This window comes from Xyrauchen texanus, chromosome 14 (assembly GCF_025860055.1).
Source record: "Xyrauchen texanus isolate HMW12.3.18 chromosome 14, RBS_HiC_50CHRs, whole genome shotgun sequence".
Lineage (NCBI taxonomy): Eukaryota > Metazoa > Chordata > Actinopteri > Cypriniformes > Catostomidae > Xyrauchen > Xyrauchen texanus.
This window is the reverse complement of record NC_068289.1, coordinates 8,193,517-8,337,695: the sequence shown is the minus strand read 5'-3', so window position 1 is coordinate 8,337,695 and position 144,179 is coordinate 8,193,517. Positions and strand designations below refer to the sequence as shown.

The following is a 144,179-nucleotide window of genomic DNA, read 5'->3' as shown; positions in this document are numbered from 1 at the left end:
ATGCATTCACATGCTCTTCAAAACACATTACAAAAAGAATGCTTGCTCATCCTTAACAAAATATAAATATAAATAATATTTATATATATATTTATACCACGGGTCTGTTGAATGCTTGATTCTGATTGGTTCACAGACATTCTAAGTAAACACACAGCTATAAATTATTTCCAGGTCTTGATCGATTATGGTTCCATATCACTTCGCTAAATTATTTCAGTTATTCCAAAGAGCCCTACAAGCTACCAACACAAAATAACAATATAAACAATGTCATTGGTTCAAGTAAATCGGATAAGAACATCAAACAATGTCTAAAAAATCCAACATTTATTTCAATTTTGTTTAAAAACAGCCCTCGCGACCCTCGTCTCCCCCGCACTTATACCCACACAAACACGCACGACGCACACACAGAAAGACTCGATTATTCGCAACCGAAAAATAGAGCCACACCCCGGTGTCTTGATCAATGCAACAATTTCCATTTTCCAAAATAACTTTTAATGTTTCGCGCACACACACACACACACACACACACACACAGAGACAGAAAGAGAGAGAGAGAGAAAGAGAGAAGCAGTGCAAGCCTCCGTTGCTGGTTCTAACATGACGTTTTCGAATTAGCAACGAAGACTTGAGCTGTATTAAAGACAATACAACAGGTTCTATATTATCTGTGGGAAAAACACCCGAGGACACACATTATACCCGTAATGGACACACTTGAGGCCAAAACATACTTGTGAGAGAAAAACAGTCATCGTGTCAGTGCACTCCTGCATCTCAGTAGGGATCAATAAAGTTGTTAAGGTTTATAACAGGAATATACCGATTTTGAAGCGATGTTGCTTCTGACGAGAGCTGTAACAAAAAAGGTAATCCCAGAAGTAATCTCGCTCATTTTCGGAGTTTCTCGCTTTCGATCCGTCAAATACGAACTCTCACACACATGCACAAATGCACTAACTTGTTCCTCCTGTAAGTCCTCGAGTAAAGCAGCGCAAACATCCGTTGCTAGTTCTAACATGACGTTTTTGAATTAGCAACGAAGGCGCCGACTGTATAATAGCAAGATGCTGAATATGTGGCAGAATAAAGTATTTCCACTCACAAGAGTGTTTTAGCAACAATAAAAAAACATTTTTAAGCTAAAACACTGAATTATGTTTTAAGGTGTGGTAACCATGGTATAAGCGGAATAATTGACTCCGGCCCATTGAATTGTTTAAAATGAATGCACACCCCAGGTGGTAATGCACCTGGGGTGTGCATTATGTTTAAACAATTCAACGGTCCATCCTCAATTATTCCTCACATAAATATGTATATATATATATATATATATATATATATATATATATATATATATATATATATATAAATTGAAAACAGGTAAATCATTTTCAGCTGCAGAGCATTCCAACATGGTATTCCATTCCATAGCTTTTTACCCTGGAGGAAATAATGGAGACAGCTAGCAAAGTTTAAGTTGCAAAGGAACAGCGTCTTGTGCTTAAGAATGAACATCACAAGTTCCTCCATTGTACCAACTAAACACTGAACAGTACTTTCAGAAACTCCAGATGCATGCATCTAAATGATGATAAAGCATATCTAGTAGCTGCCTATTTTCAACAGTAGCCCGAAAGGAGAATCCTCACTTCGCAGTGTCAAAAACAAGAACAATGTCACAACTGCCCAAACTGACAACAGTACCTGAGGCTGCAGTCTCCTTGCACTCTAAATGTTCCTTGAGTCTGTAATATGTACTATATAAAACACAGATAACCAACAAGGTTTTCCACTTTTCAAACGCAACGAATGCCCTGACACCAAAACATGAAGAAACTTCAGATGCTGAAATATACCTTAGTTTTATGAATTCTCACTCTGGGTGCCTTGACCCTTGGATTATCCTTGGATGTGCCCACTTCAATTCCATACACTCTTATTTGGATGAAAGTGTAAAAGTTGCACAAGGCCTCATCGTAAAGAATTGGCCAAAACAAGGGCGTAGGTTTGATTTTGACATTGGTGGGGATGGATGTAAAAGCAGTCAGCAGTCCCCCCAAAAAAGATTTTTGCATTTATGATAGACTTTTAACTGCAATTTCATGTTATCTAAAGCCTTTATTTATAGATACAGTTGCCAACACACTCATAAAGGGAGTTTTTATGTTCCTGAGACAATAAATACACAGTTTTGATTATGTAAACAAACATCATTACAATTTAGCTTTCTGTACTTCAAATGGTAAATGGTCTGCACATATATAGCGCTTTTTTCTAACCTCAGAGGTTACCAAAGCACTTTACACTGTGTCCCAATCACCCATTCACACACACACTCATACACCAATGGCGGCAGAGCTGCCATGCAAGGCGCTAGCCTACCATTGGGAGCAACTTGGGGTTCAGTGTCTTGCCCAAGGACACTTCGGCATGTGGAGTCATGTGGGCTGGGATTTGAACCACCAACCCTGTGATTAGCAGCCGACCTGCTCTACCACCTGATCCACAGCCACCCCTAATGATAGAATATCTAAACAAGCATACATTCATAACTGAAAAAACTTTATTCAGGGATTGACATTTAGGTTTTTAGTCTATATTGACTGCAAGAATATATTAATTCTGTAATGTTATAAATTAAAGGTAACTAATGACAACACAGAGGCAGATTAACAGAGACTTATCCTTAACTTAACTCTGTCCAAAGTGCAATAATCAACATCTCTCATACATCAGCATCAGAGTACATAAACATAATGTATGAAGAGCACTTATAGGCATAACATGGTATTGTAGTCCATGTAACAAATAACCAAGTTCCGTAATCACAGAACGCAATAAATTCTTTACTCAAATTTGTCAGCTAAATGTAACCTTGAAGGACACATTTTAAGTATTCCTACCTATTGAAACCAGTGATCAGTTGATTTGTTCACATCAATTGTGTCCCGGTGGACATGGCACACAGCAATATCATTCAGTCTCACTCGTTCCATTGTTGTAAATAACTACATTTACTCTTATAATCATGTTGTTACAAGCCTAGGTGTAACGTTTGGGAGGAAGTCACAAGAGATGGATCTAGATGCAGCTAAAGTTTAATAGAAAATAAAGCAAAGTACAAAAACATGGTAAACACTGGAGCAAGGCAGAACTAGGAACTAGGAACTAAAACAAACGCTACATCCACAATGGGAACCGATACGTGAATAGGAGAAAACACAACTCACAAAGTCTGGGTAGAAATCAGGGCATTATATACACAGGGGTAAATGAGGAAATTAAACACTGGTGAAAACAATAAGGAACAGCTGGCAGTGGGAAGGGCAGGGAATTATGGGAAGTGTAGTCCGGGGAAACAGATGACAGGCAAAACACAAGGCAAAACAACGGTAAATCATGACACTAGGCCTCACCTGTGACCCTGCCTGTCCACCTGCCTCTCTTCCTGCTCTGAGCTACTACATGGCAGGACTGCTTCTGTCACCTGACCTGACAAAATAACACATTGATGCGTGCCATATGAAAAGTGAGGAAAACATTTATGGCTTAGTTAAGTATTATTATTATTATTATTAGCTTTATTGTTGACTCTACACATTCTGAGAAAATATTTTAAGTGACTTACACTTTGAATTTCTGTAAAGTAGCTCCTAATGTCCACCTTTCTTTTTTTGGCTGCCATCCTGAATCAGCATATCACCAAATTAGCTTAATTGCTACACACACACACACACACACACACACACACACACACACACACACACACACACACACACACACACACACACACTCATCCTGTGATTGAAAAAATGCACTGTCCCTGAATCAATATGAGAAGCGATTTGTCCTGTATTTTCGTGCATAGAAATGTAAGCGCAGTGTAGATATAGCGGGAAGACTAGCAGCTCATCGCACCATTAGCTGAGTAATTCCCAGCCAATCACATGTAAGCCGCTGCTTTATAAGTCTACTCACCATGTATCACATTGCTGTTTCAGTGTGCTAACACGGCAACCTCCACCACCCCACCACCACCAGTTGAGTCCCGTCCTGCTCGGGGGTAGGCTCCTCGCCCCTGCCTCCTATCTCCGGCAGGATATGACAGAGGTTCCGAGGACAACACCTTCGGACTACCAGATGGGGCCTACGCCAAAGAGAGACATTACTTTTCTCTTTTATATTCATCAAATAAATGTCATCTTAAATCACACTCAATTCTGCAAGTCTTCCTGATAGAACTGTTGGTATAAGGATGGTGTGTTCCTCACTTACCGGTAGCCTGCATGATGCACATCTAGTTGATGAAGCTTTGGCGCTTCGAACAACCAGATGTAGCTACAGCCTCTCACATGTTAGCAAGAAATGACAAGGCCAATTCTATTAGATGTGGGTTAGGGAGGCAGGACTCATAGTAAAGAACATGTTCTGTTAACCGTTTGTGTACCACAAATTCTGATGCTGCCTTTCTGGGTCTGGATGCTCTTGTAAAAGAGATTCTTAATCTCAATGAGAGTTTTCCTGATTAAATTAAATAAATAAACACCACAAGACACTGATAGACAAAAGTGGTTATTTATTTAATATATTCAATTATTGCTAGGGACAATTCAGTAGTTGCTGGATATTGGTAGGGACATGTCCCAAGCGTCCCTACTAAATTCTATGCCCTTGGGTCATGAATCAACAGCTGTCTGTGCCATGCAGGGGATGGCTTTCTGGTCCAGGATGATGTAAAACTTCTGGATACTAATCTTTTCCCCAACACAAAGAAGGAAGGGCTGTGTTAATCCAAATCGGTCAAGAAACATCGCAATGCTTGTTCCCACCTAAGAGTGTAAGACAGGAGAAATTAGTAACAACTTTGTGTTAACTATAAACCAACAGACAGATATGAAAATTTCTAATTCACAAATCCAGCTGCAAGAGGGGCATATATATATATATATATATATATATATATATACACACATCTGAATAAAGGCAGCTCTCTGTTTCTCTCTTGAAATGGCCCATCCTGTGACACACCAAAGTGATAATTGAATCTAACCAAGACTACCTTAAAGAGATAGGTCATCAAAAAATGAAAATTCTCTCATCAATTACTCACCCTTATGCCATCCCAGGTGTGTATGACTTTTTCTCAGCAGAAAATATTTGAAGAAAAATATCTCAGTAGGTCCTTAAAATGCAAGTGGAGAGTGATAAGACCTTTAACGCTCCAAAAATCACAGACAGTCAGCATAAGCATCATCCATGCGACTCCAGTGGTTAAATTAATGTTTTCTAAAGCAAGACCATTACTTTTGGTGTGAAAAAATTACATTATTTATGAACGTTTTACTATAAATCGTTCGCTTCCGGTCAGCAGCAGTATGCACATTTATGTGACAAATGGGCAGAGTCCACGTGGTCTCTCGTGTGATGTATAAGGATGGCCATTGATACAGATGTAATCTCATGTTTTTTACACACACACACACACACACACACACACACACACACACACACACACACACACACACACACACATGTTGTGTTTCCATGTTTTATGGGGACTTTCCATAGACATAATGGTTTTTATACTGTACAAACTTTATATTCTATCCCCTAAACCTAACCTTACCCCTAAACCTAACCCTCACAGAAAACTTTCTGCATTTTTACATTTTCAAAAAACATAATTTAGTATGATTTATAAGCTGTTTTCCTCATGGGGACTGACAAAATGTCCCCACAAGGTCAACAATTTCGGGTTTTACTATCCTTATGGGGACATTTGGTCCCCACAAAGTGATAAATACACGCTCACACACACACACACACACACACCATTTTGCGTAAGAACGGATACAAATACAAATATAAACCAAAACGAATGAAATTTCTGGACAGTGTTCCTCCTACTGTGTACAGTACTGCTCTTCTGGGTGTATCACCTGTGCATCAGTTCTTGCATGAACATACAACGCGATTATGTCAAACTCGCATATTGCTGCTGACCAGAAGCGTGCTTTATAGTTAAAAATTACTTGGATAATGATTGTGAGAAACAGTTCAAAATGTAAGTCCTTTTTTTACTCTAAATCTCTACTTTGACTTTTACATCTGAAAGTCACATGGTGCCTGTTTAGTTTCATATTAAAATCTGAAAGTGAAGTTAAAGTAGAGATTTAGAGTACAAAACGGACTTAAATATTGTACTGTTTCTCACCCACACCTATTATATTGCTTCTCAAAATACAAATTTAAACACTGGAGGCATATGGATTACTTTTATGAAGAGCTGCAACAACTAATCGATAAATTAGCGATAATGGAAATCATCAACAACTCATTTCATTATCAAATCAGCTCCTCTAGCAATGACACTTAACAGCCCGGTGAAAAATGTGTTGCATGAGAAAAAGAACAGAGACAAGTTGAAGCTGAAAAAACAAGACACAAGTTGTCCAGCACAAGAAAGCACTTAATAAACACCTCTAAAAAGATCATACCAAGCAGACAGTTTAATGTGGAGTGGTTACCACTTCAGGTGCATTGACAGAGTGCTTGTGATGTTTAATGCACTTGAGAATTGTTTCTCGCCGAGGCATAACTTACATTTTACTGCTATTTCCTATGTTTTATAATGTATACTGTTTTATAATGTATACATGACATGAATTCAAAATCTGGCGCGTTTTACCACGTCTTTCGAAAAACTGCTTGTTTTCACCACAAGCGAGTATCTAGTTAAACTTCACAGAGCAAGTGAGCACACGCATCTGCATCAGTCAAAGTGATCGCAATGGAGAAAGGGAGCGCAATCATTTTGATTAAACTTGTGCAACATCATAAAACGATTTCAGTTTAAATGTAATCAATCGTGCAGCTTTCACAGATGTTACACTGATGTCTCGGAGGTCCAGTTGTGTCAGTTATTAAAGTGTTTCAGATGATTTCTCCTCATCCTTTCAGCTCATGTAATACAGTGAACACCAGGATGAGTCTTTTCAGAGTAAATCTGAATAGCATTTACAGATGATTTTACTATAATAAACTGTATAAATTGCTGAATATAATGTGTAATAATGCTAAGGGTCCTGATATTTGGTAGTCTTGACAATGCCAAATATAATAATTTCACCAGTAAATTTATACCATGGCAAACATTATTTTCCTGGACAAGCATACTGTAAAGGTTGGAAGGGAAGGACACTCCACTCAGGTAAGGCTTTTTACTGAACACACTGCAGTGCTCACAGCATCACAATAATATCTCAGAATAGCAACTCTTCAGCTTCACAATAACAACTCTACAGTTTCACAATAGCGACTCTACAGCTTCGCAATCACATCTGTTCAGGACCCAGACTCTCTCTGCCTTCTGCTGGTGGTGTGGGTGGTTTTATCCGCTCTCCCCGTGCTCACTGGAATTAGAGACAGGTGTTAGTCATAATTTAGCTCAGGTGTAAGTGCCCTTACCGCTTTCTCTCTCTCCGGACGGGCACTTGACCACACCCCGCTGCCACACATACACATACACTGGTGGTCAAAAGTTTGGAATAATGTACAGATTTTGCTCTTAAGGAAAGAAATTGGTACTTTTATCCACCAAAGTGGCATTCAACTGGTCAAAACAAGCCAAAACATTTATTATGTGAAAAATTACTATTAAAATAAAATACAATAAAAAATTATTATTATATTAATTCAGAACTTCTTAAACTTCTTCAAAGAGTTCTCATCAACAAATCCTCCAAATGCAGCAATGAAAGCTTTGCAGATCCTTGACATTCTGGCTGTCAGTTTGCCCAGATACTCAGGTTACATTTCACCCCACTCTTCCTGTAGCACTTGCCATAGATGTGTCTGGCTTGTTGGGCACTTCTCACCTACTCAATGATCCCATAAAAGCTCAATGGGGTTAAGATCCATAACAATCTTTTCTGATGATCTGTTGTCCAACGTCTGTGTTTTGTTGCCCACTCTAATCTTTTCTTTTTGTTTTTCTGTTTCAAAAGTGCCTTTGGTAACTATTTATTTTGATGGTCCCAAGTAGATATTTAATTGACTATAAGTAACTACTAACTGACTATAAGTGACTTATCAACTGGCTTGTTATAGCTATTAAACAGTGTTTCAACAAATATTCAGCAGACTTTCAGTAGCCTGTATATATATATATATATATCTTTTTAATGACCTGTTAATAAACTGATGTACTCAACAATAATGTAAGTAGGTCATTAATAGAGAAAACGATAATAATAATAATAATTATTAGTAGTATTTCTATTCAGGTGTCACCATTGCCCACTGCTGGGCTGATTTTTTTTGTCCATCCCTGATGAATCATTTTATGCTTTAATGAACAGTAATATTGGTTAAGTTCAACATGTAATGAAAAGAACTGTGTTGCATAATTCTTGAAAGTAATAATGATTAAAAATGTAAACTTAACTTTTCATGTGTCACGTTCCTGTGTTGTCTGCCCCGTGTTTTCTGTTTCACATGTCACTTATCACGTTCCATGTCACGAATTCCTTGTTGTTTGCCCCATGTTTCACTATCTGTGTATAAAATTACATTTCCCATGGTTCCCGGCCCTCATCACCACTGCCACAGCGTTATTGTCCGCACCTGAATGTTGTTTGTTATCTTCCTGTGTCGCTGTATTTAACCCAGTTTGTTTCTCCATTCCCCTGTCGGTCTTTAATGTATGTGGACGCCTGTTATCCGTGCTCTCCGTCTTTGTTTATCCCCTGGTTAACCCGTTGTATGCCTTCCGTGTTTTGTTCCGTCTTTGTTTATCCCCTGGTTAACCCTTTGTATGCCTTCCGTGTTTTGTTTTACTTTTTCCCATCGTGGATGTTTCCTTTGTTCGTGTTTTTTTCGTGTTGCCCTCTTATTTAATAAAGTTCCGCTGCAGTTAGATCCTCGTCTCTTGTCTGCCTTCACCTACAATCCTGACATCATGATTCAGGCTTTGTTCAAAGTTTTGAGTATAGAATTATAAATTTAGTAGGCTACTGTAAATTGAACCAAATCTTTATGCCCTTTATCATTTCTGTTTTTTATAAAATCATATTTGAATAAAATACAAATAAAATACAAACGTTTTTATCCAATAAATCGATTAATCAAAGAAAAAATGGATGATTAATCGATTATCAATATAATCATTAGTTGTAGCCCTACTTTTATGTTTCCTTTATGAGATTTTTGGAGCTATAAAGGTCTGATCACATTCACTTGCATTGTATGGACCTACAGAGCTGAAATATTCTTCTAAAAAGATTTGTATTCTACTGACGAAAGAAAGTCTACATCTAGGGGTGAGTACATTTTCATTTTTGGGTGAACTATAACTTTCTGTACTCCGATTCACCTTTTCTCACAAGTATGTCTAGACTAGACTAAGTGTTTGTGGGCAAAACTTTTAAAACTTTAGCTAGGCTAAAATAAGGTTAGAAGATTTCTAGGATCTCATTATGAGGACTCTCCACAGACATAATAATTTTTAGACTGTACAAACTAAAGATTCTATTCCCTAACACTACCCCTATACCTAACCCTCACAAAAAAATGTTCTGAATTTTTACATTTCAAATAAAACATCGATTGGTATGTTTTTTTTTAAGTAATTTAAATAATGGGGAACCTAGAAATGTCCTCAGAAACCACATTTATAGCATAATACCCTTGTAATTACCAGTTTGCAACCTATAAAAAAGTTCCTCGTAAACCACTTAAACCTGCACATGCACACATGCACGCAAACACGCACAGACACACACACACACACACACACACTTAACATAATCAGATTCCTGCTAGAGCAAACAAGAGGTCATCCACATGTGCACCATGGCATAGGATTTTGCAGTCAGCAATTATCCGAAGCATGTCGAATGTTGGGCATTTTTGAAATGAACTTTCCTGAGAACCAAAGAGTATTGTGAAGTCTCGGTCCATCTTTTACACACAGCAATCATGTAAATTGCAGTTCCACTTATAAGAACATCAAGGTTATCGCAACATTTCTCGCCATGTCTGGTGTATCCAAGAATCGGGGAAGGTGATCCAGGATAAGTGAAGACTTGTCTGGATCATGTATCATATTCTGTCTGTTATTGAACATTGCCTTCATTCTCTCCTTAACAATTGGTTGATCCATTGAATGCTTCATAACGGATATAGCTTCTCTGCCTTTGTCACTGACAGCTGCTCAGCTGTTGAGATGTCTCATGCAAATGTCTTAGGGCCATCTTGGTTAACCGACTTTGACGTCCTCTTCATGTTATTACCTGAGTTGCATAAACTGTTTACTATCTTTAGGCAAGGTAATGCTGGCAAGAGTGGATCATTGTAAAGTTCCTGTCAAACAAAAAATGTAAGTTGTCTCATTATTATGCAGACCAAATAATTGTAGCATACTGCGTTAAAAAAGTGACCATGTACAGTGCGCCAATTTACTTAAAACTCACATCATCAGTTGGTGATCACTAATCCTTCAAATTGCTGAAAATAATTACAATTCCAAAATCACTGGTTATGCATATATTGGTTCCGAACAGAAAGACAAATACCGAAGATTAGTGATGTCCAGTTTGTGAACGAATCATTCTTATGAACCGGTTCCTTTTAGTGAATGAGTTGAACTAGCTCACCAAATCGGACTGAATCATTTGAAAGAGTTTGCACCTCGAGTCAACACTTATCCACAAGTTACTCTATATTAACGTGTCTCTCGGATGTGCCTGACACTCTGAATCGAAATGAGCCGATAACCGGTAGTAATATGATCCTAGAACTGGTGATATCAGAATCAGCTTTATTGCCAAGTATGCTTACACATACAAAGTTCCTGTCAAACAAAAAATGTAAGTTGTCTCAATATTATGCAGACCAAATAATTGTAGCATACTGCATTAAAAAAGTCACCATGTACAGTGTGCCAATTTACTTAAAACTCACATCACCAGTTGGTGATCACTAATCCTTCAAATTGCTATATCAACAAATCGATATAGCAACATTTTCAGTTAGAAACGTGAATCTGTTAAAACATTTTTTTTATTTAATATTTTGCAGAGTTCAGGAACATACATCTAAAAGTGCACTTACAGTATTGATATTTCTGGATGAAAGTGGCAGAGCATGTGTGTGCATTTCATGCACACAAATACAGCACACACGAGAGAGAGAGAAAGTACTTTGAAAGTGTGCGCGCTGCTACTCTCAGTGAGAATAATCACACATAAGGACATATATGCATGAAAAATGTTGTGCAGTATCAAATCAGAATCAGAATCAGAATTGACTTTATTACCAAGTAGTGGAGTGGTGGTGGTGTAGTGGGCTAAAGCATATAACTGTTAATCAGAAGGTTGCTGGTTCGATCCCCACAGCCACAACCATTGTGTCCTTGAGTAAGGCACTTAACTCGAGGTTGCTTCAGGGGGATTGCCCCTGTAATACATGCGACTGTTTTGGATAAAAGCGTCTGCCAAATGCATAAATGTAAATGTAAGTAAGTTTTCACATACAAGGAATTTGCCTTGGTGTTTGATGCATACAACAACAATAAACAATAACATAGTAAGATAAATAATAAACTATATTTAAGATACAATATATAGAGAAAAAGTAAATTGACTGGTTTTAATAAAGGAGCTGTACATTTGTTGAAAATATGTTCAGTTGTGCAGGGATGGGCAAAATATGTGCAGAATATGATCCATAGAATGTGCAAATGTTCACTGTTCACAGTTGTTCACAGTTCACAGAAAAGTCCACAGTTTGAGTATAATAAAAAGTGCAATAGACCAGATAAATATTCTTTACATTGATGCAAGACAGATGTGGAAACTATGTTAATGAATGTGTAGTGTCTATGGAAGTGGGATAAGAGACAGTGTTAGGGTGGTCCTTGGCCTTGTTGGCCAGCTGCAGACGGGAAGAAACTGGTCCCGTGGCATGAGGTTTTGGTCCTGATGGACTGTAGCCTCCTACCAGAGGGGAGTGTCTCAAAGAGATTGTGTCCTGGGTGGGAGGGGCCGGCCACAATCTTTTCTGCCAGCCACTCAGGCCTGGAGGCATACAGATCCTGGAGAGATGGCAGATTGCAGCCAATCACCTTCTCAGAAGAACGAATAACACGCTGCAGTCTGCTTTTGTCCTTGGCAGTTGCAGCAGCATACCAGATGGTGATGGAGGAGATCAGGATGGACTCAATGATGGAGGTGTAGAAGTACACATCATTGTCTTCGGCAGGTTGAACTTGTTCAGCTGCTGCAGGAAGTACATCCTCTGCTGTGCTTTTTAAATTAGAGAGCTGATGTTCAGCTCCTACTTGAGGTCCTGGGAGATGATGGTTCCCAGGAAGCGGAAAGACTCCACAGTGTCAACTGGAAAGTCACACAGGATGATGGGGGTGGGTGGGCATGGGTTTTTCCTGAAATCTATGACCATCTCCACTGTCTTCACAGCATTGAGCTCTAAGTTGTTCTGACTGCACCAAGTCACCAGATGATCAATCGCCCACCTGTAGGCGGACTCATCCCTCCAGAGATGAGCCCAATGAGTGTGGTGCCATCCGCAAGCTTCAGGAGCTTGACAAAATGGTGACTGGAGGTGCAGCTGTTAGTGTACAGGGAAAAAGTAGAGGGGAAAGGACACTTGAGGGGAACAGTGCTGATGGTCTGGGAGACAGAGACATGTTTTCCTAGCCACACGTGCTGCCTCCTATCAGTCAGGAAATCTGTGATCCTCCTACATGTGGAGTCAGGCACACTCAGCTGGGAGAGCTTGTCCCGCAGCAGAGCCAGGATGATGGTGTAGAAGGTAGAGCTAAAATCCACAAAAAAAATTCCTGAGGAATCCAGGTGCTGGAGGATGAAGTGAAGGGCCATGTTAACTGCATCATCTACTGACCTGTTAGCTCTGTAGGTGAACTGCAGGGGGTCCAGTAGAAGGTCAGTGATGGCTTTGAGGTGGGACAGCACAAGGCGCTCAAATTACTTCATTACAACAGAGATCAGGGCGACAGGTCTGAAGTCATTAAGCCCTGTGGTCCTTGTTTATTTTAGGGATGGGGATGATGGTGGAGGTCTTGAAGCAGGCTTGCACATGGCATGCCTCCAGTGAGGTGTTAAATATGTCTGTGAACACTGGAGACAGCTGATCAGCACAGTGCTCCAAGGTGGATGGAGAGACAGAGTCTGGCCCGGTTGCTTTGCTGGGGTTATATCTCTTGAATAGTCTGTTTATGTTTCTCTCCATGATGAAGAGAGCCATCATTGTGGTGGGGGAGGAGGGGGCCTCTGAGGTGCTGTGGAGAGGATCAGGCACCTGCTGTGTTGTGGGAGGTGGAGCAGGACTGGAGCTGGGTGTGCTGGAGCTGATCGATGGTGTCACAGGGATGGATGGAATGGTGTCAGGAATGTCCCATTGTCTTTTAGTAAAACGACAGTAAAAAGACAGTAAAACTCATTCAGGCTGTTGGCCAGTCACAAGTCGTGAATGGAGGGGGGGCATTAGGCTTGCAGTTTGTGATCTGTCTGAGCCCTTTATGGACAGAAGTAGAGTTGTTGTCTGAGAACTGTTGTTGTAGTTTCTCAGAGTACAGCTGTTTGGTATCTCTCTCTGCCTTAATAAACCTGTACTTTGTTTCTGTTCCTATGCCTATATGCTTCTTTCTCTAACCATAGCTGTTTGAGTTTGGTTGTGAACCAGGGTTCCCTGTCTGTTACTCACTCGACGTTGTGATGACATAGTTACAGTAGGGGTTTGATCTTGAGAGCCCCAATCATCTTTGCTTAAAATAGAAAAGGCCAATGAGAATTGATGAGTGGAATTTGCATGCCACTCTCCTCCCAGAACAAACAGGTATAAAATGAGATGCGTCACTCATTACGATTTTTTTCTTTGGAGCCGAATGCATGCTTGTGTTGGTCTTCTTTTCACTATGCTGCTGGATTTTATGGAGTAAATTAGCAGTCACCCTTGCATGGTCGAGTGTTGTGCTTCCCCTGGGTGCTTTGGTAGCCGAGTCTGCAGGCTACCTGCACCCCGTCTGTGTATTATCTAGTATTTTAGTTTCCTTTTCCCATCGTGGACCTTTTATTTGCTACAGTGTTTTATGTCCTTTTCTTTTGCATTCATAACAGAACGAACGACCAACAATGGATCCAGCGGTTCAACGAGCAAATTTCCAACTACTCTGCTTGAAGCAATAGGACCAATCGGTGGAAGACCACATTCATGACTTCCTCGAGCTGGCGAACGTCTCAGACTTCCCGGACTCAGCTCTGGTGGTCTTCTTCAGGGGAAATTTGAACGCTTCGCTGAAGGAGCAGTTGCCACTGGCGACACGCGGCTGGACTCTCCGCGACTTCCTGGAGGCGACTTTGCTGGTCTGTGGCTCGCCGTTCACCGTGGGCGTCGCTGAGGAAGACCCTACCTCTCCTCCCACGGTGGTGACTCTCCAGTCGTCCATGGCGCTTCCTGTCGCACCAGCTCCACCAGTCAGGGAGCTCACCCCCACGCCTGTTGTTGTCCTTGACACAGCACGGTCAACTTCGTCCACCCGGAGGAGGAAGAGAAGACAGGCTTCCGCCTCCAAGCCCATGCCTGCCCCGGTCTGCGTGCCAGTGCCCACGCCTGCCCCGGTCTGCGAGCCAGTGCCCACGCCTGCCCCGGCCAGCGAGCCAGAGTCCACGCCAGCCACGGTCAGTGAGCCTGAAGCCCCAGACGTCAGTGAGCCAGTGCCAGAAGCCTCATACGTCAGTAAGCCAGTGCCAGAAGCTTCAAACGTCAGTGAGCCAGCGCCTGTAGCCTCGACCGTCCCTGAGCCAGCGCCTGTAGCCACGATCGTCCCTGAGCCAGTGGCCATGACCCTCCAAGAGCCAGCGCCAGTGGCCATGACCGTCCAAGAGCCAGTTTCCCTTGAGCCTTCCAAGGCTCCACCTCTCGTGCCTCCCGAGTCTTCCAGGGCTCCGCCCCTCAAGTCTCTCGAGTCTTCCAGGGCTCCTCCTCCCGAGCCTTCCAGGGCTCCGCCTCTCAAGTCTCTCGAGCCTTCCATGGCTCAGCCTCTCAAGTCTCTTGAGCCACCCAGGGCTCTGCCTCTCAAGCCTCTCGAGCCACCCAGGGCTCCGCCTCTCGAGCCACTCAGGGCTCCGCCTCTCAAGCCTCCTATGGCTCCACCCCCCGAGCTTCCTACGGCTCTGCCCCCGAGCCTCCTACGGCTCCACCTCCGGAGTCTCTTAGGACATCACCTCCCGAGCCTCCAGAGCCTTCCGAGCCTCCTATGGCTTCGCCTCCCGAGTCTCTTAGGGCATCGCCTCCCGAGCCTCCTACGGCTCCGCCTCCCTCTGCTCAACCTCCTGAGCCTCCCGAGCCTTCCTCGGCTCCGCCTCTGGAGCCTTCGGAGCCCCCCTCAGCTCCATCTCCGAGGCCTCCCTCAGCTCCGCCCTCTTAGCCTCCCTCGGCTCTTCCTACAGAACCTTCTATGGTTCCGCCAACCACGACTCCGCCTCCGAAGACTCCCCCGACACCGCCTTCAGAGCCTTCTTCGCCCTCGCCTCCTTCAGCTCCGCCTCCTGAACTTCCCTTGGCTCCACCTCCAGAGCCTCCTTCAGTCCCACCTCCTGAGCCTCCCTCAGCTCCTCCTCCAGCGGTTCCCTCTGCTCCGCCTTCTGAGCCTTTCACGCCAATGCCTCCCTCGGATCCGCCTCCAGCGCCTCCCTTGGCTCCGCCTCCAGCGGCACCCTCAGCTCCACCTTCTGAGCCTTCTGCGCCATCGCCTCCATCGGCTCCGCCTCCCTACGGCCACGCCTCTGAAGTCCTCCTTGGCTCCGCCCACCACGGTTCCGCCTCCTGACCCACCCAAGGGTCTCCTGCGGCCCTACCTGCGCCTCCCTCGGCGCCGCCGCCCAAGTCTTCGACTGCTCCACCTCTGAAGTTTTCCTTGGCTCCGACTCACGCGGCTCCGCCAGCTTCCCCGGGCCACCCAAACCTGTCCCCATTTTGTGGCCGCCTCCCAGACCACCTGAACCTGTCCCTGCCTGGTCGATACCTCCCTGGCCTCCTAAACCTGTCCCTACCCAGTGGACACCCCCCAGGCCACCTGACCCGGTCCCCGTCTCATATCCCTATGGACTGTCTGTCAGCCCCCTCGGCCTCCCTGGTCTGCCTGTCCGTCCCTTGTGCCTCCGTGGTCTTCCTGATTGCCCCTTGTGCCTCCTTGGTCTGTCTCTGTGTCCCTTGTGCCTCTCTGGTCTGTCTCTGTGTCCCTTGTGTCCCCTTTGGTTTGTCTGTTCTCCCCCTCTTCTAGCCCCTCTCTCCTTGACCATTTGTTTGTTTTTTGCCTTTCTTTTGTTTGCTAGGACCGTCTGGAATCCGGTCCTTTTAAGGGGGGCTAATGTTACGATCCCTTGTTGTCTGTCCCGTGTTTTCCATTTCACTTATCACGTTCCATGTCACGATCCCTTGTTGTCTGTCCCGTGTTTTCTGTTTCACTCATCACCGCCGTCTCTGTGTTATTGTCTGCACCTGTTTGTTATTTTGTTAGCTGGGGAACAGTCATGGGGCTGAGAGCAGGGGTACCGTGTTCAGGAAGACGGGACTGTTGAGATCTGCACTTGCAGGAGGGCCATGGCATGCAGGGCGGAAGCGGTGCATCCAGCAGCACTGTAGGCCTTCGCGGTCAGCGAGGATGTTGTCTTACATGGCCGGGAGGGGAGTACAGGGTGGCACCGCCAGGTGGTAGGGTTTCCGGGGCATAGGTGGAGCGCAACTGCCCTATCCACCTGGGGAATCGCCGTGTATCCATGGTGCGCTCCGCCGTCGAGGATGGCGAGAGCAGATGAGCAAGTGACGGTGTGACGAGTGGAGAGGGGTGCTCTCCACAATGATGTCAGTTCATCATGCACTTCTGGGAAAAACGGGATCGTGGGGGGGGCAAGGCTGTGAGCGGCGCCCGGACCCCGGGAACCAGTCGTCCAGCCGTGATGGCTGTGGGGAGGATGGAGGGTTCCAATCCAAGCCCGCGCTAGCGGCGGCCCGGGAAAGCATGTCGCTCATCTGCGCGTCGGCCTCAGCCTGGGCGTGCAGGCCCGAAAGCGGCAGCCCAGGGAGTCCTCCACGTCAAATACCGTGCTCTCCGATGCAGCGGCAAGCTCATCCACTTCGGGCTCGAGAGGATAGGCAGACTGGCTGTGAGGCGAGCCGCTGTTACCTCGAGCACGGACGGGAGTCAACGAGCGTGCTGGGGGGCGGGTGGTCCGAGGGGGCGTACCCGGCGGAGCTGCACCCGCTGCCATTCCCAAATCGCCTCCATCGCCAACCGCATCGTGCTCAATCCCGTAGGAAGAAGGAGCAATGCGGGGAGCGGCTGGAGTGGCTTGCTCTCTGTTGAAAGCAAGCCGCGACTGCAACGTTTTCATGGTCATGTTCTCGCAGTGAGAACATGAACCATCCACAAACGCAGCCTCGGTGTGATCGCTGCCCAAACACACGAGACAACCCCTGTGGCCATCTGAAGCGGAGAGCACTGTAACAACACAGGGGCAGAAAGGCAACTTGAGAAAGACGCGTCCTGAAAAGGACATTCAACGGCGCTGTGTTTTGCTCTTTTAGAGGAAATTACTCTTTTAATAAAATCACTCTTTTTGAAGAAACTTTTTCTGAGTTTGTCTGCGAAGCACCCAGGGGCAAGAATGCACAGCCGTGCACGAAGAAGAAAGACGCTGTTTTGCGCCGTCAGATCCAACAGCATGCAGAGCGTCAGAGGAATAGCAGGAACTGGTGTGTAACTCGCAGCAAACTGCATACACGACCATCGGCTCTGAATAAATTTTCTGAATGAACTCCCGTATTTGCCCCGCTTAAATACCCGTATGTCCGGGGGCGGGATATGCAAATACCGTCTGCCAACTTCTCATTGGCCTGTTTTCATAGAACAGAGGCATATATCGGCACTCAAGAGAGACCCCTAGTGTCGCTTCTCCGACACAACGTCGAGAGATCGACAGAAGGGGAACTTAAAGGACTACTTGTAGACAACTGATTGTAATGTTTTGCCAGTCCTCAAAATAAGCTCAAACTCCACTCTTCACCATAAAGGTAAGCCCTAAAACTCCAACATAACAGAAACTTTTCTAAATCTCAACATAACAAAATATTAAACACTAACACTATCCTGAATATTAATTTTGTACAAAAACACATTACATAGGACTTAATTTGAGCATTTACTCTCCCTATTAATTCTCATGCAAAGCATGCTGGTGCCTAGAAATATCCTGTGTGTTGTATTACAGAAGCAACACAACTCTGTCTAATGTACCCAACTGAAGATAGCTCTTTAGATGCAACAACTAACTTTTCCAATTTTTCTCAACACAATAATTTCACTTTTAATGTACATACATGCATCATTTAGTTTCAGCTTAATTTATATTATTTGGGACAACAGCATCTACATTTCATTTTGAGTGCATCAGATGCATTTCTTTTTTTGTAACTCTGTTCCTTAGGGTTTCACCAATGCTGTAGCAGAGCTTCCATACTTCAATATTAATGCAATCAGAGTTTTTCACTGGCTGCCATGAGCCATTATGTCAGGCTTGCATGACACCATTAGGATGACACCATGACAGATATGTTCAAATAAACTTGAATACAGCAGACTGTAACATGAGTTAACCAAATTTCAAATGTCCCCTTGTGCTACAAATTAACAACTTAATTAATTTGGGAGCAGGCTATGGTTCAGAACGCCACAGCCTGATGTCCATATGGCACACCAAGCAGAAAGCTTCTGTCCTTATCTGCTGCACAGTATAAAATGGATTCTGCACTCCAAATGTCCTAATGTTTTCAATTCTTCTAGACAATGATTGGACAATTCAGTTTGACTAACACCTTGGTGAAAAGTGTCTAGAAGGTTTATTTTGTTGCTCTTATACTGAGATCTTTACCTCGGCACCCCAGGAGACTCTCTGCAAATATGTCTGAGATTAAACAGGGCAGAAGCTTTCAGCTGGTCAGAATGTCTGACATGGTCTGTTTTCCTGTCAGCTGGGTGAAGTTTGATTAGTTTTCCCTGTGCAACGGATGGCTCATTGCTCCATATGTACTCTTGAGCTCTGAGCTTTAAATTTGTCAGAGCCGTGTGGTTGTTGCCAAAAGTTCCCTTATTTAACAAAGCTCTCTGCGTGTTACCCTTTTTGATTCACTTCTCACCCTTGCCAATATGAACTACTGTAGCGAAACAACAGCCATAGCTGCTGTTCAATTCGGAGGTAGAAAATACTCCACGGTTTTACAGATTTAGGTCCTCCTTTAGTGTATATACTTAGACCTTAGCATAGTTGCATACACTCTACATAAACTCTGCACACTGCATGCTGTAAATATGATCAAAATAAAGGCTTATTACAATGTTAATCAAATAATAAATAGTTTAATACAATGAATGGTTTAAAAACATTAATACATTATTTAATACAATAACTTAAAAATCTGGTTCTCCTAACAACATAAATTCAGTCGAAAGTTTTCTGTCATGCTGACAAAGGGTTTAATAATAACTCTCAGGAGGAGATGATAGTGAAACTGTTATTCCCAGGCTCACAATTTGTTGAACTGCTATGCTAACGCATTAGAGAAATGAAAGTTTCTGTATGCATCACTACATGTTATAGAAGAATAATAGTGTTTTGTAATTTCCTGGTTTATGAAATGTCTTGCATGTTTGGTGGGAGGCAGAACTGAGGAGATAACACAGGTAGCAATCAGTCAAAGCTAATTTAGTGTTTGTGCAATTGTTCCGATCTGAATGTCATTATTATAAGAACAAAGCCTGTCCTTTCCAGCAACTTCACTTTATCATCAGACCGTGAAACTGTGCTGTAGTTACAAGATTTGTCAGCATAACATGAGTCTTTGTTAGGGAATAACTGTGAAAAATTACTTTTGGATTGTGACTGACTCTATGTATAGTTAGACACTTCCTACTTTACAAGATACAGTCATCGTACGTCTGCTGATTGCAGAATATATTAACATTGTTTTTCATGAAGTATTGAACCACCCACGCATAAATTATTTCTAAAACCTTTACTGGTTGTGCATTCACTCAAAAAACTGAAACGTGGCTGTTGTTTGATAAAAAGATATCAAGTATTTTGAGACAGTTAAAACAAATTAATTTATGAGATGAATTAACAAGAATTAAAATAACTTAATTGAGGTGTGTTGAAACAATGAAAACGTTATTTTTCAGTCAATCACGTCTTTTGCGCATGCTCTGATGGACTCCCTTTCCAATTTGCACCTAAGACAGCAACAGAGCACGTGGAATACTCTGGAATTGGTAAGTAAAAAATATTTTACCATCCTTGTCTTTTTAGTGCCTATAAAGTGTAAGTCTTGTTAAAACCATTACAGATCAACTTTAATCAGTTATTTTATATGTGAAATTTAAAATTTGACATTTAATATTAGCCTTTTTGAAGTAGTCACATGGTCAGCAGCAAATCTGGGTAGAGGAATTTAATGGAGAAAAATGTGACCACTAGACCAATAATTTGGGTCTAGTGGACTTTGTAAGGGTTATTTTGGGATTGATTGTTTTCAGCAGGTCATTATTGCCATTGAACATTTAACAAAACTGATGGTGGGTTTGTATCTGGCAGGTTTAATGCTGCCTTCAGGTGCTATCTGAATTATCGTAAATAGGAGTTTCCCCGCAAGGAAGTTGCACGTGAATGACCCCTCAAGTCATAATTACGACTGGGAAACTCTGAGATAATTTTGATAGCCGAGTTTTCAAGATGGGAAGAGTTCTAAACTTTTAACAATGTGGAGGAGACTACAGTTTCTGCAGTGAATGACAGGTTTTGTTAATTTTTCTAAATACAGCTAATTGTTAGTGCTTGCCGTTTTGGTCAAACTAATTTATGTAGATCAGCAACCATTCTATGCATGTTGTACATTTTTACACTGTGTAAATAGCTTGTATTTTTCTAAAATTCCAATGTCGTCAGCAAGCTAACAGAGTGATATGTATTATGGTGTCAACATAAAAGTTCCTCAAGAAATATGTATGCATGAATCTGGTGTTTCCCATTCTTTCCGACAACAAAGCACGTTAACACGACATACTCCTAATTACCACTTCAGAAGTCGACTATTAAAAACAGTACTCCAACATCGCAAATTAATTTTCATTTGCGCATTTCCCTTTCGTCAGCAGCCCTGAATTACACTATTTTCACTCTCACATCTTTCACTAAATCTCGCAGTTACAATTTAGTAGGGATGGGCGGATCAATACTTAAGTATCGATACTTCCGATACTGATGTGGTATCAAGAATATTGCTACTCACATAAAAATATAATGTAATATATTAATATAATAAAGTTTTTTAACCAGTGATCTTATTTAAATTTTTACGAAGGTTTTAAAGAAAGAAACTGAAAAACTGAGATACCCTTTTAAACTTTGATTTAATCTTGTGGATGTTCCATGATTGGTTCACAGCTCATACTGAATGTAAAAGGCCAGTTTATGTAAAGTGACTCGTTCTGATTTTTAAAACAGCTGTTAAATAAAAAGCTGAAAGGGAAAAATAGAGAATATTATTTTTTTTTTTTAAGAAACAGAAAAAGAAAGATATTGAAGGACAAGATGCATTGTGATGTTTTATAATCGAATTGTTACCCTTTGAATTGTAATTTTATCAAATTGTGAGGCCAGTGAAGATTCACACCTCTATAGGATTTATTATTTATGTATTAATGTATATATACATTAATACATAAATAATAAATGCCTCCTATCTCCGGCAGGTTCTGAGTACAACTACTTCGGACCGCCAGACGGGGCCTATGCCAAAGAGAGATACCTTAAGTGTTCATGCTAAAATGCTAATTTGGTTCTAGAAAATCACTCGCCATTATATCAAACACAGTTGAAAGCTATTTGGTTTGTTAAATGAAGCTTAACATTGTCATTGTGGGTTTTTTGTTTTTTGAGTTGCCACAGTATGTAATAGACTGGCATGTCTGGCAGGTCAAAATTAGGTCAAAAATGGCAAAAAAGAAACAGCTTTCTCAAGAAACTCATCAGTCAATCATTGTTTTGAGGATTGAAGGCTCCACAAGGCTTGAAATTACCACAAAAACTGAAGATTTCATACAAAGTGTATAATACAGTCTTCAAAGACAAAGGACAACTGGCTCTAACAAGGACAGAAAGAGATGTGGAAGGCCAGATGTACAACTAAACAAGTTGATAAGTACATCAGAGTCTCTAGTTTGAGAAATAGACGCCTCACGTGTCCTCAGCTGACAGCTTCATTGAATTCTACAAACTAAACACAAGTTTCATGAACAACAGTAAAAAGAAGACTCAGGGGTGCAGGCCTTATGGGAAGAATTGCATTTACATTAACATTTACATTTATGCATTTGGCAGATGCTTTTATCCAAAGCGATTTACAGTGAACATGTTACAGGGAAAATCCCCCCGGAGCAACCCGGAGTTAAGTGCCTTGCTCAAGGACACAATGGTGGCCGTGGGGATCAAAGAAATTGCAAAGAAAAAGCCACTTTTTAAACAGAAAAACAAAAAGAAAAGGTTAGAGTTGGCAAAGAAACACAGACATTGAACAACAGATCATTATGTTATGGATCTTAACCCCATTGAGCTTTTGTGGGATCAGCTAGACTGTAAGGTTCGTGAGAAGTGCCCAACTAGACAGCCACTTCTATGGTAAGTGCTACAGGAAGTGTGGTGTGAAATGTCACCAGAGTTTCTGGACAATCTGACAGCTGGAATGCCAAGGACCTGCAAAGCTATCATTGCTGCACGTGGAGGATTTTTTGATGAGAACTCTTTGAAAATGTTGTTTAAATTGTATTAGGAATTTGTTACATTAATAATGTCCTGACTATACATTGGAATCAGTTGAATGTCACTTTAGTGAATAAAAGTACCAATTTCTTTCCATAAGAGCAAAATATGTACATTATGACAGCCAGTGTATATTTTTTTAGTTTGCCATATGTAATTTGGGAGGCAAAGTATTGCCTTAAAATATGTTAATGAAAGAAAAGTTGGTTTGAATTAAATTCAATTGTTCAGTTAACTCAAAAGCAATAATTTTATGCTTTATCTCACTGAGCAGTTAAAATTTGTTGGATCAACTAGAATAAATAGCTTTCAGTAAAAATTTACAAATACATTTATTCTCATTGGATATCAAGATGACATTTCCTGTTGATCTATTATACCAGATTCATTTCAGACAAATAGTTTTTTGAGTGTTGTCTTCAGCTGCAGAAGTTGGTGGGCAGCTCATTATATTGACAGAAAGACAGATGAAAGCAGTTCCCAATCTGCCTTATCTGCATGTCCTTAACTGTATAGAGTTGTATAATGCATTACTACTGATAGAACCAGCAAAGTGGAGGTTTTCACTTCTCACAGCCTATTTCCTGTGTCCTACTCAAATTTCACAGCATGCATGACAGCTGTCAGATCAAACTATAGTAGTTCGAAAGACATCTTTTTCCCTCTATTTCTTATTGTTGTGGTTATAGGTCAATGATTGTTCTCTTCACAGAAAAGAGTGTTACTGCAAGGTAAACTGGTTCTTGCAATGTTTTTTCCATTTGTTTATGGCTAATGGTCTCCTTGTGGTTGCAGTTACCGGCTGGTTAGGGGGAAGAGATGTTTCTTTATTGGAAATGCATTTGATATTTAATTTTGGTGCACCCATGCGATATGGTCTACACCACTCTCATTACAAACCTAATGATTTAGTGGTTAATACATGCATATAGATAAATAATGAATGATGATTTGTTTCAACAATATGTAGGCCATATCAAACTAATTTGTCTTTTGCAAATTATTTGAAAAGTTTTCATTTTTCTTTATTACAGGTATTCGCAGGTATTGCTGAATGTATACAAAGCTCAATTAAATGCTTTCCATTTGCCTTTTGATTTTAATCAATAATCAATTCTATATAGCAGGTCTGCTCTTGGTGTATTGTGTAAAATTTTGATCCAGTAGCCTGTGAACTCTTGCTCTATTGCTTTTCTCTCTCTGCTTTTCCTAAGAACACAGAAAAAAATCAGATTGTTTAGGATCAATTTCTTTTTAAATGACATTTATACTTTCTCGGCATGCAAACTGAAACCCTATTGTAATTGTTACGATTAAAATTTTTATTATAAAATTATATAATATTATTATTCCGCCATAAAACTGATCGGGCAGAGCAAACCGTAAGGCCTGGAGACTTGAAAATCACTACACAGAAACATGGACTCAGCCAAATCGGTCAATAGGGGGCACTAAATCGATCAAAAACATGAAACTGCTCGTAACTCCTAGAACGTTTGTCATAGACTCAAGTGATTTATACAATTGGAATCCTTGGCTCAAACAAAACATATATCTCCTATAAAAATGTTCCACCATCTTGGATTTTTCATAAAACCTGCTCTTGCGAACTAGTCCTAGGTTTTTCGTCTGATCGGTACCAAACCAGTGCCAAATGATTCTATGGATTCTCAATATCAAACGTTATCAAAAAAAATTTGAACTTTAGACTAGAGCTAGCTACCGTATGTAACATCAGAAGTAGGAGTGGCCAATTTTACGTAAATGGCTATAACTCTTGAAGGATATCTTCACCAAACTTGGCATGCTTATTTAAGAGGTCGCCTAGAATAGTTGTCGCTGTTTTACCACATGGTGACGCTATAATACCCCAAAAACTTGAAATTGTCTGTAACTATGAAACCGTTAATACTATTGACTTCAAAATTTACATACATTGTCTTTGTCTCAGCTGCCATCAATGTGTATATGGACATTCACATATGTTGAAAAACATATCAGCCAATCAAATTTCAGCAGGTTAACTACACAAGGTTAACAATGACAGATCGGAACAAAACTTGGTGGACCTAGTTGACTCTTGGTCTGAGAGGGTAGTGCAAAATTTTTAAAAAGTCGGTCACTAGGTGGTGCTATCACGGTTTTTGCCATTTTAAGGAGAAATTGAGCACCTATTAGCTTCCAGTAGCTGGTAAACTAAATAAAGTGAAGCTTTCAAGTAGAGTATAGAGTTAACATAACAAAACATACCATCCTCCATGGTGGCTGCGTTCAGGGCACTCTCCCTCCCATTGCTCGCCGGTTTATATAGCGTCCTTTTGGTCAAACCACTTCCAATTTTCCTTGATGGTTCTGAAGTCACTTCTAAGCTTTTGTAACTTTTCCCTACACTGTTGGTAGGTCCAGTTAGCCATGTGTGGCCAACAGATGAGACACTTCCTGTGAGACTTTTTAGTTTTGCTTTGTTTCTTTCTTCACTAATGAGTGGACAGTCTGCACCTCGTTTATTGACCACGGTGTGTTTTTTTTGCACACAGCCATTTCTTTTTTCACAATTTGTAAGGCGCGTGAACAAATGATACTGTTATTGATGTTGCTAACTTTAAAACTTGCAGGTTGATGTCCCGTGTCGGAAATCCAGTGATGCTGGTAGTGACGATTCTCCCTGACCAATCAGTGATCTGCAGGATTTTGACGTCACATTTAGTATCAGCTCGGCTCGCTTGGAACCTCGACCGAGGTGGTACTAAAAACGTATCAGGTACCAGGTACTATCCACAGTGGAAAACCTCAAAAACGTGAGCAGAGTCGAGTTGAGCTGAGTTGTACTGTGCAGTGAAAAAGCCCCTTATGTGTGTCTGTTTGTAGGCAAGTTCACTGTAGTTTAATTCGCTTCTTATTCAAATTCTGGTTAAATGCAACTCCAGTGCCATTCTAAATGCATATTATAAGTGATCCGAACTACTGAGCATCTACATCTGAGATGTTATTCGTGAGTAGCGCTCAAATATTGCGCACTGCGTGAAGGCTAAAAATAGCCACGAGTGTGTTTAAACAGAGCAGCGCCATTCACTGAAGCGCTGGAGCTGTGCGTGCATTTTATATATTTACTAATAAAACCCAGCCTTTTTTGATTTTCAGAGTTATCACACGTCTTCAAGTGGCTTTAAATAAAATCCACGAGTCATATGAACTACTTTAATTGTGTTTTTATGTTTTTTTTTTAATTTTTTGTGCTTGACAGTAACAAACATGTCTAACACACACTATCGGATTTGGATCGGGCTCGTCAGACCGATAACCGATCCGTCTAAAAGCTTCAGTATCAGAGCCGATACCGATCCAGGTATCCGATAGGTGCATCCCTAATATAGAGCAACCTAGCAACCAGCCCTATTGACTTCTATTAAAAATGGCTGAGAGTGATATATTGGATCAGAATGTCTGTCACGAACCCCGCTCCCTCGCTTCGCCCCCTTGAGCTCGTACGCTCTTTTTCCTCCCTCGGGCTTCCACGCCCGTTTTGCTCGTTCGAGCTTGCACGCTCGTTTTTGCTCCTACGAGCTCACATGCTCGTAGACTATCTCCCCCCTCGGGCACACATGCACTCCGCGAGCGTACTCGCTCGCTTCCCGCTCTCATCCAGAACATTATGACCACCTGCATTCGTCCCAATCACCACGTCATTGTTTACACCTGCACTCGCGTCATCTGCACTCCTGTTCATTGTTTACACCTGCACTCGTCACTATATATTCCACACGCATTCGTTTCTCCAGTGTTGGTTATTGTATTTAGTTTCCCGTGTCTTTGCCCCCCGCTAGTCTCGTCTAGTTTTGACCCCCCTGTGATTCGTTACCCCTTAGCTTGCCAGCCTCTCTTGTTCCCCTAGCTCCCCTGTTTAGTCCTTCCCGCTAATCTGATTCTGATTACCCCGGCTTTGACCCTACGCTTACCTCGACCATTCTCCCTCTGGATTTTCCCCACTGTACCTTCATCTGCTCTTTAAAAATAAAAGCAGTTTTGATTTACATTGTGACTGTCTCGTCTTGTGTGTGTGTGTGAGCAGGTTACAATGTCCAAGAGATATAAAAGTTGGCTTGTTTTACTTGGGTGAGAAATCAGACTTCAGGTATCATCATTGAAACTACTTAGCCACACCCTAGCAACCATTTAGGGCAACATAGCAAACAAACTCAATTGACTTCCATTCAAAATGCTTAGATGGGAATTTCAGGATCAGAATTTCATAGACACATCTGGTTTCATTCACTGGACTCAGGATATCAAGGAGCCTTTTGAGTATCACCTTGGTAACTGCCAAGCAACCAGACTGGGTTACCCTAGCAACCAAGTAATAAATCACATATATCTGTACCAGAATATCATAGACACTTCCAGTTTCTTTCATTTGTCTCAGGGTAGCAAGGAGCCTTTTGAGTATCACCTTGGTAGCTGCTTAGCAACCAGATGCTGTTACCCTAGCAACCAAGTATCAAATCACATATCTCTGCACCAGAACATCGTAGACACTTCTAGTTTCTTTCATTTGACTCAGGGTAGCAAGGAAAATTTGGTGTATCACCTAGAAACTGCTTAGCAACCAGATGGGGTTACCCTAGCAACCATGTAACAAATCACATATATCTGTACCAGAATATCATAGACACTTCCAGTTTCTTTCATTTCACTCAGGATAGCAAGTAGCCTTTTGAGTTTTACTTTCGTAACTGCCTAGCAACCACATGGGGTTACCCTAGCAACCATGTAACAAATCCCATTCCTCTGCACCAGAACATCATAGACACTTCCGGTTTCTTTCATTTGACTCAGGGTAGCAAGGGGCCTTTTGAGTATCACCTTGTTAACTGCCTAAAATGTTTACACTATTCTAATTTTCTAAAAAAGGAAAATTTTCTAACTCCTCCTTGGCCGTATATCTGATTCTCACAAAAATAGATGCGTGTCTACTATGATCTCTTCTGACAAAAAGTTATCAAAGGAATTTTGATTCGTCGAAGCGTTGCGAAGATATAAGTCAATTAATTGGTCAGGTGTCGTCCATTTTGTACATATTGACCAATATCTACGAAGCCATAAAGCCATATGTTACAAAACTTGAGACACATCTACAACAGCACATTTTGAGTCTACATGCAACATCGCCAAACAAAAAAAATGCTCATAAATCTGCAACTGTATTATCAATGAAGTTGAAAATTGGTATGCTTCCTGTAGGGTCCAAATGCCCAAATATTCTACAATATGACTCAGAAAAATGAAAAAAACATGTCCGCCAACAGCCAATCAAATTTCAGCAAAATGGATGTATAAATCTGGAGCTTTGTGGCTTTATAACGGTTAAAAGTAAATATTCAGCAACTTACAAAGGGCTTGAACCCTGACAATTGCTGCTTGCAGCTAAATGCATTATTATTATTATTGTTATTATTATAATTTTTAATGAACAATGTGAAATTTGTTAGTGCAATCTGTTCATGTTAGTCTTGCACAACTAGCATTGTCTTTTTGGGTCAAAGCGCAAAACTTGTGTAAAATAGTTGTGATATGTATATCAGTATAAGTCAATGCAAAGTGATAAATAATGATAGTGTTTAGGTTTTGTAGAAGTTTCATCCAATAATTATTCTAATGAAAATCGGTTAAGCAGTGTAATGTTGCTGTGGTTAGAATGTATTAAAACCCTATTCAATTGTTTACTTAAATGAAAAAACATTGTATACTTTTAAGACTCGCCAAACCTTCTATTTTAACTTCCTTTGGTGGGGGTTTAGACCTTAATATACAATAAATTGCACCCTGGACTTGCCCCTGTATGAAAGTGTTTTCAAGAGGAGGTTCAAACACTCAAAAAACAAATAGCAGCATTTGTTCTCCCATTTGAAATCAGCCCCTGATGGTTCATTTTAATTGGCAGTTGGTTGCAGTGCTTTCCAAGATATCTTGCTTCCACTCCACTTAATTATGCTGCAGTTTCAAACATGCCAAGACATCTTCCTGAAGTTTTCATTAATATAGTGCACGTATGGCATATTTCATATTTTTTATTTTTTTTGCGCAAACTAATCAGTTACAATGTCTCTTACCATATTGCAGGACACATTTGTACACACTTCTACATGCGTGCACCCACTCGTCTTGCCCCTTACATCTGCCTCTCCTACTGTATGCAATTCAGAATTGATTCAGAAACTGCGTTGCTTAGTTACGAGGCATTATTGCTCTTCTAAACTTGGGGGGTGGGAGAGGAACTCTCTCTCTGTCTCTTTCTCTCTGGCTTGTTTCATGCTACCACATGCTCTATAGAATCTTGTAGTGCTTTTTTCTTGCTATTTTTATTTATCTTCATCTTACTCCTCTGTTTAGTGCTGCAGTAATTGTAGCCCTTAAATAGACAAGCAGCACATCTACAGAACTCTGACAGGATTCCCAGTACTCAACCAATGCTCTGTTTTGGAGCTTGTTTTCCAGTCTTCATTAAAATAAAATTAGTTAGAAATTGCTGTTTGATCTCTCTTCAGTTGGCATTTATAATGTAATTTTCTTTAAAAAGGATTCATGAATCTTCAATTCTATCATATCTGCATGTAAATTTAGGTTCTAACAATAGCTTTACATTTGCGCATTAGTAGATGTCCCATGCTTGTAAATTGCAGCACTGGAGATTTCTGATTTCCACGTATCTGTGTTGTAGAACACATTAATCTTTTTATAGCTGCTATCACACAGATTAACCTAATAAAATATGGATGAGAGTGGATGTAACACATACTGAAGCATCTCTCAGAGCATCTCAGTCCTCCTTTACCTGCTCCTATCTGCTGCCTCAGCTCCTTATTGAGAAAGAACGCGTTCACGAGAGAGAGAGAGAGAGAGAGAGAGAGAGAGAGAGAGAGAGAGAGAGAGAGAGTAATGAGGGAGAGAGAGGGGGTGTGTGAAAGGAAAATGATGCTGAATCCTGGTTGGCTGGGGAGCAGAGGCTGACTCAGTGGATCAGGATGAACAGCATGTGACAGATGCAATTCTCATCCCAGTCCTCGCTATCAGACCAGGGGCTTGTTTGCCATTGGCCCCATTCATTGGACCGGTAACGCACGGCATGCTATAACACCATGCTTCCCTTCGCCAGACCTAGCGGAGCTCTCTCACTAGCGCATATCACTTGCAAACTGAGCAGGAGACTCTGCCCAGACACACTTCATCTCAGCACAGAGAGCTGAGACTCAGAGAGAGGAAACAACAAGCAAGCAGCTCTATCTTACCATCCGTTGCTCTTGCACAGAAGAGGAGAGATTGGGATAACGCATTGCTGGAGGCTACTAGAAGAAACAAAGCCACGTGAGATAGAGCCCCAAATTGACTGTAACAGACTGGGAAAAATTATACTCACCAGTATATGAGGATCCAAGAGGATGAGGTAACATGCTTGCTCTATTCCTGACTAACGGAAAGTGAGTCTTTCTTCTGAGACTGAGACATAAGCAAAGTAAGCAAACAAAAGAAAAGGCTTGTTGGGTGGACTTGTTTAGCTCTCTGTTGGACTCCGTGCATGGAAGCTTGGAAGTTTCGGGTCCCCCATGGCGTGTTACTACATTGTCATCAGCTCCACTCACCTCAGCAATGGACACTTTAGAAACATCAAGGGAGTTTTCCGAGGCCCCCTCTGCAAAAATGGCAACAAAAACTTGGTAAATATCTCCCTTTTGAATGTGTATTTCGTAATGTGCTTTGGAATGTTTGAAATGTTTCCATCCGTGTTTTGAAGCCTGTAATCTTACAGCAAAAGGCCTTTGGAAACTTTTTAGTACTATGATAACACTACATTCGTACACATATCGCATGTTACTACAATTCATAATATAGTAAACAATCTGTAGTTATAAGACAATTATAACATAAGTAATTACGCATTAGTTAAATTATTATTAAGACTCAATACATGTGTAATTACAAGGAAAATATGGAAATTAGGAAAACCAATGTTAAATTCGACCAGGGACTTCTAATCCCTGGTCAGTATTGTGACCTGAAAAAGTATGTTGCAAAGGGTGAAATAAATTAATGTGTGCTTCCTGTATATTAGAAGAGTTGCAGATGGAGAAAGTAAATGTGAGTCCAACCAGTGCCCATAACTAAATTCCAAACAGATGGATAGGGATAAAATTAATCTGTACACACAATCAAGACCTGGGATTTAGTCTGACTGCCCTAAAATAATCCTCATGTTTCTGCAATCACAAAACTGCATCTATTTCCACACAAACTCTCCTACAAACCCACTTTATCTAGGGCACCACAAAAGGAACTTTTAAAACAAAATCAGGATTAGTAAAGTATATATTTTGAAGAATTTTGTAATTTTTTTTATTTTGTTGGCAAGTTAAGCACAATTATATATACAAAGTAGTATGATGAATGATGCAGCCGTACAGAGTCATATAATTTAAGCGCTTATTTGATGAAAGGAAGCATCTTTCAAAGCTTTTAAATGTAGAAGGGAAATTTCATACTCTCTTTCACTGCCCGCCCTATCAAGCCTGCTCTTGTCATCTTTGTCAGTTGGGGAAACAGAGCTTTCTTGACAGCAGCCTCCTCTAAAAAGAATAAAAAATGATTGGAGATGAAATATTGAAGCTCTTGGCTTGGGATCAAGCGCCAATGCTGCTCATCTGCCTCCCGCCTCCAGCTGAAAGGCTAATGCTGAGGGAACGTTTGGGTGACATAACTGTGAATGCAGCAACAGATTGTTTCTCGAGCATAGAAGAAAAGTAGAATGAGTTTTTCGGTGCACGTCATCTGCTCAATCGCAACGCAGTTATCAGATTCGGCACATCTCCCACTCCATCACTAAGAGAACCTTATGTCATTGATTGTAGAATTAAGGAGGAGCACCGTGTGCATGCGTGCTTCACGGCCACCACTCTGTAACACAGTAAGTTTCACTCATTACTCTCTCTGCTGCATAGAGCAGCTGTAAATTATACACTCATGCACACAAAAGCATGTACACTGAGTTGTATGGGAATTAAATGCTGGGTTAGAAAGCTGTGCTTATCCCAGTGCTGGTGCGGTGCCATCTGGCTTGCTCTCCTGGTGCAGTGATATTTTAGTCCAGAAGAAAAGCTTTGTGCTGTAGAACATTTGTTCAGCGAGGCTCAGACGGAGAGAAAAGGAGAGGAGAGACGCTTGTATAATAGTGGGCTAATAACGGTACAACTTGAGAGTGTGAGTGCTCCCATATAGACACTCTCATGCAACAGTACTTTTACTCTGTGAAATAGAGAGCCACTCAGTGAAATACATCCTGTAATTAGAGATACTTGCTCTCGTTATCTCTCAGATAACTCCACGCATCAGAGGGTTGGTTTAAAGAGTTCACCTGTTGATGATGTTGGGAGAGAGTGAGGAAAAAAAAAATTGAAAAAGACATGACAATTTGAGGGTAAAGGTGATCTTTGTTGACCCATGATAAAGTCTTTACCAATGTTCTACTTTAACCCATTGTTTAACTGTTAGGGAAATTAACAATGTCAAGGGAAACCACTGCATGGCGTTTAAAAGTCTGAATCCACTTTGAAAATATTGTTTTAAATTAAATCCTAGAAATATAAATAAATAAACAGTTTTAAGATTTTGCAACAAAATGTTATGACATTAAACGATGGAGAAGTTGTGGGGCACTATTCAAATTGACATTGACCATGTTAAGTCCTTTTGTATAAAAAGTCTGATTTTATGGCTACCTTTAAAGCACACAGTATGCGTTTTGGAACATTCTCATATTCTGCTGGAATAACATGGATCATCAGGTTTTGCAAAATCTGCAAAATTTGCAAAAGTCTATGCCAGCTCGAGTGCATGTGTTCATTAAAGCAAAAAGGGGGGTATAGCAAATGTGCATACCTTTTAAAATTCATGTTAATTTTTCAATACCACTTTTCACTCAAATTGTTATGCTGATAATCTAATTTGTATAATAACACAGTGTATTAAATTAGATTAGACAAAGAAGGTTTGACTGGACACTATTTTATCTTTTAGATTAAGGCTAATGAATGATGAGTAAGTTGAAACAGATGCGTGTATGAAACAGAGCGTGTTCAAAACTATTTAAAAGTAAACACTGTGTGAATTATATATATATATATATATATATATATATATATATATATATATATATATATATATATATATATATATATATATATATATATACACACTCACCTAAAGGATTATTAGGAACACCTGTTCAATTTCTCATTAATGCAATTATCTAATCAACCAATCACATGGCAGTTGCTTCAATGCATTTATGGGTGTGGTCCTGGTCAAGACAATTCCTGAACTCCAAACTGAATGTCAGAATGGGAAAGAAAGGTGATTTAAGCAATTTTGAGTGTGGCATGGTTGTTGTTGCCAAACGGGCCGGTCTGAGTATTTCACAATCTGCTCAGTTACTGGGATTTTCATGCACAACCATTTCTAGGGTTTACAAAGAATGGTGTGAAAAGGGAAAAACATCCAGTATGCGGCAGTCCTGTGGGCGAAAATGATGCTAGAGGTCAGAGGAGAATGGGCCGACTGATTCAAGCTGATAGAAGAGCAACTTTGCCTGAAATAACCACTCGTTACAACCGAGGTATGCAGCAAAGCATTTGTGAAGCCACAACATGCACAACCTTGAGGCGGATGGGCTACAACAGCAGAAGACCCCACCGGGTACCACTCATCTCCACTACAAATAGGAAAAAGAGGCTACAATTTGCAAGAGCTCACCAAAATTGGACAGTTGAAGACTGGAAAAAGGTTGCCTGGTCTGATGAGTCTCGATTTCTGTTGAGACATTCAGATGGTAGAGTCAGAATTTGGCGTAAACAGAATGAGAACATGGATCCATCATGCCTTGTTACCACTGTGCAGGCAGGTGGTGGTGTAATGGTGTGGGGGATGTTTTCTTGGCACACTTTAGGCCCCTTAGTGCCAATTGGGCATCGTTTAAATGCCACGGCCTACCTGAGCATTGTTTCTGACCATGTCCATCCCTTTATGGCCACCATGTACCCATCCTCTGATGGCTACTTCCAGCAGGATAATGCACCATGTCACAAAGCTCGAATCATTTCAAATTGGTTTCTTGAACATGACAATGAGTTCACTGTACTAAAATGGCCCCCACAGTCACCAGATCTCAACCCAATAGAGCATCTTTGGGATGTGGTGGAACGGGAGCTTTGTGCCCTGGATGTGCATCCCACAAATCTCCATCAACTGCAAGATGCTATCCTATCAATATGGGCCAACATTTCTAAAGAATGCTTTCAGCACCTTGTTGAATTAATGCCACGTAGAATTAAGGCAGTTCTGAAGGAGAAAGGGGGTCAAACACAGTATTGGTATGGTGTTCCTAATAATCCTTTAGGTGAGTGTATATATATATATATATATATAATTACAATTTATATCAAACTTAAAAAAGTATATTTTTTAAAATATAATTTGTAGTTTTGATGATACGTTTTTGATGACACTGTTCGCCTTACGACAAATAAACAGAAATTTGATTTTCACTCATATGTTGCCTCATACTGTCATTATTACTATCAGTCTTGTTTATTGTTTTGTTCATGTGAGATGAGGCTTTAAAAAATTCTGTCCTACTGTACTAAATGTAATGAATACCTGCTTGGAACTGAGCCATGTCAGGGGACTCAAGTTATAAAGTCAGACACTGAGTGAGCACCAGTGCCTGTGTGGAATTTTCCCCCTTGCATTAGCCTCCATGAATATGCATATCAACAGGGTTATTTCAATGCTTGTATCGATTTCCCCACAGTTGTTGCTAAGTCAGCCTATCTCCCCACTGAGCTGTGATGTGAGCATCCATTTCTACTCAGTGATGCCACTTTCAGATGCAATTGTGCTCTGTGAAAGGTTCTTTCACTAAATATATATGGCCTCATTGCCTCTATTGGCAGATGCATGGCCAGGGCTGTAGCTAGGGAATTCTGGGCCCCCTGAAAAATATTGATCTGTGCTCCCACCAACCATATCCACTACCTCATGAATAGATGATAATGATATATATATATATATATATATATATATATATATATATATATATATATATATACTGATTCAAATAATGCAGATATTTTTTTGATAATAACAGAAATATAAAAAGAAATCTTTTGTGAACAGTGAAAATTGCTCTAAAAAGCTAAAAAAACAAAACAAACAGGCATTCTTATAACATTAACATCTGGCCTCTTTTTGCACAAGAGCTTGAAAATGACATACCAAAGTAAAACTCTTCCAGTTCTTGAACACAAGAAGGTTTACAAACACAATTGTGGGTAAAATGTATCATTTTAGTATAAAAAAAATGTGTTATTCAAATATTTTTAACAGTGACCGCAAATATTATTTATGAAATGCTTTTTTATTTTTAAATATACAATACTATCAAAAACATATCTGATACAAAGCCACATGTCTGATGAAGGTCTGACACAATTTTGAAGTCAATATGACCAAAAATCTTTCTTCCATAATAATATAGGTAAGTGTACTTCCAAAAAGGCCACTTGGAGCCGTGCCAATAGACCACTAGTAGTAACTACGTAAACCAAATGTTGAAAGTGGTTCAAAATACACAATTTGTTTATATTTCAATGTAAAAAATACCCCACAAATCAAAATATTCATGAATATATATTTTTGTTTTATTATTTGGGAATATACTATAATGCATTCCATATATACAGTATTCATGCATTTTATAAAAAAAATGTGAAAAGAAGTGAAATCTTGCAATGGAAATAAACTTTTACTTTCAATAAAGATGCTTCTGTTAATTTTTTCCCTATACAAATGTAAATTGACTTTTTTCAGAGCTTTTGCTCTGCCGTTCAGCCAGGGCCTTTAGCCACTGCCTCAAGCCGGGGAGCCTCACTCTCCCCGACTTCGATCACAGTCAGCGAAGCCTGGAGCACACCTTCTCGCAATGCATATTGAACAAAAAGCAGTGGAAAAAAATTACATTTAAAACAAAAAATGCCCCTGGATGAGCAGTTGAACAGGAGGTTTGAGTGAAAAAATGCTGGAGGTGCGGTTCCTCCAGGCCCTTGGTCATGGTGACTGAAGCTGAGGAGGGTGGCGCCTTTCAGCTTGAGGCAGAGTCTAAAGGCCCTGGGTGAACAGTAAAGACACATCAGTGAAAAAATGACTAAATCAGTTCATTGGGAGCACATGTGCTCCTGGATCTAACTCAAGGTGAGCTAAGCCGGGGAGGGTGGCTCATATCGCCTTGAATGACACGTCCAAGTCCCCTGGGTGTGCAGTTGAACAAATGGTTTGAGTGAAAAAATGCAGTCGGGAAAATGTGTTCTTAATACCCTCAGTGATGGAGACTGAAGCCACGGAGGGTGGATCAGATTGCGGGTCCAAATGCCAAGTTCTTCATGTTCAACGGTAACACGCTATAACTGCACACCGTGCGTAAAAGCGCAAACACAAACAAACACAGTCCTCGGTTTTACACTCTGATCCTTCGAATGCCATCAGGGATATATACAACCCTTATATCATTGTTTTCGTCTTTTATTGGCTACATGAGACATCAGTCAAAAATGATCTAGCTTTTCATTGGTCGGTTTTATCCAGAGACAAACATGGATTACGTAAATCTTTACATCACTCGTGTCGACTATCCTGTTTGGCTATTTTGAGTGACTACCCAATCACAATTGCACAGAAAATTTGAGGGAGGGCTCATTTTGTTCATAAAACCCTCACAAATATCATGTTTGGGTGTTTTGCAACTGAAAAAATATACCGTGTGCAAGATTTTGCAGAGAATGGACATGAATGATAACATGTTGAATATGTAAACCATGAACAAAGACAGATTGATCAATATTTCTTCATATTTGTACATTTTTGGACTAAAATCTTTAATGGAGTTTATTTATTGGACTCTTGCAATGAAAAGCATACCGAAGTTTGGAGGATTGTGCTCATCGTTGTTTGGATGGAAGACAATAAAGGTCAGAACTTCCGGTATCATTTGTCGTATTTTGATTTTCGCTCTTGACACGTTTAATAAAAATTTTTTGTTGTAACTTTGTGATTGTCAAAATCACTTCAAAATATAAAATCTTCAGACCAAGATCTTTCAATTGATATATTGGATGTCAATACTAGTTTACAATTTCACAGTTTAAACATGCATTAAACATAAATTAAATGTATTAAATGTACATTTTTGAACCACCCATCGTTAAGAGGTTAACAAATACCTTTATTATCAAATTGCTAGACAAAATGTTTAACATTCCCAAATTTGTCTACAAGCATGGAATAATAAAAGCTTTTCAATGCAATATGAGTGCCATGGTTATTTAGCTTTGAACCTCTGACCATAGAGCACCCCACTTTTTCTGCGAATATTGCTATTTTTCTTATTGTTGAATGGCAAAAATTATAATACAAATTATTTATGCATATGTTTTACATGCTTTTACATCCATAACAAGGCTACCTCATTACACCCGGGCTGAACCAAATTGCAGTCATAATGATGTCCAACTCTAGACAGTACTGTATTCATTTGTACTTGTTATATGACAGCTGATCATCAACAATCCTAAAAATTATTCACGTTAATATCAAAATTCAGTATTACAGTAAAATTTCGATACCAGTAGTAATAGCCTATGTTATTGTATACACTATTTTATTTAACATTTAAAGGCTTATATACATATTACTTCAACACATTGGCATTTAGCCTTCAATAATTTCTTAAGTTAACATTGTTTTTAAGTTCTCAAGCAATTACTCAAGATAAACAGCAATTAATAAAATAAGAACTGAGAAACAAATACATGCAACAGAATAAAAAGTTCTTCACATTTTTTCAGGTGACTAACAGCAGTATCAAGTATTCCAGTAAATTCAAGTGAATTATATTGTAATACTTATAGCTACTTAAGTTATTCTGCCAAGAGCAGAGAGTATATTTACTTTTCTATCGGGAAGACATGCAGGCTTGAGTGAAGTTTGAGATGCCATTTATTTGATAGATGTAAAACGGGAGGTGATGTCTCTCTCTTTGGCGTAGGCCCCGTCCGGCAGTCCGAGGGAGTTGTACCCGGAACCGTCATGTCCTGCCGGAGATAGGAGGCAGGGGCGAGGAGCCTACCCCCCTGCAGGACAGGGCTCAACTGGTGGTGGTGGGGAGGTGGAGGTTGCTGTGTTAGCACACCGAAACAGCAATGTGATAGATTGTGAGCGGACTTATAAAGCAATGGCTTACGTGCGATTGGCTAGGAGTTATCCAGCTAATGATGTGATGATGTACACCTGCTGGTCTTCCCGCTAGAACTACGCTCCACTTCCATTTCTAGACAATATTGTTGTCTTAGTAAAAACATATCAGACAGTGGCAGGTCTGTAATGCTGCATTAAGACTGCAAAGCCTAATGTTTTGACACACATCTGTTTTTTATAGAAACAGACTCTGTTTACATTTATACTTCAATACAGGGATTTTGACCTGTGATAGAATTATGTATTTGCTCTGAAATGGTGTAAAATTTTGAAAACATTTTTATTTATTTATTTTTTTAATCAGAGGAACCATAATTTTATTCAAAAAGCCATTGTAGTTAAGCAGATACTATATATTTTTAAAGGCAATTAATACAAATCTATTTAAAAATAATGACGGCATGTTCCCCACAGCTTTTACTAAAGGAAAAATTATATTTAATAAATACTTGTGATATTTTATATCACATAGTAGCTTAATAAAAAGCATTATTTTCCATGTATTAAAAATAAAAAAGTGAATGAACAAGATGTGCAAAAACTACTTCACTTGTTTTAGGACCCAGTTGAATATTGCATAATACAACATTTTTACTGTGGGACCCAGTCATGTTTATTATATAAATATAATATTGAATTATCATTTTTATTTTGAGGATTTGATTTGTTTTATATACAAGTCATATATTTTCTGTCCTATTTACTTCACTTTCACCTAGAGCTTTTATTTTGACACTGAATGTGCTATGCGCATTTGACAGCTTAAATTGTTCCGCATCTAGTGAAACGCAGTCATCTCCTTTTGTGTTAAACTGTGCTGACATGGGATTTTTGGTGCCATTGCCATGCAATCTCTGATTTGACCATTTGACTCCACTGAGCATGGTCCTGTGGCCTGCAATCTCCATGCCACCTTCCAAAGCACATCGTTTTCCATGCACTGTCCGTGAAGCCCTAATCACCATTGCCTCTGTGTGCAGAGTTGAGGCAGCAACAGACTCAAGCCTAGCCTAATCACACACACAGAGAAAAAGAATGAGACCAAACAGAGGGAGGAGAGGGAGAAAAAAAGGGCAAAATGTTATTATGTTCCTCTTACCCTTTGTCTTTTCTTGCTGGGAAAGCACAACGTGTATGTGTGTGTGCGTGCGGATGTGCTGCTCTGAATTCCTTCCTAATTGAGAATTACAGCAGAAATCCAGCTCTAGCAGTGACCAGAGCTATGCTGCCGGGTAATTAATGTAGTGGCGCAGGCGATTAGCCTCTGCAACCTTTCATTGCATTTTACCATCCAGGTGTTAAGGGGAGAATCAAGCGTTTAGCTATCACACCATGCAGCATGCATTATTTACAGATGGGGAGAACCCAGGGCCTGTCATCACCACTGTATGCAGACAGATGTAGTTAACTTTACGTGTGCCTGAGACGAATGTGTGGCATGCACACACACTCAAACTTAACTGATTAAAATTCACTCTATTCATGGCCTTCTGTTACTCATAAACGCCATGTTCATTTAAATACCTTGAATATGGCGTTTTGCTTCTAGGACTGCATCAATTTCATTTCACAGTGCTGTTAACTTTATAACAATGGAATCATTCTCTCCAAACCCTGCAGTCACAGTGTTTGTTTCTGTAGAAATGTGTGTGTGTGTGTGTGTGTTTGGAGGTATTCAATGTGACAAATCAAATCTCTTGCCCTGGTTGTGTTGTTCTCCTCCTCTTTGTACTAAAAAGGCACAGTGCAGATTTCAGGGAATTTATGGAAGTGCTAATCCCATGTTCTTTCCTGATGGTGAACCTATTTTCACACTGATTCCCAGAAAATACCCCATTGAATAAACTGTGTATTTAGAAGGCACAAAGGCACAACAGGTTTTCACTGAAAGCTCGCTTCTGAGGTATAATAACACAATTACACAGTAGCATGGCAGCTTTACCCTTTCTCATTCCTGTATCTGGCTCACCTGATGTTCGGAGATGAAACGTTTGCTGCGATCCTACTCTGTCAACCCATTGTTTTCTTCTTACCCTCATAAATATTTAAGCCAAACTGGCCAAGAAACAGAGGGTCTATAATTTACCTGCTGTTTCGATGTAGAAAAACATCTGAACTCAATGAGACCGATCTCCTGCATTGAACTGCCCGTCTCCGTATAATCATTGAACTTTGACAGCAATTTTCTACGCATTGGGAAGCTTTTGTACTTGTAGCAGTGGAATAAATACCGTCCCAGCCCTGGCCTTGCACAAATGAAGGGCAATGTAGATCTGCTTCTACCTCCTGAGAGATGATTCTTTCCATACTGTGGCCTGTGACAAATCCACTCTGACCCCGAAAGACTGCGACACTTAACACTCTCCAAAGGGGCCACTATGCTTTAGTGTTTATGCTAAATAATATAGAGGCAGAGTGAAATACATGGTGCAGTAAACGCATTAGGTAGAGGAAAGTACAGGTAAAGCATTGGAGAGAGAGCGTTGTGGTTGTGCAGTCACCGCAATATGAGGGTTGAGAGCCTTTTAATGTTCCCATTCCTTTGAGTGTTATTATAGTGCAGAGCTTCCCAGCTGCCTTGCCTCAATTGATTGGATGCTTGATAGAAGTGAAGCACTTCTTTCTCTTCTAACCCCCCAAAAATGTTTTCACAGACTGAGCAAACATGTAAACACTGAGTAAAGCAGCGCCAGGTCCTCAGCTCATTAAGCTTTACTGCTTCCCAACTCCCGCTTTACCTGAGCTTTTATTTTTTTTCTCAGCAGCGAGTGCGGGGAGAGGAAGACTGTCAAGGTGTGTTTGAGCACAGATGTAGATACAGGGAGAGAGGTGCAGAGAGAAATTGTGAGGAGCCCTTAAGGTGAACACAGTATTTCTGATGAGCTCTAAACAACTAAAAGGAAAACTTTTGCCTTACTTATTCACTCTTATGTCGGTCATACTACTCATGTGCTATATCCAAATTCTTCTGAAGCCATAAAATGAAATAGTATTGTGTGACAAAAACAACTTATTTTAAGGCATTATTCACTGATAGCATTCCCCTCGCCGAAGCCCTGAAATAGACTACAAAAGTCACATGGACATGTCATATCAAACGGCATTGGTTCTCATTTGTCTCGTAAAGCTGGCATCACAATAGCAGACTTAGAACAACTCGTTTTGTCCGAAGGTGTTACATAACTCGCTCTATTCAGTTGGAGGTCTGACACACTTGCCGATACAAAGTGGTGAAGGGGTGACACACATATAAACTCATCGCAACTCGCTCTCTCTGTCACTTGGTGCTTGCTGAAAAAGCAACAATAGTACTGCATGAGCATAAACAATTGTAAAAGAGTGATTTAGAAGGCATTCATGGAGTAACATACCTCATGAAAGTCTGTGATTGCATATTTATCCCCTCGAGGTTTGCCCTTGAATGTGTATGTCCATAAGCAGCTTTCAGTGAGTAAATCAATTTTGTCAATAAAAACAGAATGTTGTCCATCCTCTCTGATTTCATGTCATTTTTGTAGGGAAAAGACTGCTTAGTAACAGAATCACTAATCCCTGGATTACTGTAAAAGTTAAACAATGGGCAAGGAGGAGGTGGGAACCAGCTGAACAGTAAAAATTAACTTTAATGACATAAATTAACTTAAAACAACATAAAACGTAAGGACACAGACACACATGCAATGCGGCCATGTGCATTTCTCTCCCTCGAACCGGCGTCTCCAGCAGCCCCTTATCTTGCTCTCTCGCTGATCAGCTGATTCAGTGCCAGCCGTGCTCCATCACGGCCTGGCCTCGCCCTTCTCCTCGTCACAATTACAATCAGCGTTTGTAATAATATGCAGTTAAGTTTGATTACAGATGAAAAAGTTTAGATCAGCTTAACGTCTTGTCAGTTTTTCGGTCAAAGAAGAAGCTCATTGGTCACTTGAGGAGAACAAAAGGATCTGCCCCGACGACGGATTGATTGGATCAGTCATAGTGGATCTTTTTTCCATTGCTGGAACCATTACCTCAGCAGGGATTGCCGACAATGAAGTGATTATCAACCTCCCACTGGCAGACAGTAATGCGCATTACAGTCTCCCTCCGCCTGCCCGGCGATTATGTTAATGAGCTCACTCCTGAAAATCACATCAAAAATCGGCTTAACCACATCTTAAAACATCATGCAGACTGATTACACTGTAAATTAGTCTACAGGAGGTCGAAAGTTCTGCTGTCAGTCAGTGCTTACTGAAAATTTTAACCAGTGCCCTATATATCTTAAACCTAACCATCAGTGGAGTACACATCGATAATATAACATCCCAAATTGCGCTCACCATTGTTGATGTAAACAAGACTACTATCTTGTTTCCACAGGACCAGAACCTGTGTCTCAGAAGTATCAGTAGCACCACAGGGAAAGGAGAATATGTTATTAAATTGTTGCAAAAATGTCTGATGGGGGAGGGCAATTGTCAGTAATGCAAAATGGGGTAGATTTCAGGCAGCATGTTCATTTCCCGTGTGATCATATGGCATCATGAATTAAAACCTGCACTATAGTTGCAATATTTCATTTGACAGCTGCAGCAGAGAGGAATGAACTGCAACAATTGAATCAGTGAACAAAGACTTTTATTCAGCACACAAAGCCTTCATATGGCTCCAGAGAAGCTTGGAAAATAGCATGTGAGTAGTATGGACCATTTTATCATGGCAGTCATTATGGACTGTTGTTGTATGGAAAACAGCTGAAGATAGTTTAAAATTCACCTTTTTTGATTCACGAGAAATAAATAAAAATATTTTTATATTATTTTGTGTAGTTTTCCAGTTAAAATATTTACACACCATTAAAAAAAGATACATTTACTTAAGAATAAAAACTGCATGATATATAAATACTTTTCAGAGAATATATCTTTAATAAAGTATTTTTTTGGTTTGTTTTTGTATTGAGAATGTTGTATGTGAAAATCCCAGGCGATCAGCAGTTACAGAAATACTCAAACCAGCCGTCTGACACCAACAATCATGCCACAGTCGAAATCACAGAGATTTTTTCCTCTCCACCAGAGAGACCAGAGCTTGAAGTCTCTATTTGCTGTTGTTAATTATTCAAGTGTCGTCACCTTCATCTCTGGGCAAAATGGAGTCAGGCTGGGGCGGAGGCGCCTGTGCAGTCTCCTGCCAGCCGCCTCTTAATCTGCAATCAGTTAGATCCAGGAGGCGGAGTCAGGGTCAGACACTAGCACTTGCATTTGATATCGGAATGATTTGTGTTCAAGTGTTTAAAATGAAATAGATAAATCATAACCAACTAATCACTATACAAATTCAAAGCCATGCCTGCATTCCAGAGGTTACAATTAAAAATCACCTTCCAGTTTGTGTCCATATGCATTCATTGAACTAGAGTCTGTGTGTGCAAATTTGAGTGTGTATTCATGTCTTGTGTTTTCCCATTTTGCATGTGTTTATTTGTACAGGTCAATGTGTTTACGTTCCAAACACACTTCAAATCTTTGCCAGGGTTTGCTTGTAGACTTAACTCTGCACGTGATTAGTTTCTATGATCAGAATGTGAACTAATTGACAGAGTGTTTAGAGAGTCTGATATGTGTTTAGAGAGGTGAGGTTCACATCATGAAATGCTACCTGACATTTCAGCCCTGGCCTCTCCAAAGCAAATTCACAGTGTGGCATTTGGGCGGTGTTATTATTTTCTTCAGGCTTCCATGTTTGTATAACTATAGCAATGTTCAAAAAGGTATTGAAACAGCTGATGAAATGTCTAGATTTTATTGTTTGGCTTTTAGATGTATTTTAAAGTAGACATTTTTGGATAGATAAAATGCCTTTTTACCTAAAAATATATCTTTATTGCTGATTATTATTAATTAATTGGTTATATTCAAATCTAAAATGTTCATATAAAATCATGGGTACTTTTGGAGACTCACCATTTTGTTACTGCTTATAATTTACGTATATTATGTTTCTTTCCATTTAAATGTACATATATTGCACATACAGGATTATGCATGATAATGGCTCCCTAAATTTCATAGTACCGATATAAATTTTTTTATATTGTTTCGATATTAGAGTGAAATTATGTGCAAATTGAAACAAACAAATTGAAATACAGCTTATTGAGAATACTGTGTCTACCTAAAATAAAACCCTTAAATATCTTTTTAAGATCTGATGACATGAACTTTGCAAACTTGCAAATCCAATGACTAGAACTACCTAAGAAGCACTCATTAGGCCTCATTCATGAAACACAATCAGAATAACATTTTGTGTAATTTAGGTAAGAATGGTTTACAAATTATTTCCACAGGCACTTTGCTTTTGAAGTTTTTAACATTACTTTGTTTCCCAGTGGACTGGTGAAAGGAGTGTACCCTGATTACCTGGAAAATCAGATTATAGACTGCGAATATTGGAAAGCTCTTGCCATTTTTGGGTGCATCAGATGGTTGTTTTCATTGAAAAAAAATGTAAATCTAATTTTCTTTTTTTTTTTTTTTACTTGTTTGCACTCAGACCTACGTATGTTAAAATTCAATTATGTTAAATAATATATTACATTTACCTGAGGTTTTTATAGTTTCCCATACCATCTCTATGATTACATCTCATTCAGAGAAGGCTATGATCTGGACTTTAGAAAGGAGAAAACCACCAGCCTTTCATGTGGTAGCCATGGCGATAATTGACATTTAAATCCCCATTCCAAAGCTGCAATAAATACTCAAGCAAATTACAAAGTGATCCTCGTTAAGGTTTGGAGCAGATTCCTTGGGATTCAAACGTTGTTGTTGCCTGTCATGTGTTTAAAGCCATGGTGGTTCACTTCATATATATCACACATGCACGTTATTACAGCAATTTCATGCTGTTCTGCCCCTGAGCCCTGGTGCAAGGCTGCTTGTCTTGCAGTAGGCACGGTGAGATGAAAGTTTAACAAACAAATGTACACACAGAGCCAAATAAAATGAGTGATGTGACAAGGTGTCAGGCATAAACTCTTTTGCCTCCGGAATCTGAGCACTTTTGTTGGCATCATATGTATAGGCCCTTTTTTATGACAACAGGCTGAGTGAGTGACAGTCAAAGGGAGAACGTTTTAATATGTGCATATCTAAAAGTACAGAGGCACACATTACATCAGGCAAGGAAAGATTTCTCTGATTTGGGCCAATGAAAATCCAACAAAGACTCAGTACTGCATGATCTTGCACAATCTTCCAGGGTTCCCTGCTAGTCCCTAACCAATGTACAGCATGCATGTGCAATCCCATAATCCCCTCTTCCCCCTGCCATACAGGGCAGTCCCCATAGTAGCCTCTGAATGACCTCTCTAATCTCTCCTCTCTACAGTCACAAGTGATCAACAACATTTGCGTACACAGACAAATGTATCTGTCTGTGTAAAAACACAACTTCCGGAATGACTATTTGCACCCAGGTGTAAATAGCACCTGCCACACAGTGCAGCTATTTGCCCCCCAATCTAGTAGATATATAAAAAATGTAAAGCAAATTGCATTATAAGTGCTGCTGCTGTGGTGTGGTGCATAACGCTGGTGCAATTGTGCCTTTTTGTGCAGGTGACCCGGGTTCGAATCTGCCTTTGTCCACCTCATTTTCCCATTCTGTTTCCTATCTCCACTCCTAATATTTTATTAGTACAACTTATCATAATAAATCAAAATAAATATAAATGTATTTTTACTATAGTAATATTGCAGTAACCATATTTTTTGGGGTGGGGGGTGTGGACCATATTTTTGAGGCAATTAACTATGGTGTTACTACAGTAGTATGGTGTTAATATAGTAATCATGATTAATTTTGTGGTTACTATGATTTTACTACAAAACATGGAGATACTTCATTTTTGTAAAGGAGGGTTAGGTTTAGGGGTAGGGGTTGGCATGGTGTGTCTGTGGGAAAAACACTGCACGGGGTGCAAATAGCATCTACCTTTATTTGCAACAGGGTGCAAATTGCGTCTGCCGAAACATATTATGATTAAAAAAAGAAAAGAAAATCTGGACAACATTTTACAATATTGTTCTGTTTATTATAACTTTAGTTACTGTATTGGGTTTAATAAACTAACAATGAACAATGATTTTGTGTAGAATTTATTATTTGTAGTTAATGTTAATCTACATATAGTATATTGGTCACGTTAGTTTAAAATGCATGAGTTAATCTTAACTTATACTTTGAAAGTAAAAAAATAAATAAAAATAAATATACACCTGTAAGCATATGTAGAAATTAACATTAAACATTAAAGACAAATACCTGTTATACAAATGTTGTTCATTGTTAGTTCATGTTAAATATTGTGTTAAATAATATTAACACAAATAATCTGTTTATAAAGTATTACCAAAATCTGTAAATGAAAGAGTATGTTAAAATCCAGTTATAATGTATGATAATGAGCTTTTTGTCTGACTAATTTACATTTAACATTCTCTGCAAGGTCATTTTAAGGTTGCGTGATATATGTGCATTCTCAGGGTTCAAAGGTCAAACTTCACTCAAACAAGACATTTACTGTATTTCCAGTAAATTGATCTATCTAGTTATCTGTGAAATTCCAGCCAAAGGAAAGATGATTGGTTAATGGAGTGTATGAGGTGTGGTCAGACAATATAGCAACTTAAATTATCAACAATGAGAAGTGGCAAATCTGGACTTGCCAAAGCAAAACTACAATTTACTGCACTATGCACTTTAAAGAAACTGACCCTAATCCCTTTGCTTTCAAGGGACTTCATTGAATGACATGCATTCAGCTCACACATTTGTTCCTTAATATTGTTAAAAATGTCCATAATTTATTGGTATCCAGTCAAATTGTATTCTAACAAAAATATCTGTCAGTTCATTAGTTAGTTAATGTAATCTTGTATAGAAGAGGTAAACATATTTGGCTTGCTGTCCATATACTGGAGGGCTCGGAGCTCGAGACTCGACTCGAGTCTTTATCATCCCCCGGACTTTACTTATTTTACTTTACTTACTTTACTTATCATTTATAATATAAATGATGAATCTAGAGAACAGGTGGAGTTGGGGTGGAGGAGGGATGTCAGGAGAATTTTCATGGGAAGCATGTAAGCAGCGGTACTCCTATATTTCCTTATGTACTCCTCCTACTCATAGGGCCGTGAATTGTCAGATTAAAATAACATGCTCCTCCTGAACCTCTGATAATTAACTCCATTTGCTGACTAGGTGATGACCCCTGGATGTTACTCATGATCTCACTGTCTCTAAACGTTTCCTAAGCATGCAGAGTACTCTTCTTTTAGACAATGCTATCAATACCCTCCATTCCTATATCAGAGGAAGGATTTAAATCAAAAGATAGATGCATCTCAGAGCTGAGAAGTAAGATTGAGGAGCTGCATTTGTGAGTGAAACGGAAACTGTGCCAGCAGAGACTGATGGCAACAACAAACCCTTGCATATTTCAGCTCTGACCATTAATTCTGCCTCACACTTAGGTAATGTAAACAGCACATCTGACTGACAAACGTATGTCTTAAAAGAGCCTGCCTGACATATTAGAGTGAAAGGCTTATTTATTTTATGAAACACACACAAATAGTTCTTACTTTAGCTTTACACGAAGAGTTCTAAAGATTACATAGAGCTTCAATCGCTCTAAACCTGCTGGTGATTTGTAAGGCTAGTTCTGCTGTTCCTTCATTAAAATTCTCCCATAGAAAAAGCATTGATTTTTTTTTTTGTCTGGCAACCCAGCAGATCCTCAAAATTTATCTTCCTCTGGCCTCTCATTTAATCTCTGCTTGAAACAACAGCAGTAGTAATGGCAGTAGAAGAATCCCGGGGAATGTGCATGGTCAGCGTGGAGAGAGATAGAGTTGGTGCTGGCTGTGTAAATTAAAACAGCACAGCTCAAAGAGACAGCTTTATGGAGCAGTGTGTGTATGTGTGTTTTCTTTGTGTTTACTATACATGTTTGTTTGTCGATTTCTGTGTGTGTGGTGATAACTTCAGAATTTCACTTGTCGTCTTTATTTAATTTTTTCCACATGTGTGAAAACATTATCTCCTTTATAGTTTTCCAGCATCGCCCAATTCCATCTTCAGACTGACAATGTTTCTGTATCTATAGCTTTACCTTAAAGGAATAGTTCACACAAAAAGTAAAATTCTGTTACCATTTACTCAAACTAATTTTGTTCAAAACCTATATGACTTGCTTTCTTCAATGGAATGCAAAAGGAGATATTAGGCAGAATGATAGCTTAAGTCACCATTCACTTTCATTGTATGGAAAAATTAAGCTATGAAATACTATTCTGTCTAACATCTTCATTTATGTTCCATTGAAGAAAGACAGTCACACAGGTTTGGAACAACATGAGAGTAAATGAGGGCAGATATTTTATTTTTGGGTGCACTATTCCTACATATTCAAAAATGATTTAAGATCTATTCTTTGGTTCCTGCAATTCTCAATTTCCAGATTATGATTTCAGAGATTGCCTAACCGCAGCTATGTTTTTGAAACAGCAGACCACCTTGAGATTGCTATACATGTTGGGATACATTTAATACATTGTTTTATTTTCCTTGCACTCTGTGCTACAGTGTTTATCGGTGTTGTTGTTGAATGTGGCTCTGCTCAAAGGCTCCGGTGTGCTTGTGGGGTAGTGGACTAAAATTACATGACGAGGAAGGATGGAGAGAGGTGTGCTAGGACTCAGGGGAGGATTCGGGTTCAGCTCAGGGTCTGGGCAAGTGCCAGGATTTGGCTTATGTTCTCGCAGTATCAGCAGAGTTCAGGCAAGGTATCTAGAGATTTAAATTGCAGGGATGGCTGTCATTCATCCCCAATATCCTACCCATTATATCGCATGGCAATCAAATCACAGTTCTGTGAGGCTTCTGGACACACAGCTTTGGAGTAGAGGTTGACCAATATTGGATTTTACCGATATCGCTAACTAAGGTGTTGAATGAAAAACTTTAACTGATTAGTCGGCCAATTAATCTCATTAACAAGGCATTTCCGTCCACAGAACTGCTGCTCTCTGGATGTTTTTTGGTTTTTGGCACCATTCTGAGAAAACTATACAGACTCAGATCGGCAGTTACAAAAATACTCAAACCAGCCCGTCTGGCACCAAGAATCATGCCAGCGTCACTGAGATCAAAATTTTTCCCCATTCTGATGGTTGATTTGAAAATAAACTGAAACTCCTGACCCGTATCTGCATGATTTTATGCATTGCTCCATACAATTGGCTTATTAAATAATAGTATGAATAGGTATGCATACAGGTGTTCCTAATAAATGTGCTCCATGAATGAATACACTATAAACAAACCTAACCTGACATACACAGTGGAAAAAAATATCTGTGAACAGTCATCATTGATTTTTTACAATAACCAAGAGATTCAAAAGCAACAATTGCCATTGATTAATTGACTAATCATATTATAATGATCAATTGTTTGACCTCTACTTGGAGGCCCTCCCACCCCCATCTCCCCAAATGGCTGACCACTTAAAGTATCTACTTTAAGTCACAAGGGATATTTGACAAAAATAAGAAAAAAAGAAAGCACACACTTTTGTAGTCTAACATTAGACAACTTAAAATAGTTGCCATGACCTGAGTGATCAGTTTGCACTGTATGCGCCAAGAGGCCTGGGGGTCCTTGTGGTCACCTCCACTTGGCAGTCTCAGGGCGAGCTGCCTGAGGCTTTAGTGACCCTTGACAGTTTAAGGCCCCAAGGCACTGGCCCCTGCCACATGTGTGCCACACTTCTGCGACACTGAAGAACTGTTTCCTATCAGGTCCACTCACATACACCTCATTAAAAGAAGACCTTCCACTGGTACTCTTGGGATGTTGACAAATTAACATTACTAATAGTATGATTGCTGTCATTATCTTCATAATAAGTAACTTTACAGTGGAGTTTTGTGTGTTTTATAAAGTCTTTGTTGGTGGATGTATCTTTGCTGGACTACCCATGCAGCTCACTTCCTTCTCCACCCTCTCCCCTCCTCTGTCAGAGCTACACCCACATATCAGGCCACTCTCTTCTTTAATGAAATTCATTAACCATTGCGTCTAAACAGTTTGAGGTAAAAGTAAGCTTTTAAATACATGACAGAGAGAACATTTGTTGGGATTCTACACTGCTTGCCAAAGACATGATTCTCCGTGCTGTAGTGGTCAACAATGGACCCTCGCAAGAGGAAAATAATGAAACAAAAGGAAACAGTTTTATCAATACTATTAAGCAAACAATTTGGAAATTGTAAGCTTTTAGGGGAGTTTCACCTCTTCATTGCAGTCCAAAGTTGAACCTTTGGGATTGTGTTCTTCTTTGTGTTGTCCATTGTGCTTACAGTATACATTGCTTTTGTAAATGTTGTCTTGTTTGCCTGAACACAATGCTCCTGTGGTCTTTGCTTTAAATGGCACAATGACTACAGCTGTCATCACAAAGTGGGATCCTCGCTTGTTTGCCTCAAAAATAACCTGAATACAAGTTTCTGCAGTTCCTGGAGATTTGCAATCTTTCAGTATCTTGCCGTGTGGTCTGTACAAGGCCTTTGATTGCCCAGATTTATCTCTGGTTCAGGGGCATTTAAGGGCCCTATCTGTGAGGTTCAGATAGCATCTCCTCTCCGCGGTAGAGGTGTATCTGCAGTGTACATTTAAAAGCCCGATATCTTGGCATTGAATAATTAATGTGTGGTCAGTGTTTTGCTAGCACTTACAGCCATCCCCTGTAAAAGCTGATTTGATTTGCTGCTCTGGATTGCCCCAATCAGAGGCTCAGGGAGCCAATCACACACCGACTCTGACATATGTGATGTAGAGCTAATGTTAGAACCATTTCTGAGAGCTGCCACCGGCTGGCATGGGGCCAGTGAAAGCTTGGTTATTGTGTCGGGCTGAGTGCGCTCATCGCTAATTCAATTCGTCTTTGAAGAGCAGTAGTAATAAACAGAGGCATTGAGGCTATGAACTGACTTAAAACACACAGACATAAAAATAGAGCTGGGGAAAATAAAGGGGCCTGTTGAACAGGTTGTGGAATTATGAGACTGTGCTGTCCTGAATTTTAAAATACACCTAGATCCAAACTGGTTGAAACTTTGTCTGAATGAAAACAAGTAAAGTTAATAAAAAATCAAAGCTTTATTTAAAGGTGCAGTATGTAACAATTTTCATGTAATATTCACCTTTTTTTTTGCCAATGTGTGAACGGCTTGTAACGCAGCTTAAAAAATTAGCCCTTCCTGTACTTCCTAGGTTGCTTATTAAAGCCTGTAGACTGATTTTCATGTGAAGGTAGCGGGTCAGTTTTACCAGGAAAATCGAAACATTTTGACATTCTGCATGCTACCGAGAGCCTTGCCTTAGTACTTCTCTTCCGCTATTCAACAGCAACAACAAACTGCAACACTAGGTAACATTATCTTGGAGATGGAATCCAGCAAACGTCCGGCTTCCAGCACAACACCGACTCTTACACAAACTCTAAGTAAGCCAAAAAAAAAACATGAATCTACTGAATCCCATCTGGACGTGATCGTGGTTGAGTGAAAACTAGAGTGAACATCGGCAGGGCATTTGATTACTGGAGGGACATTCGTTCGGTTTTGGGGATCAAAACCGACCCTGAATTGACGTTCTTCTCATTGGACAGGTAAGTACATAACTGCAAAGCATGTGAAATATAGTGCCATAAGGATTGATCTGTGTAATTATTGCTAACTTGATCTTGCCTGCTAACGCTGACGAATTGCAGTGTATCGTGCTTCGTAACTTTCAAATAATTTCAATGATCTTCCCTTTATACTAAATGTCAGGTATACAGGATAAATGTAAGCAAATACGCTGATTTCTTGATCGTAGTACAGTATACGACATACAAAACATACAATAGTGCAACATAACAGTGCAGTGCAACAGTAAACTGTCTGGTATATTTCGGTAGTATGTAGCTGTATATGTGTATCAGTATGCTATGTTAGCTGATAAGTAGTTTTAGTTTTGTCTCAAAGTTTGTAGTAAAACATTCATAACTGTGTAATTTTAATTATGCTACCTTATCTGTCAGCATGATGCTGGTGAATCACGTTCAGTCACTTTGTATGTTACTTCATTGTTTTGGCCAGTGCTCGCTCGCTCGCATCCCTATGGAGTGTGTGCACGAGCGTGAGCAAGAGCAACATGTAGCTAGCTGCAGTTCAATTAATGGCCACAGGTGTCATTCATAACAAGGGTTTCTGAATCTTACATACTGCACCTTTAACTCTAAATATGTTTGCATTATGCATCCAATTTTGGCATTCCAGGAATTCCACAATACACGTAGTTGACTTTCATGTGAAATAACATTTTCACACTCAGTTTGCTATTTTAATATTAAAAGGGAGTGTTTTAAAGTTTATTCTGCCTTTTGTGCTCCACCGAAGAATAAACTATTCCTTTAAAGTGTTGTAGGCCTATAGTAGATTACAAATTGTATGATCGACTTGCTGCCCTTTACCTTTGTTCATTTTATATTTTTTATTTTTCAAAACAAAATATTGCCCTCAAATGGCTTTTCTGTCAATATTCTTCTTTTTATACGATAAGATCACACCCTGTGCTAGACAGGAGCTCAGAGACAATTCTCCCCCTGCTGATCCCAGACAGATATATGCCAGAGCTGTGGTCTCCAACTTAATGACTTTCTCCTCTCTGATGTCATAGGCTAATCAAAGCTTTCAAGTTCCATCAAATCGGGACTATCGGATCTGTTCCTGATGCTCTGCAGACTCCAGTCGTGAACCCAACTCAGCCAGAGCCACGCACGCAGCTACTTAATGCAGAATGTGTTTGTACTGTACCTGACATTAATTTGATCTATTATTGATCAAAGCGCTTATTACTGTTGATTTTGGGTCTTGTGACATTTACAACAGCAGTTATTTTTCTCTGCAGAAATTGGTGACATTAGTGCTCTCATTTTAGAAGGAAAGACACTTTAGCTGATGGCTGATTAAGAAGTATTCTGAATAACAAACTTATGGCGTACTGAAGTTGGCTAAAAATAGCTAAGTTGGGTTTGTCAAAAGAACCATACAAAACACCAGCATACCAAAGCATTTAATAGCTGAAATGTGCATGTTAATTTTCTTTTTCCTATACCATCTTAATATGCAGAGACAACTATAAATTAGCCATTTGTATGTTGATTTCCCTGAAAATTGTAAACACTGTGGCAGTCTGCAGTTCTATTTGGTGAAACTATTACACTTAAATTACACTTCAGTTTTAGCAATATTTGGATGAACATTTAAATATTTATTTAGGAGGTCAGCAGATATCCACACAGGATCAGAAATCTATTCTTCTCTTGGAGCTCTTCTTGTTTGTTGCCCACATCTTGATCAGACATGGAGGTGAATGGAAAAAATACAGAGTGCAATATCTGCAACCGTTGTTCAGCTAGTGTCAGCTGAAGGTCTGATATGGAAGAGAAATGGCTTTCCCAAGATCCAGCAAGGAGTCTGCAACCTATCAATTCACTCCTTTCATTTCACATCCACTGTCCTGTATCTAAATAATGTCTATTATACACTTCCTATTACTTGAGGAGGGAAACTGATTAACTGATTAATTTGGACTGGTAAGAGGTAGAAGCCTGTGAACACACTTGGGAATCACCAAACAAGTGTGAATAATTTGGAGACGGCTAGAAGAAGTGACAGCGTTCAGTTCAAAAGACAAATGACGGTGTAAGAGGAAGAGGAGGCTACAATGTGTATTGATTTCTTTTGTGATGGAAATTAATTTAGTCACAACTAGCAACAGATTGGCATACTGTCTCAGTGTGGCCTAGCTTTCCATTAAAAATCACCTTGCATGCCCTTCCGTCCATTGGTCATCTTTAATCCTGTCACCTTTTCAGCACTCTCGTGTCAGGTCTTAGACATCCGAAGGAAGTCAAGCCCTATGCTCTTGCTTCATCTAGATACATCCTATTCATTTACTTATTCTTTTCTCATTCCTTTATTAATGAGGATAAAAAAAATTTAAATGTGACCCTCTGTCAACTCAACGAGGGATGACAGATTTATATAGGCTTAACCATGCAGGGCGGTACAGCGCAGCTCCAGAAGGCAGGAGACACCCTCAGCGTGTGGCCCAGTCGTGGTGGTTTATCATCTCATTTCAGCTGCATATCAGCATGCCCCACTGTGCATGAAGGAGGCAATGGACACAAAGCGCTATTTTCAAAGTTTGACATCAAAAATGTATGGCACTTAAAAATCCTCAAGTAATTTCTGAAATCACAGGCATCATTTTATCAAAAGCCTGAAAAGGTGTTCAAAAGTGAAAAGAATCAATGATTTAATCTTTTGCACTACAGCATAGATAAAGTAGCAGTTAGAAGAGTGCTGGCCTCTTCCCTTGTTTTTTCTTTCTTCAGATGCTCTTCAAAAGTTGCATATTCTTGTCGAACAAGCTGTGGAGAGTTCACAGTACAGTGAATTAGAGTGCCTCTTTCTCACAGAAAAGGGATTTGGGGAACATCCCACACCTCTGTCACACACTAGCAGTCCTGGACAGATTAGATATGGTAACCCTACCAAAACTCGCTTTTATCCAATTATCTTTGTTGTTTTGCTGCTATCTGGGCCAACAACAGCAACTCTTTCCTCTCCCTTCTGTTACACCCATACATTGCTGTATCTTTGTAGTCTGTCTCTATAGTGGCAGGGCAGAGAGACTATGACCATATTAAATATGCTAGAGCTGAATCATTCACTCTGATCCTCTCACAAGACAGAAATACACTTCCTCTCTCTGCTTTTGCAACTCCATGTTCAGAATTCTTTTGATTGCTATCCTTTTTAGAATGACGGCGCTGGTAATGCAGTCCCTGCTGACTCGCAATGGAGGCAGAGTAGGTTAGTTACAAAGGCATTAGTATATTTTTGGTGTTCAGTCCCCCAGCATTTAATCTTTTCTCACTCATGTGAATGTGCTCCATGCTGTTTGAGGCTTATAATGGATTCATTTCTCTTTTTTACTGCATTGGAGTATCTGTTGCATGGCTGTGTGTGTGTGGGTCGCTTCATGAGCTGTGTGAGTTTGCTTATATTTGTGGGCTTGCATTGGCATGCGTGTGTGTGTGTGTGTATGCATGTCCCTGTGTTTGGGTGTGGCTAGTCATTGTGCCTCTTCATCCTATACTTCTGTGGGTCTGTTACACAGAGACCCTTAATTGGTGGGTGTGTATTGACGAGAGAGGCTATGGTTCCAGATGAGCAAAGTCAGAGTGGAGAGGGATTGAGAAAGAGAGCTATGCAGACGCTAGGGGATGGAGACAAGAAGTCATTATCAGTCAGATGTGGAAACTAGCTAAGAGGAACAACTAAATCACACTAGCCCACCCGCACAAGCTGAGGATAATAACACTTTATTTTATAGTGTCCTTGTTACACATCTTACATTAATTGACTATAGTAATAACACTCAATTATGCATAATTACACAAAACTAACCCTAAAACAAATGCTTACATTGAACCTATGGTCAGTACATATTGTTAATTTGTAATAATCAGTAATTACTTGAGTAATTACACTGTAACAAGGACAGTATAAAATAAAGTGAAACTGGATAATCTTACAAAAGAATATAAAAAGAACACCCAAGTAAACACACAAAAGAGTAAACAAATATTTTTCAAAATGGATTAAAAAGAATGTTGTGTCAAAATCTGACTTGAGATTTTTGAATAAAATTAATTAATTAAATTATGTATTTTTCATTGTTAATATTGTTCATTGTAAGTGCATGTAAACTAATGAGGTTAACTAATGTTTACAAATACAACATTTTTGTTACCTTGTGTCACCTAAAATGTTCAAAAGAACATTCTTTAGAACATTTGTAGAGATTTGTGTCTTTTGCCACTTCACGTCATGCCTCACAGCACCTCTTAACCATGGAAAAATCACCTTAATGCAAAGCTTCTTGAGGCTTATTGATTTAATTTACATTCAATGAAGATCATTACAGAGGTGACACAGAAGCAGAATATAAGATGTGGGATAAATGCATTGCCACTATGACAAGAGGTTTGATTGCCTCCAATTTTCAATGTAAGTCACAGAGAGATTGGAGATTGCCTCTAGATGACATTAAACTGGCTAACAAAGCTAAAATAACAAACCTGCTGTTCTTTCAGTTCTAAAAGCCCACTCGCTCTCCATGCACTCCTGATAATGTAAAACACCTACATTTTTCAAGTAAAAATAATACACTGATTTATGAATTGTGGTATGGCAGAGATTGATTTTGGCTTTATAATTATAGTATGCAAGGCCGATTGACACTTTGAGTTAAGGACAATCTCACCACTGCTATATACGCAATACTGTATGTGTCCTTTGCAAAATGTTAAGTATGGTGGGGTATGATATAATATTGTTCCAGGCCCACACCTGAAACATAATTTTATAAGCTATAAAAAAAAAATAATAATCTGAGAGAGAGAGAGAGAGAGAGAGAGAGAAAGGAGATGATGGTCATAAAAATACCTATTACACAAGCCAGATTCAAATGGCTTGGAGCATCTTGTAAAAACACAATCATGATAAGGTCTCAACTCGCACAAGCGGAGCGGCGCTCACTGATGTAAGCATCAAATGTAAGAAAAAAAATCCTTAAACACAATGACATCAGATTAAGAGAATACAGCTGTGCTATAGCCCCTATAGCACAAGACGCTGGGGAGAAGACTGGGAATTCCTGCGTGCATAGATCTCAAAGCCACTTCTGTAATGCATGGAAAAACAACAACTCCCCCACAAAAAGCAATCTTTGTTGAGAAATGCTTTTAAAACTGTTGACACCAACAACATGAAAAATAGCCACTCATTGCCACGTGTAACTCAATGAATAGTCTTTAAAACTCACTGACCTTTTGGATCTGCCATGTGGTTCTGCTCAGTGGTGTACCGCAAATCTTGGGAGGCTGCCCTGCCCACTGTGAGATGTGGTGACATCATAAACAAGCATTAGCATCGGGGTGAAATTTTATTTCTGAGATAGATAGTAATATTATTTACTGTTAAGCTCAAAACATTCTCTAATCATGTACTTACACAGACGCTTCTATCACAAGCTTTATTTTGTGAATTTCTGCATTCAAAGACGAGTCAGTCCGCAATTTATAACAATGGAAATAATAACACATCTGGTTTAATGGCACATATAGTTGAAGGTGTCTCTATTGTCCCCTTGAAAACTGAGGATCGCCACAGTTCCCTGATCACTTACATCTGCACACGAATACTGGCGTTAAGTGGTGTTTCAGGCCCTAAACTTTACATTTATGTCATTTAGAAAGTTTAAATCTGGTGGACTACAGCAAGTCTACAGACGTTTAATGCTGGAGATTAAAGTGTTATATTACTCAGTAAGCATTTGAACTATACATGAGATGGAAGTGATTCTGCAGTTCTGGAATGGTGCTCCATTCTAAAAAGTTTTCTTTGCATCATAAAAAGCATGTGGACTGGCAAAGGATGCTTCTTTAGAGTCTTTACACTGTTGCTTTGTTATGACAATCTGAGTGTATTTGGGCCATTGTGCATACAAACCAATAATCAACATTCAAACTTCATACATTGTTACTGTCAGAAAAGATTCAGGATTAATACAAACATAGAATACCTATATCATTTGGCGTAAAGCCCTGTCCTATGGTTCAGTGCCCTGATAATTGCTTGAACCAATGAAAGTAGGGGAGTGGAGCTTACCCCTATCCAAGACAAGACCTAAACAGGTGGTGATGGGGTAGAGGGGGGGGTTTCATTATATTGTGGTTATATCTAAATGCTACTTCTTTGCAACATTGAAGGGTCATGAAACCCGCTGTTTCAGCACAATCCAGTTCTCACCACTGTTTTGAAAAATGTGTAGAAAAGTGGCCGTGGTAAGCCGTTGAGTGAGGGGAAGGGGGTACAGATCACACCAATTGTAATTTCTCATCCCTGTCAATTTTATTTTGCTTTAATGTTTTAAAGTTTCCCACAATGCTGTAATACACAAATATATTATATACCATTTTGTAAGTTTACAATTACGGATGTTCCCGAAGCTGAATTCTTCATTCGGAAAGGCACAAATAATGACTTCAAAACAAATAACAAATTCTATCAAATCATAGAATATTAGTTAGACTGATTATCCAACAAGGACAGGGATGCAGCGATATTTTAAGTAAACACATCTAAAATTACAATGCAATGGTGAGTCTGTGAAGCCAGTTTGAATGGTGTAAACTTTATTAATGAAAATGTGCATGGTATGATTTCAAGTTTAAGTCAGATGTCTGTGTTGCAGTCTTTGTTTATTGTGCTCGGCTCAAAAAAAAAAATATCCGTTAGACTTAACCAACAAGCACAAGGAAAAATCTATATATTAGATAAAAAAAAATACTGTAAATTTACCACACAATGGTGAGTTTGGGAAGCTAGTATGACTAAAGTGTAAACTTTATGAATGAAAAGGTTTATGGTGTGATTTCAAGTTTAAATTGGATGTTTAAGAATAATTTTATTGTGCGAGGCTTAAGGAAAAAATCTAAAGATTATCCAACACATGCAAGGATAAAGTGATATTTTAAACAAAAATATCTAAATTTACAATGCAATCATGGCTTAACCAGCTATGAGGTCAGGACCGCTGTCATTTTTTCATATTCAAAAATAACTGAACAACTGAATATCAGTTATGAATATGAATGAAAAATCAGTGGTTTAAAACTTCTCCTTGGAGTGTCTTCATGTATAATTCAGTTTAGACAGTTGGCTAGATTGTTAAGTGCCTACTGTGTGTGAAAGAGCTGTGAGTGAGGGTGCAGGTGCAGACCCTCCTGCCTAATACTTTTCATCGTTGGCACTTAAACTGACAGTAATCAAAAAGACTCATGTAGACAGCGGGCGGATTATTGCTAGAAAAATACCGGATTCAGTAAGACGAAAGCAATGATCATAAGAAACTTTCAAAAAACAGCAGCACACTACACTAGTACACCCTCTGTGAGCACTGGCCATGATGAAGACTAAGCTATTTCATTCATTTTAGTAGCAAATGTTTCACAAGGTCATTGCTAAAAACATTCATAAAAGCATTATGAATATATATATATATATATATATTAATAATGCTAATATCAAATATATATATATATATATATATATATATATATATATATATATATATATATATATATATATATATATATATTTGATTCCTGTCAAAATCAAAAGTAACAGTCAGTATCTGGTGTGGCCACCAGCTGCATTAAGTACTGCAGTGCATCTCCTCCTCATGGACTGCACCACATTTGCCAGGTCTTGCTGTGAGATGTTACCCCACTCTTTGGATTTTTACAATTTATAATTAAAATACAGTGTCCACTCTTCCACCAAGGCACTTGCAAGTTCTTGCAAGTTATTTATGGGGGAAATGGTCCTAGCCTTCACCCTCTGATACAACAGGTCCCAGACGTGCTCAATGGGATTGACATCCAGGCTCTTTGCTGGCCATGGCAGAACACTAACATTCCTGTCTTACAGGAAAGCACACACAGAACAAGCAGTATGGCTGGTGGCATTGTCATGCTGGAGGGTCATGTCAGGATGAGCCTGCAGGAAGGCTACCACATGAGGGAGGAGGATGTCTTCCCTGTAATGCACAGCATTGAGATTGCCCGCAATGACAACAAGCTCAGTCTGATGATGCTGTGATACACTGCCCCAGACCACAACAGACCCTCCTCCTCCATATTGATCCAGCCCCAGAGTACAGGCTTCAGTGTAGCGCTCATCCCTTCGACGATAAACGCGAGTCCGACCATCACCCCTGGTTAGACAAAACCGTGACTCGTCAATGAAGAGCACTTTTTTCCCAGTTCTGTCTTGTCCAGCGAAGGTGGGTTTGTGCCCATAAGTGACGTTGTTGCCGGTGATATCTGGTCTGAGTTATTTGGAAAAAATACAGTGTCCTGAAAAAGTAACATTTCTTTTTTTGCTGAGTTCTCTACTTTTAAGTTCTCTACTTTTATTATGTCATAATAATGTCTCAGAAACCAATGGAGTGCGTACTCCGGGTAGGGAACGAGGTATTTCCCCAAGTGAAGGAGTTCAAGAACATCAGGTTCTTGTTCACGAGTGAGGGGACAATGGAGCGGGAATCGGGCAGTGCACTCGCTCTATTGCACCATTGTCACAAAAAGAAAGTTGAGCCAGAAGGCAAAGCTTGCGATCTACCAGTCAATTTTCGTTCCTACCCTCACCTATGGTTATGAAGGCTGGGTTATGACCGAAAGAACTAGGTCGCAAGTACAAGAGGCTGAAATGGGTTTCCTCAGAAGGGTGGCGGGCTTCTCCCTTAGAGATAGGGTGAGGTCGCCGTGCTGTAGCAACTCTTCCCTCTCAGCAGGTAGGATCTACCACCGCGCCATTCCCATGAAAACCCATGTGACGTATTCCGCCACTCTTTACCTCCCCCTAGTCTGGGCAGGTGGTGGTCTCCGTGGGGTCTTTTAAAATAATGCCTTCCCCGATGCGAGTGATAGCATTAAGATGGCCCCAGCCACTTTGACTCTATGCGAGAAACATAGAGAGAGAAAAGGCGGCCTGCTCCCATGCTTGGCACATTGCTTTGTTCCCCCTTTGGGGTTCCAAGGAACCTAAAATGTTTATGACAATTTTATTGGGTGTTGGGGTGGGGTACGTGTAGTCTGACGCAACCTGTCGCTTTGGCACGCAACTGCCTGCCCGCACCTGCATCAGCAGCGCACATACACGGTTCAGTGCATGTCGTGATTAAATATGGACACCTAGTGTTGTTTCTTCGACACAACATCAAAATGAGCGACAGACGGGGAATGTCTAGGTTACTTTTGTAACCTCCATTCCCTGATAGGGAACGAGACGTTGTGTCCTCCTGGCCACGATGCTAAACAGAGCCACTGTTATGTCTGAACCTCCTTCTCGGCTCCTCAGTGCAAAAACCTGAATTGAGAGACGCATTTCCCTCCCTCTATACCCGTATGTCTGGGGCGGGACATGCTAATTCTGTCTGCCAACTTCTCATTGGCCTTTTCTCAAGTTCAGAGATGCGTGAGGCTAGTTTCGCTTCTTTGACACAACATCGTTCCCTCCATCAGGGAACGGAGGTTACAATAGTAACATAGACGTTCTCTCGTACTTTTAGGTCATGCAATGTCATATTCACTATCAATGCCTCTAACTGGCTGAAAAAGCGTCAATCTCATGATTAATATAGAGAGAAAACAATGAAGTGTAAACATTAAAATCAAGTGTAAATCTAACCCATACACATCACATCCACTTGACAATTTTTCAATGTTGTTTTTAAATCAGGAAGAAGAAAATGGCCCCAAAAATCTCTAAATTAACCACTTTCCCCTTGAGAATAAAATTAATGCATACTATTATTGTCTTACATATTAGACAACACATACAAATCTGTTAACATCTGGAAAAACACGTTTTAGTGTTTCATGACCCTTTAAATAATCTGTATAAAAACATTTGCCGCTTTAATGTGTGTTCTATGCTAAGTGAAATCACTCTAGATAGGCAAATTTAACCATAATATAATTCACTCATGATGCTCTGATGTGGCCTGTGCATAGATGGTGGCAGGGGTATCCCCTACACCAGTGGTTCTGTTTGAGGTTGCAGCATTGCCATCAGTTCCAGACTCCATATCAAAGAAAAAGAAAAACTCCTTTGATCATTTTGGCTGCATGCATGGAAAAAGGAACTATAAACTAGATTCATACTTTAGCTTTCCCACTGCCATATTAATATTTCAGCATCACCCAAGAAAGAATTTGTATTTAGAGGGTGCTTTTCTGCTCACTCTGATGGAAATGGAAAACACAGTTTACAACAGACGATCTGAATTTATGTTCAAAAATGTTTTGAAAATGGGCAGAGAGAATTGCACCTTGAATATCAAATGATACTCTACGTCAACACGCTGTTCTCACAGTTGGTGTCAAATTGGTTGAGGCTTCCATTGTGGAAGATTCTAGTAACATTTAAGAAACAGATGAATAATTAGTTGTTTACATACAGCACCTTTTCTCTCAGTCAGACTGTGTGCATCATGTGAATAAATGTATTGTTTGGGTGCCCACCCTGTAGTGAAAAGAATGTCTCTCCAGTGCCCAGTGCCAATTTTTCTGCACAATTTTCATTGAATGGTTTAATATCACTTGAATGAAAAAGGAAACAGTATAAAATGCTGAATTAATAATTTATGAATTAAAAAACAAACAAATTAGACAAAAATCGTTCATACTATCAAAAATGGAAGACTATCACTTGACATTGTGCAGTCTTTGCTGCTTAAAAATTCTTGTCACAAGCCTTGTCTCTTTCATCAACATCAGATACACTTTCTCTCTCACTGGAGGTGAAATTAGTTTAACATTAACAGCAGGAAACCTCTGTTGCAATTATAAATCAGAAGAATCAATGCCTTTTTATCGTTCATGTACTTCAGAAGAACAAAAATGTTCCAGTCAAGGTATGACAAGAAGCAGTCTACTGTAGATCACTGTGAAAATCATTTGGCGGTTGACTGAAAAACAAAGAGCTTGCAAAAATGAGCCAGTAAAATAGATTTGATAGAACAATGATTGGACCTATCAGAATAGCTATTATGTAGCATAGCTGCTTTTGTGGTTTAATTTTAGTGGCAATATTCCTACACGTACAGTGTTCTCTTTGGTTTGGTAGCCTTTTTCTCAATCCTCACAAATATATCCACTTGCCATACTTGCAGATGTTTGAAACCAACTGTTCATCTCCTGGACTCCCATCTTAACTTGTTTCTTAGGTCAGTAAAGGTCATATTAAAGGGAGATTTTAAGAGCCCCCCCGGAACAGCAGAGATGCCTGTATCAGTTGCTGTGATTGTGGAAGTCAAAAACGAGCTGACATTTCAAAATGAACCGAGGACTGAAACCAATGCTGTCAATAGAGGCCAACACTTTTATGTGCCGAGCCATAGTCCACATTTCACAGCCACAGTTGTATGCCTTAACACTTTGTGGGCAAAAAGACTGCTATCGCACTGTCACCAAATCTACCCAACTAAAATGCTGTTATCCATCATTTGATCATCATTTGATGAATCTGCACAGAAAATTTTAAAAAATTAAATTGTTTTCTCAGCCAACCTGCTTTACACGGGCGCTAATACAGCAGCATTCATTGTGCCAGGCAAATATTACAACCCTTTCTCTGACATGTAGGAGAAAGAATCACCATTGGCTAGTACATTTTTGTTTTTACTCACCAGACTTTTGACAACATGTAAGTGTAATGAATCTGAAAACTAAAAAAAGATAATAAGCAAATCGAGAAGGGGCATCTTCACATTTATATAGTATTCATATATGACATGCATGACTTTACACAATATAGCATGCAGGATTGTACATTTTATTTTATATTTCACTTTTCAAAATTTGTATTACATTTTAGTTTTTTTTAAATCACATTCTATCTATTCGTTATGAAATTGCATTTTTAATAATGATACAAGCTGTTGCCTCTATTTGAAAATTATTATAATGAACCTAGAATTACACATATCACAATTATTAAATAATTATATTATAAAAATAATAATTTAAGTGCAACAATATCCAAAATAATTGACCTATTTTAGTGACAATTCTTTCCCCCTGCAGACGGCATTTTTGGAAGTAAGGAAGTAAGGGCTGTGAATGGAAAAACACCAGTAAAATTATATCAAGGAAAAACCTCAAAAAACGCTTTTGATCAATGCAAAGTCCCAGGAAAGGTGTCTAAAGGTTTGAGGTCAGCACAAATATTGCCGAACTTGACATGTGCAGACATTTAAATATATTTTATCCACAATTAACCTATATAAGGCGTCAAGTCTGCTGTGTGACCATCAACTGCACTCGCCTACCGGTACATCACTGTAAACATCTCTCATTCAGAAGTTAAAATGTTTGTGTTGTTTTCTGCTCTGATTTGGCCAAAATATTACAAAACGTCTTTGATGATCCCATCCGTGTGAATGTAAGAGCTGCTTTTAACTCATGAAGAATACACAGACATCCACCGAGGCATGTTAGTGAACAACACAGATATATTTACATTGTCATCTGCTGGTGTGAATAAAGTCTGTGCTTCATGATCTTATGATGTGTTTTTTATTGACTAACATTAGTATAGACACATTAAATATATACTATATATTCACATTATAGTGCTTTTTTATTGATACAATGTGTTACAATTATCGCATACCTTTACACAGTCTGGGTGTTATGAATAACATCGTCCTATGTGCATTTCCAGTTTAATTGATTCCAAATCAATGATGTTATAAATATTGACATGTATACAGATAACTGATATGTCTAAATAAATACACGAAGGCCCACAAGTATTTTAATCCCTGTTCTTCCCCTTCATCGCTGCTTGTCTTTTGCTAAATGAAGCCGTGTCACATAAAAGAAAAAACTTTATTTCAAGAAAAATTACATTTGGCTCTGGGAATTACACAGCAGTATCTCCTTTTCAAGATTTATAAATAGAACATATTTTTGCTGACTTTTGCCACAACCCATAGCGCAGCACATTGAAGGTAAATGGAACTTTAGTCACAAACATGGCAGCGCGGTCATACAGTGATGTCACATGAAACAGGTCAATATGCAAAAAATAAATAAATATTTTTTTAGGTATGCTGGAGTAGACCCAGTGACTGTTCTGTATGCCAGAATCAGAACCTTGAATTTGTAAGTGCATCAACTGGCAGCCAGTGAAAAGAGACAAGACGTGTTGCAGCATTCTGGATCATTTGCAGGGTCTAATTGCGCATGCAGGGAGGCCTGTAATGAGAGTGTTACAGTAGTCCAGTCTAGTTATGACAAGTGACTGAACAAGAAGATGTGGGGCATGTTCAGAGAGGAAGGGTCTTATCTTCCTGTGAAAAGAGTGTAAATCTACATGATTGTGCTGTCTTTGAGATGTGGTCTGTGATATTTAGTTGGTTACCGTAGTTGATCCCAGCTGCACAGTGATGTTGTGTTCAACATCAGGGCTGGCTGGAAAGACAAGGAGTTCAGTCTTGGCCTGGTTAAGTTGTAGGTGGTGTTCCTTCATCCAGGCCAAGATGTCTGCCAAACAGGCAGAGATGCAAGCAGTCACTATGGTGTCGTTGGGCTGAAAAGACAAGTAGAGCTGTGTGTCATCGGCATAGAAGTGGTAAGATAAACCATGTGCCTGAATGATGGGTCCTAGTGATGTTGTGTATATAGAGAAGAGAACTGGCTCATGCACTGAACCCTGAGGTACCCCAGTAAGTAGTTGATGTGACTTGGACAACTCACCTCTCTAGGCAAACTTGAAGGACCTACAGATACATTCCTCAGATGTTGCATATGCTGCTACCAGTCCTTACTATAAATTATAATATTGTCTAGATATGTGCGGCATATGCCGTATGTGGTCTAAAGATCTTGTCCATGAGGCGATGAAATGTGGTCGGGGCTCAGAACAAACAGAATGGAAGCGTCACGTATTGGTGTAATCCGAACAGTGTGAAAAAAGCATATTTTTTTTCCTCTGGATATTAAAGTTAAAGGGATCTGCCAATAACCCTTTGTTAAGACCAGCGTAGAGTAAAATTGAGTAACACGTCAATTTGTGGCATTGGGTAAGTGTCAAATTTGGACACCGCTGATTCCAGCCAGGTCACATAAGCAACCAAATTGGCCCGTTTGAAAGAGAGGGTAGAGTCACATGGGGTAACCTCCTCGTGATCGCTATAAAGTGGTTCTCGCTCTCAGTGGGGCACGTGGTGAGTTGTGCATGGAGGCTGTGGAAAATAGCTTGGAGCCTCCACATGCATGTCTCAGCGGTAAAGCACTCAACAAACCAGGTGATATGATGCGCGGATTGATGGTCTCAGAAGTGGAGATTCATCCTCCTATTAGTCATTATGCCACCTTGAGGATTTACAGCGCATTGGGAATTGGACATTCCAAACTGGGTAGAAAAATTTGGACACTGTGTTCACTTTACGGTAGTCAACACAGAACCGAACCAAGCCGTCGCTTTTCAGTACCAGAACTACCAGGCTGGTCCTATCGCTGTGCAACTCTTGTATTATGCCCATTTCAAGCATTTCCTCTAATTCCTGGATGACATTTTTTTGTGTTCAGGAAGGCGATAGGGGCGGCTATCTGTGGTCTCAATATGGTGTTCTACAATGTTCGTGCGACCGCAAAGGGGTGAAAACATATCAGCGAATTCTGCTTGCCAATGCCTACCTCCATGGTTTGAGGAGGTTGAGGTGGTAGATTTGACTTGCCCCTCCCCTATCCATTCACCTAAACTCGTAATCAAGTTCTCCAACTCATCGTGTGACCTCAAAGTATCCCTGCCACTTGGAGCTCGAAGTGGGTAGCAATACAAGCAGTTTATCTCCTTGTCCTACCAGTCCTCTGCTTGTGGAAAATATGGATTCTCCAACTGGCCCTGCACCGGAGGAAGGAGTGCTCTTCTCACCAGCTCCTGAAGTGCAGGTTCCAGACATCCTGGGCTGCCAGTCTTAGGGGCACTTTGAAGCCTTTCTTGGGTTCTTGGTAGCCGGCTGTGAGACGGGTGGGCCTCTGTTCCTGCGGGTGGCACCACACCGAGGCCGGCCCTCTGGGGCGGGCTGTAGTGGAGCCAGGGTACCTCCACAGGTGGACGCCCTTGCCAACGAGCAGACTGGGTGCGGGGTCTTTAGCCGTGCTGGGGCAGGATGTGTTGAATAGCCAACATCTGCTTCCTCTGACGGTGTCGCCGAACAGGCCAACCAGGGAGATGGGGCGTCATGGAATCAAACCTTGTCAGTCTCTCTCGCCTTGACCAGGTTGAGCCAATGGTGGTGTTCTTGAACCACCAGTGTGGACATCGCCTGCCCGAGACCTTCGTCACCCAGAGGGCAAGATCGGTAGCCGAGCTCAGCTCCTGCAAAAATCCCGGGTCAGGACTAGGGTAGTGAGAGCCGAGGAGTTTGCGAATCGGGTGCAGGCAGTAAAAGGTGCCCGCCATGACCACGTAAGCTCCTCATGCACCTCCAGGAAGAAAGGAACGGGGATAGAGCGTGTACGTGAGCGGCGCTCTGGCCCTAGGAACCAATCGTCGAGCCGTGTGGGTTCTGGGGGGAGAGGAGGTTTCCACTCCAGCCCGACACTCGCGGCTGCCCGGACAAGCATGGCCTTCAGCTCCGCGTCAGCTTGCGACTGGGCTACCACACCTGAGGTTGGGAGTCCATCCGAGTCTTTCGCATCCGACATGACCCCAGAGAGCCCGCTCTCTGATGCTGTGATCGATAGCTCATCCTCCTCGCGAGCCTCGAACGAGACTGCAAACTCACCCTGTGACGCTTTTGTAAGTGGCACTCTTTTAGTAGGAAATATATTCTCTTTTAGAGAAAATATGCTCTTTTTTATTTTTTCTCTGCCGCTGAAGCGCCCAGGGGTGTTTATCTGCAAAACGCCGGTGCAAGAGGGGGAGAACCGCTGTAATACCTGTAGAGACCAACAGCTCATGAGAGTAGAGATGAATGGACGCCAGAAGAATTCAGCTCAATGATTTCAACCGCTCGGCTCCGAAGAAGTCTGAATGAGTGAATGCATTACAGCTCCTTATATGCCTGTATGTCCAGGGGAGTGGCATGCAAATTCCACTCGCCAATCTTCATTGGCCTTTTCTCAAAGATCAGAGATGTCTGGAGCTCCCAGGAGCGACCCCTAGTGTCACTTCATTGACACAACTTTGAGTGAGAGACAGAAGGGGAACTCAATAAAAAATTTGTGAACTAAATGACAAAAAATATTTTGTCAAATGAGTCATCATTTATACTCATATTTATGTTGTTCAAAACCCAAACGACTGACTTTCTTCTGTGGGAGGTACTCAACAGGAATAATTATGATAGGGACTGACAGCATCTCTTCAATTTCAGCCTCATTAGCAGCATCTACATTTTAAAATGTATTCTCATATTGCACAGAAAAAATGTTACGGCTAATTTAAATTTTGTATTGCACTTTCATTTCAAAACATGACATTGTAAATTAAAAGAAATCTGACATAACACAAAAATAAACAATCTCATATTACACATTTTATTGGAGTTGTATTGGAGTTGAACTACTGAGTTTTGGAGCAGGTGAGTCAAGTGCTCAAAGTTGATAGGCAGTACACATAGTAAACATCTGAAAAAAGATGGCAATAACCAATGAATCAATTATCACTGTCAGAACATGATTCTGTATTTTAGAAAGGGACCACGTAATTGTACATCCTAAAACATGCACACAAACGTGCTAAAATTCAAAATTCTAATAAATATTACCTTAAATAAATTAACATAATGTGAAACCAAATTATTGGCATAGCAGATTTTTACACTGTGTAATATATGGTATTAATATATGGTTTGTACGCCTAAGATAATCTAATAAGATTAATGTTTTATAAAGGCACTATCTGTACTACTGATCTTTTTAGTGTTTAGTAGCGTGTCTGTTTGGATCTGCCATAAAACATTAAGAGTAAAGGATTTTATGACACATTTCATATAAGAAACTTGGTTAAAATTAAAATAGCAGAATCATAGTTAACCAGGTTAGCTATTAAGCTAATGATCAGGACATGCTACAAATGGGAAATTTTCAGCTGTCGATATTTAACAAAACACTACACATGTTTATAGAGAAAATGATACAAACTTTAAGTCACAGTATTCATCTGATGGCATCCGTTTCTTTAAAAGTTTGCGACCTTTGAGCTTATCTGTATGTGCTTGATTCCATGCACATGAGAGCTGTGACTCTGGTCCCGTCCTGATAGTAAAATGAAGCATGACTGGTTGAAGACAGAACGTGCTATGATTGGTCCCAGTAATGTAGCCGTTATCTGATTGGCATGAGTAGACGATGTTTGGAGTCCACCTATAACGATTAGTCGACATTATCGACAACATCGACAATAATAAATTTTGCATCTCTTATCGTGAAGAAAATTGGCAGTTTGCAGCATTATAAATAAGAGGGAGATTGTTTTTTTGTGAGATAAAGATGGATTAAAGTGAACAGAAAGGTGGGAGAGGGTAGTCTTCACCCCATTATACACTGCAACAAAATGATTTGATTTCGTTTTGGCTTGTTTTCCAATATAAATATCTAAAACTCCTTTAAAACTATGTATATATTCTTTAGCAGCTATACTGCAGAAGAAAAAATTATTATCTGAGAATGTTGAATTTAATATTAAAAATACAATTATTTTAAAATATCTATAAATCCTTTAAAAAGATGCATTCACAAGCAATTTACACTTGATTTTAGAGAATAGATCTTGAATATATGTATATTTTGTCTTTACTGCACTCACAGAAGTATAACAAAGTGAAGAAATACACTTGTATTCAAAATACACTTATATTTAACGTTCTCTTAAAGCATGTCTAAATATCTTATATGTTGCTTCTCAAGTAAATATATTTAGTTTTTTAGACAATTTTGAATGGAAAACAGGAGAAAAAACTTGATAACAATCAGATTTTTTTGCAATGAATTTCTTTACTCAATTATTTTTGCAGCGAATCTTTTTCCCGTTAATTCAGTGAAAGTCTTTTAGAGGTATTTTTAAAAGAATATTTTGTCCTCTTTGTTGTTAGTAAGCATGTTTAATCCAACCTTTTATGTCCGGCACAGGTTGAATAATCGGTTAAGAGCTAATGATTAATCTTTGCAATAATCGGCAAATAGTCGAATAATCGTTAATCTATTATCAAAATAATCATTAGTTGCAGCCCTATTGTAGATTTGTGTGCACATCTTGGTGCTAGATTTGTTTCAAAATCAACAAATGCCAAAACTTTTTCAAAGCCAAAACTTTTACCTTCCAACAGGCATTCAACAGGACAGGTTACTGGTCTGTAGCCTTGCTGTAAAATGGAACAAGTTGTGAAAACAGTGTGGAAAAGTGCAGCCAAATAAAGTCAATATATCTATAACAATCTATATGCTGTGGCGATATTTATGCAAAATGTTATCATATGCATGGCGACAATTCGGAGGTAAAATGTCCACTGAGTGGCGCTATAGGCGACTTACATTTTCCCAAACAGATAAGGTTTTTTAATGCTCTAGTAATTTTTAAATTAACAAAACCTACCTCCCTTTCCTAAACCTTAAACTTAAGCCTAACCAATAGTGTCAAAAAAGAATATATGAAAATTGCTGAACCAACCATGTCATTTTGTGGTGCTTCTATGACACTTTCGGCTCACAGGTTGACTCACATGCTCTAGGGACTCTACATATTTAAATTAAATATTCACAATGCATATTTAGTGCCTGGTTAAACTGGATTGCGGGTGGTTAGTGAATAAGATGCAGGGTTTTTGCACTGAAATATTGCATGCAAAAGTGACTCGAATTCGTCTCATGCGCTACATTATTTTTTATGTATGCATTATTTCTATGATTTGTTATGTACTTCTGTTTGCAAACGCTGTGAAGTATCTGACACAAATGTATTGATAACCAGTGAAGATCTGTTCAAATTTTAACACCAGTCACGCTGAAATCTAAAGATCTCACTTTAGTTGAGCTGCATTATTGATAAAATGGCAGAGTAATGCCTTTTACATGGGCAGCAATGGTGGAAGCAACACGCAATGCTCAGGTGGGCGAATTGTGTCATTGCTGTCAGTAGAGTGCCATTTGATATCTGTGAGGTACAGATGCACCCCATGTCCCCAGAGATCTCTAACCCAGATGCCTCATCTTCCTCCCCTGACCGCCCGCACACAGCTGCCTGATCCTGGACTCTAGCCCCTGCTGCTGCTAATAACCCACAACAGGATCCCAAACAACAGACTGCGCTCAGCTAGTGCCTGGGCCACAATGTTTATAGCTCCTGACAACTGACTCCTGTTGTCCTTGGGACTTATCAGCCGCCGCATATTTACTCTGTTGTCGTTGCCGTACCACCGAGACATTGGTATCACCTACCCAACAACCCAATCTCTGATTCCTCTATGATTAAAAGTCTGCTACCTAAATCAAATTCCCCCTAGCAGTGCTATTTCATTAACTTGATAAGAGAGAACTGAACAAGGGGAGCCATGGTGCTTTGTGTGCAAACTAGGCTGTGAGTGCTCATAATCATCAGTCAGTCCTGGAGTGAACATCTGGAGAATGTCCTGTTGTTGCAAAGGACCAGGGTGTCGTGGAAAAAGTTGTTGATGTGGTTTAGGCGTTGGACTTGAAGTGATTTGAATGTTCTGTGATGAATTCCCAATGATGCATAATTTGAGCATGACTCAAGATGCTTCTACTCTTCTGCTTGGACAGATATGTAAAATTAGTCCATGTGAATAGATTGTTCTTATATTCAAGATAGCCATCATTATTTCAGGGGTGGTTTTTTTCTTTGTTTACAACTAGGAGCCATAAAAAAGATTCCCTGACTGCAAAATTAACAGCTGCAACATTAACTTTTTGATTGCTTGCATGCATTTTATTTCATAATTGCCTAAACAGGATTATTTGAGATAAGCACAATTCTTGTGCACTTCCAATCACATATTGAAGTAAGATAATTCTATGAGACTTTAGAAATGCCACAAAATGCAAATGTTTATGTCTGTCTTCCTAATGTAAAAGTATGTTATGTGGACATTCCAAATAAATTTAGATGTCAGCCTCTATAAATGTTAGTATTAACACCTCTGAGGTGGTTTGTGCAACACACAAGATAATGTGCATTCTGATATTTTACAGTTAATTTTTTGTATTTATTTTTTTTTATCTTGCATAGTTAATTACACGCAGTGACACAGAGGAGCAACTATTAACAAATGCTCAAAGAGCTAGTTGGACCACCTAAAAATGGCATATGAAAATGAAGAATTTAGGACAGAAATATAATAATATTGCAGAATAATATTCTAATATACAATATTATTATAATAATAAGAAGAAGAATAATACTGTCAACTGTATTACTTTATATTAGTATAATATTCAGGTTTGCTTTTTATGCCTTAAAGGAAACCAGACACTCTTGGAGATTCCTTTTTTGGAGAATTGCTTATTTTCTCCCCAAATAATCTCTTTTCCAATGGTACATTATGAGAATCACTGAAGTGTATTATGTTGATGCACTGAGGATTGGGGTTAACCAGCACTAAACCAGACTTTACACAGGAGAAAGAACAGAAGACATTATTTCCCTACCCTGATCACATCTGAACAGTTCTACAAAAAACACTCCAAATGCTCTTATTGCTGTTTTCTGTGAATTCAAATCTAGTGTGGGAAGACAAGGTTCTCTTTCTGTTTCCATGGTTGCTTGTCTTAAGCTTGATTTTGATAAAGCAAACACTTCCCTTAGAGAAGGGGAGAGAGAGGATTAAAAAAATGAATAGAGCAGCACAACATTTCTCTCGAAATCAGAACCACAGATGACAGTGAATCCTGCAACCATTGTTCCAGTCTATGACACTTATTTTATTAACTACCGATAATTATTCCATCTTCTACAATTTCCATCATGCCGTGAGAAGTGAAAGGCACCAACTTGTTTAATTGCCACACGCTCGCAAACAAAGGCATGTAGCTTGCAATCAGTTATACTGAAAGAAAAATACAGCCTTTTGTCAATTTAAAATAAGTTCTCCTTAAAGCTTTGACATGCACGTTCATTCTCAAGTTGGTTGTGAATGCTGCAGAGAGGAAAATGAGGCTTCCAGCATGGCTAATTGATTCATTTGACAATCAAAATAATTCACGTCTGGGTGAATTCTTTCAAAGGTTAGCTAGGTCCTTCGAGGAGATTTGATTGTACTTAGTCTACATTACCCTGGCACGTGGAATGGAACAGAGGAGCACATGCTGTAACAAATCTAGATTTTGCCTGTCTGTGATTAAATACTTATACAATTTGTTAATTCTTTGTGTACTTTGGTAGCTTTTATGGCCTGCATACAGCATCCTCATTAGTTGGTCAAGATAACAATTTCCATTCCCATTGGAAATTATTCTTGGAGAAATTCAGTATTTTTCCCCCTAATGATACTCTTGACGTATAATTTACATTTTATAGAAACTTGGTGGAGACTGCCTTTGAGATAACCTCAAAGGGTAGCCATAAATAATTACTCCACAGCTCCAAGCTTTGAACATGCTTATTGATGAGGACAAAATCTTAATATAAAGAACAGCAAAATAATAAAGGATTTTTTATTTGAGAGTGTTTAAAACAATAACTATAAACAAACAAAAATTAATTGTAATTATAATCACAAATTAATTGTCAGGTATCATTCTATAGAAACACCTGTCTTGCTGGTCACATATGGGATCATCCAATGCTTTTTCATGATGTTTACTGTTGTTTGGTGTCTGTGTATTTAGCTAAACAAATGTAGAATATATAGACCTTTTACGTTTCAGCCTTTCCTATTCAGTTCTCTATATTATTCCTTCAGCTACACAGATCAAATTTTAGTCTTCATGGGGTGTACAAAGGTTATGAGTTACCTTATAATGCAATCCGAGCGAAATCACACCTGTCAAGACTATATCACAGTAATTGTTTCTGAGGATATTTTGGACAAATTCATTACTGGATCACTGATCATTCATCACTGAATGAATCAATCTGTTTTATGGGTAATCCATGTGCTCTGAAAGCTTGCAGTGCAGAGAAAATAGCATAATGTGTTCCACATCCCAAGCCGATCATTTTAAAATGTCCACTTTTACAGGAGACAGTGATGAATTAATGAAACACAGATTTTCCTGAACAGATTGCAAAGAGCAGTTAGAATATCAGACTGTTAGTCTGAGGAAATTTGTCTGAATTCTTTTAATATCTGAGAGATTTTTTTTAAAGCAACGCATAATTTGTGCTGAAACAAGTTGGCACCTCCAGAATTGCACCTCCAACCTCATAAACCTCTTGAATGAATGCTATGATTTATGCCATGACCTGTATAAATGTTTCATGCAAAATCATGCCAAGTATAATTATAATAATGAACAAAAACCTTAAATACTGTGCATATACAGTGTATGTATATGTATGTATATATATATATATATATATATATATATATATATATATATATATATATATATATATATATATATATATATATATTCACAAAGCAGATAATCTTCTTTGCTATATCAAAATGTTTTTATTTACACACTCATTTACCCTAAAGCAGTGGTTCTCAAAGTGTGGGGTGCGTCCGTAATGTAAGGAGGGTGTGGAAGACTGACCTATTCTCAAATTGAATTTTTTTTTTTATTAAAAGGGGGGCATGACCAAATAAATTTGAGAAACACTGCCCTAAAGCAAGATATTAGGAGGCTCACCACCACTGTAGTAACAGTCAGTGCACCAATTACACCCAACCTACAGTACACTACAAATGAGCATCACAACATGATACAACAAAGCTTGATTGTCCCACCATAATCAAAAAACCTGCCCAATCTGTAACTATTACTTATTCGGGCTCCTCAAAGTAAAAAAATAAATAAAATTTGGTTGTCTGTGTATGTGCAAACTCTTTCCAGATATTAGAGTAAATGTGATTCTGAGATAATGATGACAAAAGAAATATCAAATTCCATTGATCTCATCCCACAGAACATGAAGCTATTTTCCCCATTTCTCTTCAGTCTTACAATCTTCTGAAACTTGAGCCCTGTTATTATAATCCTGCATACAGCTCTCTGTAACAGAGCTCTTGGGTAGCAAAGTAGAAGTAGGTCGTTAGAATTATTTTACATTTTTACTCCTCATTTTTGTTCTTTTCGGTCTCTGCTCCAGTTCTTGGGGGGTGGGAGGGGCAGAAATTGCTATGCAGGGAATTCAAATGGTAATCACATAACATGTCATTAAAGCCAAGGCTTTGTTTTTATGCTTTGAAGTTTATTTGTGCCTGTTTTTTGTTTTCTACATGAAAATCTGTTTGTGTAGTCTGTTTGTTCGATTTTACCAGCATTTGGCCTCAAAGACAAATGAAGACTGAAAACAGGAAGTAGAAGGTTTCTATGCTAGAGGTCATTGTGCCCTTTTTGGGCTAAATATTTTGGAGCAAAATCCTGCATCTTATTTAAAAAAGGCGTCATGAAACAATCTTTTTTATAGATTTATTATCTTCCCTGTGGTCTACTGATAATGTTATTAATGAATTAAGTCATAATTTAGTAATATATGATAATTTTCCAACCTGTCTCAGGCCATCTGTCTGAAACACTTGTTTTTGGCAGAAGCACCTCCTTAAAACTTCAACGTAAATAGCCACTGTTATGATTGGCTAACAGCATGCAGCCTCTCGAAATCATCCATATGTGAAACTCAATCGGAAGGGAATGAACAAGCCCCTCTACATTATAAAAATAAATTTCAGGGTTTACACATAACAAACATCCAACACATTGCATCCTAACATATTAAACTGCTCATCTCAAGCACAACTGTAAACACTCAGCACCATAAAGAATCAACCATTTATGACATTTGAAATAATTATGAATGAAACTCTTTACTTACCATTTTGCATCGGGTCCAAGTGTTTTTAACTGCCTCGTCCTTCAATAATAGTGGCTTCGCAAAGCTTGAATCGTATTATGACTGGTTAACAAGCAATTCACACTGATATGAGCTTAAAAAATATACAATCCATGCTGAAATACACTGAAGACACATCCACATCACGCATACACAGTCAAAAGCACGGTGTGAACTAGACGCACACATCCAGCATCACTCGGAAATGTAGCAAAATGGTCAAAGCGTTTAGCGCAGATGGGCGAATGAACGCGTCCACTACGTGATTGTGCTCAAAACATCTAGAGGCAGAGCAGCTGAATGAAACCGAATGAAGTTTCCTCTTAAAAGTTCTAACTTGACACCGCGTCTTTTAAAAGCGCAGGGAGATATACATCAAGTGGTCAAAGATGTCAGTCTAGTGCATGAATAGTGCTGATATACCAGAAAGATGAACTTTCTGGTATACCAGTTTTAATTTCCCGTATGTTATGTATTTTTCAAATACCACCAGTAGCATAGCTGAATCAATTGCTGTATCTATTCAATGGCCAACAATGTATATGACATTGTTTGCCATGGAGAGCGCTCTATAGAGTGTATTGAGAGGGGACCCCCTATAAAGAGCATACCCTTCTTACTAATGGTTATAATTTTATAACGCAACCATTAATAACCCACAACTAACTCTCTTTAACAGGGCAACAATACCATAGCACAAGACAATTTGTGAAAAATCAACAATTTGTAACACTAGTAATTGTACATTTACAAAATATAAACGTACAATTCTCTGAACGGCATGCTGGGTACTGCTAGCTAGTCAGGTAGCATGTGAGCTGGGAGACGCTCCATCACTATGGTACATTAAAAAACAGAAAAGAGACAAGAAGGATGAAGAAAGAGAGACCAGAGATACACCAGAAGGACTTGTGCCCAAGAGAGGAGCTGTTTGGAAGATTTGTTGAGCCACTGTTGTTGCCAGCGGTGGTAACACTAGAAACTTACTCCATCACCTCAGCCGAAAACATGTGTTGGAATACCAAGAATGTGTGCAATTATGGTCGTCGGATTCAAGGCCGTCAACAAGTAGCACGAGGGAAACAGTGAAGCCAAAGGGTTAGACTATGCTCGAAGAGGCATTTGCTCGGGTCACTGTATATGACAGGAAAAGTATGCGTTGGAACGGCATTACAAATGCAATAATGATCCACCAATTCAAGAACATGGTCCCACTATAGACAGTCGAGAAAGACCTGTTCAGAGCAATGATTAAAAAGCTGGATTTGAGGTATGTCTTACCATATGCTTACTACAATCCCTATAGTAATCAAAGCCTTCAGTATATGCCATTACAATGTTTTTATATTCTATGTACACCTGACAGTAAAATAAGACACTATAAACCTATATAACATATCTGTCGCACCACCACAGTCGGCCTTAATCCCTGTAGGAGGCTTGATTAGCCTGATATGGGACCGGGTGTGTAAAATCACGACACGGCCCTGCCCTCCGCCCTGTCACAGTGATATACCATGAAACCGCCAGAATCGTAAAAAATACTGTGATACAGATTTACGTCATGCCGCCCAGCACTTTGCATGAATATATACAAAAAGAATCTAAAGTAGTCCAGATGGTTCCCCATTGGTGTTCAGGAATAGTGAGGCCACAGTATGTCCTGCTCTCCCTCTCTGAGTATGAACTTAGAACCAGTGGGTGGGGCAAAGGTTGCGATGATTTTAAGTAGGCGTTGATGCTTTTTAGTTGTAGATGCGGTCATGAATTAATGTACCCCTAGTGACATACCTTAGTCACAAAAGTAGAAAACGAGGCGTTTATGCAGTTTGGTTACAATAAATGCTTTTATTACATTGGGGATTAAGCGTTAATTTCCGAAATTTGCAGTATGATTTTTTGTCATAGAAAGACCTCAAAGATATCAAAATATCAAGGAAAATGGTATTCCTCATGACATGATCCCTTTAACCATTCACAATTAATTTTAATCAGGCCCTGAATGCACTGAAATGGCAGTGTGCCATAAGTATTTCATCATACATTATTATTCGTTTTGTATTAAACATGCCTCCTTTCTGTTGTAACACAACAAGACACTTAGAAATTGCGCTGCGCAAATTGCGTTCAGCACTAATATCTTGCAGTGCTTTCATCTTTATTTGCATCATTTCTTTAGTGAATTGGGCATTAAAACAAAAACCCTTCTCTATCCAAAAGCCCATGAACAATTAGTCTGAATAGCTTGATTCTTGGTTTTACAGAAACTGAAGATCTGTCTATTTGATTGCAAAGTCAACAGACTGAAAGCATTTTCTGAGGGCCATTCAGACATTTGTGTTTTCCTCTTGGCCTATATGTGATGTGTGTGGCATATGTGTCTCCTGGCCCATTTCTCTGTGTTGCGCTGTGATTAAATGGTTGTTTCAGAGGCTGGGTCATGAGGCCTTTCGACATTATTAAGACAGAAGTGGCTGGCAGGGGCTAGCTGGCGTGAATGGGAGGATTAATTACGGTCTGTCTCATTTCGGCATAGTCCCTCTTATTATTATCGATTGAGGTGGTAGAGATGAGACTTTGAAGATGCTGCTCACTTGAAACAGAATGCTGATGCATAAGCAGCACTAGCAGCTATAACACTGGAACTACCCTTTCATCATACAGGGACTTCAGTGCCCAACCTTAGATTAAACCCTCTCACATCACACTTTAATGTGGCTAAGAAGCTCACGTGTGCATATGCTACACTAGGGGTCAGCAAACATTTTTTTTATTTTCCTGGCCAATGGCTGTACCAATTTATTTATATGAAGTTTTTTGCACCTGCATTCCAATCTACATCTTGATGTAATCCTTCCTCCTGATCATGCAGCATATTTTCATCAGCTGAATGTGAGGCTAAACACTATTAAAGTGTGATGAGACTCACGCTGCACGTGCAATCCGATCAATTATTTAGCCCTTTTCGGTGAATTGCACCTGCAAAATATTTCTAGATTTTATTTATATTTTGAATAGACTTGAAAAGATTTTCACGATTTGGGTTTATGTTTTCTCTCTTGTGACCAAGGTTGGAAACCTCAAGGATTAATATTGGTGTTTTCCTTATTACATCAGATTTTATTCTTAAAGCAAAAAGAAACCAATGAAACACGGAATGTAAGCTGTTCAGCACAGACTGACTGAAGCAAAGGTGGCGTGTTTAGTTGCGCGATTAACCGAAAGTGAAGCACTGCCGGTTTGTGATGCACAAATGGCTTGCACGCGCTGCACGAGTCTCTTGGGTCTGTCGAGTCTTGCACGAATCGCGTCACATTTTAACTTTTATTTTAGCCTCCCATTCAGCAAATTAAAACATTCTGTGTTATCATAAGGAAGGATTACATCAAGATGTTGATTGGAATGCATGTGCCGAATTTATATAAATAAAATAGTCTCCTCTCGTGCCTTTTTTCACCAAATTTCTGATTTTTGGAGTCCGCCACATGCAATTAAGTAAAACCCGTCACCTAATGCAAATAAACAGCAGGGTGGAAGTTATCTCTTGTATTGTGACATCATTACAGTGGATATTTAAGTGAGATATAAACATGATGGGGTAAAAAAAATATACAAAAAAATTATGCACTATAACAACTTTGCAACACTTTGCCAGTAGTGGTGAACCTCCAGCAAACATTGGGCTACAATTGACAATTTACCACAAATTTGGCGCAAAGCTCATTTGCATGTGAAAATAATCTGTGGCAAGTTTGCCGGCAAATTTGCCATGAACTCGAGATTTTTGTAAGGGTAAAGATGCAGAAGCACTCAGCTCTTTTGTGCTGCAATTCACACTCCCTGCTTGCTTACACACCATGCCAATGAAGAAATTAGCAAATTAGTCATCTTTGAAAAAAAACGTCTCTGTTGTCTGTGGGTTGTTTTTAATCTAATTTGTTCCAGCTCAAATTCTATTGCAGTTTTTACAAGCATGCCACTAAATGAAAGAGTGCCACCAACTCACAACAAACATGTTTTTCGTGCTGATTTATTCTTATTCGCTTGTCACAGTTAAATTGTACAACTGTATTATGCTGTTTATGAGTGTTGCATATGCTGTTTCTGTTTTTGGTCTGCGGCCCAAAATGTGTTTTGGTTTATATTGCGTCTCAGCTTTTGTATGGTGCAATAATAATAACCTATATTGCAATTTGTTTATGAATATGCATGTAGAAGATGAATATACATGCGTGAAATTAATATCTATTCATGAGAAGGGTTAGATTTTGTGGGCAAACTGTAGATTATTTTTAACAAAAAAAGGATTAATAAAAGCACTTTTTACAAATCAAACCAGTCACACCATGTCTGATCTAGATGCAATGCAATTAAATTGATAAGAGATAAAAGCTCCATTTAAAATCCATAAGTTCCATGAGTTTTGTCCTAAAAACTGTGACAAGTGATGGTTTAAATTTCTTTGACATTGCTCCAAGTAGCCCTGCCCACCGTGAAATCTCATTCGTCCAATATATGACTTCACACAACTGTTGTGATTGGCTGCTATGGATTCTTGTCATAGAATTCAATGACAAATTTCCACTTTTAAATCTTGATTTAAATTTATCAAACTTTGCCCAAGTTCACCCAAATATGAAAATGTTCTCATCATTTACTCACCCTCATGTGATCTCAGATGTGTATGACTTTATGTCTGCTGCTGAACACAAAGATTTTTAGAAGAAAATCAGATAAAGTCAGAATTAAAGTAATCAATAAAAATCCAGTGGTTTAATCCATGTTTTCTAATCGGTTTTGGGTCAAAACAGACCAAAATGTAACTCCTATTTCACTTTACATCTTGTCATTGCAGTCTCTAGGAATGTTTATGGTTTCCAGCTCAATAACACTTCCTAGAAGCATGCGTAGAGCGGTAGATGGCGTGAAAGGAAGTGTGATCGAGCTTGAAGTTATGATCACCAAGAAGACTGCTGCTGTCAAGATGTACAGTGACAAGGGAGTTACATTTTGGTCTGTTCTCACCCAAAACCCAACTAGATTGCTTCAGAAGACATTGATTAAACCACTGGAGTTGTATGGATTAGTTTTATGCTGACTTTGTCTAATTTTTGGAGCTTTTGGAGTTCTGGTCACCATTCATTTGCATTTTATGGACCTACAGACCTGAGATGTTCTTCTAAAAATCTTAATTTGTGTTCAACAGAAGAAAGACATACACATCTGGGTGGCATGAGGGTGAGTAAATTATGAGAGAATTTTAATTTATGGGTGAACTAATACTTTAATGTTCTTCATGAAATGGATATTTATATCACTGAAAATTCTTCTGTTATATAACCCTGGTATTGACACACGCACACACACGCATGCATGCATGCACACACACACACACACACACACACACACGCTATATACCCTAACCCTACCCCTAAACCTAACCCTCACAGAAAACTTCCTGCATTTTTTTATTTTTTATAAAACATTGTTTAGTATGCTTTTTAAGCGATTTAAATTACGCGGATAATAGAAATGTCCTCATAAACCACATTTATAGCATAATACTTGTAATTACCAGTTTGTAACCTACAAAAAGTAATCGTAAACCACTCAAACCTGCCCAAAAACACACACACACACACACACACACACACACACACACACACACACACACACACACACACACCACACATAAACTTGTTTTTATATAATTCTGGGGACTCTCATGGACTTCCATGCATTTTATGGATTTTATACAGATCTAATGATAATTTCTATCTCCTAATCCTAACCCTACCCCTAAACCTAACCCTCACAAAAACCATTTTGCATTTTTACATTTTCAAAAAACAAACAAACAAAAAAAACATACATCTTTTAGTATGTTTAATAAGCCATTTCCCTCATGGAGGTAGGTGATCTCAGGTATCAGTCTTACTACCTTGTGGGGACATTTGGTCTCCACAATTTAGTACAAATATGCACACACACACACACACACACACACACACACACACACACACACACACACACACACACACACACACACACAGAGAGACACACACACACACATTTATGCACAGATCTGAGTTAAAAGCTAGTTTCCATTCACTTTGTGCCAGTGAATTTGGGCCAAGGAGTAAAAAGAAGAAATATCTTTTAAAGACTACAATTAAATGCCCTTGACTTAAAACTGCAAATTCCTATGAGGAACTTAGCACCCATTGACACAGAGAATGAGACAAGATGAGTTAAAATGTAAGAAAGCAAGAAAAAAAATAAGAGAAAGGGTGTGGGACTGCGCTGACAAGCAGTCTGTGGAGATGTGCCTCCATTTGACAGCTGCTAATTTTCCTAAGGTTGCCATCCTATTGTGAGGGAGGGAGAGATGTGATAATAATCATCTGCAATCAACTGAGGTTACGAAGGGAACAGCTTATGTTTTTCTTTGGCTTCTCAGAGACACGACACGGGAGCTTGGATAAATCACAGGGAGCATGCAGCAATTAGAGGGACGTTTTTCTGCTTGATGAAGCTGAGCTTGATAAGCCTTTCCCAGATGTCTTTAAAAAAACAGCTCTAGTCAGGTGTTCTGAAAGTTGTAGATGAGAGTAGCAGACTAAGTGCTATGCTGTCCGTCTAAAATAGAGTAACACGTTCAAACATAAAATTCAAACTAAACATAATTCCCTTTCACACCTAACAATGTTGCCTAAGTAGGTAAGATGCTGTAAAATACTATGTGACGCAATGCAATGGGCTCTTTTCATATTTCCAGGAAATAAACTATGGTGAAAATGGGGGCAGCGTTTAATTTAGCTCCAGCAAAAGAAAAAAATATTTAGTTTGTTTATGTTTCCATGACTTTAGAGAAATTAATTAAGAAATTCAGAACATAGGAATATGCCATATTTACTGTTTACTGTTACTACTTCAGTAGCTGTACTATAATAGTAGTTTGCTTTTTGTAAGTGTGGGCGGGTTTGGGTGGTTTGCGAGCAGAGGTGGGTAAAGTAGCCAAAAACTGTACTCAAGTAAAAGTACAATTATTAAAAAAAATTATAATAATTACTTAAGTAGAAGTAAAAGTACTAACATCAATAATTACTTGAGTAAGAGTAAGAAAGTATCCAATTAAAAGACTTGTTACTTTCACAAATGACATAATGGATGTCAACTCCCCAATATTCCATTACATAATACACACTGAACCTGTGTTACAGAATTATTATTATTATTAATTAGTAAATTCTGTCATCATTCACCATCATGTTGTTCCAAACCCGTATGACTTATTTTCTTCAATGCAACACAATAAGGAGATATTAAACAAAATGTTTGCCTGAGTCACTATTTACTTTCAGTGAAGGTTTTTTTTCCCTACGTATTTTGAAAGTGAATGGTGTCTGAGACTGTCAGTCTCTAACATTCTGTCTAACATCTTTTGTGTTCAACGGAATACAGAAGGTCACATGGGTTTGGAACAAAATGAGATTAGATAAATTATGACAGAATATTAAATTATGGCTGAGCTATCACTTTAAAGGGATAGTTCATCCAAAAATAAAAACCATCTCATCATTTACTCACCCTCATGCCATCCTAGATTCCTCTACAGCTCTGTAGGTCAGTACAATGCAAATTAATGGGTGCCAATGTTGTGCTCCAAAAAGCAAATGCAAGCACCATAAAAGTAATCCATTCCACTCCAGTAGTTAATTCCATTTCAGCCAGGACCACCTTGTCAATAAACAATTTATTATATGTTAGATACAATAATTTTACTTTGGCGGTATGGCTCCATTATGGGGTGTTCTTTTCCCACAGTTAATGGAAGTAGAGTTAAGGTCTACAAGAACCCCACATACTAGAACCATCAGCAAGGAAAGCATAACATTTGGCAAATTATCCAAGGAAAGGAGACTCCTGATCTGAAGAGGGGTATCTCGGAAGGTGATGCATCTAGGCTGCTTAAAAATCTGGTCGTGACGGCTGTCACCTGGAACATAAACAACCAACAGAAAAGTGCACAGAACTAGGGCGGCTAAAGCTATAAACCATTAACAATGGAGACTAATGCATATGGAAGGTAGCTGGGGAGGAGGTGGGTTGTTGTCAGGTGCTTGGCTAGAGAATGCTGTGTTGAATATATTTATTTGGGGAGTAACAGAATATGGGATTACATATTTAAAATACAAAATATAAGTAACTGTATTCCACTACAGTTAAAATTGTAATAATTGGTAATTAGAATACAGTTACATTGAACAAGTATTTTGATTACTGAAGAGATTTCTTTGCATTTTGTTGTCATTGATGGAAAACATTTATACATGTATATGATGTGATCCAAAGTGCATTTGAACAGCAGTGAAACACTTTCTAACGATGTGTTACATTCATACGAGCAGACAGAGTATTACACTTGAAGTAAGTTTGGAGCAGAAGTGTAAATTGTCAGCTTTACGTTAAGCTAAAATGCTATTTCTAGCCATTTTACATGCACATGTTACCAGGCACGATCATATTTTCTTATCAAGAAAATTAACGTTGGATAATAATTTCTTTCTTTCTAATAACACCTTTCATATTAGGCAAAAATCATATTCTTGATAATAATTGTTGTATTGTTTTCCTGTAAAAAATATTTAAAAATCCTTAAAACAAGATCAATTAGATTTATCTTGTTTTAGAAACAACACTGCATACGATATTTAGGTTTTTCAGAGAATGTATTTTTAACGTGTATTTTGTCTTACTGTACTGGCAAAGTTATTATAGTCAAAACAAGTGAAAAAATCTACCAGTGCTGAAGAAGTACTGACCTTGAGTAATCTAACAGAATACATTACAAATGACATTTTACAGCATGTATTCTGTAATCTGTAGTGGAATACATTTCAAAAGTAACCCTCCCAACCCTGTAGATAGATTACTGTGATTGGAGGAATAGGTCAGCTGAGCTGAGCTTGCCTCTCGTGGCCTGACTGAACTAATGCTTGGGCTTTATATCTTCAGAAGTGAAATGATAGGTGTGGGTGAGAAACAGATCAACATTTGTCATTTTTATTCAACATTATTGTGACAAAACTGGACGAGATGGATTCAGTTGCAGAAAACAGGTTTAATGACAGACTGGTAAATATACAGAGGGCAAATCCAGAGGAGCGTAGTTAAGACGAAAGCAATGTCAAAGCCAGGAGATAAGGTCATAAAACAAAACACGAGAAAGAACAAACTGGCCAAACACTGGAGTTAGTAAAGCAGAGTGACAAACAAGCAATAACCAACAAAAATAATGTGAACAGGCAGGGTATATATAGAGAACAAAAACAGTGCAGGTGAAACTAATATTCAGGTGATTGGGAACGAGTGTGGGAACTGGAAGAAGAGGGGTGGATTATGGAACTGGAGTTCATGACAATTATGCAGATGTGGCAACCACAAGGACAAAGAACACTATATTTTAATCTAGACTACGCCACCCTGGGAATTTCACCCAGAGAATATTATCCGCGCACAGGTTCCCCACTAGAGACAGGAAGACATGGAGACACGGGTATTTATGCAAAGTACAAAAAAGTTTATTATAATTTATAATAAAAACCCGGACACAGAAAGGCGACAAGCCTCAAATACAAAGTTCACAGAAAGACCGCTGCGGCCTCTATTTAGGAGGTGCCCTCGCAAAGGATATATATTTGTTCCCCTCAAACGCACTACACACTCACGCTCACAGCACAAGAGCCCCAGTGAAGTGATCAGTCACGGCACACGGTGTAAACACCACCACCAAAACAGGGAGCGGAACGGTCAATTGCCCAAGCAAAAAGGGCCGCAGCTCCTAAAAAAACACACACTCTCCACACCACACACATACAACAAAGAGAAGAAAAAAACAGGTTTATACAAGCTAGCAGGTGGATGGACAAAAACAAGTTCATCCACCAATAGGCCCAATCCAATAAAGAAAAACAATTAATAATGCAAATAACCAAATTCAGTAGTCTTTAACCAAAAAAACAAAACAAGAGAAATTAATGAAATACACAAATCAAGATGCTTCAAATTAATAAAACAATCAATTTACAAATATGATAGTTACCAAAAAGACAATTATACATAGAAAGCAGAAGAAAAACAACCTATAACAAAACCTTAAATAAGCAAAGCATCCAATGAGGAAGTGCGTGTAAGCACTGCAGAGAATATGAAGGTGTAATTTGAGCACAGCACAGTATCAAAACAACCTAAAACAAAACAGCGGTGACACTGCACGGACTGTAGTTCTCCTGAAATTCACAAAAATGATTAGAAGTCAATCTAGATCTACATATATATTTTAACAGAAGTTAGATGGTGACCTACCGTAGCTGCGGGTTCAGATACCCAAAAGGACATCCTTTTAATGGTTCACCACAGTCATCATTCACACGTCAAATCTCAAACTAAAAAGACAACGCAGGCGAGTTGCTACTTGACCAGTTGCTACACTTTAACAACAATCAATTAAAACCTGTCATACCCGCACCTGAAGGGCACAGACACCCGCACAACAGCCATCCGGAGGAAACCAAAACCACGTTAGTAGTGAGACACAATAGGTCGCAGCATCAAACAGTTGTCCGCTCGAAACGGTCACAGTATCGTGCGGCACGAAATAAAGCAGGCGAGAGTTCACAGAAGACGCGCTCGGAGCGGTCACAGCAGCGTGCAGCACCAAACAAGCAGGCGAGAACTCACCGAAGACGCGCTCAAGCCTAAATACAAGCGCAGATTAATGACGTCACAGAACCTACTTAAATGCGGACAAGTGGGCTTCTAGCTCATTATGCCACACAGAGAAGAATCACCAAAAACACAATAAGAATGTGAAATCGATCAGTTCACTTCTAAAGATATGGTTTTAACCACTAGAGTCTTATGGATTACTTTTGTTTGCTTTAAAATGTTGGCACCCATTCACTGGCATTGTAAGGACTAAGAGAGAAATTCTTCTAAAAATCTTAATTTGTATTCAGCAGATGAAAGAAAGGCATATTTGTGATGGCAGAGTGTGAGTAAATAATGAGAATGAAAATGTTTGGGTGAACTAGCCCTTTAAGGGCTCTCAGATCTGGATGAATTTGTCAATAAGAAGAGAGATTTGTAAACATATCTAGTAATTATTATGGTGAAAACATGAGCGTGAGCAGGCCAGAGAGAGACACCAGTTTACTGCTTCCTTTCTGCAATGTTATATTTTATGCTGAATGTTTTAAATTACTTATAGACAAATCATGACTTGATAAAAATAACATAATAACATATAGAGAGGCAAAACATAAAGACACATTTTAAAATGTACTATTTTATATTTATACAGAATTTTGCCATTAAGCTGAACAATTCTTTATTTACTAAATAATTCACTGAGGTGAGATGAGACTGCACACAGTGGAAATGATAATTCAGTGGATGATTTATATATTTGGTTTTAACATGTAGGCTATGAAAACATTGGTGCTGTTTATGGTTTATGGGGATGAGGGTGCTATGCGCCCAGAAATGCTTGTAAACAAATAAATACAATAATTTACATTTATGCATTTGGCAGATGCTTTTATCCAAAGTGACTTACAGTGCACTTATTACAGGGACAATCCCCCCAGAGCAACCTGGAGTTAAGTGCCTTGCTCAAGGACACAATGGTGGTGGCTGTGGGGATAGAACCAGCGACCTTCTGATTAACAGTTATGTGCTTTAGCCCACTACACCACCACCACTCTCCATAAACACATAATGTACATTTGGTAAAAGGTTGAAATATCAGATTGTCTTGTTAAATGAAGGCATTGCACGATGAAACTATTTTAATTTTACTCTGAGGAGTGAAGAAAGTATTTCACTTTGAAGCATGTGATGCTGCAGCAGTGCTGGACTCTGCTTGAGTGACAGTCTGTGACAGCGCGCGCACCTGTGTGAACTTACGCTGTCGTAAAAGTCACGTAAAAAATACAATATTATGTTTTTTTGAGAAAGTTTTTTTTTTTTTGTGTGTGGGTTAGGTTTAGGGGTAGGGCTAAGGGATAGAATCTATAGTTCGTACAGTATAAAGATCAATATGTCTATGGAGAGTCCTCATAAGGATAGCCGCACCAACATGTATGTATGTGTGTGTGTGTGTGTGTGTGTGTGTGTGTGTTATCTCATCTTCTCTCTTGTCTTACTTCAACTACATCCACTCCCAGTGAGCAGGGTGCTTATAGAGGCAAAATCATAATGCAAGTCACTTTGGTACAAAACCTCACATGAGACGCTTACAGATCCCAGATGTATTAAACTGAGAGGATAAGGCTGAATTTCTCATCTAACACCTAAATCAGCCTTGTACCAGTCAACATATATTTCACTCAGGTCTACAGGGATTCCTCTCGCTCTGCAAGCATTGAGTCTACAGTCTACACAGCCTCGAATTACAGCCCACTACTAGAAGCAAACATGATGATTGCAATGTGTTTGGATAAATATGGAGAACTGATGTACAGGATTAAAGGCTTTGGACTATTGCGCTCGATGACTAAAATGAACACGTCATGTGATGTGAAATAAATGCTAAATTAGGAGCTTTAATTTAGCATTAATGGCTCAATGACTTTGCCCACAAATGTGTTTTACAATTCTTCCTGTAACAAGGTTGCTATGACACATGTGTTTAAAACTGTAATGGAAATCCTCTTTGAAAATGAGCTCTGACACCAAGCAGAACATTTTTCAGTGTTTGGCCTCTGACAAAAGTATCTTTTTCTCATTTTGTTTTCATTTTCACTTTATTTGTAATGTCCTTCAAATGAAAAAAAAAAAAAAAGGGGACTGACACACACACATGCTCACATACTCACGCACAAGTGAAATGAGCACACTGTATTTTTTAAATGCATTCACAGTACACTGATCTTGCAGCTGAATATGAATATGAATTGTATGCATAAGTGTGATATGCATTGCTATACAGTGTGTGATATATCCCCTGAGCAATGTTTATTCAGAGGTACCGGAAATGTGTGGTTCTGGTATGAAGTGTTTCACATGACAAAAGGTTGTTTTGAAACCCAGTGCTAAATTAAGCTCTGATGTACACTCTTTGCCCTTATTAGAATAAATACATTACAAGTTAGTCACAATATGCAAAGTTCAAGACTGAAATTCTTGTGATTTGCTTAAGACTAGGGAAAGCTGGGGGCTTGGGTTGCTCAGCGAGTAAAGACGCTGACTACCACCCCTGGAGTCACGAGTTTGAATCAAGGGCGTGATGAGTGACTCCAGCCAGGTTTCCTAAGCAACCAAACTGGCCTAGTTGCTAGGGTGGGTAGTCATATGGAGTAACCTGGTCGTTATATTGTGATATCGCTCGGCAATATCGATATCGAGGGAAGCCCAGTTGTTGAAAGCGCGCGCCAGAGAGAAGAGCAGAACATTAGCGCGAGCTCGTTACACTTGCGAAAGTGCAGATGAGAAATCTTTAGCTCATCTCAGCAAAGATTGCAAAAGAAGTGCTGCATAGGGTGTAAAATCTCGGTGCTCTTTGGTTGCTTGGGATAATTAAGCTAAAAACAAATTAATCCAAGGCACTCGATTTGTGTAGAAAAAAAGTTAAAAAGCCTTTATTAAATCATGGCTTTATCAATAAAATTGGTGACAGATACACCTACGCGTTGCGGCTAAAGCCTTCGTCAGGGTGTGTTTTAGAGAAGTCTTTAGCTGTTTGCGAGATTATCATTAAATCTGCCTCGGCAGGTAAATACTCGATCACTTGGGCAACCGCCGAAATATCTTCATTGGGAGAAGTTATCATGGCATTGTAATTTCCCTGCTGTCCGCGACCCAGTCCGAATAGACCAGTTGAGAAACACTGCTTTAACTCACACACACACTCATGTCAGACCCCCTCGCCTCGCTTCTCTCTGGCACGTGTGTGTGTGTGTGTGTGTGTGTGTGTGTGTGTGTGTGTGTGTGTGTGTGTGTGTGTGTGTGCGCAAGTTGACGAGTCTGACAGACAGTCGAGTAGGAAAGGAGATGTGCACGCGCATGTGAGAATCTCCGTCCGGTTGCATTTTTTTCTCAATACCGTAGATAAGCAAATGTACATGATAACCGTCAATTTTCAAACCGTGATATACCGTGAAACCGGTATACCGCTGCAACCCTAGCGTGCATGCCGCGGTGAATAGCTTGAAGCCTCCACATGCGCTATGTCTCCACGGTAACACCTGGCCTGGATTCTGACAGCTATGCTAGGGTGGGCTGAGGGATATCATAGGTGGGCATTTGGGATGGGGGAGGGGTTACTCAGACTACTAATTCAATGTCTTTAATTGGCATAACATGGCACAATTGTCAAGATCATAAGACCCAATATAACTATATTTTACACTTTTTCCCCATCTTAAAAATCTATTGAAATAAATAAACTGATAAACATTGGAAATAATCACATGCATTTAATTAGTTTGCTAATTTTAACCACTAATAATTCTAAACATAACTAATATTAGCATGATTGCTAATTAATTTTTCCAATAATTCCATGTACAGTTGCTTTGAAACAATGGCTGTTGTGAAAAGTGTAAATGTAAATCATTCAAGACATTTTTCTTAGTTTCAATGTTAGTTAATGTGTATTTAGGGTAGCAAAGGGTATTGATATGTTTACCAGTGAAACTATATGTGTAAAGTAATTTAGGGAACTCATGGAATGTCATGTAAGCACCAAAGGTTATTTTCATGGCACAAATAGATTAGTTAAAAAAAAACTATCACAGCACTGTAAAAAGATGTATAAGTGATGTAAGACACGTGTAGACAGACAGAATCTCTCATCGACACCGAATTAACAACAGGGAAAACAGAAGCACGCTTCCCACAACAGTGAGGTGTTAGACAAGTTTAGTGTAGGTGCTGGCGGGATGATGATGTGTGCGGGAACGGGAGAAAGAAATTACCCACTTGACGCCCGCAAAATATAAATATATTTTAAAAATAAAATATATTTATTTTATGTATTTAAGGTACAGAGTGTTATTCGCATTATCCGTTTATTGTGCAAGAGCAACAAAAACATTTACAATTTATAGGTGCATGGTTGATTCATACAAATTCTTCCTTGTGCTTCATGCAGCAGAAAGTCCCTTAGTGCTATTGACGGTAACGCTTTATTAAATAAAGGTACAAAAAACGTTTAAAGCAACCAAAGGTCAATCAGATATTTGGAAATGTTAGTGTTAACAAAACAGGTTTTCTCTCTCTCTCTGCCCGTTTTTTTTTTCGGATGGGGAAATATAGCACATGATAGAAGGAACAGAATCTTTTGTTTTTTGCTAGGTGTGAGAGGGACACAATATTACATTTATTTGCGGGACAGAATCTCTCTGGAGCGGGTCTGAAAAATCCAGCCCGCACAAACTTCTACTTTATGATTCAGGTCCAGACCTTCACGATCACCCGCAGTGTGATTTTGGGTAGCTGATGTGGATGGAGAGGGAGATATTTGATAAGACGGAGCCTGTGGTACATTAACAGCAGCCACATGCACACCAAGACAGCACCAGTCTTCTATATGGGAACTAAAAACCTATACATTGCACAAAAATATCTCTTATTACTGTTCTCGCTCGCGTAACGTCTCGCACTCTCTAGATTACAGCAGCTGCTTCTTCAGAGTGTTGTAGCTTACGGCCAATGACAAAAATAGACAAATCACTTCATATTTCTGGTGCTGTTTTGTGATTGGTTGGGCAGTCTATAGCCCACCCTCAAAGTTTGCAACATAGCCCGCCCCATATTGCTTTTTACCAAGCACAAATTGGGAATTGTATTTATTTATTTTATTTCAAACTGTTTTACAAATGTTTGATTGGGTGAGCAAGACTCACATTTGGGTGGGCTGATGCCTACATCCGGCCCCGGGTAACACGCTCAACAAGCCACATGATGCGTGGATTTACTGTCTCAGACGCTGAGGCAACTGAGATTCATCCTCCGCCACCTGGATTGAGGTGAGTCACTGTGTCACCACGAGGACTTAGAGCGCATTGGGAAATGGGCATTCCAAAAGGGAGAAAAAAAAAAAGACTAAGGAATGCTTACCATCTTAATGTAAAATGTAACTCAAAAGTTAAATAAAATCCACAATATAATAAGCTTTGTTGCATTCTTAGTTTTAAACAGTAATAGCCTATATTTACACAGAGCCAAACCAACTCACTGCAAAGTGTGCAGATACTGAGAACACCTGCACCTTACATTGTTTTAAAGTGTGACCTGAACCCTGCTTTGTATTGTCTATAAATTGCAGAGTCTATAGTAGAGAGTCGTCTGCTTTTAGTTGAGGAGATTGTATTTAGAAATCCTTCTTCAGTACAGTTAATGTTCCATCAGAAACAATATGCTCGAAGAGGAGTAAAACTAATCCTTTAAATACACTTGAGTGATAGGAAACAAGCGGATCATGTCAATATACATTTACTTTATAGTTTCTCTAGCCAGGGAGAGGGTTTTCGTTGCTTGCTGTTGCTTGAATTGGAACTAGTGAACACAGCGTATATTTTAATTAAGGAGTGAAAGATGACAATATGTTATACTAATTCAAGTTTGATGATTAACTAACAGAACAATGTAATTAGACAGTATAATAATATGAATAATTTCTTACATTTATACAGCGCTTTTTAGGCACTCATAGTGCTTTACATAATAATGGGAGAATCTACTTAACCACCACCAGTGTGGGGCATCCACCTGGATGATGTGACGACAGCCATAGTTTGCCAGAACATTCACCATACACCAGCTATTGGTGGAGAGGAGAGTACAATGATGTTGCCAATTCAAAGGGGAGTTTTAGGAAGCCTTGATGGATAGAAGCCAATGGGCAAATTTGACAAGGACACTGAGATTACACCCGTACACTTTTTTTAAAAGTGCCCTGGGAATTTTATTGACCACAGAGAGTCAGTACCTCAGTGTGATGTTGCATACGAAAATTGGTAAACATTTAGCATGTGAATGTGGGTATGAAATATATGTTATTGGTCTTGATTTTGATCTTGGTCTTGTCTTGATTGAGCTAAATCTGATGATGCTGCTGCTGTTTCAGAGCAAGTACAGAGTCTTTCTACTGCTAGAAAATACAAATACATAAAAGGTTAGCATGTGAACATGCTGCTGCGGCATAATTATACAAAATGCAAGACATGCTGCTTTGAGCATGTATTACATGCTGCTGCACAAATAGAAATAAACAAATCCCAAAACAAAACAGGAAGCTGCACAAAACGCATAATGCACAAAACAGAACCCCCCAACCAAACCCCTTATCTAAACTTAACCAGTCAGTAGAGTGTAAACATGATAGGAAGCTGTTGTGTGTGACAGAAGCAAGTAATTGTCCCATATTATATGGAAACGATGTCCAGCAATGTCACTGGCTGTAGTGAAAATCGTAGGAATTTAAATGAGTGCAGTCGCAGGATATCATCAGAGCTCCTGACTGCGACTAAAATGATCACAAATGGGACCAAAAATAAATGATTGTAACAATAATTAAAACTCTAGTCACCATTGGTGACAGTTGGGATGTGCTTTCATATGCGGCTTCGTCAGATATCATCTTGTGAGTTATTGAATACAGCTTTAGAGCGCCAGTGGGTTTCGTGCCGCTTTTCACCCTTTCTGTTGATGATATGAGCTCGCTGGCTGCACGCAACTACAAATACAGCATGAGACATGATGTCCAATTTGTGAACAAATTACTCTTTTGAACTAGTTCTTTATAATGAATTATGCAACAAGAGTTCGTTTCAACTCAGGAGCTCAGGTTAGCAGTTTGAATTCGAGAAACTTTCTCAGCAAATCAGCCATCACAGACATTTCAAAATAGTCCAGTGTGTATTTCTGGCTTGTTTATAATTAAAAGTCCCATGTAATGTACCAAATATATATTTTTTCCTGGTTATTATTGATTGAGATTGGAGTAGCACAATAAACTATATCTGGTATTTCATTCAATTTGCAATTGTGTAGTCTTTGATTTTGGGGCATCTAGTCACAGTAAAGAAAGGCTACGTTTTTATTATTATATATATATATATATATATATATATATATATATATATATATATATATATATATATAAAACATTTATTTATTTGTGATATGAGATCCGGCTTTTGATATTTAGGACCATTGAGGGACTCAGTACACAATTACTAAACAAGGTGCAAACATTCACTGATGCTCAAGAAGGCAACACACTACTATATGCATATTATACATTATGTAAATACCTGTTATGTAGATTCTGAAGGGCAGTACTAAATACAAAAAAAATATCTTTGTAACATAGTTCAGTGGAAAGGAGGAGAACCAGCTTAACATTATGAATAATATTTTAGTATTAAACTTAAACAAAAAGACAAACACACACAGGTGTCAGGCAGCTGCCTGTAACTCTCTCTCGGTTGAACCACTGTCTCCGGTCACCTTAATCCCTCTTGGGCTTGATCAGCCTAATTAGGGGCCAGGTGTGCAGAATCACGGCCCCGCCCTCCACCCTGCCACACACTTTTAGCTCTAATATTAGTATACATTCTGAAAGGGGTGTGAAAACTTATGACACAAAAGTAGAATGCAAATTTGTTCACTCAACTATACAGTATATACAGTATATTAACCACGTGATTAATGAGCTATCAGCTGTCTTTTCTTTGGCTTTCTATCTTGTTTTTGAACAACAATGTAAATCTAGCAGTTCTGTGATGTGGCAACTAAAACAGCCATTTGGCTCTTAAATGTTTCAGTTTTGGCTCCTTCATAAGTTTTTTATTCTGAAGCCCTGATCATGCGAATTAGCCAAATTTAGAAAAGTGGTACGAATCCTGACAATTTCAGTGAGTGTGTGTTGGAATAAATGACATATTAAAAGAACACAGAATTAAAAGAGGTCAGACTAAGATTATCATAATCTGATTATTTACACCAGTGGTCTGACTGAAGGTTCATGTGTTCATTTGAGGAATCGCTGATCTGCAGGATCTGAATTGCCTCTCAAATGAATAAATTACAAATCCACAGTGTTTACTTATTGCACATTGCTTACTTTCAGGTGATATTGCATATCATCTGTCAAATCATTCATTAAAGTAAAAGTGATTTGAAGTCATAACATAGCATTTTGTGAGTAACAGAGTGAAAAAATATGTGTTTTTGAACTGTTAACCTGCCGTTTTACTCATAAATTGTGAGAAAGTTAATAAAACTTATTTTTGAAGCGACTAAGATGTTCACTAGAACAGACTGAAAATATGCATGCAATTCACAACACCTGTGCCTGTGAGCAATATGCAAAGCTAATATTTTCTTGTTCCTCATAAATTATGCGGGAATCTGAAAAAATTCAAAAATAATCCTAGACAGAATTAAATTTTGCACATATTATATATGACATAGCTATTGTTCCAAGGTTTCACACATGCATTAATTAATCTCATAATGTTTATGCTAACAGACTAATATTAAGTCATAATCATGCTAGAGTGACTATCTTCACTTTTCTAAGTGCATCTAGAATACGCTACTAGACACTTATGGCCTATTTTTCAGAAAGTACAATAACAGTCTCTCTGATCACCACTACCTCGTGTCTATCAAATTTTGTCTTTGTTTCAAAAAAATGTCTGAGCGAGAGGGCTATGTAGTTCCCACCCTTGTGCTTGACCTTGTAAGACAAGAAACATGATCTTCAGATGTTTGTGTTCTTTTGCTTGATTTTCAGTGAAAGAGAAAGCCATGTTAAGTCGTGTTCCAGATTTTGGAGATGCAGGGGATGCTGCTGAACTGTGCTATTTATATTACTAGAACACCCCCTGTGTGTCAACTCATCGCAGGATTTGTTTTAAATCAGACAGTAATCCACTGTATGCAAATACCCTTGCCTTTTGATCTTTTAATGGAATGCCAGATTGAAGACTGCTTTTACAAATATTAAACAAAAGACAAATGTTTAGATTGCAAAATGTTTCTAAACACATTACATATTCTTGCATTAGATTCTTGCATTCCCCAACAAGGGGAACTTTGCATGCGGATTGACATGAAAACAGAACAGAATGTGAAAAGAAGCAGGTATTACTTAAGTCATAACTACACCATTCTTCTCACAACTACAATAATTAGCTACATTTTTATATTTTCTGAAGATCACTTGCTAGGGTCATTTGCTAGGGGATTGCTATGGTGTTCTGAGTGATTGTTAAGTAGCCCAAGTCAAAACTGACATAGATCATAATTCAGATCACTTAGAAAAGTAATAGCATCTGCATGATTTGACTTATTATTTGTCTGTAGCATACACATTATGAGGCGAGTTATATGGTGAAATGCAATACTATGTATTTTTATGTGCTAATATAATCAACCATATTAGTGATGTTTGCCTTATCACAAAAAATTATGCATTATATTTGTTTTTTTATTACCCCTGGCACTCTGCCTATGGTCCAATGCCCTTGAGAACAGCCATTCTATTTTAAAATTTTGAGAGGAATAAAGAGAGGTATGAGGGATTTCTCAGCTTGACACAAAGTTGTTGTTAAGTGGTTGCTTTCCCCCATACTGTGATTAGATCTTTCTGCTCTGTAAATGAGTTCACAGCTTCACACCACATCAGAGTTTTTCCACATATTGGATCTGTTGCTTAATTTGCTCTCAAACAACAAGTACAAAAAGTTGTTGAAGTCAACTTGGATTGTTGTTGGTGACGTCTCTCTTTACTTAGATCAGGGTTATTCTAGTTTTAGAAGTTTGTAGAATATTATAGGAATATAATTTTTATTGTTAGTTTTTCTTACTGTTTTAATTTCAATTTGTCTTTTCAATTTAGATTAGACTCTATGACCGTTTAAGGTTGTTTTCATTTTTTTGTTAGTTTTCAGTATATTTAGTTCTATCATGAAAACTTGCAGACTATTGTGAAAATTAAGATGACATTTATTTGATGAATATAAAACAGAAGTTTTGGTGGTCCGAAGAAGTTGTATTCAGAACCGTCCTATCCTGCCAGAGATTGGAGGCAGGGGCGAGGAGCCTATCCCCGTACGGGATGGGGCTCAACTGGTGGTGGTGGAGGTTGCTGTGTTAGCACAATGAAACAGCAATGTGATAGATTGTGAGCAGACTTATAAAGCAGTGGCTTACATGTGATTGGCTAGGAGTTACCTAGCTAATGGTGAGATGGGTTTTTTATACTAAATAATGGTTAGTTTCTATTTGCAGTGGCTCTGGAGTGCAGCATTACCAGTTTGACCATCTTCATTCAGATAAAACACAACACTCCTATTCATATACGTTTTAAGAAGTAATTTAGAGAGATACCAATTTCTTGTTTTAAATTACTCTGCATATTGAAGCAGGTCTATGAAATGTTTCACATACTTGCAGAGATCAGCACATCCATCCTCAACCTGATCTTTCTTATGGTGTCAAGACACCTCAGAGACTGCCAAACTGGACATCAAACTGATGACATGAAAATGGCTCAAGTGAAGTGAAATTTAATTTGTTGTATCCAAAAGACCTCACTCAGTTTGTCAGACCAGTGGCAACAAAATCAAGATCCTTTATGTGCCTCAGTGCTAAAATATTGTATTAGCTTTTCATAGTTTGTTTGTTTTTATTTATTCGTTTTTAATATTTAATTTAGTTTTTTACTTGTTTATCAATCTTACTTATGGTTATAATGTTAACTCATAATTAATGTTAAATGATTTAATGTTTATGATTTTTATATAGCCTAAATAATATTACTACTAATTACCTTGTAACTTATTATTACAAACCTGTGGATGTATTAAGTAAATTCTCATAACTAATGCATTATGAATTGTGTTAATTATTGCTTGTGTTATTGTTAATACAAATTATTAAACAAATATTTACTTCATGACACTTAAATGTCTTTTATATGGTTATTTCACTTTCTTAGTGATATAGTATATTAACAATTAAATTAGCATATTTTACGTTTCTTCTGGTATAAACAAAAACTAAATTTAAAAACTAAACAAAAACCAAATGTTATGATTTTATATTGGGAACCCCTAAAAGGTTGTATATAGAATCTTCCAAATGGGCTCAAATAACCATTTAGGGTCCTTTTGATAGAACCCTTAAAAAGTGTTCTATATAGAACATTTTAGGGGTTCCAAATATGAAGCAAGCGATAGAACCCTTTAGGGTTCTATATGGAACCTTTACGTCTAAGAGTTTAAGACCTGACCATGTTCTGACATCATTTCAGATTAACTTTTCAGTGATACAGAGCTAAGAAAATATGCATCACTTTTCATCACACATCAAGTTAATCAATTGATACTGTTTTCATTACCTGTAAGCTAGCCACTTATTTAGTACTATTACATGGCAATTGTTTCATGCTGTTACACAGTGTGAGTAAGTGAGGGGGATGTTATTATCTTTGCATATAACAGACGTGTGTTTAGCAGCATCACAGTGTCATATTCTCACCTAAAATGAGTGAGAGACAGACTAATTTCACAAGGCAACAGATCATTGGAATGGGGTGGGCTTTGTTGTCTCAAAGTACTGGATTTGATGCAGCTGTTAGAAGCTCAGGATGTCAGTAATAACACCATATGTTTATGGTCTTTGACTGATGATTATAAACATATATCATCTATTGGCCATCTCATCCAGGTTTGATTGTTAAATTAATCACCCCTGACTGATTTACTAGTCTCCCTGTACATGCTGTTCTTTACAGAGGTGTGCTGAAGAAGTGTTTGTGTGACAGCCTAACGTTTAACTCAACAAGGAGTTATACAGTAAACTGATTCCAATTAAAATAGAAGTGCCTTTCTCTGCCCTGCAGTCATTTGGATTTGAGATCTTTTGGGAATAGAGTTTTTGTGTCTTGCTTTGAAATCTGAGTTTCCATACATACTAAGCGATAAATAAATTAGATTAGAAATACAGTCTGCCCATGCTGAAACTATTCCCATCTAAGTTTTGTTATAAATCAATATTTAATAAAGAGTTTTAAAGAAGCCAAAGAAAATGAGGGTGGCATCATGGGAGATGAGTTCAGTTTTATGAGCATCATCAAAGAAGAGCACCACAAATATTCACATATCAATATGATATGACACACACACACACACAAAGAAAATGTAAATTGTAAATTTGTAAAATTGTTTACAAATGTTTGCGTAAGTGCAGTGCCCATTTAAACTTTGATTGACTGCAATTTCCCAATGCAATTTAAAAATTAATTCATTTGCACAAGTATATTAAATAAAATAAAAAATTTGTCTATTTGTCTAAAATGCTGTAACAGAAACTCTGTGTCACACAAAATTATGATTTTATAAGTGTTATTAAACTAGTTGGAAGTATGTATTATGATGTTTCTTTTTGCTTCAGGACTATGCTGAGAATGAGAAAACTTTGGCCAAAGCTCTGGAGGACCTCAAGGCCAACTTCTACTGTCAGCTGTGTGACAAGCAGTACTACAAGCATCAAGAGTTTGACAACCATATCAACTCATATGACCATGCTCACAAGCAGGTAATGGTCCTGTTGTGTTCCCCTTAAGACACCATCTGAAAGCAATGCATAGAAATCATAGAGTGTTTTGGAAAATGGCAACAAATAGATTTTGTAGCACATCTGTACAGTGCAAGACAAATGGAATTCCCACTGACTCAGAGCCAGTGGAGTGCTAGTGGTCTTATGGAGTTTTAATTTAGGGGCCATAGATCACAAGCAGACAGGACAATTAGAAGTCATAGTGCTTTGTTGTTGTTTGTTCTACAATAAGTTGACCTATTCTTCAAGGGTTCGTTCACCCAAAGATTTATATTCTGCCATCATTTACTCAGTCTCATGTTTGCTAAACCTGTTAGACTTTCTTCTTTGGCACACAAAAGGAGAAGGCAGAATTAACCTCAGTCACCAATCACACCTTTGTATGAAAAATAGGTGTAATAAAGGTAAATGTTGACTGAGGCTGAAATTCAACCTAAAATAAAAGTTTGTGTTCCAAAGAAGAAAAAACATCATATGGGTTTGGAATAACATGAGCGTGAGTAAATGATGACAGAATTAGAATTTTTGGGTGAAATATTTCTTTAAGAACCACAAATTGATTTCAGTATTTCACATGATAATATACAGTAATCCTTGAATAGGGTAAAGGTAAACAGATTTGGCTCATTGTCCATGGTGGAGAGCTCAAGCTCAAGACTCGACCCGAGCTGTGAACACCCCCCTGGAAATATCTTGAGTTTAGTAATAAATAGAAGAGTGTGGAGTTGGGGAGGAGGAGGGATGCCGAAATAATTGTTGAAGCAGTGAGTAAGCAGAGGTTTATATATGCTTACTCTGGCATTGTTCTTGGCCAGATAAAATAATCATGCTCCTCCCCAACTTTGTTTATATATCTCCATTAAGTCATAAAGCCAACATTTATATATGTGTGGATGAAAACACTTTTAATTTACATGCTTAACGTTTTGGTGAGAAAATTAGATTTTGAGCACATTTGGTCTAGTCAGTATTGAAATCTGCTGAGCCATTTGAGTATAATACACAGTGTTATATGAAACCATGGCAAATGAATTAAAATGCCAGAGAAAACCTTAGAGAACAACAAGAATCTGTGTTTGGAGACATGGAAATAAAGAAAAAGGAACATTTGACAAAGTCATTCAGTGCCACCCAAAGGTGTCTTAACTTCATGGCAATTTCACACTCAGTATGTTGATTTAAGAACTCCCAGCATCCAAAAATAGCATAGTAACCTTTAATAGCAAGTTAAAGCTTTAATTCCACCACTTGTCCTGCTGTTTGATAACGGCCCTGACCCCTGTGCTCTGACTCACTCAGAAACTAAATGCATGGAGTCTCAGGGGCCCGCTGTGCTGCCAATAACAGGGCTCACTGAACTATCGACTGAACATCATCTACAAACCCTCCACCCATGACCTTGCTATTGAACACCTCAACAGGAGCAAAATGAATGGATTATAAAGGAAGAGGCCACTCCCCCTCACTCACTTGATATGGGTGCTACACGGCTTGTTTGTGTCAGTCAGATGTGCTCATTGTATGGTTATGGCCCTTGCCTCAACTCCTCACAGTTTAAACTATTACAAAGCACAAGCAAATGCTACCATGCAGCTTCTCAATAAACGTGTGTTGATAGATGAGGAGCACAATTTCTCAGCCCCCCTCAGGAGCTGGCAGAGCATGTCTGCTGAGAATATAATGGAGTACGGCAGGCTTGCGGCCCCACAGGAAGCCCAGAGCTACAGAAAAGCCCAGTGTTCCTGTCAGTGTCTGAATCATAAGTGCCAATGCTTCACTCTCAGCCTCTGACTGGTCTCAATGTTGCTCTTAATTAAGAATAGAAATTAATGTGTTAAAATTTTCATTCGTTTTCAAGTGGCCTGTCAGTCTCATCTGCCCCCACTGTATATGAAAGATTTTTTTATCTGCAGTCATTGTGCAGCTCTCTCCTGTCAGTGCTGCATCCTATTATAAATGATGTAACCACATCCAGTCAGGTGAAATACAGGCTACATTAACGGCTCATTCCAGAGCTTTTCTCGCCAAATACATTAACAATCAATGAATAACAGCTCCTCCGAGCAATGCACCTGAGAGTCAAATAAATATAGCCCACGCCAACTTGTTTGCTATTTTCTGCAAGGCTGGCTGACAATAAAGCAGTATGACGGATCAGTGCTGAATTTGCCCATGCTGTGCCAGCATAGAGCGACAAGATAGGATATAGGCCAGGTGTGCATTGAGACCCCTATCCTGATGGGATCAAACTAGTTACCCTGGTGTGCCCACTCCACAATGAGTGGCCCTATAACATGACAAAATTATATCTGATGTGACCGCCATGCTTTCCCCTGACTATGAGCCCCAGCCACAGTAAACGCAATCACTGAAGCATTTTCAAATAGGAGAGGTTACAGCTCCACTGAACTGTGTATAACAGAGCAACCTGAGTGGAATGTTTAATGTTGGGGCAGATGACTCTTCTTGGCTGTCTGGAGAAACCATCACTAGGTTTACTCTCAGCTGCTACTATTTAGTTTTGAGGCTAATTTACATAGAAAGGAGACGTGTTTGCCCTGAAAAGAATGACTAACTTAAAATAGATACTCGTGGAACATCACTATTTCAGCACTAATTGCGCCTGGTTAAACTGGATTGCTGCTGGTTAGTGAATAAGACGCAGGTATTCTGCAGTGAAATATCATGCGCAAATGAGGTGCAGCTGTTTAGGGACTTGGTCATATAGACTGCCTTGCTTTAAATATCCTTTTCTAAAAGAGGTTTTCATCTGTCTTAAAGCTAAGCATGAAGTATTAATGGATAATTGAATGAAAGCTTTCAGGATTTATTGGATGTGATAACTGTTCTTGAGCTAGTTGTTGCTTGGAGACGTCTGGTGCTTTCAAAAGGAATGTAGTCTTTAAACATCCATAAATATAATATTCTTGTGAATTATTAATGGAATGTAATTTAGATTATCCAATGGACTTAATTTAAGTGTATGCTACATGTAAAGACATAATCCCAATCAATTTCACTGCTTGATATGCACTTGTGGCCCTAGCATAAGTGGTTTGCACCAATCTTGCATTCAAGGCACAAAACCTATCAGACCAGGAAACACATGCAAATACGCATCTCTGAGTTATATAAAATAAATAGGACAAGTTAAGCAACCTCATTTTCAGCTTCTTTTCATTTGCAGAGAAAATGGATTTGATGAAACATAACATTTGTGTGCAAACACCTTTATTACATTTCTCCTCTCTTGAAAAGTTTTTAAAATCTTTTTTTTTCTTCAGTATATTCCTCAATGTCTGATACACAGAGATATCAGTCTTCATAATGAATGGTTGTTAAAGCAGGGGGAAAGGTGCATGCTCTTAAAGAGGATTATTATTCAAATAGGTTTTGTCACTCTGCCGTCGACAAACTGAGGTGAATGAATAAGAGGTTCTGTGTCACCCTACAGAGGCTGAAGGAACTGAAGCAGAGAGAGTTTGCCCGCAACGTGGCCTCCAAATCCAGGAAGGATGAGAGGAAACAGGAGAGAGCTCTCAGACGCCTACATGAGCTCGCTGAACAGCGCAGAGAGGTGCAATAGTGGGTGAAGCTTTGTTAAAATGTTATTTCCTTTTTTACATACTATGTGTCATAGGCTTGATGAGAAAAATCTTTTCCCAGTTAAAAACATTTATCAATTGTATTCGGTGTGTGTATTTTTATATTCATACTGTATATTCATATGTACAGTACATATCCTTTCAGTGGGTCTCAGACTTTTTGTATACACAGTGGATTCCAAAAGTCTTAGACCACATTGAAAATCTGATCTTTAATCTGAAAATCTGCCAGATTTCATCTGGAAAATAATAATAATAATAAATAAATAATAATAATAATTAATAATTTTTCACAAACTGTAATGATAATAATATAAACACACATATTCAGACCCCCAGTTTGTAGTATAATGTGAAAACAGTTGTCAAACACAATTCCATAAACCTGAAATATGTAGTCTTATGGACACATCAACACTTGCATCTCATATAAAATATTTTTCTTTTCTAACTCCATTTTATGGTGCAGTGCCCCAGGAAGTGGTCCTATGTTCAAATCGACCACGATTGCAGTGGAAGGAACTTTCAGGGAGTCCTGCTGCGATGATACCCAAGAAGAGAACCAAAGCTTTGCGAGTCAGGACTCAGGGGGTCAGATCCATTCCAGCAACTGTGGCTTAGCTTGTAAGCATTCACCATGGCCATACAATGGGAAGGCCAAAAAGCAAACTTTCAGACGCAAAATTGCATTCTCTTTTTCCTTTCCAAAGAAAGCATCTGTTAAGCTTGAGTCATCAGCTGCGGTTTTTTGTGAGAGCATGGAGGAGGGATCGATGGAGCAAAGCCGCAGGCAAAGACTCAAAGTACCCCCTGTTGAGCTTGACCTCCCTGGCTCCCCCACAGAGGAAAAAGTACTAAATTGTGAGGAGGCATTTTACCACACTGGCACACAGCAGGGCAAGCACTTCCAAAAAATTGGCAGCGCAGGAAGTCAGGAGTCATCAGATATGTCTGTGGGGAGGGAGAGCCCCTCATCAAATGCCTCAGATTTGTGTGCATTGCTCGTTTACTCAGAGGATGTGCCAAGTCCCTATGTCCCCCTCGTAAGCACTTCCCCATTTCATTTAAACACTGCTGATATTGTTCTCGACTCTAAGGACTCTTTTGAGATCCTGAAAAGCAGCAATGCTGAAAGTAAACCTGAGACCCCTGAAGAGGTGACAGTAGAGGAGAGCAGCATTACACAGGAGGGGCACACAAACTTTAGTGATCCTCCCGTAAAGAGTTTCACAGATGTGTCACCCAAGAATGATTCTCCTCCAAGAAGACAAGTCCTAGTGGAGGATGCAACTTCAAAGACATCATCCCATTTCACAAAGCCCAGCCAGCCTTTTTTCTCTGTTCTAAGCAGGGATGGTAACATCATATTTCAGTGGCCCTCTGAGATGGTGACCTTCACAAGGACAGAACCATCCTTGTCTTTTAGTTGCAACCCCCTCCATTTTGACTTCAAGGGGTCACGGATTAGAAGGCCTGCTGACACTCAGGAGATGACTGAGCCCAAAACTGATGAGGAATTATCTGTCCGCTCAGGTTTCAAATCCTGCCACTCTGACAAGGACATTGAGGAATCCACAGCCAGCCCTAGAAACAGTCCCAGCCAAAGACCTGAAGGCAAGGTCAGAAAGTGTTATCAGTATTCAAGTGACATAGAGAGTTGCGTCAGGCTGAAAACATATGACAGGTGTAGACATTCCAAAGATTGGATTCATGCAAGTAGGAGAATGGGAGAGAAGCTTTGGGCCAGGGATAGACGTTATTACAGGAGTCACGGCAAAAGGAAGCGAAGGAGGTGGAAGAGGAGGAGAGAAAGACACCGGAAGACAGAGAGCAATGCGGTAAAATGTAAGAAATTCTACAGACGACCTGGGAGTATGGAAGGACTTGATAGCCAATTTAGAGGCACCACTTCACAGCAAGTGCAGCCATTAGAAAAGTCAAAGCAATCAGATCAAAATCAGGCTGAGGACAGCAGCACAGCTCCTGTAGTTGAGGAAGGGGTGGGAGGCACAAGGCAGGTAGCACCAGCCGACGTAAATGGCTCAGCGGGCTGCATCATTCTCTCTGATGAGTTCTGCGCTGATGTTGAAAAGGTGCTTGGTAACAGCAGGAAAAAGCCTGACAATCCAACTGCAAGGGAGCTAACAATCACAGGACAGTATTCCAACAGCCAGAATGTATCTAACTTTCAGAGTTCCAGCACAGCCCCGGGGTGCCCAGACGAGACATCTCCATCACCTGAGACTGACAGAGATGGACCTATTGAAGGACGAATTCTGAAAAGGCCACGTGAAGATTCTCAAAGCGATGGAGATGAGCACAGACCAGATGATTCTTGTGACCTCTGCCGATCATTAGAGGAGATTACTGATGGATGTTCATTAGAAGAAAATGCCTCTGCAGATACAGAACTTAATTGTTGTGAGCACAGGATTTTAAGGAAAAGACTGAAACGGACACATGTCCAAGATGAATCATCATGCCTTGCAAATAAATTCCCCATTGTTAAGAACAGTGTTCTGGAAGAACAGGACAAGGCCATGGAGGAGTATAACATGAAATGCCTTGTTTTAAATGGCATGTGTGACAGCTCAAATGGGTCAGACCAAATTCCACGCAGTATTGATGATAGAGAGAGCAGTGCGGTTAATTCTCAGACATTTACTTCCATTAGCACTTCCCTGGATCATACTTTGGTGGATAGAAGTGATCGGCAGCAGAGCTCCTCCTCTCAGATCAATGCTTCATGCACCAAGGGCAGTCTAGCTCTGTTGGAGACTAATTCAAAGCTATCAAAGGAGCTAACAAAGGAGAACAGTAACATACACAGTAGTGAGTCTAAAGCAGTTCAAACCCCTGTAAAGAATTGTAACAAGTATTCAGTGACAGCTCAGGCCTGCCTGCTCGATGCCCTGCAGAGGACTGAAAAAGCCACTCATGACAAATCATGCCAGCACAGCCTTCAAACCCCACTACAGAGGTTTCACCTAGGCATTCAGGCTGAGGAGAAGTTAAGCAGGGAGTGCTTCCACACCACCAGCAGCCTGTTCCAACCTCCTCCATCATTCCATCCTCCCTCAGATGCAATGGAAAGACACTATCTCCTACAGATCCAAAGCCACAGACAGTTGCTTCACCAGCAGGTGTTTCCTGCTAAGCTCAAATCCATCCTGCCCAGCCCACATCTGCCCATGTCATCTGCCATCCTCAATCCAGTTCACCTGTCCTCCTCCATGCCTTCTGGCTCCATCACTATACGTCACACCATACTACAGAACCACCCTGCTTTCCTTCCCCCACAACCCCGTCTTTACCCCCAGGTAGTGCCTGTTTCTCGACTTCCATTGGGGCCGGAGATCTGTCCGCCTGCTGCTCCTCCCTTCGTGACACCTTCACAGGTACCTGTGGTTCCGGCACCCCCAAGTATTCACCCTATGACTGTGACATTTCACACCCTGCCCCGACCTGCCATGTTTCCATCCATGTTACCCCCTCATCTTGCTGTCATGCCCTTGCAGCCTCTCTTCTAGTTCTACAGTTATTTCTGTATGTAACACAATTTATTTTTATTTCAAAAGTGAGAGAAACATCTGCAGCAATGCTCCCTTAGGTAGAATGTTGAAATAGGAAGGATAGTCCCTAGGTGGCACACAAAAGAGTTGTCTTTGCAGTTTGGAAAGAATGCTGTTTCTGTGCCATTATTGTCATTAGAGAATCTTTAAGAGAAAAACTTCACACTCTTATTAAGAAGTGTATAACCAAACTTCCTGATTTATTAGAAATTGTTGAAATTGTCAAATAATGATTTTAACAGATCTTTAACACCAAAAATACGATAGTTTCATAAGGTCATGCAAAGCATGATCATTTAAATATAAAATCTAGGCGCACATATTTGTAGAAAGAAATTATTAAATATTCTAAATACATAAAAAAAGATATGCTTTAGTCTACATACACTTAGAGGTATTAAAAATATACTGTAATAATAATAGTTAGCCCTGTGAGAATCTAGCCACATATTAAGGGTGTTTCCCTGCCTTCGGCCCGAGGTAGCTGGAATAGGCTCCAACACCCCCTGCAACCCAACTTGGGATAAGCAGGTATAGAAAATGGATGGATGGAATAATAATATAAAGTATACCATAACTATGGTTGCTATTGACTTGCAATCTGTAGTGATATGAATACAGGATGTCCTAAATGGTCAAACAGTGTTTGTATGTGCAGTTTACAGATTTTCAAAGGAAGCCTACAGAGAATTGATGTAACAGATATTTATCATGTGTGGCAGAATTTACAATGAATCACACTGGTATCAGTGTATGATAGTAATTTCTTTAAATATACTGCTACTGTGCCTGTCAAAGGCTAGCAGAATGCAGCAGGATAGCACTATGCACCATGTGCTAAGAAAGCACAGTGTTGAACACAAAAATATTTCTCATTTATATGAGTAGTTTTTATGCAAATCGAAAACCCATAGCATGTAATGGGAAAGCCGAATGTGACTGTTGACAGAGCTGATATGGGCAATTATATTTCGTATTTTGCTAATTACCTGCAGTGTACCTGTACCTCAGAGCAGTGAATGAACTAATACACAGATAATAGTTGTTTATACTACAGAATGCATTTTGTGTGATTCCATATCAACTTCAAATTGTTGATCCTACATGCTGTTATCTAAAATATTTAAAAAAGCACAAAAATTACCAAACGCTGATCCAGACGTGCGTGTTTCCTGTATCCCTGGTATTGTAACCTGCTTGGATTAGGTGAAAATAGGCTAGATCTATCTGAAAATATCAGTACATTCATAAGTACCCTGGCCTGTAGCATTTATTTAGGGAATTTTATTTTTCCTTATAAAGAATTATTCTTTATGTTTTTTGTATATTTGAAAGGTTAAGAATGGCCAAATGGCCTGCCTTGTGAAGTAAAAAAAAAAAAAAAACTTCAAGAATAAAATACTTGTAAACATACAAGTAAGGCAATTCATCTTATTGGTTTGTTTATATTTTTGGTTTGATTTGTACCAGAAATACCATTACAAGCCTTGGTGGTAAAATGCTAGTAATATGATTCATTGCCGCAAATATTTAAAAAAGAAGTTACGTTTTTTTAGCGAAGGATTACATTTCTTCTACTTGCATCATATGAGAGTCTAAACTCAAGAGAACGTTTCATTTACTTATTTAAAATACTAACTACTAAGATACTTGAATGGAAAAGCAACCCTAGTTAGTTTGAGAAGTCCAGAGCAAATTATCTGTGTCTTTGAGCTTTCACAATCCTTTCATTTTCAAAGGAGATGTGCTAAACTGGAATCAATACATTTTTTATTTTGCAGATAGCCATATGGAAATTGAAAGATATTGTAACACTTAGAAATAAATGTTATTGCAAATTAAACAACAGTAATAATACATTGAATTGCAAACAGGTAACAATCAATGTTTAAGTTTGAAAGATGATTATGTATAAGAAGAAGAAGAATCTACTAATTAAAATGAAGTAAATACATTGTATTAGATAAGTCCCATTGCACAATTTCCTTGATGCAAAACAGGCAGATATTTGTGAGGTATTTTTTTATTTGTCTGAAGATCTCAAAAGCATGTAATTTCTATATGCAACAACTTAATATGCACTTGTGCATTGCAATGAAGTGTGATATTAGAAAGACAAAAATAAAATGAAAAGCGATAGAGGTAGCATGAAAGAGAGGCTTTTGATATTTTAAAACATTTTCCACAAAGCCCTGAATACCACCCGATTGCCCCCTCTTAAAATCATGTCAATTCTGATATTCTAAGTACATCGGAAATTGTGTAAATGCACAATGTACTTTTACCTGCTGGTGATTCAACTTGCTTTGAAAAATTGTATATGCTGTAAATCAGTACTATTTATAAATCATGTAATATGTAATGTACGTATATGTACATATGTTTTATGTTTTTATTGTGCAAGGTACCCTGTATGTATGAAATATTTAGATAAGATAAAACAACTATGTTTTTTACGCCACTTTGCCAACTGAATGATGCTGAAGTAATATGTAATAAAATAAATAAAAAACAAGTGCTTTCTTTCTTAAAATTTGTTTCACACTACTTCCGGGTTCACCACACACTGAGGGTCCAGAGTACGTGACTACAAACACACCAGAAATTAATGCTTTTTGAAGTCAGGGAAAATCCAAGGTTTTTTTTATCACAGTTGGGAAAAAACGGTTGAATATTTCATCTTAAGGTCTCGCACAAGTGATGCAGAGGTTATTGATCAAGGCAGCCATGGTCATTTTCTAGCAACTTTGAGATAATGCTTTCTAGACCACTGGAACTTGAGGTTTGAAATTTGAATCATTAGTATTTGTAGGTTTTTGTAATGTATGTGGAACAAACTTTTGCATTGACACCAAATCGTACAATATCGACTTATTGACAGCATCTAATATGTAAACCCTTTTACATTTGAACAACTTTAGAGACATAGAAATGATTAAATGAAATTAATTATTTGGGGTTCAAAGAATCAGAGGTTTCTGAACAGCTGACCTCACACACACATAAATACACACTGAAAAAACATTTTTTTTTGCTTATATTTCAAACTTGTTGAGCTTTGAAGATAATTAATGTACGTCTCTAAAGCACTTGATATAGTATATACTGATTCACGTACGTTTCACTGTCTATCTAATCATAAAAAATGTACCTCTTACCTACAAATTTCTACGATACCATTGAAATCACCCTGGAAATTCACATACTTTTCATTACACAGTTTCTTGCAGCAGGGCTAATGCCCTCACCTCTCTGTGAAAGTGACATCATTTCACAGAATAATTCTGATGTCCTGTATACGCCTGATTAGCTCAGATATTCTGCTGTTTTTCCCCTCCAGTCATTTAGTCACATCTCTCCAAGTTTCCTCAGTTGTTAGACATTATTACCTTCTTTCTGCTTGTCTATAATCGCAGGCTTTCAAAGCCATTTGTGTACGTACCTGTTTTTAACAGGGCAACATACACTAGATTTCCTCAATAGACAACACAAGATTTTCTAATAGTTAGTGACTCATAGGCCCAGTCACAGCATTCCCTTGTGCCATTTTGTTTCCCCGGAATGGATGTGTACAATTTCTACACCCGCTACCTCTATCCCACTGAGCCAAAACATGGTCGTCCTGCTGTCCACATTTCTGCTGGGTCACACAGAAACAGGGCTTTATTTAATCACTTCTCCCTGGACCTGGACAACCCTAGGATGGCTGTTGGGCTCATGTCTTTTTGAGAGATGAGCTAAACAACTAATCTACATTTTATTGCCTTTTACATAAAAATTATATGTATAATTTGCATAAAGCCCTTGTTATATAAAAGTGTTAAGTTACAACATTTTGTGAGCTGGCACTTTGCATTTCCTCAGAGCATATCTTGCCTGCAGACTTATGGACCCTCTCTATACAAACACCCACGTACCGCACAGCCTCTCACATCCACAATAATGCAGGGATAAACATATGCCTGGCTACCCACAGACAAAAGCATTCTCTGTAATCTTAGTATTTTACTGGTCTAATCATGGTTTCATATTCATTCGAATCTGAGCATTGTCTTAGTCATCTTGTTTGTTGAGCAGAGCCTCACATTTAGAGGATGGATTCTATATTGGGGATGCGACTCACACAATTAACAATCTCATTTGTGTCATCTCATTATCCTTTTTGTTTTTTGCTTACCCTTTTATTTTCCTCACAAGGTCAAGGAAATACACAAGAGAGTGATGCAGGAAACTGCAAAACACACAAACGCACACAGGGCTGTCAAGCTTTTAACTAAAGTTTAATTAACGTTTCCATTCTCTTAGAGCGGGATTTTATTACTAAATGAAGATGAGCTCCTGGATAATTTCACCCTCATTATTATGAAATGAAAGGAAAGACTTCGTGGCTCTGTACGGCAAGAGCAGCATTTGAATTAGGGACAATAAACTATTATCTCTACCTTTTTGTATTATTATAACATTTTATTAGACATTGTCTGTGGTGTGTATTAAAAACTGACCTCAAGTGAGGCTTTTCGTATGGAATGTCGGGCTCTTAAATTGTTTGTGTTACACTGAATCCAACAGTACGTCATTATACATATTATAAACGTAAGTAAGAGCAGATTTGACAGGAGTAGAAAGCTTACAAATTGTATTGCCTGAAGTCTCTATTTTAAATATTAATAGCATATTAAGAAATATCAAATATTACAAACATCTAAATGCATTAAAGAATTAAGATTACATGGCTTATGGACACTTTAATATAATTCTACAAGAGCACCAGCTGATAAAATATGACAAACACTGCAAAAAACATGTATATCATATTAACAAAAAAAAAAATCTTAATTCTCATAAAAATGTTCAAATAGAAAATTGTTAATAAACACTTTTGCATACAAGACTCCAGTGTATAATTGCCTGATGTGTGATTGTGATTAAAAAAGCTGAACATTTTGTTGCAATATTTTGTTATTTTTAACAAAGACACATCTATTCATATTTTCCTGATTATCTTCTATAGATTGAATAGAATTTCTATACATCAAATTAGGTTCTAATTACATGTATCTGTTAGTATCTTACACTACGTATTTCACTGTTTTAGTTACACAGTCACGGCAGAGGACCGTGGACAGTGTCCCCTGCGGGAAAAGAAGGTCACAGAATCTTAACAATCTGAATGGTTTGTGATGGCTATGAATTGCCTTGTTGCTCTCATGACACAGACTATCTTCATACTGGCCCAATGGCTGTCCCCTTAGATCATTTTATTGATATTACTGTCACTGATCTAAATGCACTGCACTGGTGCACTGCACTGTGTATGGAGATGATTTCTGTCAAAAAAGGGGTCAGGGGCCACTACTTTCACTAAGCTTTTCAATAGAGATGACTTAAGCTTGGGTACCTGCTTAAGTCTTAAAACAATTCTTTAAAACAATTCACACATTAATCACACAGTCATATTATATATATATATATATATATATATATATATATATATATATATATAAGTATCTGAAACCTGAAGAGATTTTCAATTCAGATATTAAATTTTTCTATTCCTATTTTCAACATTTTTTTATTAAAATTTACTTGCTTAGGAATGTTGCAGATAAAATATTATTTGATAATAATATATGATATTATACAAAAAAACATTTTTCCACACCTTTTGACCAATTAAATGTATTTTGAAATATGTATTTTTATAATTATAACAGCAAATTTAATTTTAGATAAATATTTTAGAGCCTTGCATGAATAGACAAATCTATATTCACAAGATACATTTCCATGACTTTCCCAAGCAGGAAAAAATTCCCTAATATTTACAGGTACCCCTTCTGTCACTCACTCGACGTTGTGTCTCTTGGGAGCCCCAAACACCTCTGATCTTTGAGAAGGCCAATGAGAATTTGCGATCCACTCCCCCGGACATACGGGTATAAAAGGAGCTGGCTCGCAACCTCTCATTAAGATTTTTTCTTCGGAGGCGAGCGGTTGTGTGTCAGTGAGCTGAATTCACCTCTAAATAAGCAGAGTATGCTGTTGGATATATTCCGCATTCCAGCGGCTTTCTCTCCTTATGCACGATCTACACACTTGGGAGCTTGACAACACAAAAAGTGTATATATTCCTGCAAAAGAGTATATTTTCTGTATTAGAGCAAAACACATTGATGTGAACGTCTTTTTAAAGATGCCTTTCCGTCTTTGTGTAATTCCTTGATGCGGACGTTATCTCTCCGCCTCCGACGCCCACGGGCTGATTGGTTCCTGGGTTCGGGTCACCGCTCACAGCTGCTCGAGATGAGGGAACAAAGTTCACTTTCTCAACACGCCCATCTCCCAGATCAGCCTATTTGGAGACACAGTCGAGCACTTTTCCCAGCAGTTCTCTGTGGTGAAGAAGCAGACGGAGGTGATACAGCACATCTTGCCCCAGCGTGGCTCAAGATCCCATACTCAATCTGCTTGCCGAGGTTATCCCTCTGCGGCGGCGAAGGCCCAGGCGGCTCCACCACAGCCCGAGCCCAGTCCTCGGCCCGAGTGTAGAGACCCCGCTGGAAGCGGATGCCTCCCGCCTCACGACCTGGCACTAGGATCCTGAGGAAGGCTCCTAAGTGCTCGCTGAGTCAGACGACCCAGGGAGGGAGACATCCACCGGAACCCTGAAGCTGATATCTGGACCACTCCATCCCCCGGTGGAGGGCTTGGAGATAAATCTTGTGTTCCCTTTTGTTTCATGTTTGCCACATTCCGAATGGGTACCCACATTTAAAAAAAATAGTTTCCTCACTCCTTGGGTCACACAACCGGTGTTTACGACCACCATTATCACGGCAACTGGACACCGAGCGCCTGCGGACACCACGAATGCTGGCCAGACATCAGACGCGATTGTCACCTTAGTGCCCCTCGCCCGGAGATTTGATGCGTGGCTAGCTCTTTCCGACCCGTCACGGTGGCTGGCCAGGATCATCTGTCTTGGCTACACGATTCAGTTTGCCAGGCGCCAACACCAGTTCAACGACGCCAACCTGCATGCAGAGAATGCGACCCTTCTGCACAAGGGCACGATAGAGCCTGTCCCTCCAGCCGAGATGAGGAAAGGATTCTACAGCACTTATTTCATCGTACTGAAGAAAGGTGGTGGGTTGCAGCCAATCTTGGACCTGCGAGTTCTGAACCTGGCCTTGCACAGGATGCTGTGAACCCTTTTCAAGATACTGATGCAGAAATGCATTTTAGCATGCATCCAGCATCAAGATTGGGTCACGGCGGTAGACCTGAAGGACACGTACTTCCACGTCTCGGTTCTACCTCGACACAGACCTTTGCTTTCGAAGCCCGGGTGTATCAGTACAAAGGTCCTCCCCTTCGGCTTGTCGCCTCGCGTCTTCATGAACGTCACGGAGGCAGCCCTTGCTCCCCGGAGCAGAGGGTCTCTTTAATCAGCTGATTAAAGAGACGCTGTGCTCCGGGGAGCAAGGGATGCCTCCGCGACTTTCATAAATACGCGACAGTTAGATGATAGTGCACCTTACAAGCGAGGGCGCACAGTTGGTGCTGCACTGCCTGAAGTCATTCAGGTGGAGAACAGCGGTTCCACTGAAATACTTTCAGAGGTTCCTGGGGCATATTGCATCCTCGGCAGCGGTCACATTACTCAGGATGATGCATATGAGACTGCTTCAGCACTGGCTTCAGACTCGAGTCCCGAGATGAGCATGGTGCTGCGGTACACATCGCGTGGCCATCAAGCCGATCTGCCGCCACTTGTTCAGCCCTTGGACAGACCTTGCTTTTCTGCGGGCAAGAGTTCCCCCACAGCATGTGTCCAGGTGCATCGTCATTATGACAGATGCCTCCAAGCTAGGCAGTGCCACTGTGTGCTATGGGCACGCAGCCGCTGGTTCCTAGACGGGACCGTATCTGTGTTAGCATATCATCTGCCTCGAGTTGTTGGCAGTACTGCTCGTCCCGCTTTGGCCATTGATCTAGGGCAAGCATGTGTTGGTCCGAATCGACAGCACAGCGACAGTAGTGTATATAAACCGCCAAGGCAGCTTACGCTCACGTTGCATGTTGCAACTCGCTTGCTGTCTCCTCCTCTGGAGTCAGCGCCGACTGAGGTCGTTGTGGGTGACTCACATACCGGACAACCTCAAAGCCACAGTGGACGCACTGTCACAGCAGGTGATGCTCAGGGGAGAGTGGAGACTCCACCCCCAGGTGATCCAGCTGATTTGGAGTCAGTTCAGCAAGGCGCAGATAGATCTGTTTGCTTCCTGAGAATCCTCTGCCCACTCTGGTATTCACTAACGGGGCCCCCCTCGGCACAGACTCACTGGCACACAGTATACAGACAGTATACTTATTTTACTGTCAAAATGCATTTCTTTCTTTCATAGGAAAGAAAACTAAATTACATATTTTATGTAGCAATATAATGCTATATTAAAATTTTCCAAACAAAACCTTTCACAGTTTAAAGATAGAAATGCACTAAAATAGCGCCAATTCAAGTAATATTAAGTTTTTCCCAAAATCCAAGTGGGAATTAGACAAATTGAAAGATCTAGTCTCCCCTAGGTAGCATTTTCATTTTACTCCACATTAAATCTCTTAAACTCTCATCCACAACAATATTAACCTGCCTTTAGACTATGACTATCTGCTTTCCTACAGCAATCGGGAAGCCGTGTTCACGATTCCTGTCAGGGCAATCGTGCTTTTGAACTCCACATGAAAAGCGCTTGCAGACAAAAACGTCTCATTCTGCATTTTGGTGATGTTAATATTTGACATGCTTCTCTGGTAATTAAAATTCACCTTACATAGTATTAAAAATAATTGATTTTTATCACAGGTCCCATCTGGGCTTGTTTTTGTACATCAAATAGCACTACGAGGTATTTTCTCCATCATTTTATCACTGACACGGAAGCGCTGTTGTGTGTATGTTGTGAAGTGTGCGTCAGTGTAATGATACCGGGCGAACACATTACAATGGTTTTGCCCCTTCAACAAGTGTTTATGCTGGTAAACTATGTATTTATGGTAAATACGTTAATTGCGATTAAGAAAAAATAGGGTGTTAAACTTCTTTAATGAAATGCATGCGTTAAACAATTAATTCTGACAGCTCTACATTTTTTGCTTTACAGTCAACAGAAATGCATTTTACTAACCCTAAAAATGAACCCAAACCCCAACCCTAAACTGCACTCAATAGAGTAAAAAGTTTAATTTGGGAGTGAAAATGCAACCTCCAAATCATGCTTGTTACGTGAACGTGATTACTTTCTGGTTTCCATAGGCACCAAAACCCATGTTTTGGAGGTTGCTCACGCAATGCGCAATCAGTAGCGACAGAAGGAAAGGTGATCACATTGGAATTTATGCAAAAATGTCTCATGGGCTACGGCACTTGTCAGTAATTCAGCATCATGGGGCAGATTTCAGGGTACCAGAACATTTTGTAGCAATATGCCAATTTCCTGTGTGATCATGTTGTTTCAAATGTAAAATCCTTTTCATTTCTGATGCTGTCAATATGTTGATACTGTAGGTTTCCATGCAATCATACAAATATGTACATATTATAGAGCCAAACTTTGCATATAAATATCTACAAATAATAATGAGATCAAGTTGGATTACCATGCCATGGTCTTTTATGGAACCAATGCATGCACATTTCTTAACAGTATTCTTCAAATCATCATCTGGGCCATGCCAGAATAACAGAATGCAATTGTTTCCCAAAAATGCATTATTCAATTAACCTTTTCTCTCACGATCATAAAATATATATATATATATATATATATATATATATATATATATATATATATATATATATATAAAGGTGACAGCTTCTCAGTGCCTCCATGTACTCATTCAGTGGACCGAGAGCAAGGGTTGTTCACCATTGTATGATGAGGTAAAGGGCAAGAGGTGGCTATTAAATGAGGATTGGCTGTTATCTTCTTCCCCTTCAAAACAGGCTCAGTGAAAATGGAAGAGGCTGAATGCATGTCATAATCGCAGGCTCAAAGCGAACTGAATATGCTTAATGTCCTCTAATATGGCCAAATCAACCATAATGGAGACATTCCGATAGATTGACAGCTATTTCCTTTATTGTCCTATATGGGCAAATAGCCTCTTTCTGCCAGTAAATCACATCTTATAAGATGATGAAAATAATATACACCATGCCAAGTGAAATTCATATAGACTGCAAAATATCTTACTGTGGAGCAATGCTACCTTAAAGTGTGTGGGGGGCATACTGATTATTTTCAGGTCATGTAGAGGTCTTGGCATTCCCTCAAGAGAACAGCGGTTATCAGGTATTCTACACTCATGAAGTATTCGTCACATCCCTAACAAAACACCTTCTAAATCAGCTCAAGAGAACTGTCCTTTATAATCAGTTATTTCACATTTAGCTATTACATAGTGGAAAAACAGCATACTGACATGGTCCATAAAATCCAGTGTGGAGATGTTCAAGGCATTGAGAAATTATTTGTGTTATTTTCAACAAAATGCTTTGAGGGTGCATTGCACTAAACTTTCAAATCATTTCAGACACTCTCTATTTCAGAAAAAGCTGTCTGATCTAAACAGGCTTATCCTAGCCTGTGGATGTTTTTTGAGGTAATGCGTAATGGAAACAGGTAAAAGTGACAGGTGCACATTTGTGGTATCAGAAATTCAACAGTATGACTCAGGATTTCCCTGCACCGCTTGTCTTGCTAATGGCCTTCATATTGGTACAATTGCTCCTGACAGCTACAGAGATAAAAATGCTGTTGCAGCTCAATAACATAAAGCTTTATGATAGATGTTCACTCAAGGGGTATTTTTTTCTTCTAAACGAGCAACTCACGGAATGACAATCAATGAGTGGTTTGATCTCTCTAATGATACTGTCACATATTAATGAAACAAATCGTGCATTCATAAATTGAAAATTAACTCTGCATCGAAATTGACATAGCAACGTCAGGGAGATCCATTGAAACATGTCTGTCACTATGCTTCATTTGAAAGAGCAATCATAATTGCTAAGCCATGATTTCCACTTGTGCATTGTCCTTACAGTCGGCTAATAACGGAGCTTAACATGAATGACTGCAGAACAAGTGGTTGGGTATATTAAGAGGAAATGCCCCATGATTGAGCGTGGCCCAAGCGTAAGAGTCTCCATTGAGGGTTTATAAGAAAGAGAGTGAGCTTTGAGCTTATGTGTTCCGTGAGCTTCTATTAAACACTTTTCTGCCACAAGCAGTCTAAGTTAATTGCATTTAATTAATTGTAAAAAGATAATAATAATCAAGCACTTAGAAAAACCTGACCCCCATCGCCCCCAGGGAAAAATACCTAGCCGGTAAGTGTCCTGCAATCAGGACTACTCAGATAAAAGTAATTATGTTGAATTATCCAGAAATCGATGGTGGAAAAATCATCAGTGTTTTTAAGGAGTAGGTGAACAGGCCTGGCCTGAGTACTTTTTTCAGTCTCACTGTGGCAAACATGTAATAAATATTTAACAAACACCCACCATGGTCAAATAAAGCAATGGCTTGATTCTTACCGAAGTCTGACGAATTCATAATTTCAAATATTTATGATTAATAATAATACCAATAATAAACCATGACTTGCACACAAATAACTATTATTGCCATTATATTCATGTTGTTTAGCCAGAGGGGAACTGGCCCCACAGTGAGTCTGGTTTCTCCCAAGGTTATTTTTCTCCATTAAACAACATCTTATGGAGTTTTGTGTTTCTTGCCACAATCACCTTTAGCTTGCTCACAGAGATTCTAAATACAATTTGTATTTAATTATTTCATTATGTATTTTTTATACACAATTTACAATTATATTTAATCTAATTACATAGTGATCACTAAGACTTTATAGCTATTACAGTTCATTTTCTGTTAATGCAAATCTTTTTATACCCGTTTCAGCTGGTATAAACTTTGTGACTCTGTTGTGCCGGAGCTCTGTGCATTGTGCTTAGGGTATGGCTTTAGGACATGGCCCGTAATTGCTGCTTGCAGCTATATCTATTATAGTTATTATGCTGGCTTGACCAAAATACCTATATCTGTTCTAACTAATCAGAGTTACATTTTTTTGCATCTATCTTAGCTATTATATGTATGGACACTCAGGCAGCCGTAATCACAAAATAAACCCTGGGCAGGGTGATCAGGACAGGATGTGGAGGTTGTGTCTGAGTTCTGCTGGTGTTATATTTGACAGCTCATCATCCAACTAATTGCAAGACTACTTGCTAAATTACTAAATAAATGGACATGAAACATTGATTTGAGTTTGAATCATTTCATTAGCTTACTTAAAGAGATTGCAGATTGATACGAGAAGTAGGAAAGAGCAATACCCAAATGGCTGTCAGTCCGTCCGTCCTGTCTGTCTGTCTGTCTATCTATCTCTGTCTGTCTGTCTGTATGTATATTTCTAAGCAGTTTATCTTACTGTAATGTCTATATAACAATCACACTTTTATATCTAGTTTAAACTTTTAAACAAGTCTTTTACAAGCCATCGTAAAATGTTTATTTATGTCATCTACAGTATTTATGTCATTGATGTTGTTGTTGTTACATAAAGATAACATTTTGTAATTTTGTTCTTTAACATTGTAAAATTATCTTCAGTAATGGTAGTGCTCTGGAGCAGTAAATAAAATAAGGCTTTAGAAAATTGCACTTGATCGTTGTCACTCGGGGTGTTGAACCCTAATCAGTGGGGAGTTCTCACTGCAAATCCTGCATTATCTCCCAGACCCATTGCTCTGTGGCACAGTAATCTCAGCTTTTAGAAACAATGCAGACATGGCAATATTTTTATGATTTGCCAATACTACTGACCTAATTGCTATGGAAACCACTAACTGAGACATCCTTTATTTCTTGTATCGTATACTTTCTCCACAGTTTTTTACTGCTGTTGTAATCAGATCTGACACAGCCTGAATGGCACTGTCACATTTAACTGTGAATAGGTGATGCATATCAAATCTCTCGTTTTGAGTCAGCAATGATTTTATACTCAGTATTGTACACTGTCCAATAAATGATGACCTTGAACAAAATAATAATAAAGAATAATCTTTACTGTCAGACTGTTTCCTTTATGTGATTTTTAAAGCTACAAAAGGTCATCATTCACTTGAATTGTAAGGATCAACAGAGCTGAAATATTCTTTAAATTATCATTTCTGTTTGTGTTCTGCAGAAGAAAGTCAAACACATCCGTGATGGATTTTTAAATCTCTTCAGCATTAGACTTGTTTTGCAGCTATATGCATCAAATGTTCGGAAGGAGTTACACAAAGAGGAGCAAATTGTGCTCTATTGTTTTATTTATTCTTTTTTACTGTTATAGGTTAGTATTGCTGGTCCTTTGCAGACAAGGGCCAGATGAGTATTGAAAATGTCTATCAGATCTCTCCATATCACACAATTATTAAGTTTTAGTAATGCCTTTATTTTACATAGTGGTGGACTACAGCTTAATAGAAATTTAACAAAATCTCTTCCATCTCCATATGGCAGCTAATGGCCTTACAATCGGATTAGGGGAGATGCAAGATTCAGGAGGCTATTATTATTGGCCTAATGGTGTAATTACTATAATGCTGGGAGAGGATGATACATCTGTGTGTATTGTGGTTCAAGTAAACTGATATAATCTTGTATAGGCAGATAAGTAATTCTATATTGGTGTGACTTCTTTTTCCATGCTTTGCTCTAGAGAGGTTAGATTTGTTATGTTTGCAGATGATAATATTGCATCAAAACACGGATGACTATCATATTATACTTTATGAAATATTCCCCCAGTTATGGACAAAATGTCCCAGATACTGTTCACCCTAGTCTCTCATATTCACTCTTTGCACTGCAGAGGCACTTGAGCCCAAAGTGCGTGCCCCGAAGAATGAAAAATTACCCACCATCTGCGTCATTAAAAATAACCTCTCTGCTCCCTGAATGTCATACACCAATGAACCAATATTAGCAAATCAGCGCACTGTATTTTCATTAAAGCAATAAAAATTGGAGATCAACTTTAAACTATTACCCATTCCATTTGGCAATCTCCTCCCCATCTCTATTTAAATAGGCAAGGCTATTAGAATTGGTAATTGCATCGGGCACATTATGCCACGCTAATGCAGTACAATAGGTACTGTAATTGTTTGCTTACGGGCAATGGAAGGGAAGCCAAACACTTGAGACAGATCAGCTGAGAAGAGAATTAAAGAGTATTGTTCAATGCATCTTAATATTACAATTGCCGCAATGGTGGCGTAAGTCTATTTGCTGAGATCACACAGACAGCTTCCATTATGGAAATGTCTGCAAAGAGGGGCATGTTTCTTCTCAGCCTAGCTCTGCTAGGCCTTGGAGATAGAACTTTTCTCATTCACTGACCATAAAGACCACTGTTTACTGCTCATGCTCAGGGGAAAAACACATACCAATTCCCAACTCATGTTTGCCAAGGTGTCGAATCTTCCCTTATATGGATTCAAATGATTTAATTTTTCCAGGTGACTGAATGGATGCATGGCAAGCCCCCGGTGCATAGTTTGTGATCAAGCTAATGCATAGAGGAATATCATTAAGAGGCTGAGAGCATGCACAGTTCATGGCAAAAGCTGAGGAATATACAGACCACACATACGATGTCTTGAAAGACACTAAAACATACACACTGTCTCCAAAACATAGGCTTTTCACATCACCATCTGCTGTGATGTCTTATAAAGGTTGCAGTTCCCTCAAGAGCTCGAGTCAAAAAAGGGCATGATAACAAGCAACTGCACCCACTCAAAATTGTAGTCGTTGCACCCTAGATGAAGAGGCACAGTTTCTGAGTGCGACTTCAATTTAAACAGTCTGACTTCTTAGCCTTTGGATACTTTGATCTATTTCTGATTTGTTATTCCTGTTCAGGACTGCTCATATGAGAAAGGGCCACTGGAAACAAAAACCGTCCAGTGGAAGAGGCCCTCGATACAAGTCACCCATGCTAATTCAGAGACCACAATATACTGAGATGTGGCCATGACTAATAATGCCTACCATGCAGATGCTTATCATGATTTACACAAGTAGGATATGTTCCTGAATCAACATTCTTTGTTGTTCCTGAAAAAATGTGTATCAATCAATCAATGATTCCTCTCTGATTTTTGTGTTTAGTAGTTTGCAAGTTAATGTAATCCTGCTTAGAGTATAGTGTAGATGTTTGTGGCCCGCTGTCCTAGGCGAAGGGCTTGAGGCTCGAGGTTTGCCCTGAGCGGCTGTTTATATATGATTACTCTAGCAATGAGATTGGTTGGATTAAATTACCTTGCTCCTCCTGAACCTTGTTTATAAAACTCCATTTCAGTAGTTTGCAAGGTAATGTAATCCTGCTTAGAGGATAGTGTAGACGTTTGTGGCTCGCTGTCCTGGGCGAAGGGCTTGAGGCTCGAGGCTTGCTAGTGGAGGCAGCCTCACACTAAGGTCCACTAGGGGGATAGGAAACTGGGAGGTAAAGAATAGATAGAGGTGGAGAATGGAAATTAGGTGGAAACACTGAAGGAACAGTGGCAGTTCAGGTGCATAGAAATTAGCTCTGTGAGATCTGAAAAGTGCTGGAGGACATTAGGGCACCGGATGAAGGCGAGAATCCTAGCAGCCTGGATCGAACCTTAAGTCTATCTCCAGGCATGGTGAGTTAGACGGATGGGCCCATGCAGCGAGCGGGCGAATCCTGAGGAACAGAGCTCTGCTCCGCTCGAGCAGGCGAGCTCAATCTGTGATCAAACTGGGGCTCTCGCTGCATTCGACTGGGAGAGTCCTCAAAGCTTATAACAGGAGAGCCTACGATACAAATAAACATGAATAGCTCACTCAGTGTTCAAAACAGGAGAACTCCCGCTGCCCTTTTTGGATTGTGCTGAGGGAGCAAGGCACGTCCGAGCGAGGTGTGAATCCTAGCCACTAGGGTAGGTCACCCCGAGTATAGGAGTGGATTCAAGGTGCTCGGGATGACCTCAGCCTCTCCTCCTGGCAATGAGGGGCCCTCACGGCATTCGAGGAGTGGAGTCATCACTGCGCTTTGATAGGGGGAGCCCATGTTATAAATAAATGTGAGTTAGCTTGCATGGCATTAGAGTGGGAGAACCCCTGAAGCGGTTCAAAGAGCCCTTGAGTTCTTTAGGCATGCCCGTCATGCGTTGTGCGACAGGAGGCTTCTGGGCTGGCTGGAGTGGACCCATTGTGCATCCGAATGGTTGGCTAGCCTGTTGGAAATTCGAGGATGAAGCAAGCATCCCCCTGACCCTGGATGAGAACTAATAGAATGTGACTAATTTATCAGGGCTTGATGGGCCTTCCTGTAAACTGCTGTAGTGGCCCATGGATAGGCAGGGGAAGAGGGATGGATGTTAACAGAGAGAATAGGTTGCATGGGAAACAACTAAGGTGTCTGGAACGTATGTAAGGAAATGTCAGGGCACATTCTTGCATGGCATTTATGATATGAACGGGCTGAATCATCAGGTGTGGGATCAGATGGTGTTCAATGGGAGCGCATATGATCTGTGTGAGAATTTTAATACTGAATTTACTGGGCTTGCTTGAAGCTGTGAGCAGCTGGATCTGCAGGCTTGACCCACACGGTGTATGATGGTAGGGTGAACGGGATGAATCCTCGAGCACAACGTTTAACAGGAAGAGCCTTGCTTTCGTGTGTAAAGTTTATGCTGAAAATAAGCAAAAACTCAATCTGTTGTACAAATGGGTTGAGTATGGAATTCCACGTCAGGGCATATGTTAGGCTATTGTATTATTGGCTATTGTTAGGCTGGTTTAGGGAAGACCTGAAACAGCCAGATTGTTGTCAGTTGATAGCTGGGTGATGATTCGTTTGGTATGAGTGGCATAATATAAAAATGAGCAATGGAGGCTGAGAAGCCTGGTCTGAAAGGTGTGCTGCGGTTGTGGCATGTGACCAGTTGTGATGCTTGGAAACTATGTCCGCTGTTTGCAGTGTAGTGGGAGGTTTAGTCATACTGCCCGAAAGATGCCGCAGTTGTGAAGGAGTGTCCAGATGAATACCATGGTCTGAAGTTTATTAACTTAAGTGTATAGTTTGGAGCTTTGTAGATTTGTTTTCCAATGCAATGCGTGTCCTTTCATGTCCTTTCAGTATAAATGGTATGGGGTGATTCATCTTGTTTGATGAGGACAAATTAAAACTTGGGAGTTTGTGCCTGAGAGTTGGAGATATTGGATACTATAAGAGCACCATTTGCAATAGTGTGGTGAATAAAACTACTTTTTTATATTGATGAGTTGTAATAATTCAACAGAAACTAAAAAATTGCAGTATAAAGCAAGGTGCCAAGCTGAGTCATTCGGCATCGATTAAAACCTGTAACTTTAGGTGTAAAATTATGGCAGATGTTGCACGCTTATAAAATCATGCAGCAATTAAGTTGTATGCTCAAGCTTGTAAATAAAAGTTTGTAATCCAAGTATTTGGGTGAAAATAGATAAGATATTCTACAAAATAAAGAAATAGACTGATTTACTTGTATGAAGCATTTGTCCTGATGGGAGGAGGGAAACACACTATGTTATAATGTAGAGCTAAGTGGAAGTTTGTAGCAGTGCTTGTTTCATGTTATTGAGGCTGTGCGGCAAAGCAAGCTCGAATGTAGAGAGAAGCCGAGTTTGTGGAATGACTCCGGACATGGTGCGTAATCTGCCTCTTGCGGAGCTGAACTGGACTTGTGACTGCTCTGACAAAGGCTGTGTAAAACTGCGGTGTGAATTGTAATGGTCAGAGTGAGTGCTGCGTAGCAGCAATCTCCTGTCAAAATGTCTGTGTTGTTTGAAAATAAGTTGTAATTAGAGTATAGGGTGATTGAAAGGAATTTGCTGTTGCATGATCGCACCTGTGTTGCGAATGGTATAAATCGTTCTCCAGATGGCATTTTGAAGGGAGAATAATTGTGATATTCCTGTTAGAAGTAGACAAACAGAAACACTGAATGATTGCACCCTAAATGGGATGCGCGGCGAGATAATGAGGCTGATGTGAATCAGCTGTGCAGGAGAACCTGATTGCAACATTGTTCCCCTCGTGTTCTGGAGTTGGGATAGAATACGAAAGGCGTGAGCCGGGGCAGCGCCCTTTCACAGAGGACAGCTCTGGGTGAAAAGTTTAGATAAGAGAGCATATTAGCAGTCGTAAAGAGCTGTTTCACATGTACACAGTGCCGAAGTAGCTGGTTTGCAGAAGCAGCTTCACGCGGCCGGCCACTCCGGGTGAGAAATTTAGATAGGAGAACATATGAGCAGTCGTAGCGAGCTGCTTCGCATGTATACGGTGACGAAGCAGCCAGTTTGCAGAAGCAACTTTAAGCTATAAACTGCTTTGGCAAATGGAGCATAGAAAGAAAGAGTACAAATGTAACACTTAGCGTGGTAGTAGTCAGTACTGTGAAAACAAATGAGCTGCTGTGGCAGCTTCTGTTGAATGACGAGATTGTTTGGATGGAAGAACTGTTCTGGTGAATGCAAATGCTTTGCAGGGTTCCATTCGATGGTCCAATTTGCTCTCATGGGTTTATTCATGGGCAATGTGTTGACTTGTAGTTTGATTGGTCATTGGACATCAACTGTACATGGGGCAGCAAGAGTGCGCAACACTCTGTTTGGAGTAGATTAGGTGGCGTACACACAGCAAACTCTTTTTAGCAAGAAGTCTTTTTAGCAAGTCAGTCCACTCTACGACCATCTTTGGATTGCTCTCAGGCAGGCTGGCCAGCTATTTTTCTATGTACACAAGTGGCATACAAGTGCAGCTCCTATCTACTTGAATGGGATAGGATAAATTCATAATTTGTGCTTCATTATCTTAGTTTATGCTAAAAGCACAATTTTACCGGCTTCTCTAGCTATTGTGCATGTGCGTTCTCAATTGGATTGACAGGTGATGTCTCTATCTAAAAGGTGAATGGCTCTTAAATCTGTAAGGAGGGACTTCCTTTTCTACATCCATTGACTGTTGGGCATTCTAATTTCTCCCATTAATTTTAATACAAGTGGCCGGAATCTGCTAAATATGTAGGTTTACTAGCAGGGAAACCAGTTAGCGAGAGATACATCACACAGGGTTACCTACGGGCCACCAGCGCATGTGGAGCACCTACCCATTACAGGGCCTAGTTACCACACATACTGGGCCGGCAGCAAGTTTCTCCAAAAACTCGCCTGCTACAGGGCTAAGGGAAGACATTCATGGTCCACAACTTTGTGAACATAACTGCAAGTAAATGCACAGGACTTCACCTTGGGGAGGCACTATATGCAAGCGGTAAACCTGGCCAGCTATCCCAGAACTTAAATACTCAAACTTGAAAACATACGGGACGAGACTGGCTCTACCCGGAGTTTGTAAAACATTGCAAAGGTATTGGGTGTTGCCCAGCCCGCTGCTCTCCAGATAAAAAGTCTGCTAAAGAGGCGCCATTGGTCAGGGCCCAGGAGGCCGCCACACTCCTAGTAGAGTGAGCTCGTAGCCCCAAGAGGGGCTGCACGTCCTTGGTGTGAAATGCCATAGCGATGGCCTCAATGACCCAGTGGGCGATCCTCTGTTTGGAGACAGCACTCCCCTTATGCTATCCACCAAAGCAGACAGAGTTGCTTGGAGCACCTAAAGCTCTGCGTGTGATCCAAATAGATGCATAAAGCATGCACTAGACACATCAACGCCAAACATGGGTCAGCCTCCATCTGAGGCAGCTCTTGCAGGTTCACCACCTGATCCTTAAACGGGGTTGGGGGAATCTTTGGCACATAGCCCGGTCGGGGTCTCAGGATCATGTGAGAGTAGCCCGGACCGAACTCTAGGCACGTTTCACTGACAGAGAACGCCTATAGGTTCCCTACCCTCTTGATGGATGTGAGCGCAGCCAGGAGGGTAGTTTTCAAAGAGAGTGCCTTTAAATCAACTGACTGCAGGGTCTCAAATGGAGCACCCCATAGGCTCCGAAGGACCACGGAGAGATCCCACGAGGGGATGAGGTGCAATCTGGGGGGATTCAACCTCCTAGCGCCTCTCAGGAACCTGATGATCAAGTCGTGCTTCCTTAAATACTTACTGTCTACTGCATCATGGTGCACCAATATAGCGGCTACATACACCTTCTGAGTTGAGGGGGATAGCCACCCCTCCAACTTCTCCAGCAGGAAGGAAATCACTGATCCTACTGCGCATCTCTGGGGGTCTTCACGTTGGCAACAACACCACTAAGTGAACAAATGCCACTTCAAGGCATACAGGCACCTCATAGAGGGACCCCTGACCTGAGTGATCGTGTTTACCACTGCAGGTGGTAGGCCACTTAGGTCTTCTGCATCCCATCCAAGGGCCAGACTTGGAGGTTCCAGAGTTCTGGTTGTGGGTGCAAGATGGTGCCCCGTGCCTGAGAAAGAAGGTCCTTCCTCAGGGGAATTCTCCATGGAGGGTGGAGCGTGAGGTCCGATAACCAAGTCTGGGTGGGCCAACAGGGTGCTTTTATGACAACCTGCTCCTTGTCCTCCTTGACCTAGCACAGTGTCAGTAAAAGTAGGCTCACTGGGGGAAATGCATACTTGCGCAGCCCCAAGGGTCAGCTTGGGCAGTGGGAAGCAAACAGGTCTACCTGCGCTTGACTGAATCGACTCCAAGTGAGCTGGACCACCTGGGGGAGGAGTCTCTACTCTCCCATTAGCTTGACCTGCTTTTGAGGATGCCTGGGATGTGAGTGGCTTGCAACGACTTGGGCCGTTGCTGACTCCAGAGAAGGAGACAGAGGGTGAGTCGCAACATTCGACGGGAGCACAAACCACCATGGCGGTTGATGTACGCTACCACTGCCATGTTGTCCGTCCAGACCAACACAAGCAACACCACCAGCAACTCGAGGCAGTTGATGTGCAAACGCAGTCATGGACCAGTCCAAGGACTGGCGGCTGTGCGCCCATTGCATATGGAGCCCCAGCCATGCTTGGAGGCCGGTCCACTGGGGCTTGCTGTGGCAGAGCTGGTGTTGCTCCGCAGGGGGACACCCTTGGCAATGAGTGTGGGACCTTGAGTCGTGACAGGGCAGGATGTGTTATATGGCCTCCGTCTGCTTTTTGACCACCGAGAATTGCTGGGCCAAATCCTCTACGGTGTCGTTGAATAGGCTAACCTGGGAGCTGGGGGCGTCAAGGAATCGTACCTTGTCAGCCTCCCTCGACTCGACCAGTTTGAGCCAAAGGTACCGCTCTTGGACCACCAGGGTGCACATCGCCTACCCGAGAGACCGCACCGAGATTGGTTACCAAGAGCAGCTCCTGCATCAATCCCAGGTCAGGACTACCCATGTGCAGAGCTTTAAGCACCTTGGCTTGATGCACTTGTATGAGAGCCATGGCGTGCAAGGCAGAGGCGGCCCGTCCAGCAACACCATTGGTCCTGGCCGCCAGTGACGACGTAAACCGGCCCTGGATAGGAGCCTTGGGCGGCTCCACCAGGTGGCAGTGCTTTGTTGGCACAAGTGCACCACAACTGCCTGATCCACCTGGGGAATCACTGAGTACCCCCTGGCCGCCCCACTGCCAAGGGTAGTGAGAGCGGAGGAGCCTGCAAACTGGTTCCGGGCAGTAAAAGGCGCCCGCCACGATCGCGTGAGCTCATCATGCACCTCCAGAAAGAAAGGTACTGCGTCGGGTTGGGGCGTGGCTGTGAGTAATGCTCTGTAAATCCAACAGCTTCGATCGCTTTCAGATGATGAATGAGACGGCAGAATAATTCAGCTCACTGAACACAATCTCTCAGCTCCGAAGAGAAAATCTGAATGAGTGGTTGCAAGCCAGATCCTTTTATACCCGTATGTCTGGGGGAGTGGCATGCAAATTCCACTTGTCAATTCCCATTGGCCTTTTCTCAAAGATCAGAGGTGTTTGGGGCTCCCAAGGGTGACCCCTCCTGTCACGAGTGACATATAGGGAACAGTGAGATGCAATACAATGGCCAAATACATCATAAATATATCATAGATCAAAAGGTAAAAAAATAGTGCAGACATGACTCACCCAATCACCACCATAGGAACAGCCTTGGGAGACATTATTTGGTTTTCTTGATTTTCATTAGATGAAGCTGTGAATATTTTGGTATTACTTTGGATTGCTTTAAAATGGTTTTCAAAATGTAGAGCAACAAAGTAAGAACAGTGCCAACTTAATATTCAGCTCATATGAATGAGCATCTGGTCCACCTGACATGCTAAAGGGCTAATGATGCTGTATTATGTGTTGATTCCCGATGAGCTCCAGGCTCGTTTTGTTTCTGTGCTTTTAGGTTCATCTCTGTGATGATGTCTCAGACTCCCTTTTGTAACACCGTGCTTCATTACAGAGTCTGAACGCAAATAGTACATAGTGAGATGTGTTGATTGCTGCGTTTAGGGTGGCAGAAATTCGCTTGGCTGTTCTTCTGCTGCACCAGCAGTCAACAAATTGTTTATTACCCCAATGTCAGCAAATACATTTAATATTAGTTAATATAAGTGATGAAGGATCACTTGATACATTTGAGGATATTATTATGCAAATCTTAACTTTATTTATTGCTTTAAGTTTGCAGAAAGTATGTTATAGAAGTTCTGAAAAACAGCTGCACTTCTAACTCGTCAATTAAATCTGTTACTGTGTTAGATGCTGTTTTCAAAATTACAGGCTTGGTCAGGCTGTTGGATATGATGAGTATATGTAGATTCTTTGAAACAATTATGCTAATCTAGAGTGAGATAGCATTCAATTACACATGAAACACATTTAGACATGTTATTTTCACATTGTTTTATATAATTCTTTTCCAAGATTTTTATTCAAGAATTTAAGGATTGTTCATCAGAGAACCTATATATATAATTTTATTTATCTTTCTATAGGTTTCTATAAGAAGTAATTGATAGATATAATGTGTACATCCAGATCAGACTATCATGAAGTGACGTAAAATGTTAATGAATAGGAAATTTTCACAGTGTAACGTTGGTTAAAGGCGTGGAGGAGATGCTGGAAGGCGGAGTCATGGGCCAGGGAAGGCGGAGCCATGAGAGGCTTGAGGGGCGGAGACATGGAAGATGGGAACTGACTCCCGTGGTCAAAAGCACAGGTTTAGACTGAGGATCGACCTCTGCAGTTGAGAGCACAGGAAGGAGCTGGGGATCGACCTCTGTAGTTGTGAGCATGGGCAGAAACTGGGGAGGTGTAATTTTCCTTCTCCTCCTCTTCCGACCAGTAGGGAATGTGGTTACAGGGATGGTCAAGGCTACAGGTATTGGCTCTGGGACGGGTGAGGCTACAGGGATTGGCTCTGGGATGGCAGAGGCTACAGGCTGTGGCTCTAAGACAGGCGAGGCTACAGGCATTGGCTCTGGCTCATAAACCGTGGCAGGCATGGAGCAAGGGGCTGTGGAAGGCTTGGAGCTGACTCCCATAGTCGAAAGTACAGGTAGAGACTGAGGATCGACCTCTGCAGTCGAGAGCACAGTTAGAGGCTGGGGATCGACCTCCATGGTTGTGGAGCCACTGGAGTGGAATTAATATCATACAAGGAGTCTAACAAGGAAATACGCTGGAGTGGATGCTGGAGTGGAACTTTATACAAAACATAAATACGTAAATATTCATAACCAACTAAATAACACTTTATGAACTGACAAGGAATGAATACAACAGGAGTGTATTTATACAAGCGGGTGCAGATGAGGCAATGGAGAACAGGTGAGGAGGATTGGGAACAGATGGCAGTGATGAAGGCAGTGCATTATGGGAAATGTTGTCCCAGGAAAACTGATGACACAAATCCACGTCAAAATGAGAGTCCATAAACAGGAAAGGGAATAACAGTGACACACAGATGCTTTTTAGGCAACATCTGGTAGTTGATTTATACTTTTTGTGTTTTATCCAAAGAGTTGATCAAGGTCAGTTAAGGTGAATTTTACTAATTATAATGGATAGTACTTGCTTTTATTAACAAATACCGCAGTGTACATTCAGAAAAATAGAAGAAAAAAAATCTGAAATTAAACAATGTTGCCTTGTAAAGCTTTTGCTGTTATACAATGATATTATGATTTTAACACCTTGACCTTACCTCATTTATCAATATATCATATTTTACTATGCATCAATGTCAGTTTTAAAACAATAGACCAATCAAAGGGAGCTGGGGGTGTGACAGGCATCTGGAGCATGTTGAGTGTTTTCAGTATCTGCTGTGACAATTATGTAATTGATATCTGAATAATAAATAACTTTCGACAAAGCTGAACCATAAAAACTTGTCCCTAGACCCTACATTTGTTCTACTGTGTTCCGCCTAACTGTTTTGCAGTGTAAGAATGCTTCCTGAGTGCACACTCCCTTGATTTGTCACATCTTTTTATAATTTGTTCAGGTTATCAATAAACCATAGCACTATTTTTCCTATTTAGTTCTATTAGCACTATAAACTAATATAAACAATGAAGACCGGCCATTGTGCCCTGGCGATTTATTGTTCCTTCATTTGGGGTGCCATCCTGTAATGTTGTAAGTTACTAGTGCTTTCGATTTGCCCAGCACCATTATACGAGCAGATGGCAAGGTTATATATTTACTGTCAGATATTATTAAGGCCTGGACATGTGGTCAACTGAGATAGCAAACATATGTTTGTGCCACAAAACAGTGCCCTCCAAAGGAGGCTGATTGAGTTGACACCAACAAGGACAAATTCTCCTTCGTTGTCACTTCCTTTTCACTTCAGTGCTAGCAGATAATGCATGAGGCCTGACTTCAAAAGGCCATATCTAATGCGCTTATTCAAAATGTATTTTTAAATGTTTACCGATTACAGCTAATGTCAGTCTTTATTTTCATGCTTTCATTTGTCTCTTTCATCCCTGGCAAACCTAATGGATAGGGCACTATTTTTGTTGCAAAATTAGCTTTTTTATACTGAGGAAAATTCACATAGTTCTGAATCTTCTTCGGTCTCATTATAAACTCTTCTTTTGCAAAGCCATGACAGGCAATAACTTAGATTCATTTTTACAGAAACCAAAACAGAAAAGGGTTTTATAATTCACTTGATGGGATTGAAATGTTAATAATTAAGAGAGGAAATTTAGAAAGCCATTGCCCCTGTATGGTGCAAACGATTTAGACAGATCGCCCTCTTTACTGACTGCATTTGAGCTCAGTTGTTAAAAAATGATTCAATCTGTGATAATTAGCAAAGTGGTTGAGGAGCTCCCTTCTGCTGCAGTATTCAAAGATGAGTCATACATTCAAACACTGAATATGAAACTGATCTTTATTCACTGGGAAAAATGGCTCTGACAAATCTGAATGCACATATGTGCACACACATCGGCACACAGATTGGAAGTCTACTGTAGATCTCAAGCCTCTCATATTCATTCTTACAAACTTAACAAGAGAGACATTTGACAACATAGAGAGATAAAGGTTTGCAATTTGAAATGAGCATGTAAACAGACATTCACAAAGAGCAGCTCACCTCCAGACTGTCAGACTCCCAGGGGGTTTCAGACTCTCAGTAAACCAAACCGCACTCATTACGCCAACCTCTGTTTTCACTATTAGTACCTCACACAAACCGGGAGTCTATTTCTGCTCCAAATGTTTTGCTTCATGAGTTCTCATGCATTCCAGGAGACTGTTGCTATGCACTGTCTCTTTGAATTTGCTTTATAGCAGGAGCAGGGCCTGGAATACCCAATGCCTTTCATTATTGTGTACCATTTAAATTTCCTTGTAAACAGGGCCTGTTGTGTGATGTCTCTCTTACTAAAGACATAAATGCAGAATGTAATGGCTCTCTGGATGTACTCCTTTTTTTAGAATAAAGGACAGAATCACCTATCATATATTCAATGGGGGTGTATTCTTAGAGAAGGATCTGAGGCATACAGTAAATTATGGAATTCATGCAGCTTTACATCTCTCTTTAATGCTAAAATGCAAGAGTTTGACATGTTTGACAAGTGAGTAGGCAAAGCAAACAGAGAATCTCAGTCGTTCCAAATGTCTATGATGAATGCTCAGAGATAAGTAGGCTATTATTAGCAGTAATACTTAAGTTCAGGCATGAAACGCTACATGTCGCAAGCTGATTCTTTAAACTTTAAATCTGTTAACCAATCACCTCGCCTACAGTAAATATAGAGTATGTTATGCCAATCGGCCTGCATGGTGTAAGCTTATAGTTCTTTTGACATGTAACAGGGTAGCCAATCAAATTCCATGCTCTCTCTCTCTGTGTCTAACATAGAAATTTGCAAGTTTGCAAGTAAGAGAGTTTCACTGCAACGTTCTGCGAGAATTTTCTCTAAAACCCTCATCCTCCCCAGCTCCACATATCTAGATTTACCTTATTGGGATTGGATTTATATCTTATTGTTAGAGCTGTTAGAATTAACACTGCAATTAATTTAAAACATTTTATGCTAAATTTTTCTATTCTCATTACTACAGCATAAACACTGTTGTGAAGGGCAGAACCTTTGTAATGTGCCCACCTGGAGTCATTATACTGACACCATAGCACCAGAGCCCTTCAACCAAGCAGAGCCTACAAGCTTAGCTTACGCGGCAGTCCCAATATATATGTTTATATTGTGGACAGCTTTGTTTGATACATTTTAATTAAGCATTATATTGCTACACATTGTTTTGTTTTCTGCCTAAGTAGGAAAAAAAATAATTTTGACAAGAAAATAAATATATATAGTGTTGAATTTTAGCACTTTCAAAATCTGCGATTAATCTCGATTAACTACAAAAATGTATGTGATTAGCAGTCCGCCAAGAACAAAATCCTATCAATATGTCATACCCATGTTAACATGCTAATTCTTTCTGAGAGTTGTCATGGCTGAAATATATTAATATATTGGTTGATAAAACAACATAACATAAATTATTATTAGTATTAACCCCCCAACACAGGTCGCTTGTGAAATGCTCTCTGAAAGCAAAGGCAATGAGTTTGCCTCTTTTTTCATGAAGAAGATCAATGATATTAGAATGCCGATCTGCTTGTCCTCATGTTGCACTGAGGTTAGACAGCACTAACCACAAACATTTCAGAAATGATTCACTATGTCTGATTTTGAGGCAATAGATGGCAAAACCCTGGAAGAAATAGTTGTCAACCTGCTGTCTTGACACACTCCCAACTTGTTAAACTGTTTAGAAAAAAATCTGTTATAAATAGTGGTAATGCTTTAGATTACAGCCCCCAATTTAAAGTATAAGTACACCGAATTTACAGCATACCTTTTTGTAATAATAGTATGCCTATAAATTACTTGTGTGTAGGTATAAGGGAACAATATGCAAATTATGGGGAATAAAGGGGTAACAAGTACCACTTTAAATTACAGCCCACAGATTTTGTACTTACTCTGTAACAATGTGAAACAAGGGGATAATAAGCACCACTTTAAATTACAGCCTGCAGATGTTGTACTTACTCTGTAACTACGTGAAACCAGGGGGTATATTTGCCAGTAATTAAATTAATTAATTAATTTAGTTTTACTTGCCTTGAAACATGGAAGACCAAAATAAGTCAGATTAGTGAAGGACATTCCGGCTCTTTACAATGAGCCGTATCATTCGGCTCAGCTCACCAAAAAGAGATGGCTCTTTAGGCTCCCAAATGGCTCTTTAAAAAAATATGTTTTTTATTTTGTAAAGTCAAACAGTTTGTGAAAGTTTGACTATAATTGCTGTTAAAATAATTCTCTCTACCTTTAACACAATGCATTTAAAAATGCATTGGTTTGTTATGAAAAAGAATGCTATTAAACATTTGCATTTAAAGTATAACTTTTTATTATATATAAACAAAGTGCATATAAATCTAACCATTCAAAATGGATACAAACTGAACAGCATAATATAATATTGCATCATATCAAAGAAAAATAAATGACAATTTGCAAAACTGCAGCATCACACAAATGTTAAAAAGAAGGATGCTATTACATGTGTGCATTTAAAGTATAACTTTTTTAATGTATATAAACAAAATGCATATAAATGTAACAATTCAAAATGAATACAATCTGAACAACATAATAAGTTGGCTCCGCCCTCCCTCGTGCATCTTTGGTTCATTGGTTGACACTGCATGTCTGATTGACAGGAACAACAGGTGAGGCTATTCGTCTGAGCAGACAGTCAGAATGAATGTTTGTGCATTTGAGCATTTAGGCCTATATTATTATTATTTTTTTGTTCTTTCAATTAGTTAAATCTATTAATTTAATCAGTTATTATAAAGATAATTAATGATATTCTGCTAAATACTGATTCAGGCAAAATATCAGTGCTGGTTTTACTAGATCTCAGTGCTGCCTTTGAAACTGTTGACCACAACATTCTCCTAGATAGACTGGAAAACTGGGGAATGCTTTGTGGGATGGTCCTCAGCTGGTTCATGTCATATCTAGATTGGAGGAGTTACTATGTGTACATAGGGAACTATGAATCTGAGTGGACATACATGACATGTGCAATCCAACAAGGCTCAATTCTTGAACTGCTCCAGTTCAGTCTTTATATGCTCCCATTAGGCCAAATTATGAAAAAGCACCAAATTTCAAACCATAGCTATGCAGACAGCACCCAGATTTACCTAGCCCTGTCACCAAATGACTACAACCTGATAGATTCTCTGTGCCTGTGCATTGATGAAATTAACAGTTGGATGGGCCAAAACTTCCTTAAGTTAACGACAAGACAGAGGTCACTGTATTTGGCAACAAAGGCTAAAATCCCAAGGTAAACACATAAATTGACTCCAGGGGTCTTAAAACTTAAGAATTGGCATTTTGGAGTCAGACCTTAGTTTCAGTAGACACATCAAATCAATAACTAAATCAGCCTACTATCACCTAAAATATTGCAAGAATTAAATGTTTTGTATCAAGTCAAGACTTAAGAGAATCTTGTTAATGCATTCATCCCCAGTAGGCTGGATTATTGCAATGGAATTCTCACCGACCTTCCCCACAAAAAATAAAAATAATCATTAGACAGCTGCTGCCAGGATTCCCACCCAAACCAAAAAATCTGAGCATATTATTACAGTCGTCGTGTCATTACACTGGCTTCCAGTTAAGAATGGATTAAAGTACAATTTCTCATATCACTCAATAGCCTAGGACCTAAATACATTGCACATACACTTGTTGAATATAAACCTAACAGACCTCTCAGACCATTAGGATCAGTTAGAAATACCAAGGGTTCACTCAAAAAAGGTGAGACAGCATTTAGCTACTATGCCACCCACAGCTGGAACCAACTTCCGGAAGATATCAAGTGTGCTCCAACAGTAGCCAGATTCCAATCCAGACTGAAAATACATCTGTTCAACTGTGCATTTATTCACTGAGCACTGTGCTGCCCTTACTGGTTGTACTGCATCATTATTTCTGTATTTTCTTACATTTCTTTTTTATTAATTTAATCATTTTTTATAAAAAAAAATTATTTATCTCATTACTTTTTATTCACATTTCATGTACTTAATTGATTTTAAAATATATATTTTTTTTAATAATTTTTATTTAAAGCACTTTGAATTGCCATTTTGTAAGAAATGTGCTATATAAATAAACTTGCCTTGCCCAGTACTATTAATTATTTATTATATAATTATTAGTTATTTGTGCTTAGCAATGTGCCACTGTTACTATCAACCCATGAGAAGATACATGAGAAGTCCAAATAATAGTACGAGCTGGCTCGTACAAAATCTGACAACTTGTACTTCCATAGGCCATGGTTGTCAGTCCTGTATTTGAGTGATTAATAAAGTTACTGTACATTCACACACAGTTTGGTTATTTACGAGAGTGCCAACCACATTCTAAAAACTGAAATGACACCCCGCAAATTTTCAGAACTCAACAGCATTTTCAGCAAACCAAAACTAGATGTCAGTCACGTTATATAATGTGAGAGAGCCATGCTGCAATGTACATGTGCATCTTGTGTTTTTAATGTGGTGTTTCATTAAGTCATGGAGATTGAGATATGATGGAGATATGAGGTATGAGCATCCGAAGAGCCAGCCTTTGTCATCCACCAGAGCTACACTTGGGCACGAGCCACACGACACAAATGCTGTGTTCTGCACATAAAAAGCATTCAAAGCTACTGTCAGTTAATTATGATATGATGGATGAACTCGCAACTTGATTGGACTCATTTATTTAATTACCTGGTGTCAATTGTGATAACACATGCCGGTGTTCTGGATGTCGCCATCTTTGATATTTAGTCACTATAGTCACAGGTGTTAGAATACGGGCTTAACTTTGATTATTCGTTCATAAAGACAGTATTCAAGCTGCTCCTGTAAGCTGTTGTATAAACATAACTTTGCAAGAGTCACACCTGTAATTAAACATGGTTGTCAATCCCAAACACAGACTGTGTGAACGTAGGTTTAGAGAAAAATAAAGATCAAATGAACAATGTTATGATGATTTTTACTAAGTATAACCCCTAACCTAAACACTAAATCTTAACATACAGTTAACCAAACCCTAAACCTATCCTTGATTTTAGTAGGAGAATCAATGTATTGTCACTACCACAAAAGAAAAATCTGTGTTTTGAATAAGCGTCCTTAAGAATTTTAGTTTTTAGCCCTAACCCAAATCTAATCATAATTTTAATTGGAAAATAACGTCTATGTACCATGAAAGAAATAAAACATCAGGCTTTATAACAAGACAAGTACATGTAAGCACAGCGTAGTTCTAGCGGGAAGACTAGCAGCTGAACATCATCGCACCATTAGCTGGGTAATTACCAGCCAATCACATGTAAACTGTTGCTAAAAAGTCTGCTCACAATATATCACATTGCTGTTTCAGTGTGCTAGCACAGCAACCTCCACCACCCCACCACCACCAGTTGAGTCCCGTCTGGCAAGGGGGTAGGCTCCTCGCCCCTGCCTCCTATCTCTGGCAGGATATGATGGTTCAGAGTACAACTTCTTCGGACCGCCAGACAGGGCCTTAAATAGAGACATTACATTCCTGTTTTATATTCATCAAATAAATGTCATCTTAAATCTCATTCAAGTCTGCTAGTCTTCCTGATAGAAAAAGTTTTACTTGTTATTGAAATACATCTGTCATTTGTAATGCATAAATAAATATGGATTGAGTAACCAAATTTGATTACAGACATTTTCTAAAATAAGGTGTTGGATAGGAGGCAAGCTAAAACTGTATGCCTGTATTGAATCCATTTGACATTTTTTCTGTTGATTTGTCAATGGAATAAAATATGTAAATTTTTGTACAAGCCAAAGTTTGGCATCTCCTACAAATTATTATGGGTTGTCATGAGACTATGTTGATTACAATTACGCCTACATTTATGGACATATCAAAATCCCATACCCTAATCTTATTATGTGCAAAACTTATTCAACACAGTTTGATATTGTGGCTTATTGAGGAGAGGTGTTCTATGACTTTTCAGACTTTCAATGTTCGCCTGGTGGAAAAAAAAAAAGGTGAAAAACTCCCATAGATCTAACAATGAAAAGTGATGAGTGATCAATCAGTATGTCATAGAGGGTTGGGCTCTTTTGACTCAACAAACAGCAATTCAGTCTCACCATAGCAATGTCCTAGCCATGCCCTAGTTATCATCCATAACACCCTAGCATCTGTAGGCTTTAGCAACATGACCCAGCTATATCTCAGTACTAACATATCATACATACATGGTCGTGAGCTCTCTTAACTTGGGGCAGTATACCAAGAGGTGGTGTGGGCACCATGGGGCCCCTACGTGCCCCTAGGGGCCACTGCTATATCTTGGAAACAAAAAATCATATAGATAAGAAGGTGGGCTCTTTTGACCTGGGGCAATATACATAACTCCAACATCCTGGCGGTGTGTGTTGCTACAGCAAGCACCACTCATATTTTCTTCCTAAATATACCATTGGTACTAAATTCACAGATACAATGGCTTAAAGAGCCTTATGCATAATATTTGTACACAAAACAAGATTTTTCTAACAGCCACTGTGCTTAATGTCAGACATGAATGTCTTTAGAGGTCGTAGTCATTTTGTGGATAAGGTCTGTCTTTCAGAAGGTGAAGGTCTTTTGTGTCTAAGTTATGGTGGTGGTGAGCAGGGCTGCAGAGAAGATCAATGATTGAGACTGTGAGAGGACTGGTGCTGTGTGCAGGTCAGACTGAGAGGCGGTGTGAAGCCTTTTCATAGTGACAGAACCCCTGCCAGCTTCAGCAACAGAAACACAGCATCAACAGCACTCACGGGGAGTCAACAACAAGGCAGTCACAATTTCAACCAGCACACACAGAGAAATTGATTTTTATTGTGACAGAGGAGATCATCAATACCTGTTGTGCACGATGGAGAAAATATCAAGGAGAGTTGTCGATATATGATGAAAGTGTAAACTCTTTTTATTAAAATCTTTTTCAAAGTAATAAAAAGTATAGTTTCACTCCTTTTTCTGAAAGGGACATTTTAACCTTTGATAAATTGTTCAGCATAGGGATTTACAAGGCTACACTGTATCCTCCTGAGACCCGAGTGTGACTGCTGTGTGGGAGACTAAGTTTTATTTAAAATATTAAATAATACCAAGCTACAGAGAGTCAGATTTTTGTTTGTCATAAAATAGTTTATGTTTCCAGGAGTGTTGGCTATTCATGTTTTTGAGACATTAAATCTGATTTTCTGTAAAGCTGCTTTGGAACAAGGTTTATTGGGAAAAGCACAAATAAAAGCTATACAAATAAAACTTATTTGACTTGATTTCTACTTTGGCAACAAAATCTCAATGTTCTCTCTTTTTGTAGTAGTACTGAAGCATTTTACCAATCAGAAATGAGCATAAATAATTCTGATTCAAAGTAATGGCCAGTATCGTCCAATCACTGCCAATAATGTTAAAATAAAATTATACATTATAAATTCTAATCTAAGAACTAGTTATCATTGTCCTATGTTTGATAGGAAGTTTGGATTAAATGCACTTGGCTTAATTTTTTTTCTTAAAGGGGTCATGACATGAGAAACCAAATTTGCCTTGATCTTTTGGTATATAAGAGGTCTTTGTATCATTAAAACGTCCTGCAAGTTTAATATTTTAAGACGTCCTCCCCATTCTAAACGAATCATTTATTTAATCAAACTCAAAATACAGCTCGTTCTGGATTCATGGTTAGAAGTGACGTGTCGGTTAGAAGTGACGTAACAGCGTTTGCATATGACCGCCTCCAGCGCAAGACAACTACGCTCATTTCGTATCGCTGTGCGCTTCACAAGTGTTCAGTCGATGGACAGCGAGCTCTGACAGAGACTACTTGTGCACAGGAAAATTACGATGCCACACAGATGTGCTGTTCCTGGCTGTGGTCAAACAAAACCTCTGAATAAGCTGCCGAAAGATCCAGACGTCAGGGAAAAATGGATGCAGTTTATTTTTTGCGGACGTTCCAGTCACGGCAGTGTTAACTTAAGCGTTTGTTCTGTACATTTTAAGGATGACTGTTTTGAGAACAAATCTCAATACGATGCTGGCTTTGCCAGAAAACTGTTGCTCAAAGATAAGTCCGTGCCGACTATTCTGGGAACAACGACGACGCAAACTGTAAGTAATCTATTTTAAACTTTAAACTACTTTTTAAAGCGCAATTTCATTCATTATGAATAATCACAGTGTTTTTACTTAGTTTACTTGCATATTGTTCTGGCTGGGGCGTCAATAATTGATACATAGGCACTGACGTTAGCCAATCATAACAGTGGGCGTTAACACTGAAGTCTTAAATGGAAAACGCCCCCAAAACAGACTGTTTGAATCAGAGGATGAGAAACAGGGTGGGAAAAGGTCATAAATCACTAGATTTTAAAAGTTTTTCTTAAAAAAAATATATTAATACTATAATTGCACCTAAGGGAACATAATAATACAATAAAAAAAAACATGTCATGACCCCTTTAATGTGAAAATGCATAGTAAATATAAGATAAAACCTTGTACTATTGTACACAATAGCGTACATTGTGTTTAGCAGCATGGCATTTTGCGCTAAATAACTCAAAGTTTGTCTCAAACAGGTTTCAATGTAAAAACGTAATTAGGTTTCACACAAGATGTAGTTTTGTTGGCGTTTCTAAAAAAGACAAATTCTTCTGTAATCGGCACCATGTTGTTTCATCACATTACTCTTTACGTAGAAAGTATAACACTTTAGTTTTGTCAAAAATACCGGTACTTCGGTACCAAGTCAGTACTGAAATAATTTTTTTTTTTACGATACCAGAATTTCTGAAGGTACCAGAGTACCGAGTACCGGGTCTACCTGTTACCCATGCAGAGTCGGGAACTTTCGAAACGCTCACAACAAGCAAAAGATGGCGACGAGCAAAGCTGCTGCGGAGTCTCAACTGAATCTTGTCGAAAAGAAAAGTGGAAAAAGCCAGGTTTGGAAATTCTTTGTATTTGAGGCTGATGAAAAGGGAAACATCATAGATCAGCAAAAACCTGTTTGTAAACGGTGCTTTCGCAATTTTCTGGCGAAAGGAGGAAACACATCAAACTTAATAAAGCACCTGAAAGACAGACACCTGGATTTATTCAAGCAACCAAAGCAGGTGAGTTTAAAAGCATATTATAATTTGCATTAGGGCTGAAACAATTAGTCGACATTATCGACAACATTGGAAATAAAAAAATGACGAGAAAAACTTTCATTGTCGAATTGTCATTTGATCTCATTTAAGGTAACATGAAATCATATTAAACTAATGACGCGCGAGAGCAGCATTGCAGTTCATGCCTGACGGAGGAGAAGAATTACACAGATCACAGTCCAGATGCACTCTAAACTTTCACAGCTTAATTTTATGTAGATCCCAAAGTATTAGGGAATTATATAAAAAAAAAGTTGTGGAATAAGTGGAGCCGGAGCTCTTTAAAGGAAACATCCCGGCGTTACAAATGTAGTTATATTTAATGTGTTATAGCTTTATTTAAGTTCAAATAATACAGAAGCAGCTCATGTTAATAACTTTAAACTCAGAAACTGGCATTTCGCTGTGTGGTAAGCACCTCTTCAATGAGTTGCGTGAATGTCCCGATCTAAGGGGGAGAAATTTAAACTGCACCCGGCTGAGAGAGAATCTGTTGTGGGGACGCTCATCCCTCGAGCGCGGATGCTTAATGCAGCTAAATTAGGACGCGATGGCTCGTGACTTATTTAATCATAATTTATGTCCATATGCATTTCTTATCATGAAGAAAAATGGCAATATGCAGCTTTATTAATACGAGAGCACTTTGCACATTAGTTTGGAAATTGTTTTTTATTCATTCTATTGTATGCTTGTTTATTTAGTTTTTTTTAGTACTTGGTAAAAACTTAAAGTAAAAGTTGCAAAAGTTGAAGCAAATCTTATATTAGTGTTCAAAATACTTTAAGCATACATTGTTCAGTTTTGTTATAATTTAAAATAATATATTTAAATTAAAGTGTTGCTCAATGGCATATTTCTGTTCTTAGTTCTGCTGCTAATGTTTTGTTAACTTTGTTAATAAAAGAGTGTTGTTTAGTAACCTGTTTTTGCTTTGGTACCAAATATGGTATCGAGTACCATGAAATTTCAATGGTATTGGTACCGACTACTGAGATTTTGGTACCGTGACAACACTATAACACTTTACTGACTGCTCAGAGTCTCCTGAACTGAGAACATTCGGTTTAAATTAAATGTAATTATGTATAGCAAAGCCAAAATTCAACATCTACGCATCAGGGTTGCATGAGGTTAAATTTCTAAAACTTCAATAAAAAAAAATAATTCTATGATTTAAAGTAACCTAAAGATAAGCAAAGATTGTCCAGAGACATGCAAAATATTCAAGAGGTGTCTTGATGTTTTTATTTCACACTAACTTGATAAGCTAGAGGCCTTCATGGTGAAAGATGCAGAAACTAAGCAAGAAGGGGTGTACAGTACAGTTTGAATGAAAGTTTGAAAATAAATCATGGAAGGCCATTAGGGAAATTATAGGCCAGAAACCTTGTCTTGGCTAATGCCTGTGTACTGACAACTGTCAGTTTTATGCTAGTTAACACTGCCAGCTAGTATAAAATCTTGAGGTGTAACCTGAGATGATGTTTGGATTTTAAATAGACATCAAGCTGCAAAATATTGGATGCATTTCAAGAGATGTGTGGCACATGCAGGCAAGCCATTAAAGTAAATTGCAGTAGTCTAGCCATTAAACTATTAGAGTGGAGAAGCACAGCAGTGGTCAAAGAAGGACCTGGTATTACATTATGAAGCCAAGCACTGATTCCTATGTGGCCCGAGTGTTGAGGATGTGGGCTGATGACCAACCTAGGAAGGTCTACTATCCAAGTAGGATAGAAACCATGTGGTGATTCAGAAATCTATTTGAGCTCTCATATCAACAGTGTGTGATTGACAGTTTCAAGTACAGCAGACCAGTCAATACAGTTACTGTACATGGTCTGAGGTCTGATTAATAGAAGTCGGGCAGGTTGTTATTGACTAGAAAATGTGTTGAAAACAACACATTCCAAATAGAAGCAAGACCAGCTTGTAGCTTTAGATGGGTATGAACTGGGATTAAACAAATCTTAAAGTGAAATGAGTGAACAAAATCAGGGGTGTGTTGACTCCATAGAAGAAAAGAGCTGCACAGTACTTGGTAAAAGGCTCATTCAAGGGTCTCACAGAAAGGTTAGGAGTTGAGACAGCCATGGTATTGAGTGGTGGGTTGCTGTGATTATTACAGAAGTGTGTGAGTTACAGATGATGAGCACATTGTTAAAGGAAGTCAAGAGGTTCACAGAAGTTCTCAGGGTGACAAGCCTTTTTTGAGACTAAAGGGCAGAGGGTATCAAGTGTTAATAAGAGAGAGACTTTAACAGGATAGTTCGCACAAAAATGAAAATTCGGTCATAATTTAATCACCTTTGGTCTCCAATCACTTTCATTGCATCTTTCTCGATAGAAATGAAAGTGAATGGGGACTGAGGCTACCATTCTGCCTAACTTCTCTTTTTAGGCATCCTACCAACGTCCCACAATGAT

General features: G+C 39.4%; 1 protein-coding gene across 2 annotated transcripts; it reads left to right on the top strand.

Moving 5' to 3' along the window:
* Positions 1-29,996: 29,996 nt before the first annotated feature.
* znf804a (zinc finger protein 804A) lies at positions 29,997-109,348 on the top strand. 2 transcript variants are annotated; one of them, XM_052142087.1, is made up of 4 exons: positions 29,997-30,634; positions 99,527-99,670; positions 103,146-103,276; positions 103,766-109,348. In XM_052142087.1, the coding sequence occupies exons 1-4, from the start codon at positions 30,524-30,526 to the stop codon at positions 106,824-106,826; spliced, it is 3,447 nt and encodes a 1,148-aa protein (XP_051998047.1). In that variant the 5' UTR covers positions 29,997-30,523; the 3' UTR covers positions 106,827-109,348. The 2 variants fall into 2 exon arrangements, with proteins under 2 accessions (XP_051998047.1, XP_051998048.1); XM_052142088.1 differs by lacking the exon at positions 29,997-30,634 and having other exon boundaries at positions 99,549-99,670; positions 103,146-103,268.
* Positions 109,349-144,179: the final 34,831 nt, after the last annotated feature.

What these genes read in the sequence shown, in the direction of transcription:
- znf804a (XM_052142087.1), top strand. Translation starts at nt 30,524, where the DNA reads ATGGCGTGTTACTACATTGTCATCAGCTCCACTCACCTCAGCAATGGA. An exon ending in AAAATGGCAACAAAAACTTG is followed by an intron (nt 30,635 to 99,526) that starts GTAAATATCTCC and finishes TTTTTGCTTCAG; the next exon opens with GACTATGCTGAGAATGAGAA. An exon ending in CAGCGCAGAGAGGTGCAATA is followed by an intron (nt 103,277 to 103,765) that starts GTGGGTGAAGCT and finishes TTTATGGTGCAG; the next exon opens with TGCCCCAGGAAGTGGTCCTA.